The sequence below is a fragment of the Schistocerca americana genome, chromosome 2 (genome assembly GCF_021461395.2).
Source record: "Schistocerca americana isolate TAMUIC-IGC-003095 chromosome 2, iqSchAmer2.1, whole genome shotgun sequence".
Classification (NCBI taxonomy): Eukaryota; Metazoa; Arthropoda; class Insecta; order Orthoptera; family Acrididae; genus Schistocerca; species Schistocerca americana.
This window is the reverse complement of record NC_060120.1, coordinates 194,181,853-194,326,031: the sequence shown is the minus strand read 5'-3', so window position 1 is coordinate 194,326,031 and position 144,179 is coordinate 194,181,853. Positions and strand designations below refer to the sequence as shown.

The following is a 144,179-nucleotide window of genomic DNA, read 5'->3' as shown; positions in this document are numbered from 1 at the left end:
TCGTAAGAACGATTACGTGTTTCCGACTCGTGACGATTCCAAGTTCCAACGATTCATCGATTCTTGGTACGCTATGCTTCGAAGGGAACTTCCGAATCATGCCGAGTCGTGCCGAATGATTACGACCGCCAGATGGCAGTCAAGTGGAGGATACGTGTGAACAGAGGAAGTTCGGAACGAACAAACCAAGCTGACACTTGGCGGTGGCTGACTGGAACGAGCGTAAATGCATTTCCCATTTCCTGTCGCTACCATCAGCCACTGTGCCGACGTCAGCTTAGTTTGCGCGAGTAGTACACGAACTAGTGATGACAGAAACGATATACAGCGAGTACACAGCTCCCAATACACACGATTAAAATCAAGAAATCCAAGTATGATGAATAAATACGTACCTCTAATTGTTGCAGATGCAATGCAAAACACACACACCTTCTTTACAAACGAGCAATAGCACTTGGATTATGTATTATATTTCGCGTATCTCGAAAACGGCCCTAACGATTTGGATGAAATTTTGTATTTAGACTGGTTTTTGCTTTTTGAGTTCACCTACATAGTTCCATTCTTTCGTAAAAAGTCAATTTTACAATATAGGCCTATATATCCTACATAGTTCCATTTGTAAAAACGCAATTTTATATTATAGAAACGCTATTTCACATGTTTTTATAACGCCATCTAGTAAAACTTTGTTAGTACGTATTGAATGTAGTTAAGGTTTTGGTTTTCATGTTTATCTGTATATAGGTGTCTTTCCTTACAGCATGCGATTTTACACAAAAGAGTTTTTTAAACAGAAACGCGAATTTCGTGTTTCTTGGGAACGGCTTTAACAGTTTGGATGAAATTTTATATTTAGATACGGATTTTGATTTTTAAGTTTATCTATATTGGCGTGTTTCCTGAAAAACTCGATTTTACACAATAAGTATTTTATATCGCAATTTCATAAATCTTTGTTACTATTGGATGTTACAGTAGAGGTGTATCAAAATTTTGTGAGATGGCGGTATAACATTATCCGAATACGAACACGTTGGACTTACCGTAAATCCAATAGTAACAATCATCCTAGATATGTTTTAGGTTAGACATGGTGTCCTTTCATCAATTAAGGCATTACACGTATAAATCGAGAATCACGCTTGTAACATCATATGCATATTTACTTATAAATAAACTATTTCTGGCATATCTCGTCATGACACAGTTTGATTCTAACCCCATTGACAATTTCAGACATGTCCTGCCATCTGTGAGTAAGATGTAGAACTTTTTGCATTCCGTAAGAATCGTGCCATTGCAGACTAGAATGAATCGTGAAAGAATCGTGAACGAATCGTAGGAATCGATTCGCTATGTGAGATTGAATCGTAGGAATCGAATCGGGAAAAAGAATCGTGTTGCCCAACTCTACTGCTGAGCCCGTTATTCCGTGCAGCGGCCGTGTGCATTTTCCCGCGCTCACCTGCCATCCACCTTTTACCGCTCCCCTACAGACAGGGTATTCACCAGAGGTTTTGCATTCTACATATCCTAACACATTGCCTACGTATGGACCAGACGCACAATTACAATTTTAAACATGTTACAAAAGATTCAACGTTTGTTACACTTCAATTCTAATACAATATTGCTTGAAATTTGACATAAACATTAATATTCACATTGAAAATTGTTTACAGTTTCATTAACATAATGGCATGAAACAAAAACAAAAAAATAAATGAAATCGGAACATCGATTACACTAATTTATCGAAAAATCAGAAAAAAATATTATTTGTATAATAGTACAGCGTTGTTGTTGTTACAAGATGTCAGAAATAATTTATGTAATAATTGTGGGGATACAATAGCACAGAGTTTGAGGCCCTCTTAACTTCTGCCAGTGGCTAGAAACCGTATTGCAGCTAACATACTTATCGGAAATGAAATCTAAAAACCGAAATACAGACCGATTAGATCTTAGATTTCATTTTCGATACATATCGGAAGTAAAACCGAAATATAGACAGTGGATATTTATTCATGAAATATATTTGGTTGATTGTTACAAGAGTTCAAAACGTCCAGCCTATATTCAAGCCTTCTGCAGTGAAGAGTAAAGTGTGAGATTTATTTTACAATTGTTGAATGCTTCATTTCTTATACATCTGCTGTTATATTTATTAGATGACGTGCGCCACCACCTTTTGTAGTCTTCCTTCTTCACACTTGAAATGAATTTCTTAAATTTACAGGGGCATCTTTTATTCTACATACATAAGTAAATTAATAAAGTATACATGACCATATTTTGTTTTATTTATCTTGGTTTACCAAGGAGTATTGCTTCAGGTGCAGGTATCAGGAATAAATTATGTAATAATTGTGGGACACAACAGCACAGAGTTTGAGGCCCTCTTAACTTCTGCCAGTGGCTAGAAACCGTATTGCAGCTAACAGGCTCGCCGCACAGCTCACAGCCACACTCATGGTTGTAGTCTCCTTCCTTCAGAATGGTTTCGTGTCGATCAGCAGCTCCGAAATGCGTGCCTCATTCATTCTTAGATAATTAAGAAAATCATCGCCTTCGCAGCTCGTTTACTACCAGAGCGTGGATGAATTTCTTAATTCCCATTAGCCGTTTCTTTGCCCACAGCTTTCTCTCGGCTTTTTTGGCTTCGTTACCTCTAAAACAGCTAAGGCAAACTCCAGTTTTTCTTTCTGTGTGAAATCAAATTGGATCCCGAAAAACTCAAAGAACTTAAGATAAACAAATCATAACATGAGGGCGGCGTTGTGATCGCTGAGTGCAATAGTTCGGGATGTGTATGGGCTGCCACAAAATTTGGTCGGTCCGTCTGTCGGCCGACATACTCGTGCCTTAAATGTTCAGAGTGCGAACGAACGAGAAGCTAAAAATTCGAAACTGTGACTATTAACAGCTAATAAACGTTGTGACGTCAGTATATGTACCGTGTTAATTGAATGAAACGAATCTTACCTGCATCGACGTTTGTAGATACACTAGCTGAAAGAATTTTACAAGCATTGAACTGTTCTACTGCATCCACGAAGTTATAATTGTTGAAGTTATAATTGTGTCAACCTTGTGTTAATTTCACATTTTCACTCTTTCAAGTAATTAAAACAATTCCACTTAACATTGAACAGCATTTCCAGTGCCATCGAGAATTGAAGATTAAAATCAGATTCGTTCTTTAAATAAATTGCTACTAGAGATATCATTTTTTGCATGCTTATTATCATCCTATTGTGTCTACATTACTGCAATTATTAGCTGAAATACCAAAGTTCTCACTCTTTATTTCTCCTTCACTTTTATTACACGTCTATGTGTATATACACTCCTGGAAATGGAAAAAAGAACACATTGACACCGGTGTGTCAGACCCACCATACTTGCTCCGGACACTGCGAGAGGGCTGTACAAGCAATGATCACACGCACGGCACAGCGGACACACCAGGAACCGCGGTGTTGGCCGTCGAATGGCGCTAGCTGCGCAGCATTTGTGCACCGCCGCCGTCAGTGTCAGCCAGTTTGCCGTGGCATACGGAGCTCCATCGCAGTCTTTAACACTGGTAGCATGCCGCGACAGCGTGGACGTGAACCGTATGTGCAGTTGACGGACTTTGAGCGAGGGCGTATAGTGGGCATGCGGGAGGCCGGGTGGACGTACCGCCGAATTGCTCAACACGTGGGGCGTGAGGTCTCCACAGTACATCGATGTTGTCGCCAGTGGTCGGCGGAAGGTGCACGTGCCCGTCGACCTGGGACTGGACTGCAGCGACGCACGGATGCACGCCAAGACCGTAGGATCCTACGCAGTGCCGTAGGGGACCGCACCGCCACTTCCCAGCAAATTAGGGACACTGTTGCTCCTGGGGTATCGGCGAGGACCATTCGCAACCGTCTCCATGAAGCTGGGCTACGGTCCCGCACACCGTTAGGCCGTCTTCCGCTCACGCCCCAACATCGTGCAGCCCGCCTCCAGTGGTGTCGCGACAGGCGTGAATGGAGGGACGAATGGAGACGTGTCGTCTTCAGCGATGAGAGTCGCTTCTGCCTTGGTGCCAATGATGGTCGTATGCGTGTTCGGCGCCGTGCAGGTGAGCGCCACAATCAGGACTGCATACGACCGAGGCACACAGGGCCAACACCCAGCATCATGGTGTGGGGAGCGATCTCCTACACTGGCCATACACCACTGGTGATCGTCGAGGGGACACTGAATAGTGCACGGTACATCCAAACCGTCCTCGAACCCATCGTTCTACCATTCCTAGACCGGCAAGGGAACTTGCTGTTCCAACAGGACAATGCACGTCCGCATGTATCCCGTGCCACCCAACGTGCTCTAGAAGGTGTAAGTCAACTACCCTGGCCAGCAAGATCTCCGGATCTGTCCCCCATTGAGCATGTTTGGGACTGGATGAAGCGTCGTCTCACGCGGTCTGCACGTCCAGCACGAACGCTGGTCCAACTGAGGCGCCAGGTGGAAATGGCATGGCAAGCCGTTCCACAGGACTACATCCAGCATCTCTACAATCGTCTCCATGGGAGAATAGCAGCCTGCATTGCTGCGAAAGGTGGATATACAGTGTACTAGTGCCGACATTGTGCATGCTCTGTTGCCTGTGTCTATGTGCCTGTGGTTCTGTCAGTGTGATCATGTGATGTATCTGACCCCAGGAATGTGTCAATAAAGTTTCCCCTTCCTGGGACAATGAATTCACGGTGTTCTTATTTCAATTTCCAGGAGTGTACTATAGATTTAAGTGCTGGACGATAAAGACGATGCTGCTGTGATCATTGCTCTACTTTGTTGCAGATAGGAAGAAAATATGGGTGAAAAATTAGTTCAAGGAGCTTAAAAGCTCACTCATGAAAGCTTGTTGAGACAATTGAGATTGAACGAAAAAAAAAACATTGTCATAAGTTTTTGTGTGTTGTTCGTCTAACATTTGATACATTGCTGGAAATGGTTCTCCTCATATATTGGTGTGCCCATACTGAGGCAGTTTCCCATCTTCCGCCTCGCCCCTCCCCCATTTTGGTAAATTACTGCTAATGCCCATATCCCCATCATCAAACAACAAAACAATACAATGCGAGATGCAGCTCCACAAAGTCAGCTCTTCTATATTCCGCTACGATATCTTGCCAGAGGCAATTCTTTCAAAGACTTGAATTTTACAACTGCAGTTTCACCTTACAGTTGTGGGTTCTTCTCCCCTACACATGTCAGTTGAAAGAGAAGTAGACAAACTGTAAGAAACAATGAGAGCTTTGCTTGAATATACAGTATATACGAGAGCACAAGCATGCATCAAAACTGCATAGCTACGCAGACATACATCACTAGATTGGCAATACTGTATACGCTAGTACTGTGGTAAAGAGAGTTCTGGACCATTTTGTTTGTGTGGGTTGGTTACAGTCAAGGACAAGCATACATTCAGTGACAAATTATAAAACTCCCCATAACGTATTGTTAAGTTGTTTGATTATGACCCCTTGAGGGTTGATTTATGATGCCCTGGGGAGAATTTGTCCTTCTGAGAAAACCTCTATTCCTCTTCCTCCCTAACCCCTCTGGGAAATCCCGAAACCCCTTCCCCTCACCGATACAAGTGCACTTTTCACATAAAACAGGTTTACTAATTAATTGAATTGATCAATTAATTACCCTCTCCCCACCTGGGAAACACCCTAGCCCTCCCCTCCCTCACTTCCCCATCGTTTCCTCTGTCTGGAAATAGGCAGGAAAAAGACTCAGTCACTGCTGGAAAGGAAGCAATTCATGACATGAAATTCCAATCAATGTCAATCATACAGTGAGTAAATCAATTTGAATATTCTTTATTTAATCAATTTGCAGGAGACAGGGCTCCTCCACTTGGGTACAAATCACATCTGCACTCTCTGCCCTCACTTTCCATGATACAATAAGTGTAAGCATCGAGGAATGAAATGAAGTGCAGCATATTAGCAGCCATTTTGGATCTTCACATGCCTGTCTCTGTCGTCCGGGCGCCGCCAGGCACTGGTTGGAGCGCCAAGCACCATCTGCATGCCATAGAGGTCGAAAACCACCTATTGTCCTAATTACAATTCACAATAATAAATACCACCGACTGTGGACAGAAAGTCGGCGTCCTTTGACATTCAATATGCAGGAAACCATCTCAGCTCTCTCTCAAGTGGCTAATTCCTGTTGTACCACTTGTGTCTCAAACCCATAGACAAAGGTGACTGCCTACCCACATGAGGGACCTTCATTTGTTCTTGTGGCCCCTGAACAAAGCATCAGGTGGCAGTATCCTTTTGACTGGGAAATTCCAGTCTTGCTTCCTGCCTTTTTCTCTCTCAAGTGGTTAATTCCAGTATGTGTGAACCAATGTGTCCAAACATGCAGAGGTTTCCATTCCTTCTCAGAATACTGTGTTCCTATTGTCTAAAGCTGGGGAAAAGGGATTGCTGGTGTATTTGGAATATCAAAAACGGCAGTTAGTAATCCATTTGCACTAGCCTGTCAGATTAATTGTTTGACAGTTTACAGGACTTAAGTAGATTCCTTAACAATAGGAGGACTGCATTCAGGCTACTACCTATAAGAACCACCAGGGCCAAATTGGCCTCATGCTTGTTTATTGCTTATAAGGTCAGATTAGTTTTGTTGCATAGTCATATTGTGACCGTTAATGGAATGTAACAAAATATAGAGCTATTTATTTCTTTAATGAAATAAATATATCCTATATACACAAATCAAAAAAAGTTTTGTATCACCTCAGTTCTGAGAGTTCCAGAACCTGTACATAAAATTGGAATACAGATCAACTTAAACATCATTTCCAACCTTTTTTATTGCTCATGAAAACCGCACACTTCATGTTGTACCACAATACAGTTCAACTTCAGAGGTGGTTGCCCAGTTTGCTGTACACACCAGTACCTCTAATACCCCATAGCACGTCCCCTTGCATTGATACATACCTGTATTCGTTGTGGCATAACTATCCACAAGTTCATCAAGGCACTGTTGTTCCAGATTGTCCCACTCCTCAATGGCGATGCGGCGTAGATCCCTCAGAGAGGTTGGTGGGTCACGTCATCCATAAACAGCCCTTTTCAGTCTATCCCAAGCATGTTCGATAGCGTTCACGTTTGGAGAACATGCTCGTCACTCTAGTTGAGGGATGTTGTTATCCTGAAGAAAGCTATTCACAAGGTGTGCATGATGGAGGTGAGAATTGTCGTCCATGAGGACGAATGCCTCGCCAATATGCTGCCGATATGGTAGCACTATCGATCAGAGGATGGCATTCACATATCGTACAGCCATTATGGCGCCTTCCAGGACCACCAGTGGTGTATGTCAGCCCCACACAACGCCACCCCAAAACAGCAGGAAACCTCCACCTCGCTGCACTCTCTGGACAGTGTGTCTAAGTCTTCCAGCCTGACCAGGTTGCCTCGAAACACGTCTCCAATGATTATCTGGTTGATGGCATATGTGACACTCATCAGTGAAAAGAATGTGATGCCAATCCTGAGTAGTCCATTTGGCATGTTGTTGGGCCCATTTGTACCACACTGCATGGCATCATGGTTGCAAAGATGGACCTCACCATGGACGTCAGGAGTGAAGTTGCACATCATGCAGCCAGTTACATACAGCTGCAGTCATAACATGATGTCCTGTGGCTGTATGAAAAGCATTATTCAACATGGTGGCGTTTCTGTCTGGGTTCCTCCCAGCCATAATCTGTAGGTAGCAGTCATCCACTACAGTAGTAGCCCTTGGGCAGCCTGAGTGAGGCATGTCATCAAAAGTTCCTGTCTCTCTGTATATCCTCCATGTCCAAACAACATCACTCTGGTCCACTCAGAGACGCCTGCACACTTCCCTTGTTGAGAGCCCTTCCTGTCACAAAGTAACAATGAGGACGCAATCGAACCCCATTATCGATGGTCTAGGCATGGTTGAACTACAGACATCACAAGCCATTTACCTCCTTCCTAGCCGAATGACTGGAACTGATTAGCTGTCGGACCCCCCTCCATCTAATAGACGCTGCTCATGAATGATTGTTTACATCTTTTGGCGGCTTCAGTGACATCACTGAACAGTCAAAGGGACTTGTCTGTGATAACAATATCCACAGCCAACATCTATCTTCAGGAGTTCTGGGAATTAAAAAAGAACTCCGTCTTCAGGCCACAAGTGGCCTATCGGGACCATCCGACCGCCGTGTCATCCTCTCTGAGGAGGCGGATAGGAGAGGCATGTGGTCAGCACACCGCTCTCCCGGTCGTTACGATGGTTTTCTTTGACCAGAGCCGCTACTATTCGGCCGAGTAGCTCCTCATTTGGCATCACAAGGCTGAGTGCACCCCGAAAAATGGCAACAGCACATGGCGGCTGGATGGTCACCCATCCAAGTGCCGGCCACGCCCGACAGCGCTTAACTTCGGTGATCTCACGGTAACCGGTGTGTCCACTGCGGCAAGGCCGTTGCCTAGTTCTGGGAATTGGGGTGATGCAAAACGCTTTTCATGTGTGTGTGTGTGTGTGTGTGTGTGTGTGCGTGTGTGTGTGTGTGTGTGTCTGCTTTCTCATAATCTGAACAGACAGAAGCAGTATGATTTTCTTTGTATGAGGTACAAATGTTACACTTCTCTATCTTTGTTGCCCTTGTGGTCTGTCTTTAGTGTCTGCACGATTGTGGTCTGACTCTTTATTTCTTTCTGATACATACTGCAATCGAACCTCTTCATACAAATCAAAAGTATGCTTCCGCCTGCTAAGTCATTTATCAGTCACTCCCTTGTGCAACACCCAGGAATTTATAGCAGCGAAAACAAGAAAGTTGTAAAATACATGCATTGGCGAATGTCTTGTACTGTTTGTTGTGGAGTTCATGATCGCCATTTGATCCACAATGTCGACCCCAAATTTTATTTCATTGTAAAGTTGCACTCTTTCACCAGTCTCCTTCTGATTTTCAGACAAAGATACATGAGAGTGAAGCGAACTCAATAACAAAACATTCTTATTTTTCCCCCTTGATGAACTGTTAGGGCTGTTCCATCATCATTTTTACACACAACAGTCAAGTGGAGTGGTTGTTATTTCCTCTTTGTAGTTGGAGGCGCCACCCTTCGATTACAGGTCAAAGTACTTACTAAAGTTGTGGATGCTGTCCTCAGATGGTTTGCAAGGCATAGCAAAGTAACTACCAGTAGTGAAATTCAAAATTTTGCCTAATTATGATTCCGTAAGCCAAAGAACAACATTTTCTCCTACAGTTTTGTCAGTTGTCTGAAGGGGTCAGCGCCAGTGCATGGGGATCCAGTAAGAGTATTTACTAGAAACACGCATACGCAAGTATAATTTTATACCAAACTTCTCTGACTTTCTTCTACATACTGTGTGAATGGGCACCTTGCTTCAGATGGCAAAAGTTGTTTATCAGTTGTAAGATAAGGTTCTGCTTTATAGCATGGCGCACTGTTTTCTATGAAAGCATTCCAGATATCTGAGACAAGAGCAAATTTGCCAGCTTTGAGGCATTCAGATCTAGTGGAGGTGGTGTCAAACACATGTACTTGAAATTCTTCAATTGTGTAGCCATAGTGTCCGTAGTTGCATTATAATTCTTGTGGGTGTTTTTGTTCTGTCGATACGACTACAAAAATTCGTGATTTTTCACCAGACTTGTTTCGCTTTGTTCAGGTAACGCATCATCAGTGGTCTGTAATTAAGTTGTTAACATTTTGATTTGCTTTTAGATCGAAAAATAGTTCGTTGAGAATAAATTGTACTTACAGTGATTTTTCGGTTTATTTCTCCCTTACATCGGGAAATGCCGTCTGCTAGCACTTCATTGTTTTTCTTTGTTAGAGAGTGATAATTTTGGTCTAATTTTTAGATGTTCTGCAGCACTATGCATATCCTATGTTTTTCACAACACACTTTCATGCACACCACTGTATTCTGATTGTTTTTGTGCTTCAAGTATGTGTTGTTGTTTGTGTTTTCTAGTGTTGCCAACATAACCTTTCCACTACATTGACCTACAACATTTCGTTTTAAATTAGATTATTGTATGTGTATAATTCTATTTACTTATGTTTCTCTATATTTATGTACTGTGTAAGAGTGGAGAAGGAATAGTGATGGAGGGATTTTTTTTCTTTTTAGAGGATGGGGGAAACCATGATGAGTGAACATAAGTATATAGCAGTGTGATGGAGTGTGTGTTAGAGGAGGTCAGGAGTGAGTAGTGAAATTAAACTGTGAGTTGGGGGGGGGGGGGGGGGGGGAATTGTGGGAGACTGCATATTGAATGTCAAAGGGGGTGAAGTATGGAAAAGGCTCTTTTGTTTTTCATGTACTTTCATCTGGTTTCCAATATTTATCTAGTCATTCAGCAACTGTTTATTTTGTGTTAACGCTTTTTGTATGTGGAAATTTTCTTGGAAATGGACGAGGTTTCTGTCTTTACTGATTTTTATGATGTTCATATCGTTTTCAATATGGCTCGGTCTATGGTGTTCTTCTTTTAGATGATCCACAAATGTTGATTGATTTGTACTGTATTCAGAAGCTCTGACGTGTCCTTTATATCTTGTGTCGAATGTCCTGCCAGTCATTCCAATGTAAATCTTCTCACAAACTCTGCAAACGAGCTGATAGATACCATATTGTTGGTATCTGTCCAGGATGTGCTTTTGTATGGAATTGTTTGTTTTGTAAGCAATATTTATGCCTTGTTTTTTTTTAATTTGCTATCTATTTTATAAGTGAATTTGGTGTGGTAGGTTTTTCTAAGCCATCTTTTTATTGTAGCACAAGTTGTACGAGTTAGTGTGGTTTGGTTTCTTTTATCATTATTTGTTTCTTAATTTTTTGTTTGGATTGTCTATAATTGTTTCTTTGTGTCCCTTTTTAATGCTATTTGTTTTATAATGGCTAACTCTTTCTAATAATTAGAAGTGTTTAGGGGATCCTGTTCAGCCTGTTTAACATGTATCTAATTGCTGCTTGTTTGTGTTTCTGCGGGTGGTGTGAGGTCGCAGTTAAAATAATGTCACTTGTTGTGGGTTTTCTGTATATGTCAAATGTGTGTTTATTATTGTCTTTGCTTATGGTTACGTCTAAAGAGTTGAGTGTGTTTTCTTTTTCTTCTTCTATTGTGAACTTTATGTTTTTGTGTACAGTATTTATGTCTGTGTGTAGTTGTTGTATTCTGTTTACAGGTTCATTTACCATGCGACTTATGTCATCCATGTAAGTGTACCAGTAGATGACATTCTAGATTTTCTGTGTTATGTCTTCAAATATTAATTTTTCTATGTGATTCGTGAAAATGTTGGCTAACATTCCTGGAATAGGTGAACCCATGCTTAAACATTCTTCTTGTATGTAGTATTCTTGATTGAGTTGAAAATAATTTTGTTGTGTTATTAACTGTAATAATTTTATTGTTTCATGTGTGTGTTCTTGAGGTAGCTGGTTGCGTGTTTTCTGGTTTTCTTCAATTACTTTTTAATGGTTTCATTAACAGGGATGCAACTGTACATACTTTCTACATCAAAGGAAAGCAAGTTGCTGTGTCAGGGACTTAAGTGTCTATTATACAGGTATGTTCTACCAGTTGAGAGGTATTTCTGACTGTTCTACCATTTTCTAGTTTATAATATCGGGTGAGATGTGACTGCATTTGTTTTGCTAGTAGGTATTTAGGAGTTACTCTACAATTTACTATTGTACAGACTGGATGATTTACTTCATGGACCTTTAGATGACATCTGATGTTGGAGGCTTGGGGTTTTTTTGTACAGGTCTCTGTTTCTCTCTGTCTGTAACTGTATACTCCATGTTTTTGAGTGTGTTTTTAACATGTGTTTGAAATCTGTTAGTTGGGTTTGATTTTAACTTTTTTATATTGTTTTTCCAAAGAATTCTTCTGTTTCTTCTCTGTATTCTTTTGTTTTCATGAGGACCACACTATTACCTTTTCCAGATTTTGTTATAATGACGTGTTGTGCTTGCTATTTTTTCTTTAGATTTTTAAACTGTTTCATCACAATTATTTTTGATTTTTTTTAGTATGTGTTGTTATGTTTTTAATTTCTTCTTTTATTAATTCCATAGTTAGCCCTGTGTTTTCATTTTTTTCTTCTATAGTGATAATATATTCAGATTCTATAATGAGATCTTGTATCTGTTGTTCATTTGCTGGTGAGTCAACATTGTGTTTTAGACCTTTTTCTAAGAGCTGTTTTTCGTTTTCATCTAGTGTTATATCCGCAAGATTGACCACCCTAGGACAGAAATCGTGTGTGTGAATGTGTTTACAGTTATGGGTTTTGTATGGCGCAATTTAAGATTTTCAATTTTCTTATTATAATTTAGCGGAAAACTATCCTGGACTGTGTTTGTGTCAACACTTTCGTTGCACGAATCACTTTCTTTATCTGCAGATACTGGAGCTACTACATTTTCTTCATTGTCCTGATCACTGTCAGAAAACTCAAATTTTTTAGCTGGGCTTTCATCTACTATGTTTCTCAGTTCTTCTAGTATTTCAAACGTCTGACAGGCGCTTCCTGCATTCATAGCTCATGACTGTCTTAGGACAACTATTAGGTTCCTGGTCGTAACAGACAGTAACTGAAATCCTTACTTCGCCTAACCAACGATCATCGCTAGATTGAAAGGCATTGTTGTCACGTATGTGAACAACAAAGGGACAGCAGTTGAAGTGATTTCATACACAGTACTGCAAAGAAGTAACCTAAAAATACAGACACATATTGTGAGCTGCAAACTTGCCCTGCTGTTCTTCTAGGAGGTAAGATTCACATTTCACAACCTAATAACAAAAGGACACTCCAAAAAGGGGTGGTTAATTTATCACTTAACTGATTAAAAGTCACAAAATATCAAGTCAGTACAGTTTATGGTTTGCTCAGAACACAAGCGAAAAGTTCTAAAAGGGGCCAATTTGGCCCCCTGGTCCTTGTAGTGCTTAAACACTCACAGCCATCTTATGATGATTCTTATTCGTGATAAAACATATTTTCATTGTATGAGAATCACATACAAACAATTTGCAAATGAAGCAATTAATTTTCTGCTACAAATGGATTGTAGTGCTAAATATTCCTGAAGTCTTGTATACACCAACGTTTGAGAACACAAGCACCATCCTCCACCACAATTTTTCCATCTTACACTAAAAATATCTCGAGACCGTGAAGTGCGCGCCGTGCACCTACTGCTGGCAGTTTGCAGATGCGAATATGGACAACCATCAACTGTATGATAGAATGACGACAGTGAAAATTTTTGCCAGATCAGGATTCTAACTCAGATTTCCCACTTATCACAAGCAGTCGCCTTAGTTGTTGGCTGTCTGAGTACGACTCATGGCCAGACCCAAACGTCCATATCTCGACAACCATGTGTCCACAACTTGTACCTGTACATCCATTATACATGTTCACATGTCAGAAGGAACTTTGCATTGAATTTCTGAATCACACAGGCACTGCAACATTGTATCTATGTGTTCTATTGCGGCTTACTCCAGATGCTTACTGCTAGGCGTTTGATGACAGTTAACGTTTTCAATGACAGTGTAAGAGAGTTCTAGTCCCATTAATGTGCAATAGATTTAGTTGCATGTAGGTCACCTACCAACTCCACTGGTCTTCCCACCTGCTTACAGACAACTCCATCACCTATGAATATCCCACATCTAAAATAAATACTCTGAAAGTGGGTTGTACAGTGCAAGGTACATCACACCAGCATTATCGATTACCTATCCACCCAAATCTCAAACGCTGATCAAGTAAAAAAGTTTTCTTTATACATACATTAATCCAGCCTATTTTTCTGGGTGAAACGCATCATCTTTCCCAAAGATTTTTTTTTTGGTCACATATTCGAATGGAGTTACCATCCTATATAATCTTAGCAACATTCACGTGGTGCTTTTGCTTCGCAGATCAGTAACAAAACGTGAACAGATGTGGACTACTCATGATTGGTAGACAATGACTATGCAGTGTCGAGCTGTTGAATCAATGGTACTCTTCAGCAGTACACGACATTTAACTACAAATGGGTCTATGTGTGTTAATGCCAGGAGAGCAGCTGATAATTCCCTCAAAATTATAGTGGAGATGTATAGTGGAGTACAAAGGTGGAAATTATTCAAATAAAGTGGGGGAAGCCATGCGCAAACTGACATATATATATCAAGGGTCAGTTGATGGCTAAGCACAAGATAATCTGTCTCAGCATCCACATTTTCAACAGCAACAGTATTATTGCGCCAATAACATCTTGAGAGTCATCAGAGGACTTATTTCTAAAACAACTAAATTCCTTGCAGAAGCATGGTCCACAGGAAGTGGTATATGCTGCAGTGGAATTGGAGTAGATATGTCATATTGTTTTGCTCAAGATAATAGGAGCATTGACATGGAGATCTGCTGTTGGTGATTTTGGTCACTCAATCATTCTAAAATCAACAAAAGTTCAGTGTAAGATGCTATACTTACTCCAACAGGTTTTGCATGCAATAAATGTGGAATTCAGAATGTAGTAAAACAATTATTTGCAAAATACTGTCACATTGTTTCCAAATTATTTATTTAGATAAAATGACGCATCTCAACATTAGCAAATGCTCCATTAAAACTAGAGTCTTCCATGCCATATAACTGCATATAGACTCCATCTCAATTTCTAAATGTAAACAGCTTACAATAAAAATAAAGGCTGTGACAAGGTGTCTGAAATTCTGAGAAAATTACCATAAACTACAGGAAAAGGAATTGGAAAGATTGGTAGCTACTGTGATATTCCAGACAGCAGCTCCATCAGAAAAGCAATTATTGACGTCAGCCATTTCTGTCTATATGGTTTCATCATGAGTCTTTAGATGCTTTCAACCTACCACCTTTTATATGAGGTGGAATTTAACAGTTCATCTGCTACAATGGCAGACATAGTTATAACTTTTTCTAGCCTGCTACTCACATGTGACATTCCAAGCTTTTAGAGGCTGCATGCTATTTCTGATATACATCCAACCCCGATACTGCTACCCCTGAAAGGTCTAAGAGCTATATTTTCTGGTATGGCTTGTCACAGTTTCTTCAAAAGTATGACCATTATCAAGGACCTTCCTATTGCGTTCCTACAAAAAAGGGAAGATTCTGTGACACAGTAGCTGCCAGGAAGGTGGATTTCTAGATGAGGTCGTAAATAAACGTTTGAAATTCTAAGAAAATAAGCATAAGTCATAGGAAAAAGAATTGTAAGAACCGGCAGCTACTGCTATATTCCAGACATCTGCTCTGTCAGAACAGCAATTTTTAAGGTCAGCTATTTCCAGCTTATATGGTTTGGTCATGGGTCTTTAGATGCTTTCTTGTTGTTTTTACCTAATATTCCTACAGCTATCACATTGTCATCCCATGTAGAGAACAGCGTTTCTCAGCCCTGACAGAGATGAAACTGAGAAATTTACCATGTAGATAGCTGCTAAGGCCACCAAACGCATCTGAAAGTGTTCATAAGTTGGACTCCTCCTTCTACCCAGAAACTGAAGGGTGCTAGACACTTTGGAGCAGAACAAGCAGAGATGATGAAATACAGTGTGGGATGTTCGTATGTCAAGAAGCAGGTGGGAAGATCTGTGCTGGAAGTGTTAGTTGATCTGAATACGAATGAATCTATTGCACATTAGTAGGACTAGAAATCCCATACACTGTCATTGGAAGCGTTAACTGCCGTAAAATGTCTAGTAGTAAGCATCTGGACTGAGCTGAAGTAGAATGCATGTGTCTGGTTCAGATTCATTTGTTGGAATCTTAAGGGAATCCATCTAGACACTATGAATAAAAGTTGTTGACCTAAAGCAGAAGAATGTATCAGGCTCATATTCATCTGTATTGATTTTAAAGGGACCTGATCCACCCACTAAGATGTGATGGTGTAGGTGGTGGGCGACGTCAAATCCTGTTACTGTGTCACCTAGAAACTATTGCATTACAGTTCGGATCAAGGTGGAAGATGTGCTAAGATGACTGCTGGTGCTGGGGGAAACATTCACATTGATTTGGTCTGGGTGGTATTTGTTGGTTAATTGGCTCTTAATGTACAATAGTTGGATAAGCATATAAGTACTGGGTTTGCTTCTAAATAAATTACTAGGCACTATACATATGCATACTACCTATGTGAATGTACTCTGTGTGCTGGAGTAAGCTGTCTCCAGCACACCGATTAGTAAAGACGTAGCGTGAAGATCGATAGTAGGCACTGAATCAAGTGCGCCAATCATGAGAGAGGCCACAGACACACCGACAAGCAACATGCCGCCAACGCCCTCTCAACAGCATTTGTATAGGCCGCCGCCGCTGACTGGAGGGCCTCACTGACTCACATTCCAGTTTGCTGTCTGTCAGTCAACTCGCAGAGTGGGTCACAGGCTACGATAGCACACAGCGACCAGAATTGTGACTATAGCAAGATTACCAATATTGTCTGCAAGAGGCCTATTACTGAGGAGTTTGTACCACAAAATACGGACTCTATTCAAGTTAAGTATCCAGTGCAAGTAAATAAAGAACCGTGTTAATCCACGCACGCATTTGTGTTGTAGAAAGAGGATACTGGCCAACCCTAACAACAGCCTCTCCCTCGCTTCCTTCGTACAAGACAACAGTGGCGACGAGGATTATTCAGTGGGGATCGAAGTTAATCAACTTGCCGAAGATTTTGCTTGCTTCTCTTGTTTTTTAGCTTGCAGGAGTGATCGTTTCAAAGCGTTTCTAATTACTAATTTGTTGTTGTGTTCTTGCATGTGTTCCAGGAAGGGAGCCGCAGAACTAATAAAATTTCTCATTTCAGAGTTTTTGCTTGCTTTTTTCTATAACGTATTTGTGTAAACCATGAATTCCCACACAGACAGCCAATATGATGGATCTAACTCAAGCTTTTCAGTTTCAGAACCAACAAATTGCTACACTACTGACGATGGTACATCAATTGCTGGCTGCACAAGCTGCGTCGGTCGCACAACCGACCAACCAACCAGCCCAACAAGAGCCGCCGACCAATGTACCACCGTTCCGGCAATTTAAGGAATCAGAAAAAGAATGGGTCGAATACCTGACTCAGTTTCAAGCACATTGGCAAGTTCATCGATTTTATGGTACTGTAAAGTTACAACACTTCCTTTCAATTGCGAGGTCCCCAGTGTTCAGATTAATACAAAAACTATTCCCAACCGCGCCTTCCGACGAACTCAGCTATGACCAAGTAATGGCGGCCTTAACTCAATACTATGACCAGCAAGTCCAAGTAGCGGCAGCCAGATATCAGTTTTTTCAAATGGTTCAAATGTCTCTGAGTACTATGGGACTTAACATCTGAGATCATCAGTCCCCTAGAACTTAGAACTACTTAAACCTAACTAACCTAAGGACACCACACACATCCACGCCCGAGGCAGGATTCGAACCTGCGACCGTAGCAGTCACGCGGTTCCGGACTGAAGCGCCTAGAACCGAGTTGTGGCAACTTTTACAGTGAAAAAATGGCTCTGAGCACTATGGGACTTAACATCGATGGTCATCAGTCCCCTAGAACTTAGAACTACTTAAATCTAACTAACCTAAGGACAGCACACAACACCCAGCCATCACGAGGCAGAGAAAATCCCTGACCCCGCCGGGAATCGAACCCGGGAACCCGGGCGTGGGAAGCGAGAACGCTACCACACGACCACGAGATGCGGGCAGTTTTACAGTGATTTAATGGTCCGCGATGCAATAACATTCAACGTCCCAGATAGTAGAATACGGGAACAGATCTTAAAGTAATCTGATCCATCATTTCCCCAAGTATTGCAGATCTTAGAGCAATATGATTCGGGTGCCAAAGGAGGCGATAAGTTTGACCAGGCCCCGATCTGTTGGGTCGAGTCGCCCCTTGCTCGCGACTGCCCCAAGCAGCCAAAACAATGAGCGCGGACACAACCGCGCGGACAGCCACGTAGACATGTAAACAGGCCTGTGAACTTAGTAAAGTCTTGCCCTACATCTTTCTCTCGCCATAAAAGACAGGACTGTCGACCACGTAACGCAACGTGTTACAAGTGTGGAAAAAAAGACCACGCCCAAGCAGTTCGTTTGCAAGGCCACAAAAACGTCAATTTTGCCCACTCCCAGAAGAAACAGGCTCGTGCTCATGCAGTGAACGCTACAAAAGGTTCTGACAAAAGTAAGATTATGGGTGTGCCTGCTCCTCGCCCTAGTGCTGTGCAACAACGTTCTAGCAAACTATTTGTCTCATTACGAACTGCTCGCCGTTGTGTGAACTTTCCGTGAGACACAGGTGTCTCAGTAACTTCGCTTAGTCGTGGCACGTACAAACAGTTAGGCTCACCATGCCAAGCACTTCACTGCTTAAAACAGACAGGAAATTCCAGTGCTTGGACAGTGTAGTTTGCCTACCACTTGCAAATCTCACTCTAGGACAGTGAATTTTACTGTGTTGAAATTAAGAGACAGTGAGAACATATTCGATTTAGATGCCTTTGATTTGTTTGGACTTCACATCCAAGACTATGTACTTTCTGTGACTGCTTTTACTCCAAAAGACAGTGTAGCTAGCTTGCTTAAAGAATTTACTGAACTGTTTTCAGAAGGAATGGGAAAAGTTAATAATTTTGTAGCGCTTGTTACATTGAAAGAGAATGCACAGCCTAAGTTTTTTCGAGCCATCCCGTTCCAATTGCTTTAAGAGACAAAGTAGTCAGTGAATTGAAAGAATTGCCAGATAATGGTGTAATTTCTCCCATTCAAGCTAGTCAATGGGCAAGTCCTCTCCTTTTGTTGCCTAAGGCTCCTGGTCACAGTTCCATTTGTTTTGACTTCAAGTCTACAGTCAACCCAGAGACAGTAGTTGATATTTATCCGTTACCTCACCCTCAGGAACTCATGGATGGGCTTGGTGCAGTACGTTATTTTTCTAAGATAGACTTGCGTGATCCCTACTTGCATATACCATTGAACGAAGAATCACAGAAAGTGTTTGTTGTAAATACACCCTTAGGACTGTTCTAGTATTTGCGCTTGCCCTTCGGCAGTGCTTGCACATCTGCCATTTTTAAATGTTGCTTGGAACAGCTGACTGCAAAAGTGCCATTTTGTTCAAACTACCTTGACGATATTGTCGTCTCAGGTAGCACACCAGAGAACACATTGCCAATTTGCGTACTCTTTTTCGAGTGTTGTCAGAAGCAGGACTCAAGTGTCATTTCGAAAAGTGTGACTTTTTTTCAAACCGAGCTACATACTTAGGTCATGTGATCAACAGTCAGGGTGTGCACCTCTCCAATCTCATTTGCTTGCAATACGTGACCTGCCTGTTGCTCGTAATGTGTCTGAACTGCAGTGAGTACTAGGCAAGGTGACATACTGCATTCGGTTTATACCGAATGCCCCTCAGATCGCGGCTCCATTGCATCGCTTGCGTCGGAAAAGTGTGCCTTTCGTGTGGACCAAAGAGTGTCACGACGTATTTCAGAAACTCAAAAATGCGTTACTTAGTGACGGATGTTTAGTGCATTTTGACCCTGCAAAGCAAGTCGTTTTACAAGTCCACGCTTCTTCCTGAGGAATCGGCGCTGTGCTTTCGCAAAGAATTGGTGCACGAGACAGTCGCATTGTCTTTGCCTCATAGTTGTTAACTCAAACTCAGGGCAATTATTCTCGAACAAAAAACAAGTCTCTCGCTATTGTGTACGGTGTAACAAAATTCCATCACTGTCTGTGTGGTCGCAAGTTATTTTTAGTGACAGATCACAAGTCTTTGCAGTCCTTGTTTCATACGACAAAGCCGGTTGCTACATGCACTGCTCGAAAATTGCAACGTTGGGCTTTGTTGTTTCCGCAGTATCAGTACGAAATTGGGTACAGACCTAAGGCAAAGCATGACAATGCAGACGCCCTATCTTGCCTTCCGATTGGCCCAGACTCTGATTTTCATGCATCTGCCGCATCTTGTTGCCAAATCGATGCGCAGGACTCTGAATTTCTGGAGTCTTTTCCCTTGTACTACAGAAAAATTGCACAGGCAACGGAAGCAGACCTAGACGTCAAGATTTTGTTGCATTACATTCGCAAGTCTTGGCCTCGTTCCAATGTCCAGAATTGAGTTGTGCGTCGATATTTTGCACGTCGGCACAACCTTTCAGTACAACAGGGTGTGATTCTAGTTCAAAATTACAGTGAACAATCGCAATGGTTATTCCCAAAGTGTTGCAAAAGGATGTGTTGCAATTGCTCTATCAAGGACATTTGGGAATTGTTCGAACTAACCAGTTAGCGCGACGGCACAGTTCTTGACAGGGCATGGACGCCCACATTGAACAGATGACATCACAGTGTCGCACATGCGCGGGAAACCTATCCGCTCGGCCACAGACGTTTTCAGCTTAGTCTAAGACTCAATTGCCATGGCAGCGTGTGCACATAGACTTTGCAGGATCATTTTACAACACTCGTTGGCTCATAGTGGTAGACTCTTCTAGCAAGTTCTCTTATGCGGTGCCTATGGCTTCTACCACATCACGTAGCATCATTGAAGCGTTGACCTCCATATTTTGCATAGAAGGTTTGCCAGAAGTAATTGTGTCGGACAAAGGACCACAGTTCACTTCACGTGATTTTGACCAGTTTTGTGAACGAAATGGCATTCTTCATCCAACAAGAGCTCCTTTTCACCCCCAGTCCAACGGAGAAGCACTTTTAAACAACAAACGGCCAAGCGTCGCTCCACCCACAACGCGAACAGGCGCTGCAACTCTTTCTCGCCTCCTATCGCTCCCACCCACAAGATGGACCATCACCGACGAAACTTCTGCATAGGTGTCACCATCGGACGCAGCTACACTTGCTACACCCGCCGTAGCACCCGGCGCCACCAATGGTCCGCAATTACCGCTTTGCGTCGCGCGGTATTGTTCTTTGCAGGGTTTACGGCAACCGTGGGCGCTGGGAAAGAGGCGTGCTCCAGGAACGCATTGGCTCTTTTATGTACTTGATTGCAGGTCTCGATGGTTTACGGTGCCGCCACCAGAAGCAAATTCGTGTGTGTGATTTGCCCCGTGATCCTGCTGCGTTTCTTCCCCCAGATTCACAGCCTCACGGGACCGCGCGGCCTTCTCAGTCACCGGCTGGTGCCACCAGGGCACCCAGGGGGAGCATTCGGACGATGCACCCTCGCCCCCTCCCTTCCCGCTCGGCCGACTCCATGGGCGTGGACCCATGTCGCCTTCATCGCTTCAGAACACGCTCACAGTCCTGGACGTGTGCCCTGGCAGCAGTTTTCTGGAGAATGTTTCTGTTGTCTCGCAAGCCTCATTGTCATTCGCATCCTCCCTACACGACAACGGTGAGGAATTTTGGAGGTGGAAAGGGGAAGAGGGGGAAAGGAACGTCCCAGTGTAAGCTGTCACCAGCACACTGGGCAGCAGAGATGTAGCACGAAGATCGATAGTAGGCCCTGGATCAAGTGAGCCTATCACGAGAGAAGCCAGAGACACACCGACAAGCAATATTCCGCCAACGCCCTCTCGACAGCAAGTATTTAGCCCGCCGCCACTAACTGGAAGGCCTGACTGACCCACACACCAATTTGGCGTCTGTCAGTCCACTTGCAGAGTGGGTCACAGGCTATGATAATACATAGCGACCAGAATTGTGACTTTAGCAAGATTACCGATATTTTCTGCAAGTGGTCTATCACTGAGGAGTTTGTACCACATACCATGGATTCTACTCAAGTTAAGTATGCAGTACAAGTAAATAAAGAACCATGTTAATCCACATTTCCACTTGTGTTGTAGAAAGAGGATAGCGGCCACCCATAACATCGTCTCCCTTGCTTCTTTGGTACAATATTCTACACTCTGCTCTAGATGGAATACAGTATCATGGTCGGTCCACTAACGAACAGCACGTGGGGGTAAAAAGATGAGCAATGCTGTGATTAAGTCCCGAATCTCACCCCTCTCTTTCAATAGGTTTGAATTGTGTGTGCAGGTGTGAGGCTGTTGCAACAGTGTAAATGATTCAATGGATTGTGTACTGAAAACTCTGTGATACTTTTGGATTCGTACTATCGAGGTATTGTCCCCCGGAAAAAATGTGATGCATTTCTCACGAAACGTTATGTCATTGCTGAAGACTGCGACACCATTACAATGTCGTATTTCTAACGCAGTAGGCATAGGAATACGAAAGGAGATTAAGATACATACAGGGTGATATTTATAGACAATCAGTCGATATCGATGATTTGTAGCTTTTATGATACTGCATTTCTGTGTGCAGTCGCCGTATACTCTGCACGGTTGTGGCTTTCCTCTTGTACCGGGTGATCAAATAATGTAGATAGAGAGGTACAAATTGACACACATTCTTGGAATGACATGGGGTTTTATTAGAACAAAAAAAATACAAAAGTTCAAAAAATGTCCGACAGATGGCGCTTCATCTGATCAGAATAGCAATAATTAGCATAACAAAGTAAGACAAAGCAAAGATGATGTTCTTTACAGGAAATGCTCAATATGTCCACCATCATTCCTCAACAATAGCTGTAGTCGAGGAATAATGTTGTGAACAGCACTGTAAAGCGTGTCCGGAGTTATGGTGAGGCATTGGCGTCTGATGTTGTCTTTCAGCATCCCTAGAGATGTCGGTCGATCACGATACACTTGCGACTTCAGGTAACCCCAAAGCCAATAATTGCACGGACTGAGGTCTGGGGACCTGGGAGGCCAAGCATGACGAAAGTGGTGGCTGTGCACACGATCATCACCAAACGACGCGCCCAAGACATCTTTCACGCGTCTAGCAATATGGGGTGGAGCGCCATCCTGCATAAACATCGTACGTTCCAGCAGGTGTTTATCAGCCAGGCTGGGGATGATGCGATTCTGTAACATATCGGCGTACCTCTCACCCGTCACGGTAGCAGTTACAAAACCAGAATGACGCAGTTCCTCGAAGAAAAAAAGGCCCGATAACGGTAGATGTGGTAAATCCAACCCATACCGTGACTTTCTCGTATTGCAATGGAGTTTCCACGACAGTTCTAGGATTTTCGGTAGCCCAAATTCTGCAGATGTGGGTGTTGGCAGACCCTCGGAGCGTGAAATGAGCTTCGTCGGTCCACAACACATTACTCAAACAATCGTCATCTTCCGCCATCTTTTGAAGCGCCCACACCGCAAATGCCCTCCGCTTCACTAAATCGCCAGGTAACAGTTCATGATGCCGATGGATTTTGTACGGATAGCATCGGAGGGTACGCCTAAATACCAACCAAACAGTATTGTATGGAATGCCGGTGTGACGTGCGACTGCACGAGCACTGACTTCCCCGTGCGTAGACGAACCCTCTACAGTCTCCTTTTCTTCCTGAACTGTCTCACCCGGGTTCCCGCGTTCGATTCCCGGCGGGGTCAGGGATTTTCTCTGCCTCGTGATGGCTGGGTGTTGTGTGATGTCCTTAGGTTAGTTAGGTTTAAGTAGTTCTAAGTTCTAGGGGACTGATGACCATTGATGTTAAGTCCCATAGTGCTCAGAGCCATTTTTTGAACTGTCTCAGCAGCATTACGCCTTGTGCTCGGTCGGCCACTACGGGGTCTATCGTCTAAACAACCCGTGGCTTCGAACTTCGAAATCATTCTCGCCACAGCTGCATTTGTCAACGGACCTTTACCCGTTCGAATCCCCTTCCTATGGCGACAGGATCGTAACGCTGAACCAGCACATTCCCCATTCTGATAATACAGCTTCCCTAAAAGCGCCTTTTCAGGTATCGTCAACATGCTGCGACTGATGGCGCATCTGATTCTCTCTCGTTACGGCTCCTTTTATACACAATTGTCATGCACAGTCACTGACGTTTTGCTGTCCAGCGCCATCTGTCGGACATTTTGTGAACTTTGTTTTTTTTTTTTTTTTGTTCTAATAAAACCCCATGTCATTCCAAGCATGTGTGTCAATTTTTACCTCTCTATCTACATTATTCCGTGGTTAAGTTTTCAAATTTATACTGACTTTTTGATCACCCGGTACATTAGTGTGATATTTTTTCTCGTTGTGATAGCTCTCTACCTTCTAACTAAAGGAACAGTGCTGTCGGCATGTGATAGGATTTCGACAGAATTAGCATAGGTCCATGACACGACGGGGAACAATTTCTTACTCGCCGAAATCAGGCAGATTCAAATGCTATATATCGGAGGCCGGACGATTCGTGGGAATATGTCAGGTACGCGATACTATGACGAAAGGGGAGTTGAGAGGTGAGATCTATATCGCTTCTTCTAAGTGTTGTGGGCAAACATATTACAACCTTTCACATACGTCTCGTAAAGCGACTGCAATGAGAAAATTAGGGGCTTTGCCTCTAAATAGATGGAGTGAAATCTTAATAGATAGACTGAATTTCTATCTACATCTATATTCTTACTTCGCAAGGCATAATACGGTATGTGGCGGGGGGTACGCTATATCACTATTAGTCATTTCCGTTCCTATTCTATCTACATCTACATCTACATCTACATCTACATCTACCTCCACTCACAGATAGACCAAGGGAAAATGGTCTATCTATATACACATGTATGAACGCTAATTTCTTGTATGTTATCTTCCTGGTCCTTACGTTGAAACGTATATTGGCGGCAGTAGAATCGTTCAGCAGTGGTTCAAGTGCTGGTTCTCTAAATTTTCTCAATAGTGTTCATTGTAAAAACGTCACCTTTCCTTCAGGGTTTCTCATTTGAGTTCGTGAAGAATCCAGACACTAATTTGGCGGTAACCAATATGAATACTTCTACAGAGTTGTATTCTGAGGGAAACCCAGATCTCTAGGCTCATACACGTTTGGCGGTGTCGGTGGTGGCTATTTTTGGCATGCAATCCGGTGATGGCAATGGGGATGGGTGCAAAGATATCACAGGGATAGCGAAGAGATTGAATCATCCTGCAGCCTCTATAGACCAGCGTCTCATAGGGATTAGTTCGGGAGCAGTATACCAAAATTCTAGATGACTTACTACCACCAGCTTGACAAAGCAATCGATAGACAGAATATTACTGTCGTTTGTGAGGATACATGCGGGACCTACCTGTAGATTAATGTAGCTTCCCAGTAGCTGCCCCACTGCCCCTATAGCTGAAAATGTTCGTTATAGGATTGTATCTCTTAATAAATAAAAGGAGAAGCCTAGTAGTAATTTTCAAATGTCCACACGAAATCACTTCGCATATTCATTTACAGACTTTGGTTCCAATCGTTAAAGACGAGGCCTCATTACAGATCAAAAATGTTTATGCAGGTTCCTCTTACTCACATTTGACGTATAATTTTTAATTATATTCCGCCAGAAGTATGAGAATCATGAATTAATTAGCATACAAAGTAATTTTTCCTATGGCATACCAACAAATTGTCCACAACAACAACAGAATGAGGACAATAGTTCGTTAAGTTACAGTGACACGTTTACGAGTGTTACTTGTTAAGCCTATTACTTATTCTAATAGTCACTGCTCATGTCCTCGAATAATCCCAAGGCTAGTTCAAAACAACAACCTTAGAGCACACAGTGTAGAGAGTACTAAAATCCTGAAGCAAGTTATGTAATGCCTAAGTCTGAGCTCCAAAACAAATGAGAAGCGTAATTACGGAATTGTGTGCGCTTCATCCTTAGGGGTATATACGCACGCTAGAACATTATATGATTTTGGTTATTTGATTATTATTATTTGAATTTCCCTATGTCAAATTATTCCTTCTTAAATAGATGTAACAATGACTGTCAGGCTTCGTTTACCAAATTACTGATGTGAGCAGTAACTATTAAAATATACAGAACCAATTTATGCTTACACTATGGGAATTCCTGACTTTTACGTGTGGCATCCAAATTCATTATTAAAATTTTGATGTTAAAAATTACAGAATTCTTAATTATGGCAGTTACATATTTGTTACTTTCAGAAAGTTTCTCCCATCAATAGTATGTTAACATATTCTAGAAACTTATAGTGGCTTGCTCACAGTATATGCTAAAAGTCTGAGCTGGTTGCAACCCCTAACTAATTATTTCTCCTGAATTAATTATGTTTGAGCTGAAATAAACATGTATTGCAAATGAGGAAAAATTTTTCTACTGTTTAGAGATAACGTACTTTCCTGAATCCATTTATTAGCTCACTAGATTTTTATGGATGACTTCTAGATCGAAAACATTGAAATACAACAACTTTTGAAATATATCACTTCCGGCAAGACTAATTAATACAAAACGTTCAGAACAGTGAACTGCACAATTTGAATAAATAAGTTTCACGTGAGAAATTAATTTACATTAGTTTGTAAATTCATGTAACGTGTGCTCAGATAATGGATTGTATGATCAAGATTTTTGGGAAGAATAACAGCAGGAAGAGAAGCAAAACCGAGTATATATCCTAGCTATTGTAACTAGAAGTCTGAAAGACAAGGTAGGATGAATAAAACAGACGTTTACGAAGCTTATCTTAGTGGTATATTTCTTTCCAAAAGGAGGCTCAGTACAAATGGTATTAGTTAAACTTCTCAGGTGTAAGTATATAAAAATTAACAGTCTTACTCAATAATCTTTTATTTCTGAACATGGATTTGTAACTCGTTTTCACAGTCTATGATTTCGTTTCTTCTTCTTTATCCTGATGATCTTCAGTTTCATGGTCTGATGTGAGGCGTTGCTGAGCTTCCAAATCCTTTTCAGAGAGACCTTCTTTCATTTCTTTGGCCGTAGACTTTGGGAAATTCCACTCTTGTACTTTGGATGATGATGTGAGAATGTGTATCAAACCAGGAACTAAAAGGATGCCTGTTGATATAAGGAAAACTTTCTTCCACTGGTCAGATGATTGCTGCAACAAATTGTTGTTCATGTTAGCAAAATATTTATTCCTGATAAATGTCTTAATCCATCTCCTTGCACGAGACTGAATATCACTAACGTTTGAGAGGTACTGGTACTGAAGAAAATCATCGTAATATATGTAAGAGATGTTCAATAAACAATGCAACATATTTTTTTCTGAAAGCAGGTGGTTTCATTCAGGATCCAATACACCATACTATTCCTAGCTCTTTTGGCTACAAAACCTTATTTTTCAACATGATCTCTGTTCAATGTGATGGCCTAATGCCACCTTACTAGGAGGGCGTGTATGCCCAAACGCTACCACTTTACTGGTCGACGTCTGAGCCAATGTCTTGCCACATCAATAATCTCCCCAACATCCTCATACTGTTTCCCACAGAGTGCATCCTTCATTGGGCCAAAACGATGGAAGTGGGAAGTTGCAAGATCCAGGCCGCTGGGTGGATGAGGAAGAACAGTCTAATGAAGTTTCGTGAGCTCGTTTCAGGTGAGCAGATTTGCATGAGGCTCTGCATTATCATGGAAGAGGAGAATCTAATTTGCATTTTTGAGGTGACGAAACTGCTAGAGATGGGCAAAGTCGTTCATCCTTGGGAACTAGTTCACTGGTGATCGCTCTTTTTTGGGAACCGTTCATTTTTACTCGTTCACCGTTCATTGTGTTTGGTATATGGTTCTTATGAAAAATTTAAAACTAGTGGCATAGATGACTGAAGATGGAAGGCGCCAAGAGAGGGCACTTGCCTCTCCCCTGGTGTACAGAGTTTTTATTCATAACAGATTTCTCACACACTTATAATTTTCGTGACTCTACAAAACCTCTCGTTTAGCCAACTGTAGCGTTATGTGGCTGATAGCAGTGAAATAATATAAGGTGGCGCACGAAAAACCGGCCCCGAGTACAGACTGCTCGCCAGTTACGCACGATTTGTTGACCGCTACGAGTAGAATAGATAAACATGTAATAATTAGGCAGTGAAGAAATAATAAATAAGCTAATACAAACAACTTCGAAACAATAGATGACGATTGGTAAGAGACAATGAGCAGTCTAGTACTCGGGGCCGATTTTTCGTGCGCCACCCTGTACCACTGAAATAATATTGTAGGAGTTGTTATATTCTGTTTACAAAATGTGACACCATACATTCGATTACGAAGCACGGGCTTCATTCGGTTGTAAGTCGGTCTGCCTTCCATAACAATGAACATTTTACCTTGGCTCAAAAAAAGACGGGAAATGGCCATTCGTGTGTGCCGTCCCGACGTCCTTTGCATGTGTAATAACAAAAAATCTTGCCTTTTTACAAGTATTTCTTCTGCTGTTTATCGAAATAATGAAATAAGCTGATGCGCCGTTTTGTTACCTGAAAAGATGTATCTATTACATACCACGTATTTTTATGTAATTTACGTAATTATAAAAAACATTTTAATTACTGGTCGTGGACGCTGAATAGAATACAAAAAGAGCCAGAGGTTCCGAGTTCCAAAAAGGTTTGAAACAGATCTATAATGGGCGTGAGAGGCGAACGAAACGATCAGCAACAAGTCGATACTGAAGTAACTATGAGCAGTCGACAGTGGAACTGCGAAGAGTGGCCACGCGAAGAAGGACGAGTCCGGCCGAGCGAGACCGAGACAGACGGGAACGGGACCGAGGCTGGAACGAGATCGGCGGACGTGCCGATGTGGGAACGAGACCGACCGTTTCCCGTTCCCGGGAACTATAAGTAGGAAACCGCGACCGAAGTGAACTATGAGAGACCGTTCCTTAGAATTCTCTCCTCTCTCAATCCGTTCATCTTGGTGAACCGTTCTTTTGGGCCCGTTAGTCCGCGAACGACCCATATCTAGAACCTGCTGAAGTTGTTTATTCAATTTCCTGAGGATAGCACAATGCACTTTGGAGTTGATCATTGCACCATGTGGGAGAAAATCAAACAGGCGAACCCGTTCAGAGTCCCAGAAGACCGTCGCTGTGACTTCACCGGCTGATGGTACGGCTTTGAACGTTTTCTTCAGAGGAGAGGTGGTGTGGCGCATTCCATGAAATGGCGTTTTGTTTCTGGTTCAAAGTGATGAACCCCTGTTTCATCGCCTGCGCCGATTTTCGACAAAAGTTGTCACACTGAGCCTCGTAAGTCACAAGCGACTCTTTACACATCGTCCTTCATTGCTCTCTGTGGTATTCCATTAGGCAGTGAGGAACCCAAACTGGTGGGCGAGTGTGTCAGTAGTACCAACAGAGACGTCCGTTTGCGCAGCAAGGTTTGATTGTGATGTGTCGGTCACCTCGAATAAGAATATCCACACATTCCTACACTGGAGCAGTAACAGCTCTGTACGACCGGCCGGCACACAATGCTGCCTTGTTGCGATGATAACACGTGCCTCGTCCAACGATTCACCATTCTTTAGTTCACTCCCGGGTCTCGGTAGACATTCTACAAGAGCCTATGAATACCTCCTACGCTCTGGTTTCCCGCTAAAAGGAACAACGAGAACTCTCTACTTGGAACGCCCCTCCATTGCAGACGCCATTTTGAAGGCTACATACAGTGCCACCATCTATCGGACCTATATGAGGCTATAGCGGCTGAAGCGGGAATATTTCACGGTATCCCACTACGAATTCCGCGTTCTTTCAGCCGAGATTGGCCGAGAAAAAAAAATGTGTTGCATTATTCACTGAAGGCCCCTCGTGTAAGGGCTATGGTACATTGTTGAGAACTGAATTTAAACCGAACTAAGCCTGCATTACACGCCACACTTAACGTGTTCAAGTCAGGTGTCGACGACCTGCCACCTAGCGGCAGAACGGGTGAATTGTGATTTCAGCAGGACGGTCTGTAGGCCGGAGAGAAATTGGAACCGGCCTTTTCTGCCGGGGATCCGCGCAACGGCAGTGCAAGACGTATATGCGCGTGTAAATAAAACATAGCTTTTCGAGCGGGTTTTCTGCTTTTTACTGTTTTTACATATGGTCAGCAGACGAGAAATACATGAGCTGTCAGGGACTCTTGTGGCTTCCGCGAGACATTCTGCACATTTTTAAGTGAGTGGTAAGACAGAGATTTAGGAACTATGTTTTAAATTTTAAGACATTTCCAGGGGCAGATGTGGACTCTGACCACAATCTATTGGTTATGAACTGTAGATTAAAACTGAAGAAACTGCAAAAAGGTATGAAATTAAGGAGATGGGACCTGGATAAACTGAATAAACCAGAGGTTGTAGAGAGTTTGAGGGAGAGTATAAGGGAACAATTGACAGGAATGGGGAAAAGAAATACAGTAGCAGAAGAATGGGAAGCTCTGAGGGGTGAAGTAGTGAAGGCAGTAGACGATCAAGTAGGTAAAAAGACGAGGGCTAGTAGAAATCCTTGGGTAACAGAAGAAATATTGAATTTAATTGATGAAAGGAGAAAATATAAAAATGCTGTAAATGAAGCAGGCAAAAAGGAATACAAACGTCTCAAAAATGAGATCGACAGGAAGTGCAAAATGGCTAAGCAGCAGGGATGGCTAGAGGACAAATGTAAGGATGTAGAGGCTTATCTCACTAGGGGTACGATAGATACTGCCTATAGGAAAATTAAAGAGACCTTTGGGGAAAAGAGAACCACTTGTATGAATACCAAGAGCTCAGATGGAAACCCAGTTCTAAGCAAAGAAGGGAAAGCAGAAAGGTGGAAGGAGTATATAGAGGGTCTATACAAGGGCAATGTACTTGAGGACAATATTATGAAAATGGAAGAGGATGTAGATGAAGATGAAATGGGAGATACAATACTGCGTGAAGAGTTTGACAGAGCACTGAAAGACCTGAGTCTAAACTAGGCCCCGGGAGTAGACAACATTCCATTAGAACTACTGACGGCCTTGGGAGAGCCGCTCATGACAAAACTCTACCATCTGGTGGGCAAGATGTATGAGACAGGCGAAATACCCTCAGACTTCAAGAAGAATATAATAATTCCAATCCCAAAGAAGGCAGGTGTTGACAGATGTGAAAATTACCGAACTATCAGTTTAATAAGTCACAGGTGCAAAATACTAACTCGAATTCTTTACAGACGAATGGAAAAACTGGTAGAAGCCGACCTCGGGGAAGATCAGTTTGGATTCCGCAGAAATGTTGGAACACGTGAGACAATACTGACCTTACGACTTATCTTAGAAGGAAGATTAAGGAAAGGCAAACCTACATTTCTAGCATTTGTAGACTTAGAGAAAGCTTTTGACAATGTTGACTGGAATACTCTGTTTCAAATTCTAAAAGTGCCAGGGATAAAATACAGGGAGCGAAAAGCTATTTACAATTTGTACAGAAACCAGATGGCAATTATAAGAGTCGAGGGACATGAAAGGGAAGCAGTGGTTGAGAAGGGAGTGAGACAGTGTTGTAGCCTCTCCCCGATGTTATTCAATCTGTGTATTGAGCAAGCAGTAAAGGAAACAAAAGAAAAATTCAGAGTAGGTATTAAAATCCATGGAGAAGAAATAAAAACTTTGAGGTTCGCCGATGACATTGTAATTCTGTCAGAGACAGCAAAGGACTTGGAAGAGCAGTTGAACGGAATGGACAGTGTCTTGAAAGGAGGATATAAGATGAACATCAACAAAAGAGAAACGAGGATAATGGAATGTAGTCGAATTAAGTCGGGTGATGCTGAGGGAATTAGGTTAGGAAATGAGACACTTAAAGTAGTAAAGGAGTTTTGCTATTTGGGGAGCAAAATAACTGATGTTGGTCGAAGTAGAGAGGATATAAAATGTAGACTGGCAATGGCAAGGAACGCGTTTCTGAAGAAGAGGAATTTGTTAACATCGAGTATAGATTTAAGTGTCAGGAAGTCGTTTCTGAAAGAATTTGTATGGAGTGTAGCCATGTATGGAAGCGAAACATGGACGATAAATAGTTTGGACAAGAAGAGAATAGAAGCTTTCGAAATGTGGTGCTACAAAAGAATGCTGAAGATTAGATGGGTAGATCACGTAACTAATGAGGAGGTATTGAATAGAATAGGGGAGAAGAGGAGTTTGTGGCACAACCTGAAAAGAAGAAGGGACCGGTTGATAGGGCATGTTCTGAGGCATCAAGGGATCACAAATTTAGCATTGGAGGGTAGCGTGGAGGGTAAAAATCGTAGAGGGAGACCAAGAGATGAATACACTAAGCAGATTCATAAGGATGTAGGTTGCAGTAAGTACTGGGACTTGAAGAAGCTTGTACAGGATGGAGTAGCATGGAGAGCTGCATCAAACCAGTCTCAGAACTGAAGACCACAACAACACCTATAGAAGAAATGAAAATTATCTTTTTTGTATTGCCATTCAGAAAAGCTGTATATCTGATGATTACATTTTTGTAGAAATATAATGAAACAAAGAAAGTATAAGCATGCTTACTGAGGCATACAGCAAGGAAAGGTGTCTATAAGATCCTGTAGATGCGCTGTGCCATAATAATGTACGTCTAGAAATGTTTAGTTCTGAGTTAACAAGTTTTACGTAATGGTGCATATAATTTTATGTTCGATATGCGCATGTATCACCTTCATTGGTGAAAGTACCACATGTCTTTGATTTAATAGCATCTTCTGAATTACTTCAGCATGCCAGGAAGGATAGCGCTGAAAGAATACACACAAGTGTCAGAGCAGTTGCGCCGGCCGCGACCATTGAGAACTGAAAAAGCCGTTTTGCATCTTTGCGGTTGCACTATTGTGAAATAGCATCCCTCAATACAGTATCACTTGCGCGAATCCCGTCATGTACGATCGACAAGGCACATCCTTCCTGACGAATTTACTAAATTTCTGTAGATCTTTGGACCTCCTTCATTAACAGATAGTATATATATCTCTGCCTTCACCCTTTCTTCCCAAGCAGGGTCGAACGCAGTTCTTACTCCTAACATTACGTCGTCGTTCTGGCCTTCTTCTAACTACCATGGTGGACACCGTCACTACAAATGCAACATAGATAATTGCGTTCTCCACATCTGAAATGCTGTGAAAATCATTTGGTTGTACCAACATCACATACAACGAACGCTTACGTTCATGATTCTGTATATTCTTAATTTCGTAATAGCTGCACAAGATGACAATAACTACTTAATAAGTATGAAGCTGGATCTCACAGAAGTTTCAATATGAGTAAACAGCAACTCTACAGACATATCAACTTTCATACTCAACGACAAAACCGACGTAAAGAAGCTGTGGTTCCGAATACGTACCGTGGGGGAGCTTGTGCGGATTTATAATTTAGATGTTTCGGGTAATAGGGCTAAAGCCGTAGGCACAGGGGACGAGTTAGCTTCCATTAACGTGGCGCTCTATGAGTTTTGTGACGTCATTTCATGCTATTTCACGTTGTGGAGACATTTCGTCACATTAAACACAAAATAAGTTCTGCGACATTTCGGCGACGCGTTACTAAAAAATAGGAAGCAAGATCGCTCCTACGTCACAAACGTAAAGCTTATAGCCCACAGAAAGCAAGACGCCATATTGTATTTGTCGTGTTCATTAGAGGTGGATTTTATGTTGCACCATACATCCTATGAATGTCTGCTATTCCCAACCACCAGCATATTGAATGTCTCGAGAATTAGCCGTAATTGATGGTACAATTTGCTGTAACAAATTTATGGTAAGGCTCATTTGATGGTTACAGAATTTTTGTATTTATTTATTGTCTCACTACAACTCTCCTGACGTGAGAATAAGCCGTTTCAAGGCACTAGCAGATACATGAAAAAAAGGTATCGTTCTTTTTAGAACTGGTTATAATTATATGTAAATCAATATCATTTCGGCGATTAAAGCCTGAAGAATACTATAAAGTAATATACAATATCACTCATCACGAAGCTACTGTTTAGCATAGTAAACAGAGTCACAACGTTATAGGACAGAGGTTTGGTTGGTTGTGTGTTCCAGTCCTGGTACCTACATTTTTTTCAAACCTTGGCGGTTTCTAAAAGGTTGTGGAACTCTCTTACAAAATTAATAGAAATAATTTCTGTGAAATGAAATGTTTGTCCAGGGCCTCCCGTCGGGTAGACTGGTCGCCTGGTATACATAATTTTTGCAATACTTGCTGTTATACAAGTATGAGAGCGTTCTCTTTCAAGAGTAAGTTTGTTCGATTTGGTGAACTTGTATAAGCCATGTCCTTACATGTCTCATTACATGTTCACTGAAACTGACGTTTTTATTTATGTATGCCACAGAGAGCAACTTGATTAGCATATGAACAAGGGAGGAATTGTGCGTTTCAATAGATTTCACGTAGAAATTTTAGATGCGTCCATTTTCGTGAACAAACTGTATTCTTTGCGAATCAAGTAATGCAGACAATGCAGCTGGAGAATGCTGAGAACGCAAAATCACGTTAATCAGACCATACCGTGTGCTGATGACGCTATGCCTTGTGGTCCTGTGATGTTGGATATCCCATCTGGATGCACATCAACATTAGCTGCCTAGTCCCATGAGACGACGACTTAACGAAAAAACTGCCAGTTCCAGACTTGTTTGTTTGGGCTATGATGCAGACTTGTGTATGATCGGTGTGTCATGTAGTTTAGATTTAAGTTTAGCATCTAACAAATTTAGTGCAACTTATATGCAGTCTAACACTTTCGGTCATAGCGTCCTCATATAATGACATACTAAATAAATGCTTAGTATATTAAAATTCGTTAAATTTTACCATTTTTAATTATTGTGCTCGTATTTTCAGAAGCAGGGAGTTTATTTGAGAACAGTGTCGACATCTCCAGTCACTCTGTGGTACCACAAAACAAAACAATGTGCACAGTCACATGGACGCTTCCCAGTAATCTTTGTACCTCCCATCAGCCGGTTAATATCTTCTGAATTTAGGTAAAAAAAAAAAAAATTATTTGTCCGTAGGAAGGTAGATTCTCGAAGATCAAAACCAAAGTGTCTTTCAGAACGAAAAGTAAGTGACATATCTATAACTTTATACATGTCTCCAAATGAGTACATTGTGACTGAAAATTTGTAACAGCATAGAAATTGAGGACATTATTTCGCTGTCTTTTTAGTCATCTTACGGTGATTCCACAATGCCCCGTGTCCAAGACAGACGAAAGCCACTTACAGAAGAAGAAGTTATAGAGCTCCTTAATTCATAGCAAATTGACGATCTATCCGATGAGCCTGGCTATAATTTTGAACAAGAGGACAATGATGGAGCTAATGTTAGACGTTTCATATCATACGGTATATTGTAAGCTGAGTAGCCTAGACACAAAGCCCGCTAACTGCATGGTAAGTGACACTGAGATAATCACGAAAAACTCGTCCCATCCAAACGGCAATGCACTGGCAGCAAATGTTATTGTTGCGTACGAAATTGTTACAACGCTGCCAACCTTAAGCCGGATAAGAAAAACATCCATTCTAATCGTAACAGACAAAAATGTAACATATAATGTCATGATTGGTAAGTCTGATATCTGCTAGCATGCCTTGTATCCGGACATGGCAGGGCACCACGCCGATTGATCATCCAGCAGTCTTTTCTCCATAAGACAACATGCAGTCAGCTGCTTTAAAAACCGAACATGATTTTCGATGGTTTGTAGCCGGTTTTGCAACCTGAAAGTGGACGCATGTTTGCTCATGCAGTTGATATTGCATGTGTAAATGCATGGATTGAGCACAAGCAAAATGCATCAAAATTAGGTGTTTCTAAAAATAAGACCCTTGATTTGCTTCACTTTAAAACAAGTGTGCCCAAAGTACTAACAAAAACAGATAAATCAGCTGCCAGGAAAAGGGGGCGTCCCATAGTGATAGTCCAAGTTCTTCAAAAACGAGCCAACGCGTGAGTTCGTCCAGACGCTGAAGTTCGTTTGGACAACTGGCACTTCCAGTGGTCAGTAACAAAAAATCATTTGACATGTGCTAGAAACCAGGTTGCAAAGGCAAAACACAAATTTTACTGCGTAAAATGTAAGATTCACTTATACTTTGATGGAAAAAAAAAATCTTTTTTTTTTTTTTTTTTTTGCTATCATTTTTCACTAGTGTAAAATCATGGTTCATGTATATAATCATTAAGTAAGCTTTGTGTAATTTATGTATTTTGGTGAAGTAAAAACAAACAAAATACTTTGACTTTTCGACTTATACTGCACCCACTTGAACACAATGTTCTCACCTGGATACTCGTTGTATCCCCCCCTTGGGGGGGCACTTCAGAATATTTTATACATCGGAAAAATCAAAATTCGAAGAAAAGCAAAGCCATGATTTTTTTTCAGGACATAAATTTTTGCCGGCCGGGGTGGCTGACGGTTCTAAGCGCTACAGTCTGGAACCGCGCGATCGCTACGGTCGCAGGTTCGAATCCTGCCTCGGGCATGGATGTGTGTGGTGTCCTGAGGTTAGTTAGGTTTAAGTAGTTCTAAGTTCTAGGGGACTGATGACATCAGAAGTTAAGTCCCATAGTGCTCAGAGCCATTTGAACCATTTTGAAATAAATAATTCATGACCGAAAGGGCTAATATGAATTATGTAGTCCAGCTCTTTAATTTAGAATGTGCTTGTGACTCTTGAAGTTTTCCCGGCGTATCGAATATTCCACAAGATTTCGGGATTGCAGCCGGATCTCATCGACTTCTTTCCACGATATTTCGGCTGACAATCTTACAGCCATTTTCAGGCGAGTGTTTGACACTGGAGACTGCTAGTGCAAGTCGCTTTTTACGACATCTGAATTCCATCCACACAAACATTCAGTTTACGATGGAAGTTGGAAAGGATGGTTGCCTACCATTTCTGGACGTCATGTTTAATCGCAGGGTGGATGGGTCATTGGGGCATTCTGTCTATCGAAAACCCACGCATACGGACCTGTACCTGCAGGCGTCAAGCTGTCATCACCCGTCACAAACTATGTGCGTCCTTCGAACGTTGGTGCATAGGGCACATGTTGTGTCTGATAAAGACAGCCTTGCAGATGAATTAGAGCACTTGAAATCTGTATTTCAACATAATGGATATTCTGCACATCAGGTCAGTACTGCTTTAAGGATGAAAAAACGTGACCACCCACAAGATCAAGAGGATTAGGAGGTGTTTAAGTCCAGAGCATTTCTCCCATATGTCGGGAACATTTCATTGAAAGTAGGCAGAATTTTAAAGAAACATCGTGTGAAAGCAATCTTCCGGCCTCCTACAAAGATTCGTGCTCTTCTGGGCTCAGTCAAGGATGATCTGGGATTACGGAAGGCTGGAATTTATAAAATAGCTTGCGAGTGTGGGAAAGCCTACATTGGTCAAGCCACACGCACAGTACACGACCGCTGCGTTGAACATGAGCGCCACACTCGCCTTTTACAGCCCAGTAAGTCGGCCATAGCCGAACATTGTATTTCCACAGGACATACTATGGATTATTCTCCCACGAAAATCTTGGCCCCATCGAGATCCTTCTGGGATTCAGTTGTCAAGGAATCCGTGGAAATACGTTTGGCGGAAAATCTCAATCGTGATGGCGGCTTTCAGTTGAATAAGGCCTGGGACCCGTTGATTTCTTTAATATCAAACAAAAGAAAACTTTTTATGGCTTCTGACACGTCGAGCGACAAGTAATTTTAATATTGAAATTTCGCATTTTATTGTTTTGGACACGTCTGTGTGCATGTTTTACTTGTTTCACGCATTCGTTTGCTCTCCACAGATGCAGTAATATTGTAGAGGACCTTGGAATCGACAGGTGGCGCGCATGCAACGGTAACTTGCTCATGCGCGTCTTGCGGCACTTTTACGTATAAATAGAGCGACTTGCACTAGCAATCTCCAGTGCCAAACACTCGCCTGAAGATGGCTGTAAGGTTGTCAGCCGAAATATCGTGGAAAGAAGTCGATGAGATCCGGCTGCAATCCCGAAATCTTGTGGAATAGAATGTGCTTGATTGCATTTTCCCTTAAACAATATTCTTTGCGCAGCTTACAGATCCTGTTTACTTCTGTTTCATACAGAAATCAAATATTTTGTAGAATAAAGTGAATGTTTTAATTCTAATATGTGATACATGTGTTTTTAAAAGTTGACAATGGCTAAAAACAACAGAAAGCGTGCTGTAAGGAGTACGCTTTATACCGGAGAACTGTCACTCAGATATGCAACACCTACATTCGCTAATGTGTTCATCTAGTGCGCATTATCAATAACATGAGAATTACTAACCAGAATATGATTGACTACCATGGTTCACTAATGTTCACTAAGAAACAATAATTTAATGACATTGCCAAATCAAACTTACAGAAATAACATAAGATTCAAAGGAGAGAAACATATCATTCACTATACACTTCAAAAGAGGTTGTTAGCTGCTGCAAAAAAGTCCTTGTAGAGTATGAAACATGGAACAATTTTTTCTAAAAGGAATTGCATAATGCACTACAATACTACCGACCCTCTATATCCATATAGTGTAATAATTAAGAAAGCAAAATCAGATCAATTCTAGCTCAGATGGATGCAAGCACATCGATGTTATTGACTTACCTTGTACCAAGTGAAATAGGCGCAAGTGACTATTTAACATACGATTAGTGCAGATGGAGAAAATGTTACCAGAGCTATGTAAAACATCAATCTGCAAAATAAAGTGTGGATCATAAATAAGACTAATGACAGGACTGATGAAGGAAACAAATCTTACTCCCAGAACACATTCCATTTGGGAACCTGTTGGAAACATGGTTACCAATGTTGTAATAAACATATGCAACTGGGGAAGTATATAAGTACCCAGTGTGCTATATATTCTTTACTTTGGCTCCTTGCCTGTCCTGCAAAGACTGCATAGAGCGAGATAAGAAAAATAAGATGAAAAAATAAGGGTCAGCTTGAAGTGCAGGAAAGAGGAGAGATAGGTGAGGGAGGAGGACTAGTGGAGCTTGAGGTATAGAACATGTCATTTGTAGCTGAAGATCCTAATGGCATTATCTGTGAAACATCTAGTGAAATCAACTTGAGTGCAGAGGGTAGTGTATATCCCTCATAAATGACAGAACTCCACTCTGATTGTAGGTTGATAGTGGCCATTTACATGAGTGGTGAGTTGGTTAGTATTCATGACAGTATAAGAGATGCTCAGTGATCGAAGTAAAAATGGTAAATGATATGACTCCCTTCATAAGTGCCTGTTGAGATAGGCTGTGATCATTAATATGATGGATTTACAGGTAGTTATATATGGAACAGGTTTTTCGTATTGTCTTCGACTTGTATATGAGCCTTGTGGCAAGGATTTGGAAAATACAGTGATATAATGAAAACAACACAGTATTTAGGTTAAATGGCCAGCAGAACCCTGATCTGGGAGATATGAAAATGAATTTCAGCATCATATTTCTGATCTCAGAGTACAAGTGATGGTTGTGGGTGTGGTTTAGTTGTTCAGTTTGAGTTCAGGGTAAGGTAATAGGCGAAATACTGATTAGTAACAAATGTAACATCCACAGATCTCAAGTTGCAGGGAATGATTATGCATGTACATGTGTAAGTAAATTGTGTCTTTAAGGGTGGAGGGGGAGTATGATTTCTTAGTTACAATTCTCATCACTTTCATATTCCTCTTGTTGCTTAGCACTTGATGCACACAGTCAAAAACTGCCTATCAACACATAATTCTTCATGTGTGTGCAGAATTTTACATTATCACAAAAACTTTAAAAAGAAGAGCTAACAAAAAATGACTTCAACCTCAATTTAAATACTTAGATACAACTGCTTACTGGTCACAGTAAATGGAGAAAATTGTGGATTGTCTGTGTTTAACTTCTACAGTTTGTGTTTAGCTCACTATTCACTGCAGAACACTGAAAAGATTTGGAAATATGACAGAGAAATATTTGAAATGAAGTTGTCATCCAAAACGGAACCTGTGCATATTTGTGATGTCTTAGACAAACCTTTCTCTATAATCTCTGCTAGCACTATAAATAGGTTACTTTTCTGGTTTTCTTTATTAGTTCCTAAATTAGAAATGACAGAACTCACACATATTTTCGTTGTTCTATCCAGCATTTACCATTGTTTAACACACACACACACACACACACACACACACACACACACACGAATATGTGTGCAGTATACTGTCACTGTTCGACAGCAACTACGCGGTATGTGGTTCTTTTAATTCCTTCCATTATTTGTACTCAACCTAAGACTTTCCAGTACGGTCTTGGTAAAATATCTTCCTTACTATCAACATTGACTCAGTACAATGTTTTTTTATAGAGCATCAAGGATTTCCAAATGCTAATGCACCAAGACACAGAAAAACAATACACATATATCTGTAGATAAACTATTGCTGCAAGTTTTCAGCAAATTATACAGGTGTTCAGTGTGGCTGCCCTATTTGGTGCTACAAACCAATCAAGTATTCTTACACGTGCCATAAGACATCGTCTAGGATCATGGTGTATATCATGTAAGTGTTTGATGATCCCTCCCTGCAGCTGTTCAAGATCATGTAGCATTAGAACAATGAACCCACAGTCTTGCATGTAAGTCCATAGGAAAATTCAGTGATTAAGGTCAACTGGCTATACAGAACTCAAGAGGACAGGAGAGGCGAAATTCTAAGCATGTGTAATCCTATATTACTGAAATTTGCCATTAAGGTGATCATGTAGAACACATGAAGTTAGAAGCTCATGGTCCATGCATTCCGTTGATTCGTTAGGTTTATTTTCAATGTCTTGTTCATGTTGAACTGCGCGGACAACCAAACATTTTCACTGTAAACAAATAACCAATAAAACGAATTGTTTTGGACCTGTCCTTTAATTCTCACTGAACTGTTTATTACGATTATATCACAATTAGTGAATTCAAGATGCAAAATTCATATATGGCTTATCTTGTAATCCCACTGGATGCGTTAATGGATTTGTTGATATAAGTATGCAATCATCTGATGAGATCTCTAGGTGTAGTGCAGAAGGGTACATTCGCTGGCGCCATATCACATTGAAAACAGCTGCAGCAGTTTTAAGCGCTGCTATGAACCACCATTATCTCACTTATGACAACCAGCCATTGTTTACAACAAGCCCCCTGATGTATCCACTTTTGATGATTCTGCATGCCTGGACTGTCATTTCATGCTTTATTCTTATCACCCACTGACATTTGGCTAGCACATGGACTTCCATCTCGGCCTAATGTGGTACTGCCTTCATTCACTGTTCGCCCAATAACTATGTTTTTAGTGAACAAAATGACAATGCATGGGTGCACTGAGAGTGTGGTCGATACTACAGTTCTTCTTTGCTGAACCTGCATGCCAAGCTCTCCTGTTGTCATGTGTGAATTATTCAACAAAACTTCCACAGTACTGTGTTGGCACGAGGTAGCCAGCTTCAGAAGTTTCTTGTTTCGTGTATTTCCAGAAGTGTCAGGAACTATTACCTTCTGTGATTTATTTGTAAATAATTTGTGCTTGATTAAATCTGTGTTGTTGAAGAACGATAAGCACTGATACTACAGCTCTCTACTGAAGGGCACTGTAACTAACTCAGGTAAGTATTATGAAACAAAATATGGAAAGATCTCTGCCATATATTTACATATTATTACTTCATTTCAACTCCAATGAAAGCCGGTAATGGCAGGTGTGAAAATTCAATTTAATAAGTCATGGTTGCAAAATACTAACACGAATACTTCACAGCTGAATGGAAAAACTGGCAGAAACTGATCCCGGGGAAGATCAGGTTGGATTCTGTAGAAATGTAGGAACATGCGAGGATATTCTGCCCCTATGACTTATCTTAGAAAATAGGTTAAGGAAAGGCAAATCTACGCTTCTAGCATTTGTAGACTTAGAGAAAGCTTTTGACAATGTTGACTGGAATAGTCTCTTTTAAACTTCGAAGGTGGCAGGGGTAAAATACAGGGAGCGAAAGGCTATTTACAATTTGTACAGAAACCAGATGGCAGTTATAAGAGTCGTGGGGCATGAAAGGGAAGCAGTGGTTGAGAAGGGAGTGAGAAAGGGTTGTAGCCTAACTCTGATATTATTCAATTCGTATGTTGAGCAAGCAGTAAAGGAAACAAAAGAAAAATTTGGAGTAGGAATTAAATCGAGGGAGAAGAAATATTTGCCAATGACATTGTAAGTCGGTCAGAGACAGCAAAGTACTTGGAAGAGCTGTTGAACAGAATGGACAGTGTCTTGAAAGGAGGATATAAGATGAACATAAAAAAAGCAGAACGAGGACAATGGAATGTAAGCGAATTAAATCAAGTGATGCTGAAGGAATTACATTAGGAAATGAGAAACTTAAAGTAGTGGATAAAAATTACTATTTGGGCAGCAAAATAACTTATGAGGGTCGAAGTAGACTGGAGATGGCAAGGAAAGCGTTACTGAAGAAGAAAAATATGTTAACATCGAATATAGATTTAAGAATGAGGAAGTCTTTCTTGAAAGTATTTGTATGGCGTGTAGCCATGTATGGAAGTGAAACATGGATGATAAATAGGTTATACAAGAAGAGAATAGAAAATTTTGAAGTGTGGTGTCACAGAAGAATGCTGAAGATTATATGGGTAGATCATGTAACTAATGAGAAGGCATTGAATAGACTTAGGGAGATGAGGAATTTGCACCTCAACTTACCTAGAAGAAGGGATCAGTTGGTAGGTCACGTTCTGAGGCATCAAAGGATCATGAATTTAGTATTGGAGGGAAGGGTGGAGGGTAAAAATTGTAGGACACCAAGAGATGAATACACTAAGCTGATTCGGAAGAATGTAGGTTGCAGTAGTTACTCAGAGATGAAGAGGCTTGCAGGGGACAGAATAGCATGGAGAGCTACATCAAAGCAGTCTGTGGACTGAAGATCACAATAACAACATCTTGTAGTAGTTGTGCAGTAATTTTCCAGATCTCAGATGAATTTTACAACTTTTATATTAGTAGCTTCACATCAGTGAAAACATTCACTAAAAGGCGCTACTATCAATTGTATCTGTTGCCCATTGACTTTCGCATATGCCAGTATTAAATTCCTGTCACAGCAAGGCAACTAAGAGGTTTTAAAATTATTGTCACGTCCTGTAAAAGCTCCTTTCATTAAACAAAGTCTTTAAAAAAGTACATGTATTGACCTCAAAAGAAGTGAAGTTTACATGATCTCATCACTATTACATTTCATTCCTGTGACTCATTTCTTCACCTCTCAGTGCTGAATAAAATATTTGTATGTGTACCATCACTGATAGCAGGAGTGGACACACAGTTTTAGAAAGTCATTTAATACAAATAACATTGTTAAAAATTGTGTGAGCATGTGTGCGTGTCTTTCTCAGTTCTTCAGAGTGATCAGTATTAGATTTCACCCTCAATGGACAATGTCTAATTTCTTTAAGAATGAATAGCATGTCAGGCATGTGGACATTCGACATTTATACGTATTATTTTAAGTCATTTGTATTGTGTAGTTAAATAAACAAATTTCATTTTCCATTGTCAGCATGTTTGCCTTGAGCAGGAAATTGTGTAAGATATTTCTGGGCACTGGTTCCTATATTGACACATGGTTACTGCATCGCAAAATTTAAGTTTCAAAAGTATCATTAAATATCGGCTAATTGAAGTTATCAGATATTAGCAAGAACGGTATAACTTACATTTTTGTATGTCAAAACACCAACAAGAGCAGCAGATAAAAATCCTGGAGTCACACAAACCATATTACCAATGCCCATGAGTACACCTGATGGAAGAAGAACAAAGTAAAATTTCAGTAGTGAACACTTCAATTACAAGAATGAGACTTGCACAAGATTTGAGACAAATTGTCAAAATTCGGAATAAATTATTCAACAAAAATTACTGTTTTACACTTTTTTTTAAAAAACTGGTAATACTCATAAAACATAGATGTAAGAGTCTTAATAGCAGTTGTGAAGCTCTCTGACATAATAAAATAGTTGAGATCATCAAATAATATGAATATATTTACTTTCTCCGAGTTTTCAATTAGTTTAAACCTAAATATAGCAAAGACTTTAAAATCACCAGACAGTGTGATACATGATATATTAACGTAATAAAGTAACTGACTGTATCATTTACTACTTAAAATATTGCACAATGATGTATTGCACAAGGTTTTGTTCTTATATAAAACCAGTAAGCATTTGGAAATCCTCTGTTCATCCACGCAGTGACTAAGCTGGCACTGAAACTGACGACAACAGAGAGAATGCATAACTAATGAATTCGGTTATCCAGAACTGTTTCAGCACAGTAGATCTTAACAAAGTCCCTCCTTTCAGTCGTCATACGAATTTCTAAATGGCAGACACTGAGATAACCGATCATGGAACAGGAAAGCAACTACAATCGCTCAGCAGTGGAAAGGCATCAGGACCAAATGAGAGACATGTAAGATTCTGTAAATATTATGCAGAAGAACTTCCTCTCTTTCTAGCGGCAATTAATTGTAGATCGCTGAGTTAATGAAGGGTACATAGCTATTGGAAAAACTTGCAGGTCATTCCCGTTTTCAGGAATGGTCGTAGGACAGATGCACATAAATATAGGCCAATATTGTTGACATCAATCTGTTGTAGAATTGTGGAACATGTTTTACGTTAAGAAATTACGATGTTTTCAGAGAACGAATATCTCCTCTATAAAAATCAACATGTATGCCATAAACAGAGATCTTGCGAAACTCAACTCGCTCTTTTCCTCCTTGAGACCTATAGCGGTGTAGACAACAGAGCTCTAAATTCAAATGGAGAAAAAGATTGTCGGACTGGAAAAAGATTTGTACAAGGTACATGCAGGGCTAATTTTTAGGGCCTTATTATTTTCTGCTGTTGTAAATGATTTACCTTTAAGCATTGATGTTCACTCCATTTTACTCGCAAATGACACCTCGCTTTTAATTGAAAATGACAATTTAGAACAAATTCATGATACAATGGAAAATATAATGGGACACCTAGAATTATGGTTTCAGCAAAATGGATTAAAACTAAATCTCACAAAAGTATCATTAGTGTAGTTCAGTACTAAAACATCATCGGCATCTCCCATAAAAATAGTGCATGGCTTTCAGGAAGTGACTGAAACAAGTTATGTAAAATTTCTAGGTCTAAATCTTGAGAAAAATTTAAATTGGAAGGCACATGTAGACTTCTTAGCAAACAAACTAAACAGCCTATCTTATGTGATGAATGTCTTATATGGTTCTACCTTTATTGACGCCAGGGAGATAGTCTACCACAGCTAGTTTGAAACTATATGGTAATTGGATACGGAATATGTTTCTCGGGAAATTCTGTGAACAGCCTGAGATTACTTACACTTCAAAAGAGAATCATAAGAAACATGTGTTTAGTCCAAACAAGAACATCATGTCGCCCATTATTTAAAAAATTAAAAATACAAACCATCTCCTCTCTGTACATCTACAAAATTTTTATTTTCATATATCAAAGTCAAACTCACTTGGCAATTTTCATTTCAAGCACAATTACAGTACTTGTCACAGACACAGTTTCAAACTTCCCTCTCATAATTTAAAACTTTACACTCAAACACCATTGTACAAGGGATTAAAAATTTACAATAAATTAAATAACTCAAATCTGTTAAAGATGGAGTTGGACCCACTAAAAAGATTGTTATTTAATACACTAGTGGAAAAATGCTAACACAGAGTTAAAGAATTCATAAAGGACAATTTGGCAATTTGAAAAGAAAAGAAACAGTAAAGATTATGTACTATATAATAAATTGTTAATATATTGTATAAAATGTATTGCAAGCTGCAAAATAACCATAAGTGTTATATATGTTCTTGTTAAATTATTCATGTCTAAAAATTCAGAAATGCCTTCTTAAATATGTTAATTGACTTTTTTTTCCAAGTAACTTGATGTGTCTCCAGTACAAAAATCTTGATTTGTAACTGTACATTATGAGACAAATAAACTACATTTTGCATTCTGCATTAGGGTTGATGCCATGTTTCTTGACTTCAGGAAGATATTTGACATTGGCCTGCACTGAATAGTGAATAAAATTCGTGCTTACCGAGTATGGGGCAGAGTTGTGGCTGGTTTATAGGACCGTTATTGCTTTTAACGTATGTAAATGATCTGTTATAAACGTCAGAAGCTTCTGAAGACTGTTTGCTGATGATATGGTGTCTATAAGAGTGTAGCAATGGCAGAAGACAATATCGATTTGCAGGAAGACCTGCAGGGGATTGATGAATGATGCAGACGCTGGCAGTTGACACTGAACTTAAATAAAGATAGCATAGTAGAACTATACTACTGCAGACAAATTGCTAAAAGCAATATATACCGTAAAATATTGAGGAGTAACTATTCAGAGCGACCTTAAGTGGAATGACCATACAAAACAAATTGTAGGAAAAGTGGGTGACAGACTGTCAGTCATAGGAAGAATCTTAAGCAAGTGTGCCTCATTCACGAAGGAAGTGGCTTAGAAGGCCGTTGTTCGCCCGAATCTTGAATATTATTCATCAATATGGGGCCCGTACAAGTTAGGACCGATAGGAGAGATAGAGAAGATCCAACAAATAGCGGTTGGTTTCGTCACGGGATCCTTTAGTCGGTGCGGGAGCGTTACAGAGACGCTCAACAAACTCCAGTGGCAGACGCTACGAGAGAGGCGTTATGCATCATGGAGAGGTTTACTATTGAAATTTCGAGACCACACTTTCTGGGAATTCACACAACATATTACTTCGTCCCGTATACATTCTAAGAAATTATCATGACGAGAAAATTCAAGAAATTAGAGCCAATGCAATGGGTTACCTACAATTATTCTTCCCATGTGTCATTCGTGAGTGGAACAGGGCAAGTGGGATCAGTTAGTGGTACGAGAAGTACACTCCAACACACACCGTTAGGTGGCTAGCGGAGTATGATGTAGGTGTAGTAATCTCTACCCTGTGACATGCTTCACTACATTCAGTGATGCTTTATCATCAAATGATTGTTTCCTGAAAGTTATTCAGATAACTGAATACTTAAAGCAAAGAAAACATGAAAGTAAATACTACCTGAAACTTTGGCTATGAATGCACTCTGGGTAACTAGTAATGAAACTTCATCTGCAACTATGTCTTTGAGGAAAACAGGTATCACACATAAGCAGACAAAAAAATGTAGTTTAGTTTACATAAATTTTCTCTCTATTATGTGATGACATTCTTTTGCATAATTCATTTGCAGCCAATAAATTGTAAGCGAAAAGTAAGAAAAATGTGTGTAGAAAATAACTGACATCTCCCCAGCTTATATTATCTAGGAATTCTGCACTTGCAACTCATGGCTTTGGTCTTCCTCCTGTTTTCCCTTCTTTTACAAGAGTGTGTTAAGATGAGTCAGTAGTTCACTTCACATTTTACTGATAGGAGGTAAGAGTTTATGTTAGCTCATGCACCTCTCATGATGAAGTTTCTTCTGACTGGGAGCACATTCCACAGGGTTCAATTGTGTGACCTCTTCTGTTCTTGCTATTATGAAAGATCTTCCATCTTACCAACTGCAGCGTCGTCGACAGGACTGACTGCGGACCTTCGGTACAGAGCCGAGTGGAGAGTCTGAATCGACGGTTTTGCGACCGTGTGGGCTGCAGATTCCTCAACTTGCCCCATAGGGTGGAGGGGTTTCGGGTTCCGCATGATAGGTCAGAAGTCCACTAGACCCAACAGGCAGCTACACGGGTAGCAGGGGTTGTGTGGCGTGGACTGGGCGGTTTTTAAGGTTAGATGGCCTCGGGCAAGTACAGAAAGGATAACAGCCTCAAAGGGTGGGGGACAAAGTCAGGACATGCGGGGACCAAGCAGCAGTCGGTATGGTAATTGTAAACTGTCGAAGCTGTGTTGGTAAAGTACCGGAACTTCAAACGCTAATAGAAAGCACCAAAGCCGAAATCGTTATAGGTACAGAAAGCTGGCTGAAGCCAGAGATAAATTCTGCCGAAATTTTTACAAAGGCACAGACGGTGTTTAGAAAGGACAGATTGCATGCAACCGGCGGAGGCGTGTTTGTCGCTGTTAGTAGTAGTTTATCCTGTAGTGAAATAGAAGTGAATAGTTCCTGTGAATTATTATGGGTGGAGGTTATACTCAACAACCGAGCTAGGTTAATAATTGGCTCATTTTACCGACCTCCCGACTCAGCAGCGTCAGTGGCAGAACAACTGAGAGAAAATCTGGAATACATTTCACATAAATTTTCTCAGCATGTTATAGTCTTAGGAAGAGATTTCAGTTTACTAGATATATACTGGGACACTCAGATGTTTAGGACGGGTGGTAGGGACAGAGCAACGAGTGTCATTATACTGAGTGCACTATCCGAAAATTACCTCGAGCAATTAAACAGAGAACCGACTCGCGGAGATAACATCTTGGACCTATTGATAACAAACAGACCCGAACTTTTCGATTCTGTAAGCGCAGAACAGGGAATCAGTGATCATAAGGCCGTTGCAGCATCCCTGAGTATGGAAGTAAATAGGATTATAAACAAAGGGAGGAGGTGTATCTGTTTAGCAAGAGTAATAGGAGGCAGATTTCAGACTACCTAACTGATCAAAACGAAAATTTCTGTTCCGGCACTGACAATGTTGAGTGTTTATGGAAAAAGTTCAAGGCAATCGTAAAATGCGTTTTAGACAGGTACGTGCCGAGTAAAACTGTGAGGGACGGGAAAAACCCACCGTGGTTCAACATCAAAGTTAGGAAAGTACTGCGAAAGCAAAGAGAGCTTCACTGCAAGTTTAAACGCAGCCAAAGCCTCTCAGGCAAACAGAAGCTAAACGATGTCAAAGTTAGCGTAAGGAGGGTTATGCGTGAAGCGTTCAGTGAATTCTAAAGAAAAATTCTATGTACCGACTTCACAGAAAATCCTAGGAAGTTCTGGTCTTACGCTAAATCAGTAAGTGGATCGAAACAGCATATCCAGACACTCTGGGATGATGATGACGATGATGATGATGATGATGGCATTGAAACAGAGGATGACACACGTAAAGCTGAAATACTAAACACCTTTTTCTAAAGCTGTTTCACAGAGGAAGACTGAACTGCAGTTCCTTCTCTAAATCAGCGCATGAACGAAAAAATGGCTGACATCGAAATAAGTGTCCAAGGAATAGAAAAGCAACTAAAATCACTCAACAGAGGAAAGTCTACTGGACCTGACGGAACACCGATTCGATTCTACACAGAGTATGCGAAAGAACTTGCCCCCTTCTAACAGCCGTGTATCGCAAGTCTCTAGGGGAAAAGAGCACAGGTAGTCCCAGTTTTCAAGAAGGGTCGTCGTGCAGATGCCCAAAACTATAGGCCTGTATCTCTGACATCGACCTGTTGTAGAATTTTATAACATGTTTTTTGCTCGCATATCATGACATTTCTGGAATCCCAGAATCTACACTGTAGGAATCAACATGGATTCCGGAAACAGCGATCGTGTGAGACCCAACTCGCTTTTATTTGTTCATGAGACTCAGAAAATATTAGATACAGGCTCCCAGGTAGATGCCATTTTCCTTGACTTCCGGAAGGCGTTCGATACAGTTCCGCACTGTCGCCTGATAATGTAAGAGCCTACGGAATATCAGACCAGCTGTGTGGCTGGATTGAAGAGTTTTTAGCAAACAGAACACAGCATGTTGTTCTCAATGGAGAGACGTCTACAGACGTTAATGTAACCTCTGGCGTCCCACAGGGGAGTGTTATGGGACCATTGCTTTTTACAATATATATAAAGGACTTAGAAGATGGTGTTGGAAGTTCCATGTAGCTTTTCGCGGATGATGCTGTAGTATACAGAGAGATTGCAGCATTGGAGGTTTGTAGCGAAGTGCAGGAAGGTCTGCATTGGATAGGCACTTGGTGCAGGGAGTGGCAACTGACTCTTAACTTAGACAAATGTAATGTATTGCGAATACATAGCAAGAAGGATCCTTTATTGTATGATTATATGAAAGTGGAACAAACACTGGTAGCAGTTACTTCTGTAAAATATCTGGGAGTATGCGTACGGAACGATTTGAAGTGGAATGATAATATAAAATTAATTGTTGGTAAGGTGGGTGCCAGGTTGAGATTCATTGGGAGAGTCCTTAGAAAATGTAGTCCATCAACAAAGGAGGTGGCTTACAAAACACTCGTTCGACCTATACTTGAGTATTGCTCATCCGTGTGGGATCCGTACCAGGTCGGGTTGACGGAGGAGATAGAGAAGATCCAAAGAAGAGAGCCGCTTTTCGTCACAGGGTTATTTGGTAAGCGTGATAGCGTTACGGAGATGTTTAGCAAACTCAAATGGCAGACTCTGCAAGAGAGGCGCTCTGCATCGCAGTGTAGCTTGCTGTCCAGGTTTCGAGAGGGTGCGTTTCTGGGTGAGGTATCGAATATATTGCTTCCCCCTACTTATACCTCCCGAGGAGATCACGAATGTAAAATTAGAGAGATTCGAGCGCGCATGGAGGCTTTGTGGCAGTCGTTCTTCCCGCGAACCATACGCGACTGGAACAGGAAAGGGATGTAATAACATTGGCACATAAAGTGCCCTCCGCCACACACCGTTGGGTGGCTTGCGGAGTATAAATGTAGATGTAGATAAAGCAGAAATAATGCGCATCACTGATGATGCAAGATTCGTAATCAAACTTAATTAATTAATTTATTTATTTATTTATTGATTTATTTAACCTGGCAAGATTAGGGCCATCAGGCCCTCTCTTACATCTTAATAGAACTGTAGCAACAGAAAGAGTAATAAAAATTTTAAAAGTTTTATTCTCTGTTTTCTGAGAATATAGAAAACTGATTGTTCAGAATTCCTGCATATTGATTAGATCTTGGATTGAAAATCACATATTGTAGTTCTTGTCAACTGACTGAATTCAGCAACATTTGAGCTGTGTGTAATTGTTGACTTTGGTTATCAAAGCTTTAGAAAATTAGCTTATTTTGCGTTCCTCCTGTTCATCGGTGTCATATGGAGTAATGTTATGTGCTAATTCCCCACAGGCACAAAGTATTCATTGCACAATTATGTGGTGTAAGGATAATGTCTGGTGGAGGCAAATGTGTACAAAAACTAGGTGCTACCAAAGCTTCATAAAACTTTTATTCTTCCATGAAACTTGTTGTGAAAGATAAGGCACAATTTGATACAAGGTAAAATTTGATATTAAGAGGAGCATGTATAAAAATAATACTAATAACAAATATAGTTCCACTACCCACATCTTATCTCACTCTTGCACAAAAAGAAACGAACTATAGAGCCATAAAAGTACGAACACCTCCCTTGTGAGTTAAAGATGCTGGTAGATAATGAAGTTTTTAAAGTAAACTGATTTCATTTCTATTTAATAACTGCTACTTCCTACTTTTGAGTAGATAGTGTTTATGTGACTGAGCTCGATATATCAAATTTTGTAGATTAAAATTTTTAAAATCTAGTTATGTAAAGATTTAGGAGGTACCTTTTTTTACAGTAAAAAGCCTATTAATATGTACCACATAAAGATGAGTCGCCACAGGTACAAACCACTGAATATGAAAAAAAAGAAACTAATGTCTAGCCCATGGATAACTGTTGTACTTCATCAATAACCATTATAGTCATTTAAATATCAAACAAGCAGTGGAAGGTGCTGTTCATCCTGTACTTGGATAAAATATAGAATGAGGGCGTTTCATTCAACAGCTATGAAATCCAGATCAATGCCATTCGTACAAACACTAAAATTTTCAGGCAGTATTATCACATTATGTGACCATATTCCAGAACTTCAGGATCTCATTCATGATACCAATGCTGCAGGAAGAGATTTCAGTATTTTTACCTATACCAATAAGATTAAATTCTTAGCATTTAACTAGAAACCTATAACTTCATAAGGGCAAGAATAATGTTGTGTAATAGTAAGTGAAATGGTAAGCTAAGACAGTGAATGGTCAGATACTTTATGTAGCCCTTTTGTCTGCGCAATGAGGAGGTGAGGACCTTCACAATACATTTTCTGTATCACTTAAGTAGTGATGTGTATTCCTTGTAATGTCTGCCTCTATAATGAAGAAAGCCTTTGATAACATAGAGCAGAAAATTATTTTCATTACAGAATGTCATAAAATCTTGTGTTTGGTCCATATACTACATGGACAGGAGTTGTAAGAAAGGTTTAATTCAACAAGACTGCCATGACTTGAAATACATCAATATGTCTACAGGAATTTCAACAGTAGGTCAACCAATGAGGATGTCTGAAGAAATTTGGTCTAATAAGTGAATGCTAACGTTCCAAAAACTGAGCAAAATGTGTGTGAAGAGAAGAAGTAGATGAACAGTTGTTATACATGAGGATGCAGCATTATATACTAAGTGACAGCTTTCTTACTATTTTTTCTTCATTAACTGTTAGAACAGACAGAAACAAGAACATACCAGTTTAAATATATGTAATGAACTTTGAGCATCATGATGGGACCTACAGAATATCATGTATAAATAGATAACATTTGCAGAAATTAAACATATTATCATGTTCAAATGGTATACTTACTGGAGAAATTAGGACTGAGGTCAATGTACGTAGCTAAAGCACCATTTGGTTCAGCTCCACTCATGGCAAGAGCTGCTGTGAGACAAATAGTGGCCATAATTGAGTTACAGCCAGAGAAGGCCAACCCCAGCATGAAGACGCCTTGCAGAGTATTCACTGGCAACAGAGAAATATGAGAAAGATAAATACAAAGAAATAGCTCACTGTTTAATAAAAAAACTTAGATATAATATAAATTACTCATTATTTAACATCAATTTGAGTCAATGATAGTACACATCTATTGCAAACTTTTACAGATTTAAAATGAACAAAGAGTGTTTGATTCAGTTTGAAGTTAAATAGGTACGAAGGAATATTTATTCATTCAGTGACAAATAGTGTGCAAGTCTTCATTTATGCTTTTCATTCGTGAATAGAAATTGCTGTATCAAGAAATGAGAGACGATCAGTAATTTTTGAGAATATTTCTTGTGAAGGACATCGATTTTTCTTAGTACTTTAAAATGAACTTGAACAGTCTCGACCGCAAGAAACCTTTGTTTTTGTGGTTACCAGTTTCAGTCAGTTTCTGACCATCTTCCGAGCTCATACTGTGATGGTAGGCGGTGGCGGTGAACGCAACAGGAATTACGATGTCTACGAAAGTCAACTGCAGTTACGTCCATATATTTAAACGACATGACTGTGTCAAACAACTGTATCCGAACACTACGGGTTTGTTTTTCTTACTTATCCGCGTTAACTTGCATTTTTCACCATTTAGATCTGGCTGCCATTCATCATACCAACTAGAAATTTTGTCTAAGTATCTTGTACACTCCTACAGTTACTCAACTTCGACACGTTACCCTACAGCAGAGCATCTTCAGCAAACAATCGCAAATTGCTGCCCACCTGGTCTGTTAAATTATTTGCTTATGTAGAGAATAATAGCAGTTCTATCATACTTCTCTGGGGCACTCCTGGCGATAATCTCGTCTCTGGTGAATACTCGCCATCTAGTAAACCATACTGGGTTCTATAACTTTAGAGATCTTGGAACCGTTTATATATCTATAGACTTATTCCATATGCTCGTTCGTTCTTTAACAGCCTGCAATGGGGCACCGTTTCCAACGCTTTCCAGAAATATAGAAATGTGGAATCTGCCTGTTGTGCTTCATCTGTAGTTCGCAATATATCATGTGAGAAAAGAGCAAGCTGAATTTCGCAAGAGCGAAGCTTTCTAAAACTATGGCGATTCGTGGACATAAGATTTTCTGTCTCAAAAAAGTTTATTGTATTCGAACTGACAATGTGTTCAAGGATTCTGCAGCAAACCGATGTGAGGGCTACTGGTCTGTAATTTCGCGTGTCCTTTCTTTTTCCTTTCTCATATACAGGAGTCACCGACGTTTTTTTCCAGTCGCTTGGGACTTCGCGCTGGGCGAGAGATTCGCGATAAACGCAAAGTAGGTAATGGCCAATGCTGTAGAGTACTCTTTGAAAAGCCAAATTGGGATTCCGTCCGGTCCTGGTGGCTTACTTATTTTCAACTCATTTAGTTGTTTCTCTTTTTCAGGGATGTTTATCGCTGTGTCATCCATAAGAAGTGAGTTCGATGGTCAAATGATGATATCTTTGTACGATTTTCCTGCGTGAATGATTTCTTAAACGTGAAATTTAAAACTTCGGTTTTCGTTTTGCTGTCTTCACCTGCCACACCAGACCGGTCAACAAGTGACTGGAAGCTTTAGAACCGCTTAGCTATTTTACATACCAGAATTCTCTCGGGATCTCTGCCATATCTTTTGCTATGTGTGACGGTAATAGTTGTATGCTTGGCGCGTAGATCTTTTCACAGATGCACGAATCTCTACTAACCTTTGCTTGTCATCTTTTGCGCGTTCTCTTTTGAACCGAGAGTGCAACAGCCTCTGCTTCCTCAGCACCTTACGAAATCTGTTATTAAACCGTGGTGGGTCTTTTTTGTCCTTAATCCACTTACTAGGCATATAACTCTTCAGCCCTTGTTTTATAGCCTGCTTAAACTTCCCTCTACGTCTATCTTACTGGAACTAAGTGCTGTAGATTTACTGTCTGAGTGAGATTCTAACAACTGCTTATCTGCTCTTTCTAGCAGAAACGCAGCTCCCAGCCTTCTTATCTGATTTATTAACATTCGTAACTAGTTGCTATAATGACCTTATGATCGCTTAACCCCGTTTTTACACTGACACATTGTCGATAAGGTCCGGCCTATTTGTAGCTACAAGGTCTGAGATACTTCCATTGCATGTGGGCTGCCGAACTAGCTGCTCAAGACAATTTTCAGAAAACGTGTTCAAAAGTACACCATTGTCTGTCTGTACTCCCTGCAATGAATCCATAGACATTCAAGTCTATACTCAGGAGGTTAAAGCCGCCCCATCTAGTATTGCATTATCTGGGTATTTGCGTACTACTGAAGGTTGATTTTCTTAGAATGGCTTTAGGATTGTCACAGCAGAATCATGTGGTCGGTAAAAACATCCAACAATTAACTTGGTATCACCTAGACCTGTTACACGCGACCAGATAGCTTCACTGTCACAGTCAACTTCGACCTTAATAGAAACAATATTTTTGTCAACTACAATGAACTTTCCCTCTTCTATGGGGTCTAATCTGTCTTTGTGATATACTTTCGTCCGCAGCTCGTGGTCGTGCGGTAGCGTTCTCGCTTCCCACGCCCGGGTTCCCGGGTCAGATTCCCGGCGGGGTCAGGGATTTTCTCTGCCTCGTGATGACTGGGTGTTGTGTGCTGTCCTTAGGTTAGTTAGGTTTAAGTAGTTCTAAGTTCTAGGGGACTGATGACCATATATGTTAAGTCCCATAGTGCTCAGAGCCATTTTTTGATATACTTTCCAAGACTCGCTAAATATCTCAGAGCTTTCCACTTCGTGTTTCAGCCTTCTCTTGGTCCCGAGAATAATTTAAGCGCGAGAACTTCCCTTGGAGGCGGTAAATTCGCGAACTTTGTTGCGAATATTTCGGCTATTTACTTATAAAATTTTGGCTGTCGAAGTGTCTTTACTCTGAACGCTGTCTGGCTTCTCTTGTTGCATATCGACTGGCGAGTGTTCATCAGAGTACCTCAAACTACCGCCTAGCTAGAAAGCCCTCATGTGTACTAGACAATTATTCTGATACCTGAGTAGCTGCTTCCTTTGTGTAATGCACCCCTAATCTATTAAGGGAAGTTCTACAAGTCCCCAACCGATAACGCAAGTCTAAATATCTCCAGCCAGGACTGTCACAGAGTCGACGAACCCTTTGGTTCAGGCCACCCACTCAGCTATAAACCAAAGGACCCCGATCAACCTTGGGAACGATGCTGCAAATAGCGAGCTGTCCTTGACCCCACCAGCAGACTTCACCATTCTGTCAGTCAATTGCATGAAATGAGGATGGCCTCAGGACACAAGTGACAGGCGTCGTTGGTGCCGACGTGAGCCACAACTTGCAGACAACTACCCAGCATGCTCGATAGCAGCAGGCAAGGCCACCTCAACATCTTGGATGAGGCCACCCGACAGACATACCGAATGCACATTGGCTTTCCTTCCAGTTGTGAACGCTATCTACCTTAGTTACTCCATAAAGTGCATAACGTTGGAGCTCCCGATAACTAGTGAACCCCTCCCCTCCCCCCCCCCTCCCCGTGCGCTTCACCGACCCAGTTGAAGGAGAGGCCACATGTCCACTCATAGGGTGAATGGGCGAAGCCAAGTGCCCAGCCTCCACTTGGCCCTTCGCCTAGAGCGAAGCAAGGGTGTTATCATCCGTCTTCCGACTCTGCTGTGCGGACAGATCCACCACGTTCTGTACACTAGGCAATGCCTCGGCAGCAGAGACCGTGGGCGAAACAGGGGGAGCCTAATGCGACGTGCCAGATTCTCCGCCGCTGGTACACCCCGAGACAGCTGCCTAAAGGTGACTGACCATAGATAACAGCGCATTCAGCTGTTCGCGAACTGTGGCCAGCTCGTCCTGTGTCCGCACACAGCATACACGCATCCTATCCACCCTAGCAAGACTACCTGAAGAAGTAAACTATAAAAGCAAACAGATTCCTAAACATACAACTTGTTGTCCTCCTGATGTGTCACCAATGAACGTTGATGCCTCAACGAGCTGGCTGTTCAGAAGAAATGAAACCTGCGCTGTAGGCTGCCTAAATTTACACTTACAAAATGCGGGCTTACACCTCCTAAACAGAAGAACATCCACGAAATTTAAGAAGGATAATACGAGTAAAATACAGGAAAAGATAAACGCTTAACTTGCCGCTCCGTGGATGTATATTATCATAGAGTTGGAGCCTCACTGACTGGTCTGCTAAACGAACGAACGGAAACTTGTCTTCAAAACAAAACAAATGAGCAAGTACCTTGCTACAGACTTAATGAAGTTACACTAATAAAAACGCGAGACAGAAACTTTTAAACAAAAAAACTTGCACGAAATTTAAGAAATATTCTCGAGGAAAACGCAGGAAAAAATAAACACTTAACTTGCCGCTCTGTAGATGTGTATCAGACGAGAGCTGAGGCCTGAGTGACTGACTTACTAAACGAACGGACGCTTGTCTTCAAAACAAAACAAATGATCAATTACTGCGCTACAGACTCAATGAATTTGCACTTTCAAAAACGCGAGATTAAACCCCTTAAACAGAAAAACACGCGCGAAATTTTAGAAATATACTAGGAATCAGAAAGGAAAAGACTAATCAAGTTCTGCAATAAATTTCAGCTAGCAATAGCGAATACTGTGTTCAAGAATCGCAGAAGGAGGAGGCATACTTGGAAAAGGCCGGGATGTACGGGAAGATTTCAGTTAGATTACATCATGGTCAGACAGAGATTTCGAAATCAGATACTGGACAGGAGCAGATAAAAGCTCATATCACGATTTAGTAGTGATGAAAGTAGGCTCAAGTTTAAGAGACTAGTCAGAAGGCATCAGTGCACAAAGATGTGGGATACAGACGTATTAAGGAATGAAGAAGGTAACCGCAAAGAAACCATGGTTAGCAGAAGGAATACTTCAGTTGATCGACGAAAGATGGAGGTACAAGAAAAGAAAATGTTCAGTGAAATCCAGGAATACAGAAAAACGAGTTACTTAGGAATGAAATAAATAGGAAGTGCAGGGTAGCAAAGGCGAAATGGCTGCAAGAAAAATGTGAAGAAACCGAAAAAGAAATGATTGTTAGGACAGACTCAGCATACAGAAAAGCCAAAACAGCTTTTAGTGGAATTAAAAGCAAGAGCTGCAACATTAAGAGTGTAATGAGGGTTCAATGAAGGCATCTATGAAGGGGAGGACTTGTCTGATGACGTGATTAAAAAAAAAACAGGAGTCAACAGGGAAGAGATAGGGGATCCAGTATTCGAATCAGAATTTAGAAGAGCTCTGGAAGACATAAAATCAAGTTAGACAGAACGGATTGATCACATTCTAGCATGATTTCTAAAATCGTTGGAGGAAGTGGCAACAAAACCTCTATTCACGTTGGTGTGTAGAATGCACGAGTCTGGTGATATACCATCTGACTTTCGGAAAAACATCATCCACAAAATTCCGAAAACTGCATGAGCCGATAAGTGCAAGAACTATCGTACAATTACCTTAACAGCTGATGCTTCTAGCTGCTGACAAGAATAATATACAGAAGAATGGAAAAAATTGAGGATGCGTTAGATGACAATCAATTTGAGTTTAACAACGTGAAAGGCACCATAGAGGCAATTCTAACGTTGCGGTTGACAATGGAAGCAAGACTGAAGAAAAATCAAAACACATTCATAGGATTTGTCGATCTGGAAAAAGCATTCGACAATGGAAAATAGTTTAAGATGTTCGAAATTCTGAGAAATATGAGGGTAGGCTATAGCGAAAGACGGGTAATAAACAATACATACAAGAACCAGGAGGGAACAATAAGAGTGGAAGACCAAGTACGAAGTGGTTGGATTAAAAGGGGTATTGTTCAATCTGTACATCAAAGAAGCAATGAGGGAAATAAGAGAAAGATTCAAGAGTGGAGTTAAAATTGAAGGTGAAAGGATACCAGTGATAAGATTGGCTGATGACACTGCTATCCTCAGTGAAAGTGAAGATGAATTACAGGATTTGCTGAATAGTACGAATAATTAAGAGTACAGAAAACGTACTGAGAGTAAATCGAAGAAAGACAATACTAACGAGAAGTAGCAGAAATGAGAACAGCAAGAAACTTAACTTTTTCCGTCAATATATTTAGAGTAGCATGGAATGTTTGTCGAAAGTACATACTGGACGCCACTGGAAGGGAAGTGTTCACTGCTGTCAACAAAACTGCTGTGTCTGTCGAGGTCGAAACTGAATCATTGTAGTTTTCTGGGCACGAGTAGCAGGTCTAGGTGAACTAAAGATAATTATACGATACGTTTACCGGCCATCTGATTCGGCCGTAGTTGTAGGATCGTTTAAAGAAAGTCTACGCTCAGGAGCGAGGAAATACCCAAACCATTCAATTTTAATCTCCCGAATGCACGCTGGAACGTCTATGCATTCATTGCAGGTGATACGAATAGAAGACAGTTTTGCGAAGTACTTTTGAACACGTTTTCCGAAAACTGTCTTGGGCAGCTAGTTTGATGGCCCCCAAGCAATGGGGATATTTTAAACGTTGTAGCTACAGACAGGCCTGACTTCATCGACAACGTGAGTATAAAACAGGGATTAATGATTATGATGACATCATAGCAACGATTGTTACTGAAGTTAATAAATCATTCAAGTAGGCTAGTTTCAGTATGATGGACGTAGAGGAATTATGGACAACGTTTATATGGATTGCTCTGGAGAAGTACTGTATGTGCCGAATAAGTGGATTAAGGATGTAAAATACCTGCCATGGTTTAACAACGAAATTCGGAAAGTGCAGAGGAAGCGAAGGCTACTGCACACTCGGTTCAAAGAGAACGTGCAGATGTCGACAAGCAAAAGTTAGTAGAGATTCGTGGTTCTGTAAAAAGGTCCTTACTTGAAGCATACAACAACTACCATCGTCATATATTAGCAAAAGGTCTTGCCGAAAACCGAGGGTAATTCTAGTCCTACGTAAAATCATTAAGCAAATCTAAGGCTTCTATCCAGTCACTCGTTGACCAGGCTGGAACTGCGACAGACGACAGCAAAAGGAAAGCTGAAGTTTTAAATTTCGCGTTTATGCAGGAGAATCGTTGAAAGGTACCATTGTTTGACCATTGCAGTAACTCCTGTAGAGACGATACAGCAACTGGCATCCATGGCAAAGGGTTGAAAACAAACAAGTCACCAGCTCCTGGCGGAATTCCAAGTCGGTTTTTCAAATATTGCTCCAGAGCATTGGCCCCTTACCTAGCTTGCACTTATTGCAAAGTCCCAAGCGTCTGGAAAAATAGCTGTTTACTCCGGTATATAGGAAGGAGAAAAAAATGGACCCGCAAAATTACAGACCAATATCCCTAACATAAGTCTGCTGCAGAATCCTAGAATACATTGTCAGTACAAATATTATAAATTTTGTTGAGACCGAGAATCATATGTCCAAGTATCAGCATAGTTTTAGAAATCATTGTTCGTCCGAGGCTCAGCTTGCCCTTTTCTCACATGATATACTGCAGACTATGGATGAAGAACAACAGGCAGATTCCATGTTTCTAGATTTCTGGAAAGCGTTGGACACGGTGTCCCATTGCAGGCTGTTGATGAAGGTGCGAGCGTAAGGAATAGGTTCACAAATATGTGAGTGGCTCTATGACTTCTTAAGTTTTATAACCCAGCATGTTGTCCTTGACAGCGAGTGTTCATCAGAGACAAGGGTATTTTTTTAAAAAAAAAAAAAAAAAATCTTTATTCAACATTAATAATATTTATACAAAGGAACCCACTACCTTAGTGATTAGTGGGTCATAACTAATCTACATATATTAGGTGTTTCAGCAGCTATTTATTCTTATTATTATATTATGCTATGTTAATTATTGTGAGCTACAGACAGAATACTAGAGGATAATGAGCAGACTACAGCTAAGTTCTACATACTAATTATTAATATCTTCCTACTAGTTAATTCCTAACTGCCTGCAGCGTTACAGGTGTGTCAGCATAGATATAAACCTACTGCTTTAGGCCCTGCTCATCGAGCTAATCCCGATGAGCGTGCCCCTGACACTGGGCTGGCCAAGACCGTTTGTCGCTGCAGGTTCCTAGCTTAATATCTATATCTAGAGCTACAACTACTACTAAACCTACGTCAATTCCGGTGCTTTGTTCTTTATTGGTGTACCCTGATCCCCCTAGTCCTGCACGTGGCGGATTGCAACTAAGAAGTCGACCAGTCCACGTACAGGCGGTATAGGATGAGGGTAATTGGTCACATTCGGTAAGTGTCTCTAATCGTAAACGACCCTTATGTATCTCGTAATGGGACACATTTGGTGTATGCCTTAATCATGAAAGTCAGCAAGGTATGCCGTCAATACCTTTCGTGACACCTCGTCTGCCAATTTGTTTAAAGTGTCGAAAGTTTCTTCGTGTCGTAATAGATCGTATGTGTTATTGTGTGGAAGTTGTTGTCTTAGTGTCATTGCTACATCATCGAAAAGGGGGCACTCGTAAACCACATGGTCGGGAGTGCCCTCCGCAACTCCACAGTCACACTCGGGTGTAGCCTTTTTCCCAAACCGACACAAGTATGTCGGGTAGGGCCCATGACCAGTGAGAAAGTGTATTAGACCCCGCGTTGGCTCAAAGTACTTCATCCCTAGCCTTTCTTTTACATCTGGCAAGAACCCAAATGTTCTTCTGCCAGTTTCTTCTGTTTCCCAAGACCGTTGCCATAGGTCCTCGCCCCTCCTACGTATTTCTCTCCTATCTATTACCAGTATTCCCATGATGTTCTCTGTTTTCGCGTTGTTCCCCTTCTTGACCCAGTACCAAGCTGCTTGTTCTCGAATTTTGATGTCTAAAGGACAGAGCCCCATTATTACTAAGAGTGCACTTCCTGGAGAAGTTCTATACGCCCCTATGGATCTTAGAAGCATGTTTTTTTGTACTCTTCTCACTGCCATGGCAGGCACCACCCTTGTGAGCCTACGTGCCCAGACTCCCAATCCGTAACCCACTACTGATGTTAATATACTATTGTGATACAACTTGATTAGATGTGGTGGTAGATGAAATCGTTTATGACCTATTGAGGTAAGATTGTTTAATAATTGCAATGCTTTTTGGGATACGGACTCAATGTGCTTTCCAAAGTTCCACCTTTCATCGATGATGACGCCCAGGTAGCGAGTCTCTTGTCGTCTTATTACTGGTGAGCCTCCGATTCTAACTGTAAGGTTCCTCGCCAGCTGTCCCTTCAGTAATAAGTACGTCGATTTGGTCGGTGAAATCGTCATCTTAGTATTTGTGCACCACAGTTGTAATTTGGTCATCACTCTGTCTATTTTTGGTTCAATGTCCTCGCGGCTTCGGCCGCCGACCAGCAAGAGGAGGTCATCCGCGTAGGGTATCACCTCTAGCACTTCTTCACTCTGTTCCAAACTGTCTAAAAGCGGTTCCATATGGATGTCCCAGAACAGGGGACCTAGTACGGAGCCCTGGGGACATCCCTTAGTTATGGATTTTCCTACTCTGCCGCTAGGGGATGATAGCCAGACCTCCCGCCCTTCACAATAGCTCCTCAGGCAACCATATAGCGACCCTGGACACTCCTTCTCCCGCAAGCAGGAGAAGAGCGAAGGCCACCACAGGTTGTCAAAGGCGCCACTGATGTCAACCATGATGCCAACAACGTACTTGTGTGGGGTAGAGTCGCAGACCTCAGCCGCTAGAGCGATCGCATCAGTTGCCGATCGCCCCGGCCTGAAGCCGAACTGCCTGCCACTCATCCCACACAGCACTCGGTGTGCAGTCAGTCTGTCAGCTAGCAATTTTTCGAATAATTTCCCGAGGATGTTCAGTAGGCAAATTGGCCTATAAGACTTAACATCCGCTGGGTCCTTGTTAGGTCCCTTTTTGATTATAATAACGTTTGCCTCTTTCCAGATTTTCGGGAACTTTTCCTGTCTTAGACATTCGTTGTATAACTGGGTTAGTGGTGCCACCAGTTGGGGTGCCAGGAACTGCACCACCTCCGCCACAATGCCGTCTGGGCCGGGGGCTTTACCTGTTTTCAATGCTTTAATGTGGCCAGCCACTTCCTCTTCAGAGAAGGGGTAGACTGCCCTGTTGTTAGCAACTCTATCCAGATCTTGAATTCGTAACTGGGACTGTCCCTCCGTGTCGCTGGCCTCATCGTCGTCAGGCATCAGGGACCGGAGAAGAACCTCGGCAGTCTCCTGCCAGGACTCTGTCATCCCATCCCCGCACCTGACTGTTGATAACATCATTGGGGACCGGATCTTTTCCCTCACTAGTTTGTAGGGTATTCCCCATGGATCCAGGGCCAGCTGGTCTAGCACAAATCTTTCCCAACTACGTAGTCTGACTTCTTTTAGTTCTTTCTGGAATCTATCTTTAGCCTCCCGGTATAGTTGTAACCATCGTTGTTTTTCCCACCAGACGACACTGCGCTGGTAGTGCCTTCTCAGCCTTCTGACAGACTGCCGCATTTCCTGAAGTTCAGCTGACCATGGTGACGGGGAGGCCGCCATGGCTCTCCTCCTGGTTGGAACAGCTGCCTTGACCGCTCTGGTCACTGCACCTACCAGTTCTTCGGCCCGCTTGTCTATGTCCAGGTCCTGTTGTGCATCACCTTCTGGCAATGGAGGAATGTCGCACTCTCTCGCTAGTCTCTCCCAGTCAGCTCTCTTGAAATTCAGTTGCAACTCCCACCCTGTAGCCCAGTGACAACCTGCATTTCCTAAGCTGAACATTATAAGATTATGGTCGCTTGTTGTCACGTTCTCCTTGACTTCCCAATTCTGAATGATGTTGGCAGAATTTGGCGTAACTAGCGTTACATCTATATTAGTACCGCGCCCCCCTCCCGCTGCGTAAGTGGGGGGGTTGCCAGGTCTATTTGCAACCACAAGTTGTAGAGCCATAATCATTTCCTCTACTTTTTCACCATTTTCATCTCTTGTGCCACTGTACCACAGGGGGGATTTTGCATTTATATCTGCTGTTATGACCAGTTTGCGACCTCGCAACGCCGTGGCTACTCTGGTCAGGTGATCCAGATGTTGCTCAATGTTGTCCCCGTATTGGAAGTACATGTTTATAAAGGTTATAATTCCCATGGGGGCCTGTACCTCCACGACGTTGCAGTGAGTGGTAGAAAACTGTGCAAGTGTAGTTACTCTTAGAGACTGGTTGGTTATGACAATTGCCGCTTTGGGGGCTTCCCCATTGCTAGCTATCTGCCATGTAGCGGCTGCGAATGAGAGTTTTCCAGCTTGAGAGTACGGCTCCTGCAAGCAGAGTACGTCAAGCCTCTTCTCCTCCACCTCTTTTCGGAGCTCCTGCATCACGAGTCTGCTGTTATGCGTATTCAACTGTCCAACAGTTAATTTTGTCATTATGGGAAGTAAGTGTGCATTCTATCGTCAGGCCAAGTCTTGCTCCAATCAAAAGCGATTCGACCGTGAGCTAGGACTGCTTGAGTGTAAATGTCATTTAAGTCGAATTTCTCCCCACGTCTGTCAAACACTTTCTTAAGTAAGTCTCGCAGGGCCCCGAAGTCGGTGGGAAGGTTCACTGACTTTAATTGTATCCTGTCAACAGCCTCCATTACTGAGAAGGTGACTTTTCTTCCGTCCTCATGTCCTACCCGGACCACATGTCGTAAGGCAGTGGTCAGGATAGCCGGCTGCTCCAGCCTTGCCAGTTGCATTGTAAATTCTATGTTGGGATATACCCTAATCGGATCTACAGGCGGTAGTCTGATTACTGGGGTATCTGCCTCAGTTGGGTTAGTACTGGTGCTAGTAACTGTACTTTCTTGGAGTGGTTGTCTGGTTTGTACAGCTTCGTGTGTAGGGGCCAGGGAGGCCGCCACCACTACAGGATGCTTCTGCCGTTGAAGGTTGTTGTTCGGCCTTTTCCCCCGGTTCGGGGAAGGGGGAGCTGTGTTTCTATCCGGAGAATCATTTTGTATGCATCTATCCACCATAAAGGGATCTGTTTGAATTTCCCTCTCAACTGTCATGATGTTTGTGGTGCCCGAAAGCGACCTTAGAAATTCCTTAAATTTATTAGCCCTCACAGCATCCCTCCTTCTTTTACTCGGGGACTTGTGTTTGAGCATCCTGTTAGCTGCGCTCTGCTCAGCCATAGTCAATTCTCGAGATCAGGCGTTGTTCAAGCATCCGGTAAGTGGGGCAGCTCCGTCCCGTGGCACCGCAGGATTTCTTCCCACGATTTTTACACGGAATGCAGACCCCCGTTGTTTTACATTCCTTGCGGTTGTGGCCCTTCTCACCGCACCTGGAGCAAGCCGACCCCCTGGTGCAGTGCCTCAGAATGTGGTCCAGGTCGCCGCAGTTATGGCATCGAGGTACCACGATATAGTCCCTGGTGTTAATGGCATGAAAGCCTACATATAGTCTGCCCATTGCTCTAATTCGTTTCCATAATTGCGGAGATACCTCGGCCACGTGGTGTACCACATCGCGATCTCGAGGTCCCGTTTTAAATTTCAGCTTAAAGGAGTTTTTAAATTCTTGCTCATTAATGTCATCAAAATTTTGTGATCTAACTGTCTCATGTAGCTCCTCATTGGTCATAACCGTAGGTACATCGTATAATATTACTAAAGGGTTTCTTTTTCTAGGTGACTCACACTTTACGACTGCATTTAATTTTTGATTATTCAAAAGTTTCTCTTTATCCTCCTCACTAGCAACTTCCACTATGACAGAGTTTCTACTGGGTTTGGCCTTTTTGATTTTAATTTTGTCCTTCACCGGGTCTATTGTTGTTGTTAGCAGCTCTTGTAGTCTCTTGACGCTGGTGTCTTGGCCAGGCAGAGTCCTCAAGAAGACTGCTGTGTCTGACCGTTTGGCAACCTTTTCTATAGTCTCCTTTGTTGAATTCTGTTTTGTTGGCGCCTGTGCAGCCACAGCCGCCCAAGTCTTGCTGGGTTGTTTTCTTAACCTTTCATTCTCCTTTGTAAGCTCCATTACGCGGCCTTCCAGTCTTGCATGAGCTATGGCCCAGGCCGATAGCTCATTTTTAATTGTGTTAAGAGCCGCTTGACTTATCTTCCCATTTTTTACATTTTGCTCTAAGAGCATGGTTATTCTGGCATGTCTCTGTACAACGCTCTCATCGTCTGCCTGTCCCATCCCGTCCTGTGGTGAGGGAACAGACATCATAGAAGCCCGTAAAGGCGCACTCGTATCACTCGCTTCGGTTTCAGCCATCATAGGTAACGAGTGATAAAGAAGTGGGAGCCCGTCTCTTGCCCCGGACCGGCTCCTCTGGCATGGGGGGGGACTGTTGCAGCTCGCCCACCGACCTCGCCCCTGGGTCAAGGGCACTCCAGAGCTGCAGGGTTCAACGCGCCGTTGCCAGCGCACTGGTCCCCGTCGAAGGCCTCGTCGTCGACGATTTCACTCGACGCTCCTCGGCAAGTGCACCCCGCACTCCGGAGAGGCGGATGCAGCCCTCGCCCTTCGCCGCCTACTAGCCCGAGTTTCCACCTGAAGGCCGAGGACCCACTCCTACTCAGGTGGAGGGTCGGTCCCCCAGTCGTTCGGCGGTCTGGGCCCATCTAACCTAGCCCAGGCGATGTCACCACCTCCTGGGTTTGGCAGAAACGCCCCGGTTACCCAGGGGCGCGGCGAAGCACCCTAGACAAGGGTATTGTCAGGAGTGCCCCAGGGACATGTGATGGACCGCTATTGTTTTCTACATACATAACTGGTCTTGCAGGCAGGTGAGCAGCAATCCGCGGCTGTTTGCTGATGATGCTGTGACGTATGAGCAGGTATCATAGTTCAGTGACGGTCGTAGGATACAAAATGACTTGGACAAAATTTCTAGTTGGTACGATGAATGGCAGATAGCTCTGAATGTAAACAAAAAAAGTTTGTTAATACAGATGAGTTGGAAAAAAAAAAAATGTTTGAATACAACGTTAATAGTGTGCTGCTTGACACAATCATGTCCATTACATATCTAAGAGTAACGTTGCGAAGCAGTGTGAAATAGAATGAGCATATGGGGACTGAAGTTAGGAAGGCGCATGGTCGACTTCGATTTGTTGAGAGAATTTCAGGAAAGTTCATCTCTAAAGGAGACCGCATATAGAACACTCGTGTATCCACTCTTGAATACTGCTCAAGTGTTTGGGATCCGCACTAGGTCAGATTAAAGGACATCAAAGCAATTGAGAGGTGGCTGCTTGATTTGGTGCCCGTAGATTCGAACAACATGCAAGTGCTAAGGACATACTTGAGGAGCTCAGATGGGAATCTCTGAAAGGAAGGCGACTTTCTTTTCGAGGCACACTGTTGAGGAAATTTAGAGAATTAGCATTTGAAACTGACTGCAGGACGTTTCTCCTACTGACAGTATACATTTCGTGTGAGGACCACGAAGATACGAGAAGTTTGGATTCCTCCGGAGGCAGAGAGACAGTCTTTTTTCCCACGCTCTGTTTGCGAGTGACTAGTAGTGGTACAGTGTGCCCTGCACCACGCACTGTATGGTGGCTTGTGGATTATATTTGAATATATAGACGCAGATTGCACAATTCAGGGGCTCAAGATACTACCTACACTACCTCAGAGCGCTCCAGTTTTCATCCATAAGGCACCCGTAGACTGCAACCATGCCGTGCTTCACTATGCCCCGTCCTACAGCCTCCTTATAAAGGGCCGCACAAGGTTTAAAAAGTGGTACACTTAAGTTCGAAGTACTGATGATCAGAGGACACAGCACAGTATCTGTCAACTGACTAAAACCCACGTTGACATTTGAAAACGACCCATCCAATGGCGACACATCACCCACCACCACCCAACACAGCAACTCAATTGGACACACCACAGCCTCGATGACTTCACAGTACAACTCGACGTCAAAGACTTACGACCCAACAACCTTGACGTCAAACCGCTCAAAAAGTTCCTGGTCGTCGAAAGTCAACATCTCGAACATGACGTTGGGAAAGATTTTATTAGCTGGTATTCCACGCGTTAATGTGAACTGCCCAGTAATATGTACATGGCAGCCATTATATTGCTACTGTACCCCTACGGTTTCCTCGCAATCACTGCCGCCAGAGCATCACGCTCCTCCGCCTCTGCAATTGAGGATCACGGGAATAACTCCCCTCAAGCTGATCCCATGGGAACGCCCTCGACAATCGACATTCCACAACAGTCCCGCTATGGCTGGACTCGACACCCACTAGGATACTGCAAGATTACCTACAATCTTGATGCTATGAGCCAGACCACCACAACTCCGACACATCTAGCTTGTACGCTGACCTCCTCAGTGTCCACTACATATTGCCTACTGCCACGTTGCATGGATGCCACCTTATCACACCATCATCGGTCCACAACGATCACCTTTCCACCTTTGGGGAGAGGGGGCTCTGTGGTGACACTGTGTCATGTAAACCTGCTGACAATCGGTCTTGTTCCACAACAGTCTGTCTTTTGTGTTGATTGCGTGTACTTAGTAAGTTTTATGACTTCGACTTGCACTGATGTGCCTTGTTATTATGTACCACTAGAGCAATAAAGTAATAATATTCCATATCGTATCGCGTTGTCTGTTGTTGCACCAAACCTCACCTATGGATTTAAAGATTTTTCTATGATTTTCCCAAACCATTCTACACACATCAAAAAAAGTTTTGCATCGCCTCGGTTCCGAGAGTTCCGGAACCTGTACACAAAATTGGAATAAAGATCAACATTAACATCATTTCCGCCCTTTTTATTGCTCATGAAAACCACACATTGCATGTTGTACCGCCATACAGCAAGACGTTCAGAGGTGGTGGTCCAGATTGCTGTACACACTGGTACCTCTAATACCCAGTAGCACGTCCTCTTGCATTGATGCATGCCCGTATTCGAAGTGGCATACTATCCACAAGTTCATCAAAGCACTGTTGGTCAAAATTGTCCCACCCCTAAACGGCCATTCGACGTAGATTCCTCAGAGTGGTTGGTGGGTCACGTCGTCCATAAACAGCCCTTTTCAATCTATCCCAGGCATGTTCGATAAGGTTCACGTGTGGAGAAAATGCTGGCCACTCTAGTCGAGCGATGTCGTTATCCTGAAGGAAGTCATTCACAAGATGTGCACGATGGGGGCGCGAATTGTCGTCCATGAAGACGAATGCCTCGCCGATATACTGCCGATATGGTTGCACTATCAGTCGGAGGATGGCATTCACGTATCGTACAGCCGTTACGGCGCCTTCCATGACCGCCAGCGGCGTACGTCAGCACCACATAAATCCATCCCAAAACAGCAGGGAACCTCCACCTTGCTGCACTCGCTGGACAGTGTGCCTAAGGCGTTCAGCCTGACCAGGTTGCCTCCAAACACGTCTCCGACGATTGTCTGGTTGAAGGCATATGCGACACTCAACGGTGAAGAGAACGTGATGCCAATCCTGAGCGGTCCATTCGGCATGTTTTTGGGCCCATCTATACCGTGCTGCATGGTGTTGTGGTTGCAAAGATGGACCTCGCCATGGACGTCGGGAGTGAAGTTGCGCATCATGCAGCCTATTGTGCACAGTTTGAGTCGTAACACGACGTCCTGTGGCTACACGAAAAGCATTATTCAACATGGTGGCGTTTGCTGTCAGGGTTCCTCCGAACCATAATCCGCAGGTAGCGGTCACCCACTACAGTAGAAGCCCTTGAGCGGCCTGAGCGAGGCATGTTATCGACGGTTCCTGTCTCTCTGTATCTCCTCCATGTCCGAACAAAATCGCTTTGGTTCACTCCGACACGCCTGGACACTTACCTTGTTGAGAGCCCTTCCTGGCACAAAGTAACAATGCGGACGCGATCGAACCGTACTATTACGCGTCTAGGCACTGTTGAACTACAGACAACATGAGCTGTGTACCATCTTCCTGGTGGAATGACTGGACCTGATCGGCTGTCGGACCCTCCTGGACGGGTCATGCATTGTTGTTTACATCTTTGGGCTGGTTTAGTGACATCTCTGAACAGTCAAAGGGACTATGTCTGTGATAAAATATCCACAGTCAACGTTTATCTTCAGGAGTTCTGGGAACCGGGGTGATGCAAGACTTTTTTTGGTGTGTGTATATGAATTTTGCAATAGTTCTTTCTAATAAGACTGCTCTTTATTAAGATTTGTTAAATGAAGCGTCAGCAGAATAAAGACACTCCACATACCTGAAAGTTCTACATTGTGATGGTAAAACAGGACATGATTAATTAAGTAATTAATTAGCATAAAATAAATGTTTAAGCTTTTTCCTCACCTGCACCATTAGTTTTCTATATCAGCAACAATAGTAGTTTAAAAGATCGCTTTTAATAATGTAATACTTGATATTTCATGGAAACAACACAAAGGAGTAGATTTACTTACTTATAAAACCTGCCACCCTTCGAACTCCAGTAACTGTTAGTTTTCCACTTGATAGCAAGTAGTCACACAAATGACCAACCGAGATGGCTAAAATCATTCGACAAACATGAGGAAGACCAGAGAAAAAGCCAACCTAAAGAAGCAACAAACATGCACTTACATAACACCCGTAAATATGTTAAGTTTGTAAAAAAAATATAATGTAAGCAAAGTAACCAATTTCCTAAAATGAGTGACTTAATTTACAACACAAACCAAAGAATCACATGAATATGGGACAAATGAAAGAGCTGCTAATGTCTTCTATGTATGCTGAAAATAAAACATTCAACACTATATGAACTTGCAGGCAGTAGTATGGACAAATACTGAGTATAATAAATTTTAGAAATATCTTCAGTGCTTAAAAGTATTGCAGTGGCAAGTAATAAAATGCATAACACTGAGGGAACCTTTGAAATATGAGAATGAGGACAGTCAAATAATTTCCGAAGTTTCTAAATCACAAATGATGTTTGAGTGTAAAGTTCAGGTTCTTGCACAAGTTATTTTGAAGACATCTTAGCATTTTGTAGCAAGTTCATAATGTTGCAAAATCATCTCTTTTACTTAGTTCTGTTCTCTTGACTCACATTTTACTGAAGCACTCCATCATCAGCACTCAAAGTATACCATATAAGTATGAGACAGAAAGGTTGTTGGCATATTTTTGTATTCATTTCCATATAAGGTAGCCTCATCATGAGTCCAAAATAAACTGAACTTATTTCCAAACGTTGATCAGTATGAAAGGAAAAGAGCTTACTTTTAGCTCCGTACAGAGTGTGTAAAGCATTTGTGATATGTTAATATAATCCATTAGAAAAATATCTGAAGTCAAACACTTAAATTTCATTGGCATCTTCCAGCTGAGTCATTTGAGCACTTGCAGTAAAAAACTGGACAGGAAGCAAAGTGTCAGGATTAAAGTCTGGAACACAGTATTAAATTATCAAAAAATGTATTACAAAGTGCATTTCAGATCAAAGAAATAACAATCTTCATTCCACTAACAACCTGGTAGTGAGGTAAACTCACCATATCTGCCCCAACCTCTCCCCGCTGTGGTTTTAAGGCCGCTACGGTTTGGGGGAGCCTCTGTGAGGTTTGGAATGATAAGAATAAGTTTTACAGAAACGTTGCTGCTTGGTCTCTTTGCAAATTTTACATTTAATTATGCTCAACATCAAAACTTCGATATTCTGCAGAAACATAATTTTCACTTCTTTCTTCTAAGTTGAAAACCGTTACTATTTTACTCAGTCTACACATCCTGAATATCAATAATTATGTAACACTTTTCTTGAGTATCAATTAAATTCTTGAGTATCAATTAAATTCTTATTAAGTTATTTCTTCAAGGACTTTCTTTCTCTGAAAATACTTCAGCAGAAATCAACCACTCATGCCCATTAATGCCGGAGTCTGTTCGAGAACATTTTTCCACACACATTCCAACTTTTCCCTCATACATTTTTACCCATGTCAGCTTTCGCTAGTAATTGTAATATACACTGCATACAAATCTTGCACTTGGTCACCTCTGTCTCCCCTCTTCGCTTTGCGCTCAAAGTGACCGCTGCTGATAATTACTGTGATACGTCCTGAAATCTTATACCAGTGGCACCTCTGCTGCCCCTCTCAGCTTGGTGCCAACCCTGATTTTTGGTACTGAAACGACGAAAAAAGAAAACTCCAGCAGTCGAGCATTCACAGTTTCAGAAGTTTTAAGAACGTTGCATCACTGAAGATATTAGTATGCAGAAGCAATATGGCAATCAAAATAACAATTAAAGGCTCTGACACACACATTACAATATGCCAGGAAATTAATCTTTGGTAAGTTTTAACTTCCATTAAATTGTGGCTACTATCGACGAAGGAAGTGAAGATCTTTGACATTAATTGCTTGGGATCGTTTCCGTATATGTGCATACATGCTTGTAGTGAGTGTGACATAAAAATTAATAATTGAGTTACATCAACTAGATGGGTTCCTGTGTCTATCTCCGCCTAGTTTAGTAGCTGAAACTCACACTGATGACCTCACGTCACTTCCGTTCTTCAGTTTCGTGCGTTATTCAGTGTTCATTAATGTAAACAATGGATCACCTCCCATCGGGAGCATCAGACTCTGTGCTTCCTGCGTACACACCTGACTACGACTGTGAAACACAGGTGCCAACGATAATGCAAGAGACGCTTGCAAATGAACATAGACATCTGTATTCTACTGGGCCACATGTGACTAACCTAACCCTCATCGAATCATAATGGCGGGAGACCGGCACGCTGGCGCTGGCACACACACGAGGGCGCAACGGTCTCCAAGCTTCGCCAGCTGCACCAGACTTTGGTTTACTCCCTCTGAAGGCAGATATCGCCTCGCAGTACCCACCACTGCGCAACCCGCATCTCCAGCGGTTGTTCACCCTCAGCAGATGGCAGACGTTAGTATCTAAAAGTGTCACAGAGCTTTCCTAGCCCATCCAATTTGTTGACGACCGCGGTCGTCTCATTCATGTTGATTGGCCTCGAGTCCATGTCTTTCGCATCAAGCATCACCTAAGGCTACTCCTTTGCCTCCCCCCCCCCCCCTCCCTCCCCATGTCGACCTCAGGCGACAACACACATCTATCACCTGCTCCATACAGTGCTCTCAATCCAGATCTTTCTCCTGCCATCGTGGATATGTCACTGCATCCTCCTACATCACTGCCCACGTCTCACCATATGTTGGCTCAACCTACACCTATGCAGCATGTTCCAGCAGGCAGGACACAAAACTACCTCAGTTAAAAAAGGACAATCTCAATATGTGGTTCATGCAGCTGTACAATCTATTTGACATATACAGTGTTCTTGCGACAATGCCCGATGCACCTGCTTTGTCAGTCATCTCAACAATTCCACTGACCTCAATGTGACTCACTTCTGTGCTCTCCGTCACACCATAAATATGCCACAGCGAAGTCTGTTATCATCGATCGCCCATCATGTATGTCAACTGAAGCAGCCTACCATATTATTTACGAGGATAATTTCAGTTACAGACCACCCTCAAGTTTTGGCACCATTTATGTGCACAAATGTGTCCAGAGATCATGCCCGACATTGCTTCATGGACACTGTAGTTACTGAAACTTCCATATAGATACCAACTCCAGCTTCCCTCTCATTTACCAAACCAGCTGGAAACACTGCTTGCATACCAGACCCACAGAATTATTTGCCATTGACAGTTATTCTCGACTGCATGTAGAATGGCAGACACATAGTTAGCACCAGTGTATGCCCACCCCTCACCCGTGTCCTCCGATGTGCTTGGGAGGCATGGGCAGTGTGAGAGCAGGCATGACACATCAGAGCAACCTGCAGCCACCACCTGGCCGACACCAGGCACTAACTTCTCCTGATCTCCGACCATCAATGACTTCTGCCAAAGCTACACCCAAACACACAGCTGACCTCCAGTGGAGTGCAATAGATAGTGTGGGTAACACCCACATCACACCCCACCCCACTTACCCACTCTTCTGGTGTCACATTACATTAAGCAATACAGCAAAAACTGTTGGCCCCCCTGTGCCTAACCAAACTTGGCACACAGGCCAGTCTAAGCACAGTGCAGCAGGATTGACAAACATAGCCTCCAAATCTAGTGGAAGACTTCATATCTTGAATATCAGCAATAATCTTCACTTTCTCGTCGACACATGGGCAGATGCCAGTGTCATCTCCACCACTCATGCTCCCTCTTACACCCTTCCAGTAAATCCCTCTTTATGTGCCGCCAAAAGATCCCACACTTATGTTCACAGTGCAGCCAAACTTTGGGTCCAACTTACTCTGGGGATGGAGTTTACATTCCACAAAGCTGACGTCGACAAATCAGTACTCGGCATCGATTTCCTCTGGCATTTTGGCCTATCCCCAAATCTACAGAGAGCATTCTTACTGCACCATGCTGGTGCTCGTATCCCAGCACTTCTGCCCCCCATTCCACAAAATAGTGACCTGCTTCTGCTCGCCCTCTCCAAGTGCTCTACCCTGGCTGACAGCCTCATTTCCTGACTGGTCATGCTTAAGATCGACAGCTCCAAGATCAATGCTCTGTGCGCTCACAACATTGCGGTGAAACAGCTGATTGATGCCATGCCAGAGAAACTCTTGCATGCTCATCGCACTCTCCACTGCCTCACCAGCTCGTTACACCCACTTTACCAACACTCCTATCACAGTCGGCATGCCTCTGCTGGGGCCTTAGCATTTACCCCACTAAGGTTAGTGACATTCAGTTTTCCAATGTATCGTCAGTATCTCCATCCCATGCAACAATAACTGCATTCCTTCTTCAAGTGCACAAGATGTACAATTATGTATGATCACTAACAACACCTGCTATAGGCTAATTTTGATGGAAGGTCCTCCTGTGTGCTACAAGGCTCACTGCCACCCACCAAAAAAGCTATGCCATACGAAAGCAGCTGTTAACGACCTTTTAGATGTGGATATTATTTGCCCCTGAGACAGTACCTCGTCCGGTTGTGTAGTGACTATTGGAAACTAAATACTTGCACCATTATCGACAATTCTCCTGTTCCCCACTTCCAGGACTTCGCCCAACTTCTTAATGGGCATAAGTGTTTAGTGATCTTGACTGCTGAAAAGTGTAGCTCCCGATCCCTGTGTTCAAAGAAGACATTGCTGAAACGGCAGTCATTACACCATTCGGCCTAGTCGAGTTCTTCTTCATGGATTATAGCCTATTAAACGCCCATTGACAGCATCTTGTTCAATCTCCCATATTGCTACACATACTTCCACGATATCCCGATCTCCTCCCGCCTCTGTTGAGGAACAAAGGCACCACCTGGCCCAGGTTCAGTTTGCCCTACGTGACAAAAACGTATAAATTAACCACGACAAATCGCAATTGGGCCCCCTGGGTGTAATCTTTCTTGGTCACACTGTCACTGCTGAAGGCAACTGTCCTCTAGGCGCTACAGTCTGGAACCGCGCGACCGCTATGGTCGCAGGTTCGAATCCTGCCTCGGGCATGGATGTGTGTGATGTCCTTAGGTTAGTTAGGTTTAAGTAGTTCTAAGTTCTAGGGGACTGATGACCTCAGATGTTAAGTCCCATAGTGCTCAGAGCCATTTTGAAGGCACCTGTCCAATGTCCGAAAACGTCGCTTTCACCCATGAGCTTCCCATATCCACGACTTACTGTAATTTACGCCGTTTTCTCTGTATGGTAAATTTCTAATGCAGACATTTGCCCCATGCCACCTCCATCCACTCCCCATTCACAGACACTTTGGCTGGTAAAAGCAGCTCTAGGAAACGAGAGGTACAATGGTCAGACAGAATGAATCAAGCATTCAGCACACTCAAGGCTGCACTTTCTAATGCCGCCACACTTGCCGCACCCACTTCCTGATGCACGCATCTCTGTTGTAGCTGATGGAACTGAGGCGGTAGGCACTGTTCTCCAGCAATGAATAGGCAATACAACCCAATCACTCCAGATCTTCTCCAGGAAACTGACAGCTTCCGAATACAAATGGTCAGTATTCGACTACGAGTTACTCATCTTCTGTGAAGCCATGAGATACTTCCGTGATGACATTGAAGGGCGAGCGATTAACGATTTTTACTGACTGTAAGTCACTTGTTGATACTATTCACAAACCAGCAAAGGACTTTCCTCCAAGAGATTCCACCACATGGACTTGATTGGCCAATACACCATCAACACTTGGCACATCCAGAGGACAGACTACATGATTGCCGATTATCTTCTCAGAGCAAACATCACTTCTCCTTTGGACTTGGATGGGATAGCAAGCCCACAGACAGATGCCCCAAAACTTCAAAATCTGTAACAGGACCACAACTTGGGGGAGACCTTGGTATCCTCCTATCTTCCTGAATCTTCATTTACTGTATTATGTGGTATGTCTGTAGGCAGACTCTGGCCCCTTGCCCCAACCCCTCTCCAATGGACAGTTTTCCCAGTTATCCCCGGCCACATCCTCCCAGGCGTCAAGGCTACAACATTCCTCGTCATGGAGACTTTAGTTTGGCCTGACCAGAAAACGACTGCTGCACTTGGACTTGTGCATGCAACCTGTGTCAATGAAGCAAGATCAGACATCACACAAAACCACTACTGGACAAGTATGACACACCGAAGGGGAGCCTTAGGTGTGCATCTCAACATAGTGGGCACCGTTCCCCTGTGTTTCAGCCATAGATTGGGTAACTAGATGGGTCACCTCCTTCAGACGTCATGACTGACTCTGTCACATACATACACTTTCGTCTCTGGATAGATTACACATTCTGGATGGCCATCGTCTATTAACACCAACCAGAGATGGCAGTTCAGATCCTTATTCTTCGTCAATTATCTGTTTTGTGCAGTGTCGGCAAGTTCCATACATCTGTGTGCCACACACAAGGCAATGGGCTTGTAGCACATTGGCACTGCACACTCAAAGTTGCTCTATTGTTCAATGATGTTTCCTTATCAAGGACTCTCCTGTGGGTCTTACTCAGCATTCGCTTTGCCCACAGAGATGCCTTGAATGCTTCTGTTGCAGATATCCTTTATGGTGAGCCCCTTGTGCTACCGGTTGACTTCGTGGAAGACTCCGAGCTCCCATCCCAATATGAGTTCGTCCCTGCCATAGTCAAGCATGTATGCTCACATACTGCAAACACATGCATCCCAGCCTCACGGCCACAGACCCTATTGTCGTTGTTTATACATAAAGTACTGGCTCACTGCAAATCGTCATGTTACTTGACGACAACACTTCGGGCAGCTCTTCAGCCACCATATTCAGGCCCACACAGGACACTCAGCTGCAAGAGTAACACCACTGACATCTTTCCTTTTCTTTTTTCTTTTTCTCCAGTTATCAGTCGTCTGACTGGTTTGATGTGGCCCACCACGAATTCCTCTCCTGTGCTCTTGTAGTATTTGCAACCTATGTCCTCAATTATTTGCTAGAAGCATACCAGTCTCTGTCTTCCACTACAGTTTTTACCCTCTGCAGCTTAATCTAGTACAATGGAAGTTATTCCCTGACGTCTTAACTGCTGTCCTTCTATCACATCCCTTCTTCTTGTCAGTGTTTCACAAAAATTCCTGTCCTCACCCATTCTGCGCAGAACTTCCTCATTCCTTACCTTATCAGTCCACTTAATTTTCAACATTCTTCTGTAGCACCACATCTCAAATGCTTTGGATCTCTTCTTTTCCGGTTTTCCCACAGTCCTTGTTCCACTACCATGCAATGCTCTACTCCAAACGTACATTCGCAAAAATTTCTTCCTCAAATTAAGGTCTATGTTTGATACCAGTAGACTTCTCTTGATCAGGAATCCGGTTTTTGCCAGTGCTAGAGTCCTCCTTACTCTGTCCATCATGGATTGTTTTGCTGCCTATGTAGAATTCCTTAACTTCATCTACTTTGTGATCACCAACCCTGACGTTTAGTTTACCACAGTTCTTATTTCTGCTACTTCTCATTACTTTCGTCTTTCTGCGATTCACTTTCAATCGATATTTTGTACTCATTAAACTGTTCATTCCATTCATTCAGCAGATCATGTAATTCTACTTCACTTTCGCTGAGGCTAGCAATATCATCAGCGAATCTTATCATTGATGTCCTTTCACATTGAATTTTAGTTCCGCTCTTGACTCTTTCCTTTATTTCCCTCACTGCTTTTTTTATATATAGATTGAGCAGTAAGGGTGAAAGACTACATCCCTGCCTTACACGCTTTTTAATCCGAGTACTTTGTTGTTGGTTTTCCGCTCTTATTATTTCCTTTTGGTTCTTGTACATACTGTATATTAATTACCTGTCTTTCCATATAGTTACCCGATTTTTTTCAGATTTCGAACGTCTTGCACCATTTTACATTGTCGAACGCTTTTTCCAGATCGACACATTCTATGAACGTGCTTTGATTTTTCTTTCCATTGTCAACCGCAACGTCAGAAATGCCTCTCTGGTGCCTTTCCCGTTCCCAAATCCAAATTGATCGTCATCTGACACATCCTCAATTTTCCATTCTTCGGTATATTTCTCTTGTTAGCAACTAGGAAGCATGAGCTTTTAAGTTAATTGTAATATAGTTCTCACCCTTGTCGGCTCTTGAAATCTTCTGAATTTTGCGGATGATGTTTTTCCGAAAGTCAAGTGTTACATTACTAGACTGATACATTCTACACACCAACGTGTATAGACGTTTTGTTACCACTTCCCCCAATGATTTTAGAAATTCCAATGGAATGGAATCTATCTCTTGTGCCTTACTTCATCTTCAGTTGTCCAAAGCTCTTTTAAATTCTGATTCTAATACTGGATCCCCTCTCTCTTCCCTATCTACTCCTGTTTCTTCTTCCATCACATAATCAGACAAGTCCTCTCTATCATAGAGGCCTACATTGTACTCTTTCCACATATCCGTTCTCTTGTGTGTACTTAACAGAGGAATTATTATGATACTCTCAATTTTACCGTTCTTGCTTTTAATTTCAGTAAAGGTTATTTTGACTTTTCTGTACGCTGAGTACGCTGAGTCAGTCCTGAAAATCATTTCTTTTTCCATTTCTTCACATTTTGCTTGCAGCCGTTTCGCCTTAGCTTCCCTGCACTTCCTATTTATTTCATTCCTAAGTGACTTGTTTGTCTGTATTCCTTAATTTCCCTGAACATTTTCTTTTGTTGAACTTCCGTCTTCCGAAGTATTCCTGCTGTTACCCATTGTTTGGTTACCTACTTTGTACCGACGATTTTCTTTCCAAATTCTGTGACTGCACTGTTTGGAGTTGTCCATTCCTCTTCATCTCGACTGCCTAGTTATCTACACATTATAGCAGTATCTATAGCCTCAGAGAACTTAAAGCGAACGTCTTCATTCTTTAGTGCCTCTGTATCCCACTTATTTGCACACTCTCTCAAATTTCTTTGCACACTTCTCTCAAACTTCAGGCTACTCTTCATCACTACTAAATTGTGGTCTGAATCGATATATGCTCCTTGGTACACGTTAGAATCCAACATCTGATTTCGAAATCTCTGCCTGACCATGACGTAGTCTAACTGAAATCTTCCCGTATGTTCCGGCCTTTTCCAAGTATACCTCCTCCTCCTGTGATTTTTGAACATAGTATTCGTTATTACTAGCTGAAACATATTGCAGAAGTCAATTAATCTTTCTCCTCTCTCATTCCTAGTACCAAGCCCATATTCTCCAGTAACCCTTTCTTCTACTCCTTCCCCTAAAACCGCATTCCAATCTCCCATGACTATTGCATTTTCATCTCTCTTTTTGTGCTGAATTACACGTTCAGTATTCTCATACACTCTATGTCTTCATCTTCGGCTTGCGACGTCGACATATATACTTGAACTATCGTTTTCAGTGATGGTTTTCTGTCGAGTCTGATAAGAAAACCCTATCACTGAATTGTTCTCAGTAAACCATTCTTTGCCCTATCTTCCTATTCATTACGAAACCTTCTCCAATTATACTATTTTCTGCCGCTGTTGATATTACCCTATACTCGTCTGACCAAAAATCCTAGTATTCTTTCCATTTCACTTCACCGATCCCTACTATATCTAGATTAAGCCTTAACGCTTTCCTTTTGAGATTTTATAGCTTTCCTATCAAAATTTTGGCATCCCACGCCCCGACTCGTGGAATGTTATCCTTTCGTTGTTTATTCAACCTTTTTCTCGTGTTCACCTGCCCCTTGGCAGTCCCCTCCTGGAGACCTAAATGGTGGACTAGTCAGGAATTTTTTGCCAATGAAGAAATCATCATGACACTTTTTCAGTTACACGCCACATGTCCTGTGGATACACATTATGTGTCTTTAATGCAGTGGATTCCACTGCCTTCTGCATACTCATGCCGTTGGTCATTGCTGATTATTCCGCCTTTACAGGTACATTCTCACTCCAAAGGCAAGAGAGTGCCCTGAACTTCTTCCCACTCCCCCGCTCTCTTTAACAAGATCGTTGGCTGAATGAGGGGTGACTTCTTATGTGAGATGTCTTCGGCCGCCACTGCTAATGATTTTTATTCAAAATTTAAACGTGGCGGTATTCGAACCCAGAACAGTGGATGTTTTGACTACTGATCAAAGACACTACCCTCAGACTACAAGTGTTATCAGGCATACCTCAATCAAAAGGAAGTGCCAACCAGTTTCCATCAACGGAGTAAAACCTCATTGGACCCTCAATGATGGACGTTCCTTGGCTACTGTCCGTGATATGGGAAAAACATGAGACGACGCTACTGCCTCGTATGACGATGACTCCACCCAGTATGTCATGCAGCTGGGATATGCGAGTACTCTTCATTTTCTCTCCTCCAGCCCTCCCCCATTCCCCACCCAGTACTGCTGTTTTCACAGTAAACGTCTTCGACTTTCGCATCGACGACTTCTCCATCCAACTCCATGACACCACGATCTTAATTTTTGCTATTCCGATGCCCAAACACGATGACTCATCCACCACTCACATCTATTTACTTTGTTATTTTTGGATACTAGTCAATGCTGACGAGGTCAACATAGTGTCCAGAATTGTCGGAGACGGCTGCCGCTCAATTATTGTTCTGCTGCCAGTGCCTTCGTAATATTTTGAGAACTTGATGGAGACACACCTTTCCCGCAAGGGCCGACGCCTGCAACCGCAAGTTTGGATCCGAAACTACGTTTTTCCAGGCATTTGTGCCTTGAACCTCCATCTGTCACTGGGAAAAGGCCCAGCTGTGCCATCCTTCAGGACCAAGTACGACATAGCTGGTCATAAAAGCTTCCTATGTGGTCCTACCGACGCTGGCCGACCACCGTATCACCCTACATGGCTCTTCACCAGCCTCGTTAGTTCTTCCTCTTCTCTATGCTCTGCCCAACCGAAGGTGGGGACGGGGGGGGGGGAGGGGGGGGGGGGTGCCTCAGCGGTGGCTAGCACCAGTGAACTGAACAACCTTGATGAAGGAAGTGACAGTCCTCGATTTCAGTTTCCTTTGGATCATTTCTGTATATACGCATGCTTGCTTGTAGTGTGTTTGAGATACAAATAAATAACAGAGTTATATCAACTAGTTGGGTTTCAGTGTCTATCTCCCCCGAATTTAGTATCTGAAACCCACAACATTTTCATCCACACAGTTTTCAGATCAGATGGAAATTCATTGTCTCTTTTCTTCAGTTAATATTAAAGATAGCCAATATTCACTGCAATGAGAAATCTGTTGAAAACTGATAAAAAGTCCTTCTAGATGATCAGTCTTCATTTACAGTCTGATCTGAATTGTTGAGAACCTGAATCATAGTCTTTGTCTCCCATTTTCATTAGATCTGTTCATTCTATACTATCTGCAATGTTTTATGTATTACAGTAACTGGTGTCCATTTATTTACAGAAGAAGGTATGTAATCATTTCTTCATAATATGGGCGCATAAAATGATTGAGAACAAGTATAACATAAACAGGAGAACAGATAGAGATCATATAATTACCTTCTGCACACTCCATCCATGAACATTGCGGAAATATGTAGGTGCTTGAGTTAAAAGAGTGAACATTCCCCATATACATCCCCATGCAAGCATTATGTTCGCTAGGAGCGGCCAGCTTGTAAGAATTTTACACCATGGAATAGGAAGCTGCAACATAAATTTGTCCAGTTACATTTCAGACATGAGGGAAAATTATTAATTTACACATTAGTCACTGTTTATAATAAAACACATTCATTCTTTGCTGAAAACTGTTACTGTTTGTACCATATGATTATGTTACAGCACAATACTGACTTGATATGTCTTAGGGAAGTCCTGAAAATTAACAAATCTATGTAATTTGGATTTCTGATTGCAAATTTGAACTTTGGCACCTCATAAGTATGAAAAAAGGTAGTAAAGGCATAAAAAATCAGGCTTCCAAACTTTTGCCCATAACTTCAAAGTTGTGCATTTTTGTGTAACATTTTTCTGTATTAAATTAAACAAGACTTAGTTGTCTTCAGTCCCAGTCCTCTCTTATTTACATATTAAAAAACAGTTCTTAATTCATTACTGAACCACTTCTTTCTCTGGTTAATTGGCTTCTTTTATTAACGTTACTGAAAGGAAAGGAGAAGACATAAGGAGCTGTGAGATAAAATGTGCAATGTAATATATGTATATAACATGCAAGTAACATTATTTGTAATATACAGAAATGGGTAATATTACATATTAGTTTCTGTCTTTTTATCCTGGGAGGCCTGAGAAGCGAGAAGTCCTGTACCCCATTGCTATCTGCTCACTTGGAGGAACCTTAAGGAGAACATAGTTCATGTCAGAGGTGGTGCTGTGATGTTTGGGGGCATATTTTGTACTGTGACTTAGGACACTCGTTCTCATTAACATGAACATGAACCAGGATGTTTATTTCAACTTTCTCAGTGATCAAGTACTCTACTTACTACTACATTTTCATGATAATTGTGTTGAGAACACTCCTTTATTCCAAGATGAGAACTGCCATGACTGCAGGGTAGTCCTCATATGTTCCTGGTTTGACGAACACTCAGGCACCTCATCACTCCTTGACTAGCCTCCAAAATCACCAAATACTGATCTCATAGCAAATGTCTGGGACTATGAGGAACACTGGATGACATGTAACAATCAGTGCTCCCACAACATAACTCTACAGGATCTAATCATCACTGATTGGCTTCACATGGATCTGTCATACCTGAACAAACTCAGACAACATTCCACACCAAACTGAGGTCATTATTATTCAGAGGCCACAACCTTAGACATTAGTGTGATTTCTCTTAGGGTTTAGTATTTCTTCTCTTGGTGTACTTAGGTTGTTCCAGACATTTAACATAAACTATTATTCGTATTTTCCAATTATGATAAATGCCCTTACCATCCTCCCTATTCAATCTTTCTTTAAAAATGTAAGCATGTTTGTGTCATTTGGTTACTTCACTTCCACCCTTCAGCATCCTACCGCAACCCAATTTTTCAAAGATAGAAATACAAAGTTAATGAGGGTTAATGAATGAATGAATCCAAAAATGAAAAACAAATAAGGCAGATACCAAGCAATGCTTTCCAGTCCATAATTTCAATGGACGATTTATCCAAAATAAAGCACCAGATGAAGAAAGTCCTCAAGATCAAAACTTTAGGGAATTTAGCCCTTCTTAATTTAGTGATGACAGATGTTACTCAAAATGCAGCTCTTTTAAGTTAAGAGGAAGATATTGGAAGGAAATGAACAAGCTTTTTATTTACAACTGCTTTCTATTTCTAAGGGAGTAGCAAAGTTGAAATACATAACGACACCCTAAAAAATAGAAGGGGACTTTACCCACTCATTGTGAGACTGAATTGTAGGACTATCTACATAATCATCTGAAGTAAAATGGAAGTGAGGTGCGACTAACAGTTATTTATACAATCATGTGGTTGTAATCTCTATGAATTGTTCAATCAGTTGCTATTTTTCTATAACAGAAGATACATTAATTTCCAGAAAATCCTTATGAGTGTCTATGCTTGTTGCTTAAAGGCCACAATAATATTGAAGCAGTAAATGACTTAAGTGAATGTATAATGTAGTAAAACATAAAATATATGTTTAATACTCTTACCAATACTATTCCAGCACTTGTTAAGTGAGAGTCTCTCATTTTCTTATACTGATTTTAAAATAAAGTACTTCAGAAGTAATTTCAATAATTGTCAATACAATTAGATTATCTTTTGTTATTACTGGTTGTTAGTATACTGCTTTGCCAGTTAATATAAAACTTGAGTGACTGCACATCCCTAAAAGATGTCTTACACTATAGGATTTATGGAAATTAATGAATGATAATAATTATTCACAGCTAATTCATAATTTCACATACACAAATTTTTCATAAGCAGAAATATCAAATCAGTATAAGCATCAGTCTCAGATCAAACCAATATTTGTGGTAGCCTTTCATGATACTAATATTTATGCTAGAGCAATAGTCACCTTCTTTTCAGAAACACTGTCCCCAATGCCATTCTGGATGTGTTTGAGCTCTGACTCACTAATTCTGGGATGATCTGCTGGATTGTCATACACAAGCAACCACCAGCCGACGAACCATATTATTCCAATTGTACCAGTTACATAAAACACTGCCTGCCAGTTGAAAAAGTGAATGATCATCCCACAGAGAGGGAAGGTCAATGCGGCACCCACAGAACTACCTGTAATATTTTTGAAAGAACTAGTAACAAAACGACCTTAAATTACATGACACTGGCATGCAACATTAAAATGTACATAAAAATATCCACATTAAAACATTTTTCATTAAGAATAAAACAGAAAGGGTCATTTCATATTGATTTACATTACTCTAAATCTGAATGCTGGAAAATGCAACAGGCAAACACTGAAAAACATTTATTTGCATTTTTAAATGTTACATCTTACGATTAATTCAACTACTTATTTTTACTTAGTCTACATCTACAGCTGGACTTTACATGCTACCTGACGGTGTGCAGCAGAGAGTACTTTGTGCACCACTTTCACCTTCCCCCTTTGCTGTTCCAGTCATGAAGGGGCCACAAGATGAATGATTGACACTGAGCCTCGATGGAAGCTTAAGGCCTTTTGCCTTCAATGTCTTTTTCCAAGTTACGTGTTGGAATAAGCAATATATTGATAAACTATTCCAGAAATTTACTCTCCCAGAATTTTAACAGTAAGCCACATGGTGATTCAGAATGCCCCTCTTGCAGCATCTGCCACTTGAGTTGGCTTGAGCATCTCCATTTGTTTTCATGCTTACTAAATGAATCCTAATGAAACGTGTTGCTCTCCTTTGGATCTTCCCTGTTTTGTCTATCAATTCTAGGTCATATGGATCTCAGGCTGGCGAGCAATACTCAGGTATTGCTCAAATGAGGTTTTTGTAAGCTATCTCCTTTGTGGGTGGATTGCATTTCCTGAGGTTTCTTCCAGTGAATCTCAGTCTGGTATCTGTCTTACTTGCTTTCAGTTTTATGTGGTTGATTCTCTTTAAATTGTTCTGTATACATATTCCTAGATTTTTATGGATGTGATTACATCCAGCGATTGTTCTACAATCTTGTAATGATACAATAATGGGACTTTCTGCCTATTTATATGTAGAGCGTTAGATTTATATTTTTATTTATGCTGAGGGTCATCTGCCTGTATTCTTTCACTTCATTACAGTTTTCTAGCATTGAGATTTCTCTGTATACAGCATCGTCATCCACAAAAAGCCTCACAGAAATTCCCAAGTGCTCCATTAGGTTGTATATATATATATATATATATATATATATATATATATATATATATATATATATATATATATAATTGTGAAAGGTAAAGGTCTATGGAACCGAGGCACTAAACTTGGTGAATATAATAACACATGATCACTTTATGTAACGAAAAGTATTTTAATACAAGACATTGATACGAAGTCGTAATTCACTAACGATCACAATGGCAAGAGAAAACAAACTGACTCAAAGATGGTATCACTTAGTTTCACAACAGCAGTTTTGGCAGACTCTCGATAGTCGATCAGCTGTCAATACTCACCACAGAGTCCCCCCCAAGTAGTGTGGAGTATGGAGATGGAAATGAAGTGCTGGTGCTGTGGTCGACAGGGAAGAGTGGCAACCGGTTGGCGTCTGGCAAAGAGATGTGCAAGATTTCATGTCTTTGTAGACTCATGAAGGAGACACGACTGGAAAATTTCTCGAGGCAGTGTGAAGTCATGGATCCCAGAGGCCACATAGTCCCACAGCCAGTGAGGAGGACACAGAGGCCAACCCACTCGAGAGAGCAGGACTGTCGGGTCCCACCGCATGGAGGAATGGTGCGTAATTAGTGGGACAGTGACAGAGGGAGGACCATTGTTCTCGATGGAAGCCACAATGTTGTCTTAGTCAGCGTCGTGTGGAAGCTCGAAGGAGCGGAGAACAGCGATGTGGGCCTTCCTGAGTGGTCGAGCATATGTGAAGGAGCGTGAAGAACGAAAAGGGTGCCAACTCGCAGTTGGAGAGAAGGATCCTCGATTCAGAATGCAGATATGTAGACCATGAAGATGGCAACACTTGGAGAAGAATGAGGCAATGACGATGTAGAGGTCACACAGGGAAAGGGCACATTGTCCAGCAGGGGGTTGTAATATCTCTTTATATTCTACTAATTATCCCTGCACAATTCTATGAGTGAATTGCGTTTCCTACTTGACCATCTATATACTCGCAGAATCGATGCGCAAAGTAGTACAGTACTATTACTACTCCATGAGCGCATAATTACTCTTTGTAATATTCTCTCTGGTGTGTTGAGAGGACTTCTAGGATCTTCTCCGTGCCGAATAGTCGCAATGAATAATTGTAATTTTGCTATCGAGATTACTGGAAGAAAGAGATTGAAAATATATTGTATGCTACTCAAGAGAATATATACTGAGCATTTACATCAAAGGTGCGTAAGGAATTTCATTATATATTTATTCTCTAATTGGAAATTTGTACGGAGGTGTCGTTTCGTTGGCAATCAGAAGGGAACTTCCGATGAATTGGAAACGAACCTGCAATTATTAAATCCAAGAGCTCCATTATTTCATCGGATAATTAAACTCTATCAAAGCAAACTTTCCGCTTGATATGAGGTTTCCCGACTGACGACGCAACGCAAGAAAACCAAGATATTTTATTTACACAGGATTGCAGATCGCTTCGAATCATCGAGACTGTGGACAAGGAGAGTCATCGTCCGATTCTGATTAAAGAAGTAAAGCTTAATGATAGCTTTCTTCAGCGACTGTGATGACTGTGATATGGCTGTTTACGAATGAGATCATTAAAAAAAATACTAATAACTAACTTTCCTCCTCACCAACAAACAGTATAATCACAATATTAATTAAAATTATAGGGTCATCACATGGAGCACTAGTTTCCGCAGGTACCCACGCAGAGGTGAACTCATGGTTGGTGCATATGGGAGAAGCCATGTCTTTGGATGACATCTCAAAATCGGATACTGACGGAGGGTCCGCGTCAATGGTCCAGGAAGGTTTAACCAGTTAAGCGACACAATCTGTTGTTTCCCATTGAGGCAAATGTCTAAAGTGATATTCGTGCACCAGAGCATCCTATGCAGGCCGTAGCAAGGAGGTTGTAATGCTGAATGACCATGTCATCTTGGAGCATAGTGAACCGTGCGAGCACACAGAGATGGAGTTCGGATGTTGGTAATGTGTAAGAGGACGCACTCGACTAAGGGGGGGGGGAGGGGGGGGGAGCTCAGAAGGGAGGGGAGCTCAGAGTCTTCAACGGACTTGGCAGGGAGTATCAAAGGTTCATTATATAAGATTGTGGCTAAGGGTTGGGTTGGGTTGTTTGGGGAAGGAGACCAGACAGCGAGGTCATCGGTGTTATCGGATTTGGGAAGGATCGGGAAGGAAGTCGGCCGTGCCCTTTCAAAGGAACCATCCCGGAATTTGCCTGGAGCGATTTAGGGAAATCACGGAAAACCTAAATCAGGATGGCCGGACGCGGGATTGAACCGTCGTCCTCCAGAATTGTGGCTAAGGAAGAGTTCAGGTCCTCTTAAAAGGCTGTGTGGATGTCGAGTAACAGCCACAGAAGGGCCTCTAACCAAGAGCCTAAGTAACACATGAGAGGTGCTTTAAGTGTGTGGTGCCAAAACTCGGCCAGTCCATTGCTCTGGGGGCGATACACAGTCGGTTGGAATTTGTTGACACTACACGGGGCACATAACCTAGTAAAGGGGTGCGACTCGAATTGTCTCCCTTGGTTGGTCATGATACAAGAGAGACAATTGAAGTAGGAGGGCTCTGTAGTGACAAAGGCTGAAACGACTGAATCGTTAGATATGTCTGACAGGGGAACAGCCTCTACCAATCTTCTGGCATGGACGATGACTGATAATATGTACCTAAAACCTTCAAAAGGGGAGACAGAACCCACGAGGTCGAGGTATACATGATGGAACAGTCGTTTCGGTATTTTGAATTGTCCTAGAGGAAGGTGAGCATGACGACCGAACTTCCTACCCAGGCAAGGTAGGTATGTATGTGTCCAAGAGCGACAGTCGTTTTTCACTACAGACCAGACGAAAAGTTCTCTCACGAAGCATGTGTTAGCTTTAATTCGCAGGTGAGCCACGTCATGAATAGCGGGAAAACTTTATATTGGAGGGAATTATTCTAATTTTAATGCAGTGGTAGAGTCTCGTTGCACAGTTTCAATGTCTGGGTCTTCTGTCTGCATGTACTCTAGTTCCTACAAGTCCAGGCGGGAAGAAATGGCATGCATACGCAGCGTGTAATCGGTGACAACTTATCAGCCCTCCTAATGTAGTGGACGGCTGTGGTGTATTAACTAATGAGGTCCATAGGATAGAAACGTCTGGGGCAAAGATCGTTGGCACGGTTCAGGAACGTATCCGTGAGCGGTCTGTGATCGGTGAAGATCGTTATTTCACCTCCTTCAATGTCCTCACGAAAGTATCGCACGGCCTCATGCACCACAATGAGTTCCCGTTCGAATGCTGACCACTTGCACTGAGAAGGGGAGAGTTTCTCTGAGAACAAATGGAGAGGTTCGGCCGTATCGTCGATGTGTTGCTGAGTAACGGTGCCGTTTTACAAGCAAGTAGATGAGCGCGTGTAACGGCGTTCGTGAGGAGAGAATGTGTGGATCATGTCATCGGACCACTGCACTTTCCGTGCCACAGAAGTGTTCTTGCCCACCAAGGCGTCCATCAACAGGACCTGGAGAAAAGCAGCGCTAAGTATATGGCGCTAGAAAAAATTTGCCACTACGAGGAATTTACTACAGATCGCGGTAAGTTTCTGGTAATGGCAGGTCATTGATAAATGCTACACAGTCCAATGTCAGACGGTTTCCCTCATTGTTCATGATGTAACTGAGGAAGGTAACACTAGCGTGGCGCAATTGTTATTTGTTGCGGTTAATTTGCACACAGTGATCGGGGAGTGCTTTAAGGACCTGTGCTAAGTGTTGTTCCTGTTCCTCGGCAGAGGTGGAGTAGATGAGAGTGTCGTCGAGGTAGGCATAGCAGAAAGATAGGGAAAAAGGTACAGAGTCAATAAACTGATGCCACGTCTGAGTAACGTTATGAGACTGTGTGGTTGAGTTGTTGAGCAAATTCTTGTATGTGAGAAATATGGTAGTTCTACATAATTGTACATGCTTTGAGCTAGGAATAGTCCCCACGTAACCAGAGTGAACTATACTTCTCAAGGACTAGATGAATGGGCAATGATCAATTGCTATCCGCTAGAAACATGATTCCGGCATTTAACAGTTTGTGAAAGGCTACATTCACATGACAAAGTTTCTTAGAGTTTAGGTGCCAGACCATGTGATGGACCGGAGGGCCTTCTGTAATTGCTAACCTATGGTAAGTACTGTTCGTAATCGCACCAAAGAGAACAGTGGAGGTAATACAAGCATATGAACAAGAGATGGAAGTACCTGACCACGCAAAACATTGATAGTTTGAGTGTCAATGACCTGAGTTATATGAAGCGTGGTTGGGGATAAGGGAGTGGCGGTCACAGAGGCAGAACCCATGTCACGTAGCAGCCAGTAAGTAGTGAGATCGTTGACTGTGTTCTCCACACTATCACAGACAGACCTGCTCCACGCCAGCAATTCCTGCTGTCATCAAGGAATGTAGATTTTATGACGATCTCTTAGAAAATCGAAACCGGTCATCTAAAAAATAAAAATTAACAATTTAAATGCGCTAACGACTGTGTTTATTAAATAAGTTATAATTAACAGATTGCTGTTTTTCCTGGAACGATGGCCGCGCGGGGTTGTCGAGTGATCTTGGGCGCCTTGCCACGGTTCGCGCGGCTGCCCCCGTCGGAGGTTCGAGTCCTCCCTCGGGCATGTGTGTGTGCGTTGTCCTTAGCGTAAGTTAGTTTTCTTTAGATTAAGTAGTGTGTAAGCCTAGGGACCGATGACCTCAGTAGTTTGGTCCCACAGGGCTGTACCAAAAATTTCCAATTTTCCTGGAACGATGTTCCAAAAACCTGCATTTATAGCTCCAGTGTAGGCCGGAGCAAGAGGTCAGCAGCGCTGTGAAAATTGATGTCAGAGCTGTCGGTGGTGCAAAGAACTAGAGTTTCACGGAGAAGGCTAGAAGCACTGCAGGAGGGGGAATGGCACTGGCATCTGCCCTGGTGTCTACCAGAATCGTGGAGTCTGAGATGCAGAGTTTGCTGCGGAGAGGAGCCACTTTCAAAAAATGGCTCTGAGCACTATGGGACTCAACTGCTGAGGTCATTAGTCCCCTAGAACTTAGAACTAGTTAAACCTAACTAACCTAAGGACATCACAAACATCCATGCCCGAGGCAGGATTCGAACCTGCGACCGTAGCGGTCTTGCGGTTCCAGACTGCAGCGCCTGTAACCGCACGGCCACTTCGGCCGGCGGAGCCACTTTGTTGGACGACTGATGTAATAATGGCACCCTGCATTATGACTGCGAACTGTGACACATAAATTGGCCCATGTGTTGGGCTTGGGAAGGCCTCAGATGGGGGGAGGGGGGTGGGGGAGCGGCAGGTCCTGCTGGAATTGCCATACGTCACATGGTACCAGCATAGTAGATATGCTGGACATGGAGTGGGCTGTGATGTAGTCGTTCCGTCCGTCGAGCAGTAGGGGATGGAGTAGCAGGTGCTAGCCACAGTTCACCAGTTGCCAGGGAGTAGCTTGTCGACGTGCAGCAGCTCATACAAGACCTCTACCAGAAGGTCACAGGGGTGATGGGTAGTAAGCAGTAGCGCTGTTACGAACCTACGAGGCAGGCAATGAGCAAGCATAGGGAGGACCTGTTGGTGGCAGAAGATACAAAGTAGCTGAAGTTGCAGATCAATGAGAAGTTTGTCGAGCGTCATTGTGCACAAGGCATCAGGCATGTCCTCCCAACCAACCTGCGCTTGAAGGTGCCTCCACAGCTGTGAACATGTTCTGCTGTGGAGCTGTACCTCGTGGATGATGTATCACTCCTGACAGATGGCGCGACAGGCACTCAACGATGAAAGATTTCGCGATGATGTATTTACGTTGAGTAGGTGGCTTGAGAAGCAAATCACTAGTGAGGTCAATAAGATTGAGGAGACAGCTGATAAGAAAAATAAAACGAGCATCGTCGTTAATATTCCATTAATGTCCACGATGTTGTCCATCAGGGCAAACCATACTTTTGGGCTCTCTTTCTGCAGCTAGGGAAGGCTGGGGAATCTGCCAGCAGGAACGTGCTTCAGGGTAGGGCAGGAGCTGATGAGCACATGGCGAAGAGGTAGGTGGTTGAGGAAGGACGCCTGGTGATGTAGAGCAGTAAACAAGGTAGACAGAGGATGTGAGGCATTTACTGAGGACTATGTAGGGGGGCGGGCAGGCACTGGCTGCTGAGGCAATGAAATAGGAAACACAAGTGCGGTTCAAGACGTAGTGGTGTAAGCATAAGATGTTACCGTCATGATGGCGTCGGTCACGTGAGGTTAGTCACTGGAGCACCAATTGATGTGAATGTACATGTGCACACGACTCTGAGAAACTGGAGTTTTCGCTTCACAGTTGGTGTTCACTGTAGGCGCCCGGAACATAGAGTTGGAGTCACAACGCGATAAGCGATCCACTGTTTTCAGGTCTTGCCGCGAAAACCATAACGCACAACACGAATTTCGCTGAGGAAGGAGACGAATCGGGGGGGGGGGGGGGGGGATGGGGGGGGAGGGGGCTCACTAATGTGGGAACGAGGCACTAAACGTAGTGAATATGATGTAATGCAACCACTTTATGTAACGAAACATATTTTATTACGATACACTGATATCGTAATTCAGTAACGATCACAATGCAGAGAGAAAACAGACTCAGCTAAAGAGCGTATCACTCAGCTTCGAAGCAGCTTAGGCAGCCTCTCGGTAGTCGATCTGCTGTCGATAATCGCCACAGGCCCAGTAAGACCCCCTTGGGGTTGTAACAAAGCTAATGGAACCTTCACATTTCTTATGTTTTTTTCAGAAATTCTTGTTTTTATTTTTAATTTATTTAATTTATTATTTTTTCTTTCAAATAATTTCAATTATGAGCATTTACATGAAACGTGCACAGTATATACAAACTTGAATATTAACTCATGGTATTGCCAACGTAACGTTAGTACCTATTACAGTCTATTGATTATTTAGAGCCCATAAGTGTGATTAGTTTATCTAAAAACCGTGCTATTTACAAACACCTCTAATTTTAGATTTCTTTGTCATTGTTCAGATCTAAAGATATACCTGATTATCGTCTCTCTGATGAAGTAGAGGAGAAATATATGAAATAAATGTAAATAATTGTAGCAATTACACATATAGTGCTGGAAATATGTTAGCAAGATTTACATTCGTTTAGTTTCAGAGTAATTAGCACCCTTAGTTAAAATACTGAAATATAAACCCTTATTTAGGCAAACTAGCAAGCGTAATTCGAGATTACTGTTGTATCTAAAAGTCCTCATTTGAACAAATCACGTTCTAGCATTCATTTACTCAGAAACGTAAATCTTTATTTCTAATTTGTAAAATGCAAGTAAACAACAATAGCTGAATGTAATTATAATTATTGCAAAATTGTAAAACAGACAGGGTGGAAACCATTTTAGCCAGACTGCAAATAGTTGTGAAATGTATGAAATCTATGTGCGCTGGTACGAGAAAATGTACTGCAGACAATGTAGTAGAAGATACCAGTCAGAAAATGTACCGGACTATATATCTAGATTTCGTGTCTGGGAATTTATTCAATTATTCAGTGATTGTTTTTACTGATTGTCCGTGAACTGGTAATTAGTTTCATTAACTGTGTTAACCTTCAATAATGGTTAACATCTACTGTGACTACAGGATTAAACTGTGAAATGTGTTACTTCCTAATTATACTTACTTTGCACAGTGTGCTTGTTTTGATATGATTGTCTACTTGAAAGGACAGTATAATAAGTGACTGTGCTAATGATTTACTTGCCACACATTAATTGTTGCGAATCATTACGTATATGTTAGGTTACTGCACTCGAACAATCACGTTCTAGGACATCAACCGAGTGTATTATGTGGCTAACCGGTCATCTTTGCACAATTTTAGTAAGTGAGACTAGATGTGGCCGTAAACCGTGAGTTCTTCAACTTCAAAGTGCAGTTAAAGTGTAAAACTGTAATCTATCATTGTACTAATAATTTAATGAAGGAATAATTCTGCTAAGAGAAAAGGTGTGTCGTTTTTAGCCACCAAGTAGCCCAAATGACAAGCTGGCAACATTTTTGAAATAATGAATTAATTTTGAAACTAATTATTTTATACTGACTTCTTTATGGATATGCTACTCTACAAACGTCAGTCTAATGGAAAATTGCATTTATGTAATTTTAATTGGTGTACATGAGTTGTGAGAAACAATTAACGTTTTAGTATGTCATTCTGGGCCTCTTTTCCCTACACATCTGTTAGAAGAGTTGCAAGTTCATTCTCATACTCTAGGTATCCCTTCCGTCTCAAAGGCCTTTCGTCTGTTGAGTCATTTCAATTTTTTTTCTATGCCATACTCACTTATTCTGGTACGTCATTTTGAAGTTCATGCAACAATTTCCACATAGTGATTTTCCTCATTGATACCAGTTTTGGAAAGACATGGTCCTTAATTTCTCCTTCTCTCAGTCCTCCTCCATTTTGGTGTCAATTATTTTCAACAATGTGGGCAGATAATCATTCACATCTTGGAACTATCATTTTTGTAGACCAGTTTTTCTGTTATTTCTGTTGAATTCGCGCACGTATTGACAGTTTAAACAACAGCAGACATTATATCATGTTTCACGTGTTTATTGCTTTTTCTTATGAAATGGAGCCTTCTATTGGTTGAGGCATAAGTACAGATGGTGTAAATGTTGACTGTCTCAAGCTGAGGGAAGGAATTGACTATGGCTCTGTGGTAAAAGCACCTGGACATTTTATTGAAACGGTACGGAAAATTGCTTCTGGCCCATTGCACTTTAACGTGTAAATAATTACTCCCAAATACAAATGTAGTTCCTTCATCACATCGCCTCTTCACTGGGTCCAGGTACACCAGTCATCTCATACAATAGTTAAGCAAAGGACATGCTTTAACAGCCATTGTAACGTGTGGCACTTAAATGTAACTCATTCATTGTGATCTGTAGATTTGCGTGGACTAAACGAATCATAAACCTTATTTTTGGTGACCAAGACTGTAAGAAGGCACAGATTTCTACAAAAAGGAAACCTCAACTTTAGGGCAAAAAATAACATTTAGTTTGTACTGGAGAAGGTGAATGGAAGATAGTTTTGTTTGAAGGATCCTGGAAAAATTCAATGCATCAACTGTAAGTGAAACCACATAAAATTTTGCTACCTCTGTCATAGATCACATAGGATTAATGAAAATGAAATAAGAGAGATAGAGAGATTAAAACATATTGAAAGGCACACCATATAGATAGTTATTCCCCCCCACTCCATAAATGATTGGAATGGAACAGGAAATCAATCTTATTGGTATTAAGTATCCTCTTCAATGTGCTGTACTAAATATCCTCTTCAGTGCACTACACAATTACTCTACCTTGCAGAGTATATACTTAGTTATAATTTCTGGCTGATCTTGTGATCAAAAATGGAACCTTCATAATCAAAAATCGGTGGAATAGATATGTAGTTGTTTTGTATTAACGCTCAATAAAACAAGAAACTGAAGAAGGACAGCATTACTGAATGGTCTTTTCCAAAAATGAAAACTGCCAAATCAATAGATCTCCATTGGCGTACTGCACATCAAATTAAGTACAAAAAGTAATAACACACAGTTGTGTCTTAACATTTGTGTAAGCATATTAGGGGTCGAGAAGGAGACCTATGGGACATTGTTCACATCCTTATCCATATAGATCTGGAGGAAATTGAAAGTAGACACAAACTTGTATGGAAATTAAGTAATGGTACACTATAAATTACGCTAAATAACAGGCGAACCTCTTTAAATCAAAGAAGCTTAAAGAATAGCTTAGAATGGTTGAGTTCACAAACAACTTTTTTTGCCATGGTATTTATAATGCAGGATTACATTGTGAAGTTATAGAAATAACAGCAGGCGAAGGTGACACTGAGACAAAGTGCATAATTAACTCTAGAACACAAAAGAGGAGAAAATGTTACATTGCTACTAAACCATCGTAAACTTTCTCCTCAATATTTTATTCAAAGCAAGACATAATTTATAGGTTGTGCAATGATTAATTGCCATCAATAGATCTCCATTGGCGTACTACACATCAAATTAAGTACAAAAAGTCCTGTTTTATATGCTACTGCAATCGCAAATTTTACGAGGGTTTAGTTATCTAGGGTTAAAAATGGTTGACAGAAATTTGAAGAAGTTGTCATGCTCGACATATAACTGCTCTGTCTAACTCAGACATGTCGACAGGAGAATGGATTTTCACTCTGCTGTGGAATGTGCATTGATTTGAAACTTCCTGTGTGGCGGACTGGGATTCCAACCTGGGACGCTTGCCCTTCACCAGAAAGTGCTGTAACGGCTGAGCTACCCGAGCACGACGCAAACCTGCCCTCACAGCTTTATTTCCGTCAGTACCTCAGCTCCTACCTTCTGGGAAAAATTCCATATCATGCTTACAGAGCTCAGTCGGTAGCCCACTTACCAGCAAAAGGCAAAGTTTCCATGTTCGTGTCTCAGTCTCGCAAACAGTTTTAATCTGCCAGGACGTTACATATCAGTACCAGATTTATTTGCCTAAAAGTGTTCTTAAATGTACGAACGTCTGTAAGAAAAATATGGCCATACTATGTTCACATGTTAAGCCTTGGTTACTTGGTGACCATTTTGCAAACTCTTATGCGAAACAGTAACTAAAAATGCCTCCCTGCAAGTATTTTTGGACATTGCCCAAGACGCATTGACCAGCAACAACGAGGAACTCTATCTAATGGCTTCCGCAAGTCACGGAACACGGCATCTATCTGGGCGCTTGTGTCTACCGCTTTCTGGGTCTCGTGGACGAACAGAGTGAGCTGGGTTTCATACGATAGCTGTTTTCAGAAACCATGCTGATTCCTACAGAAGCGATGTTTGGCCTCCAGAAATGTCATAATACGCAAGCATAAAGCAACTGACCGAAGTCTGAGATACTATATGCATTTTGTGCGTCTATTCGATGACCCTTAGTGAAAACGGGAAAGAACTTTGCTTTTTACCAATCATCAGGATCACTTCGCTTCTACAGAGACCTGTGGTACGCTGCTGCTGGGAAAGCGCCAAGTTCATTCGCATACTGTACGCGGAATCTTATTGATGTCCCTTCAAGTCCAGTGCCCGTCCTCAACTGAGCGATTTCAGTTGCTTTTCTATCCCATGGTCAGATCTCTCTATGTCAGCCATTTTGTGGATCGTGCGACGATTTAAAGGAGGCATTACAGTCCCACCTTCCTCTGCGAAACAGCTTTGGAAAATGGCAGTATATCGGCCTTTTCTGTATCGTCCACCATTTCATTGCGATTATGGCCACAGAGTCTCTAGAGAGATGACTTCGATCCGTTTACTGATTTAACGAGAGAGCAGAACTTCTTATGATTTTCTGTTAAGTCGGTATACAGAGATTTACTTTTGAACTGGTTGAACCCTTCACGCATGGCTCTCCTTGCTCTAATTTTTTTTTTTTTTTTAATTTTCTGTGGGGCTTTAGCTATGTTTGAAATTGCAGTGAAGCTCTCTTTGCCTTCCTTGCAGTTCTCTAACATGGCTATCAAACCATAGCGGGATTTTTCCATCCCTCATGACTATGCTGGGCACATTTCTGCGTATTTTACAATGCTCTTCAATTTTGAGCAGTGTTAATATTGTTAGCGCTGGAGATAAAATTTTCGTGCAGACCCCTCAGGTAATCTGAAATCTGTTTCTCGACTCTCTTGCTAAACAGAAAGATCTTCTTGCCTTTCTTTGTATTCCTATTTACACTGAGGTGAGAGAAGTCTTGGGATACCTCCCAATGTCGTGTCGGACCTCCTTCTGCCTGTTGCAGTGCAGCGACTCGACGTGACATGTTCTCAACAAGTTGTTGGAGGTCCCCTCCAGAAATATTGAGCCATGCTGGCTCTACAGTCGTTCATAACTGCGGAAGTGTTGCCAGTGCAGGATTGTCTGCACGAACTGGCCTCTCGGTTATGTCCCATAAATGTTCAAAAAATGGTTCAAATGGCTCTGAGCACTATGGGACTCAACTGCTGAGGTCATTAGTCCCCTAGAACTTAGAACTAGTTAAACCTAACTAACCTAAGGACATCACAAACATCCATGCCCGAGGCAGGATTCGAACCTGCGACCGTAGCGGTCTTGCGGTTCCAGACTGCAGCGCCTTTAACCGCACGGCCACTTCGGCTGGCTCATAAATGTTCAATGGGATTCATATCGGGGGATCTAGATTGCCAAATCATTCGCTCGAAATATCCAGAATGTTCTTCAAACCACTCGCGAACAAATACGGCCAGGTGACATAGCGCATTGTCATCTGTAAGAATTCCATCGTTGTTTGGGAACTTAAAGTCCATGAAAGGCTGCAAATTGCCTCCAAGTAGCCTAACATAACCATTTCCAGGCAATGATCGGTTCATCTGGACCAGAGGATCCAGTCCATTCCATGTAAACACAGCCCACACTATTATGAGCCCACCACCAACTTACACAATGCCTTGTTGGCAACTTGGGTCCATAGCCACGTGGGGTCTGTGCCACACTCGAACCCTACCATCGGCTCTTACCGACGGAAATTGGCACTCATCCGACCAGCCAGCGGTTTTTCAATCGTCTAGGGTCCAAACGCTATGGTCATAAGCCCAAGAGAGGCGCTGCAGGCGATGTCGTGCTGTTAGCAAAGGCACTCGCATCGGTCGCCTGCTTTTATAGCCCATTAGCGCCAAATTTCGCCGCACTGTCCTAACGGATACGTTCGTCGTACGTCCCACACTGATTTCTGCGGCTATTTCACGCAGTGTTGCTTATCTGTTAGCACTGATAACTCTTTGCAAAACCCACTGCTCTCGGTTGTTAAGTGAAGGCCGTCGGCCACTGCGTTATCCGTGGTGAGAGGTAATGCCTGAAATTTGGTATTCTCGGCACACTCTTGACACTGCGGATCTCGGAATACTGAATTCCCTAACGATTTCCGATATGGAAGGTGCCATGCGTCTAGCTCCAACTACCATTCCACGTTCAAAGACAATTGATTCCCCTCGTTTGGCGATAATCAAGTCGGAAACTTTTCCACATGAATCACCTGAGTACAAGCGACATCTGCTCCAATGCACTGCCCTGTTATACCTTGCCTACACAATACTACTGCCATCTGTGTATGTGCATATCGCTGTCCCATGACTTTTGTCATCTCAGTCCACGGGTGTATTCAGTGATGCTGTAATGACCTTTTGACCACAGAGTACCTGTCCTACACTAACTGAGTTGAAAAGTTGGGATCTGTCACCAGTAGGTCTAATATCTTATTTTCACGAGTCTGTACTCCGATTAACTGCTGAAGTAATTTTTGGATAAAGTACTTGGAACAATTTCACATGATTGTCTGTCCCTGATACCTGTCTTAATTCACGATGTCTTTGATTCAACGCGAGAACACGAATGAGGCGTCTTCTACAGAGCCCTGTGTTCGACAGTGAGCTCTGAACGGCGTGATCCAAAGCCTGTGCCACCACCGTCGTATGATCGCTGCCTATCCTTCTTTAGAGGGTGGTCAAGCCTCCGACCTCCACGCCCTGCGATGAGGAGTGGATGTCGAAAACCTTGTTACCCACCCTGGTTTCACCGTATTTGAATTACTTTACATAGATGCTCACGGCAGCAGGAAGCGAACAGGGGACTAGCTTCACCATTTTCTAAACGCTCATTCGCAGGCACTGGGCCATAACAACCTACCGCTTGTCAAACTTGTGTGTATCTGCGGATTTCCCTATTTTCGGACTGCTGTGCTTACACACTTTGCTTTCAGTGTCACGTGTCCGCACACCAACAGAAAGAGTACAGGCTCGCGAAGGGCAGTGCTCAAAATGTTTTGGTTTATCGATGATAAGCGTACTTTTCCGTATTTTTTGTTCAAAAGAATCTGCTCGCAGTGAATTAGCGTATACACTGTCCAGTCGTATTAATGTAACTACCTGTCAGAAGTCTGAACAATCACCTTTTGCAGTGCGGACGTGCAGAAAGAGGGCCAGTGAGGTTCTGGAAGGTACCGACAGTGATGTGGAACCATTCCAACTCCAGCATCTTGGCCAGACGTGTTAGGTTTCTCGGTTGAGGATCCACGGTGCGAACAGCCCGATCGAGGTGGCCCAACAGATTCTCCACTGGGTTTAAATCCGGCGAGTTTGGTGGCCAGAGGAGTATTACAAACTCATCTTGGTGTTCTTATAACCACGCACACACACTGCGAGCTGTGTGATACATTGCATTGTCCTGATGGATGCCAACGTGCGGAGGAAAAACAAACTGCATGCAGGTGTGGACATTGTTCCAAAGGTCAGAGGTATACTTTTCTTGGTCCATTGTTCCACCGAGAATGACCAGATCACCCAGGGAATGCCACGAAAACATTACCCAGAAGGCTGGCCGCTGTGGCCGAGCGGTTCTAGGCGCTTCAGTACGGAACCGTGCTACTGCTACGGTCTCAGGTTCAAATCCTGCCTCGGGCATGGATGTGTGTGATGTCCTTAGGTTAGTTAGGTTTAAGTAGTTCTAAGTTCTAGGGGACTGATGACCTCAGATGTCAAGTCCTATAGTGCTCAGAGCCATTTAAGCCATTCCCCGGAACGTAACACTCCCTCCTCCGTCCTGGACCTTTCCAGTAATTTTTGCAGGTTGTACGCTTTCAGACATTTCAAGTCCCATGGAGCACAAACCGTCATTCATCTGAAAAGGCCACCTGTCGCAGTTCACTTCAGCAGACGTCCGGTTCCGGTATTGGTGTACAAATTTCAGCTTTTGGCGCCGATGAGCAGCAGTGTGATCCATACGTAACAACTTTCAGTGAAAGGTCACTTAGCAGACGCAGTTGGTAGCCCCTTGGTTCATTTGGGAGGTCAAATACTCAACAGCTTCACGACTATTCGCCTGAACACTTGGCATTACCTACATAAAACCATGGAATATTTATTATATTTGTAACTTGACTTGTTGCCATTCTATCCAATTTCACATCCATCTCTTGAATATTTGTTCATACTCTTCTACCTCTGCTTTAACACTTCTAGCAATCGCATTTGTACGTTCGACAACTCTCCCGGCTAAATTGTTGAAAGCATTGTCAGCTACGCCCTCAATCTTCTTCTGCCACTGTAATCACTCTTCCATACTGCCCCACAATTCATTCTGCAGTTTTTCTACTCTCGTATCTACTGAACCACACATCGATTTCACTTTGCTCTGTATGGCACCCATTTCATCTGAAAATTTTCCCATTCCGTTTGTACACCAGTTGCTTTTCTCTCTACCGTGTTCTACACCCCCAGTATAAGTTTTTCTTGCTCGTCTTTTAATTCAGACTGTCCCTTTCCTAATATCGCCTTGACATCTTTAATGCAAGCGTTCACATCCATTTTTACATTTTAAATGCTAGTGTTCATGTTGTTCGTTTCCGTTTTTACGTTTGAAAGACTAAAGTTCAAATCCATGAATACTTGCTTCAACCATTACATAGTGTCTTCCCCAATTACGCTTCCCATATCAGATTTGGTCTTCCTTGAGCACTTTCAGAGCCCTGATGATCGTTAAAGTATCTAGTACGACTACATGTTGCTTAAGTTAAACCATAATGTAGTTCTTCCGACACCTCAAAAATAAGGGCTTCCTCATTCATGTAACACGAAGTCCCCTTTCCACACCATCCATTGCCTGCCAGTTCGCCTCTAGACACCCCACCAGCACTGCTCAGTGCCAGTAAGATGCGTAACAGCATATAGGTCCATGTCAGTAATCTACAGTCTGTCTCCCTTCCAACTTACAGTCTTTCTTACGTCTAATAGTTAATAAAACGGAATTATTAATAAAATGGACAGTCACACTTTGCCATGTACTATTAGGACAGAAGTATTTACGATATACAAAAGTACAGTTCTTTCTTTTTCAAACTGTCCCACATTACATTCAGTAATTTCGTGTAATTCATTAATAATGTAGTTTCACACAGTGTGGTAGTAAAGAAATAATTTACAACTAGAATGCATGCATGATTGATTATGAAAGTATCATGCTGCATTCACTGATTGTATTCATGTGGAGGAACTGATGATCAGACCTGGTAGCAGCAAACCTATGGTATAACAGACTCTGGCTGTTTAGTGTTCATGACCGATAGCTAAAGCACAATCCTATGGTCTGATATACTGCCTGTCAAGACTGTGCATAGTGCTTACTCATGATTAAACTTTATATAATTCTCAATTGATTTGTTTGCATTCGAAAGTTAACTTCTGTATCATTAGATATAACACAGGTATAAGTATTTCAAGAGACACTTTATGACTGCTTGGTGATTTGGGTGTAGTCAGATTAGTTCTACAATGAGTGGTTGAATTACTATTGAGCTTTTAATATTTGGATATCCGTTCACTTTTAAAAGTAATAGAAGTCTCAGTTTTTATGGCTGGAAAAACATTCTGTCATTCGCTGTCCCCTTGATGAGCATAGACTTGCCTGCCTTGTAACTACTCTGACAAGTTCTTTGTGTCATCTCGCTAACCACCACTGGGTTAGAAATTCCCCAGTGCCGCTGAAGCTGGAGGCCTGACCGTCGCCGTTGTGGTTGAACAATACTTGCGCGCCCTCAAAATTTTAAGATCATAGCTTAGCTGGTTGGACCTTCTCCAGCAAATGCTACAAACATGCAATATTGACATACCGTGAATGAAGGAGCAGAATCCATACATACTATTAAATAGATGGATGTATGAATGTGTGTGTGTGTGTGTGTGTGTGTGTGTGTGTGTGTGTGTGTGTGTGTGTACCACATCTACTCCTACACCACTGGACCAGTTTCAACAAATCTTGTTACGCATATCCCTTACTGTCAGTTAAGGATTACTGTCGGGGTAAGAACCACCTGTCTATCATACTTCAGAAGGTATGATGTCGTAAACAATTAGATGCGTGAAAAAATGGTGCATCGTGCATGACGCTTAAATTTATTACTTCTTTGCTACTAACTCTATTCACAACTCATTTTGCAGACAGTAATCACTTTTACCACTGAACGTACCTACAAAATTATATCGTTGTATGGCACACAGATCAAGAAATATGAAATCATAAACACCGAGATGCGTGAAAAACTGTCGCATCATGTACGACTTTTAAATTTAGTACGTCTTTGCTACTGACTCTATTCGCAACAAATTTCGCAAACACTATTCAAATAAGCCGCTGAATGTACCTACAGAAATACGTCATTGTACGACGCGTAGTTCAAGAGATATGACGTCATAAATGCTGAGATGCGTGAAAAAATGTCGCATCGTGCATAAGGTTTTAATACATTTATCCTTTACTACATAGATACATTCCTAAAGTCGAGTCAAGGAAAACCCAGACACCTGCCAGCGCTTTTGACAGCTTTCTGCTGCGAAGCGCAAGCTGCCGTATGAAAACAATAGCCGTGTAAAAGACCTACAGGGATGTCTACAAAATCGTGGTGTAGACACGCGAAGCAGCTGTAGTCACACATTTGCACATTACGCATATTTCTTTGTACGACTGTTTCCTAATTTCAAAGATATTTTCATGAACACGTGGAAATGAAATTTTTTCGATATTACACTATAAATACAGTTCCTTTTTTCGTTTCCGTTTCTGATAGAAAATTGGCAAAATGAATACCCGGACAATGCCAGATTTGTCAGCTACTTACAATATATTTACAAGCTATAGTCTAGCATACGCTACAGTGTAAGTGGTGAGAAGCATAATAAGGCAATTAATGCGTCGACAGTAGTAGTTAAATTTGTCCTTACCCATGATTGCGCTCATAAATTTCCCTCTTTCGTTGGTTGGTATCCATCTCGAGATCATGTAGGTAAGGGATGGCCAGCAGAAACCCTGACAACACAAAAGTGCTTATGCATTGTTTTACATCAAAAATTTCCTTACGCAATAATGCTTTAATGAGCCAGTAACCAGCTACGAAGGTCATTTTAAAAGTAAAGAACGTTCTCACATGACGATCCGCACAATTTCCCCCGCTGCCTTTTCTTACATATCCTCTTAATTGTTGAACAGGAACGGTAGTTTACTGATAGTTTCTGCGATTTCACAATTTGTGACAAAAATTAACGATAGCCCCAAGTGTGAGGCTCGTGGTGTAACACAGATAGGCGATTATTATGGAAATGTGACACATTAAGGCCTGATTCGAAAATAGTGCATCATGTTTAATGGCGGCCGAACGAATATTCATGATGAAGAACGATCAGGCCGACCTTCAATAGTGACTGACGAACTCAAGGAATGAAGGGGAAAAGTCAACAGCATAGTCGATTAATCAGAAGGAAGGTCAGCATTGGCCGTAATATTGATGGTTTGATAGCAAAATCGATTTTCAGTCACATAGTGATCATCTTCAGTGCTGTGATGTACAAGTTAACCTTTAGGCACTGGTATCAAGTTATTATCAGTAACCAAAGCTAAGAAACGATCACAATAAATCAGTTATCACAATAACAGTTATTGTGATCGTTTATTAGCTTTGGTTACTGATAATAACTTGATACCAGTGCCTAAGAGCTTAACTTGTACACCACAGCACTGAAGACGATCGCTATGTGATTGAAAATTGATTTTGCTATCAATAAGCCATCAATGTTACGGCCGACGCTGGCCTTCCTTCTAATTTCACGTATATGGTCGTTGTGTACACAGCACTCCATGGAGTCGCCAATCAATAGTCGTTTAAACTGAATGAAGATACTAAATTAAAATTATAAATAGCAAGCCATGTAAGCTTCGTGATCTTTTCCCTAGAAATACTAAGACCAAAAGATCGTTTAGCTGCGATTATTATTATAATTTGCTCAAACAGGTCAGAAAATCGAACGACTTTGTTTACGCTATTTCCCTATACATTAAATGCGGTATACTTGTAGCGCGCTGGTTATTAAGAATGAAGAAAATTCATGGTGTGGTCTACGACCTAGTGATTGACAAGGTCCAAGTGAGAAAATAAAAGCACCTGTAAGTTGTGCTGTACATTTAAATGCTCGTATTACATCAACAAAAGCAAAACGAGGATAATGGAATGTAGTCAAATTAAGTAGGGTGATGCTGAGGGAATTAGATTAGGAAATGAGACACTTAAAGTAATAAAGGAGTTTTGCTGTTTGGGGAGCAAAATAACTGATGATGGTCGAAGTAGAGAGGATATAAAATGTAGACTGGCAATGGCAAGGAAAGCGTTTCTGAAGAGAGGAAATTTGTTAACATCGAGTATAGATTTAAGTGTCAGGAAGTCATTTCTGAAAGTATTTGTATGGAGTGTAGCCATGTATGGAAGTGAAACATGGACGATAAATAGTTTGGACAAGAAGAGAATAGAAGCTTTTGAAATGTGGTGCTACAGAAGAATGCTGAAGATTAGATGGGTAGATCACATAACTAATGAGGAAGTATTGAACAGGATTGGGGAGAAGAGAAGTTTGTGGCACAACTTGACTAGAAGAAGGGATCGGTTGGTAGAACATGTTCTGAGGCATCAAGGGATCACCAATTTAGTATTGGAAGGCAGCGTGGAGGGTAAACATCGTAGAGGGAGACCAAGAGATGAATACACTAAGCAGATTCAGAAGGATGTAGGTTGCGGTAGGTACTGGGAGATGAAGAGACTTGCACAGGATAAAGTAGCATGGAGAGCTGCATCAAACCAGTCTCAGGACTGAAGACCACAACAACAACAACAACAACATTACTTACAGCATCTGGAAAATGGAAAAATCATTAATACGCCCTTCAATGAAGAGCATGACCAAATGAAAGTATCATTTCTAGCATGATGGCTGTAACAAAGACGCTAGCTCTACCTCAAATTGCTTTCCACGGCCATCGTGAATCTGAAGTAGGGGAACAGAGGCAATGTCTTAAATATAATAGACTTCCTAATGACATATGATCCTCTTCTGAGAGCACATCTTTCAAGTAGAAAAAAAAAGAGAAAAACTAGCTAAAACGAAGTATTGAGACTGAAATTCAAAACGAGATGATACAACTGTCTAACGATTGTGTGTTAGAACACATCACTGATCACCAGTTAAATTAAGCAGCAGCCATAACTTTCACTTACTGTAAACACAGCTCTCAGTGTTGTTGTAATACATTTGCACTTAAATTTACGCAAACCAGAGAGAAAGGAGTATGAAATAAAGAATTATTTTTAAGATCCCATTATGTAAGAGGTAATGATGCTGATAGTTTTGGAAAATAAATAATAATTGATTTAGAAAATATGAACATCCAAATGGATAGATGCAGACGTCAAGGATATGATGGTGCTTCATCTATGAGTGGCAAACACTCTGGTTTGCAGTCAAGAATTACAGCACAGACCCCTAATCGTGACTTCATACATTGCTCATCACATAATTTAAATTTGGTACTAATGATTCTTTCCTGACTATAGTGGAAATGTAACTATTTTTTGAGAAAAAACAATGCCCTTTTCATAGTGCTTCTGTTGTTAGATGGTAACAAATGAAGGTATCTATTGCCGCTGAGAGATGTGTTATAACGATTCAACTGGATGGTCAACCACATTCGACACGTTCTTATCAAACAGAATTTAATACAAATTTTGTAGTCACTATCCAACACCATTTTGAAGACTGAGGGGAAAGCAGAGAGGGAGGAAACTTCTAATTTGAAAAAAAGGTGCAAGCTTTGCATATTTCAAAATAAGATTTTGGAAAATGTTAACATAGGTTCCAAGCTAATGCCGTCCCATGCTGATGCAGGCAATGCTTCTCAACATCTTCAAACTGCAAGAAACTGTCTAGGTATCTTAAGAAACAATTTTGAAATTTTAGTAGAAGAACCGAAAGTACTAGCGAAAGTTTGGAGCACTGAGCTTAATTTGAACTCAAAACACACATGTAAAGTGAAGACACCAGAATTCTGGATACATTAAAGTAAAAGTTATCAATTCATTTGTAGATATTTTAATTAAATAGTTAAATAAATGTTTTACCTGTCAACAGAATGTTAATTATTATTTCTCTTTCTTACATCCTGTTCATATTTTTAGTTGATACTCAGAAAATATATTCAGGAAAGAGCAGAATTGATTAGAAAGAACAAGTCAGATTTTACCACATAAACTTACTGTCCTAAAAACACTTATGCTGAGAGAATATGGAACGAAAGGACATATGTGTCATCATTTTTGTTTGTTGACAATACTTTTCTTGCAAGTAGTCTCCCTGATGCGTGTGCAGCTCTTAACCCTGCCAATCACTTCTACTAGAGTAGAAAGATAAGTTTCTAAATTGAAAGTAATCAAAAACATTTATGAAAAACTTAGTGTCTGAGCCTAGATTAAGTGCTTTAGGAAGCCTAAGCAATGAAAGTGAAACATGTCATTCTCTTAATATGAAAGGCATTATCAAAAGGTTCTTGGATACTAAAAGTAGGAGAACTGGAACGATGTGTTTGCTTCACAAAACTAAAGGCGTTGCATCAATAGTTGAGTTTATTTCATTTTTAATTTGAATTGTGGTGCGTGAATGCCTATTTTAACATTTGTTAGTAAACATGGTCCTCAAAATTTATTTGCCAGCCACCCACCTCCCCCCCCCCCCCAAAAAAAAACAAAGTTACGCCACTGAGTGCATAGAATGCATAGGAGACCTTGTGAAGCACTATGACAAATGTTTAAATTTCAACAGTGACTTCACAGAAAAATAGCTAAGGTATCAAAAAACTGGTAAAATTAGTTTTCTTTCATTATCTAGAATAGAACTGTTTGCAGAAACTGACTTCATTACTTTTAGAATGACAGTCTTATATTCTACTTTTATGAAAAAAACTTAAAATAATATTTCTTCTAAAACTTATGTTGATATTAAGTACAAATGTCGTTCACTTGGCATGTATGTATAATTAGCTGTTCATGTTTAATTAGCTATATCAAACAAGACTACATATAGAGGATGTACTCACCCCACAAATTCCTTGGAAAATCCTGAGGGCTACCAGGACCCTGTAGTCAAGTGATGCAAAAAGTGGTATTAGCAGTGTTGTAACGGAAATTATAAGATTACTGATGCCAAACACTTTCTTTGTGCCATAATGCCGCCCCATCATTCCTCCAGGTAACTGCGCTGCCCAGTAGAACCAGAAAAATGCTCCCAGGACAACGTTTTGCTCATGTTCGTCCCAGTCAAATCTGAGCTGAAAAACATGAATGAAATTGGTTCAAGCAAACTTTTCAAAGTAACAACATAATAAACTGCTCAAACGACGTCTTGCAGCACCCTCGTGAATTGCATTGTGTGTGTGTGTGTGTGTGTGTGTTTGTGTGTGTGTGTGTGTTTATCGTTAATCACTTTTCAAACGCTCTTAAGCCGTATTTTGCCGTATTTTTAGCTCGGCGCGGTTGACAGTACAGTCGGAATGCGTATGCGATATTTCGACTTCTGAAATAGAGTAAACAGCTGCAACAATTGACAGTTTTATTCCATAATCGATTTTTAGCTTTCTTCTGTCAGAATTTCAGATTATTTCATCGGCGAAGTTACACGTTTCTCTTTGCCATCTGCAAAATGACATTCTCGATAGAAAAAGATTTGAAATTGTGGAAACGTATATGAAAACAGGTTCAATTAAGGAAACTCGCGAAATTTTCAGGGCCATGTATCCGGATAGAGGACTAGCAATAAAGAGATCAATACAGAGTTTGTATAAAAACTGGCACACCTACGGATCTGCGCAGAATGTTAAACGGCAAAGAATTCTTTCAGTCCGCACGCCAGAAGCGATTTCAGACATTCGCCAAAGAATCATTTAGAGCCCAAAGAAGTCTACACGTAAACTGGCCCAACAGGCGCATGTAAGTAGGAGGAGTGCCAGCGGATATTGAAAAGTCTTTATTCGAACTCACATCATGTGACGGTTGTGCAGCAGTTATGGGAGGATGACAGTCACAAATGTGTAGCTCACTGCACGTGGCTTCTGAATAACATCAACCATGGTTTTTTAGACCCTCACGAGTGATTAATTATGTTTCAACTTTCATGTGAAATCACAGAACAAAAGGTACTGGGCAAAGGAGAACCCTAACATTTTGTTCCAGCAACCACTCCACGGTGAAGAAATCGTCTTTTGGCGTGGTGTAACAGGAACGCGCATCATTGGACCGAAATTTTTTGATGCTGCCCTCAACACAGTTGCACATGTGGAAATATTTGATACATTTTGTGCTCAATTCACTGAATACGAAAGACAATACTGCTTCTCCTGCAAGATGGAGCAACATGCCACACGTCTAAGGTATCCCTGGAACGAGTCCACGCTGTCTTCACTGAGGAACGAACCGTCAGCAAACATTTATGGCCACCATGTTCGTCGGATGTAACAACAAGTGATTTTTTCCTGTGCGGACACTTGGAAAGCAAGGTCTATGAAAGGAATCCACACACAGTACAGGAACTGAAAGGCAACATGAACCGTGCAGTGGCCGCCATCAATATCCGAACTTTACGCCAGGTATACCTGTTTATGCTTAGACCTGCACATTCTGCTACTGATATTGCAGAGCGTCACTTTCTGCATCTTCTATAAATGTATTTTTCACTGTATTTTCCATTGTAAATAAACGTAAGTCCATTTCAGCTCTTGGTTTCTGTAATTTCACGCATTTCATTTGTACTTACAAGTCTATTTTTATCTGCGCCACCCTGTGTCATTCTCGTCAAAGTAAACCAGTTGCATTGGCTTAAACTGGTCAACGAAGGCGAGAGGGAAGCGATGAGTGATGGAAACGATGATAAGCCTACAACTGATCGCTCTGAAAGTTCACGAGAGAGAAATTCTGCATACACTGATCAACTGAGTGTATTTTCAGCAGAAGAAGTTAACGAATGGATCGGCAGTAACAGAAATTCGGCTATCGAAGAAGAGCTGACTTACAACGTGATATTACGAAATGTTTTCAACCCACAGGAGGCACCAGAAACTGACACTGACGAGGAACTCCCATCTCTTGGACTGAGGCTTCAGAAGCCTCAAACACTTTTGTGAAATTCTCTGAGAGCAGCTAACAATACAACATTTCTGAAGTTATGAATCTACACATCATGCAAAGTAATTTTTGTAAAAAAAAAGAGCTCAAGCCACAAAACAAGATTATATTTCTGCAATGCCCCAGAAGGCTCAAAACAAAATTTCAATCAAACTATAAGTGGTATACAGCAGACCAACATTTTCCACACCCTCGCCAGTGTCAGATGTCTGTGCTATTCCTAGAGACAGTGATTCCAATTAAACTGCACCAAATTCTTGGTAGTATATTTTATTAATTAGTTTGTTCTTGATCTTTTAAATCAGTTGTATTTATTTTATTTCATAACTTGTATACAAAAATTTATGTATGTGTATTGTAACTTTCTTGAACTTTGAACCTTAAATTGATTTAATAGAGCCATACAGTACTTGACATTCAATTGCGGTTTGCTTATACTGAAAAGCAATACCCGCATATTTCAGTTTTTAATACCGTAATCTCTTCTGTTGCCAACGGCCTTGCCACAGTGGTAACACCGGTTCCCGTCAGATCACCGAAGTTAAGCGCTGTCGGGCTGGGCTAGCACTTGGATGGGTGACCATTCGGTCTGCCGAGCGCTGTTGGCAATCGAGGAGCACTCAGCCCTTCTGAGGCAAACTGAGAAGCTACTTGATTGAGCAGTAGCGGCTCCGGTCTCGGAAACTGACATACGGCCGGGAGAGCGGTGTGCTGACCACATGCCCCTCCATATCCGCATCCAGTGACGCTTGTGGGCTGAGGATGACACGGCGGCCGTTCGGTACCTTTGGACGTTCATGGCCTGTGCGGGAGGAGAGAGAGAGAGAATCTCTTCTGTTGTGCTAACAATTATTTGTTTTGTATGTCAAAACTATTAGCTTCGCTTATACCCCCATTTTGTAATACTGGTTTTTTAAAAAACTTAATAATCTGGCACATTTGATAAAGGCTTTGATAGATCCCTAAGCATGCTCAACTATCAAATTCCTTCTATAAACAGCACTCTCAATATTGTTCAGTACAGTGCCCCATGTCACCAGTTGTGAGCGTGACTATGCGACTTGAGCAAACTGTTCAGTATGTCAGTATCCCTTGTAGGTTCATTTCAGGCTTACTGCATGCGTACACTGAAGGAAGTTGTTGGATTGGCATCCAGTGTAGCGCTGTGTTCAAAGTCTCACCCAGTGTCTTGGAACAAAAAACATCGTACATCAACCTCATGGCAGTCACGAGTGATCAACAACACCAGCTGATGACCGGTATCTTAAAGTTGTGGCTCGTAAGTACTCCAAATACAGTATGATAGAGCAGCACGCTCTCTTTTCAGAGGCAACTCTGAGAGCTGAGGCGGTCCACAAAATATGAAACCATCTTCATCCAGCCAGTTTAGCCTCCACGTCTGTTTCAGTTGGCTGCCTACTGGCAGGCAGATGGGCACCCACAGGGACAGGTGGGCAGGGGTGAGCATCCAGCTGCCACAGTATCAGTAAGGCTGCGTGTCTGTAGGATGAGCGACATTATCAGACCAGCCGAATGCACATGGCCAGGGTTGGACAAGTGGTTCTAGCTTGGCAGGGTGTATGTAATAGGGCCATTTGATGAGTATACTGTACCAGCTGTATCTGCCCGCAAGCGAGCTAAGGAGAACCTGACAGTGCCCACAATCTATCAAGGGACAGTTTTGGAACAGTTTAGATCTGGACGTTCATAACAAACAACACTATAACCTCCCTATCACCCCCCCCCCTCGCGCCACAGGCCCACGGTGGGTGAAGAAAGTGGGTAAGGGAACTTCGACCAGTGGAGTGGGTTCTCTTCATCGACGAGGGAAGGATTTCTCTGGTGCTTGATAATCGAAAGAAGAACGCAAAGTCGGTCAGGTACCTATTCTCGTCTAAGACATTTAGTTTTAATAGTTCACCATGGAGGTGGATCAGCCATGTTTTGGACGGTACCTAGTACAGGTGTCACTGTAAAGTACGGGTGGACAACGGGCGGCCCGGAGGCCTCATCTGGCCTGCGATTATTTCCAATCTGCCCCACAGGAGAAATTCCCGTTGAATGTAAAATGAATATATTTTCAAAAGGACGTATTTTGAGGCATAATTCGTTGGCGTGGCATGTCAGGAAAGAAGTGCTATTCATAACGGGTGCGTTACCCGATAAACATTAAGGTTATAGTCGCTATACTTTTGACACTATGCTCTAGGAGCGTTGCTGTCGCGTCGTGATGAGGCGGCCCATTACCTGAAAATAAGTGAATTAATCAGGCCTGAGGGTCACCAAAGGTTGCCTAAGCCTGCTGCAGAGGGTAACTTGAGGGCTTTGATCGGTAAAAAGTCCTCCAATCTTTGTCGAGCCCTACAGTCCACATTTCAGCAGTGGGTTCGTCTTTCAACACGATAACGCACGCGTACACTCGCTCGCCTTGTTAACCCATTCCTCCCTGAGGTAGGGGTCAAAAGAAAGGCATGTCCTGCGGTATCTGTTGGCGTACAACCATTTTGTATTCTTGGATGTAACTTTATTGAAATTTTCTTGGTGTTATGACATAGTTGGATGATTATCTTTTTGAAATCCAACGTTTCGTCTCTGTCTGCTGAAGACAACTTTCAGGGTGACAGTAGCTCATTTGGAGGTGCGAATTGCGAAATGTTTTCGGAGGATAGCCGGTTTGTGCAGGGGCTGGCACTTGACGCTGAACCAATTCAAATACAGGTTCGCTATTCGCTGAAGTAAAAATCCTTTCCTGTGTGCTCCCGCAGAGAGCTGTGACGTCACATGATTTGAAAACTCGAATGCAATTGGCCTTTGTCGGTTGCTCTTGTCCGCTATTGCTATCACTACATGGTGGGAGACTGGTGCAGATCTTCTTCAGCATCAGCATCCTTATATCACCTAATTTCACCCCTCCTTCTCCTGATTAAAGTTATTGTAGTGTTTAGTAATCCCTATGATCTCCTTGCATAGCCTTTACATCTACATGACTATTCTATAATTTACCCGTGTCTGACAGAGGACTGATCAATCCCCTTTCACACTATTTCTCTGCCGTCCCACTCTCGAACAGTGCACGGGATAAAACAATACTTAAATCTGTCCGCACGAGCTCTGATTTATTACGGTGATCATTTCTCCCTTTGTAGGTAAGCATCAACAAAATATTTCCGCATCTGGAGGAGAAAGCTGGAGATTTAAATGTCGTGAAAAAGTTTCGTCAAAAGGAAAAATGCCGACGTTTCAAAGATTGTCACCCTTACTCGCGTGTCATACCTGTGACACTCTCTCCCGTATTTCGCGTTAGTATAAAACAGCAGCGCAATACAAGGTCAGCACAGTACAAAGGCAGCGCATATATAGCCAAACGTTTGTGGCGGAGGGGGTGGAGGCAAGGGGGGGAGAGGTATCACAGAGATGCTGAAAAACCTGACCTGCCCGATACTTGAAGAAGACGCAAACTATTCCGCGAAAGACTGCGTGCAAAATTCCAAGAACCCGTATCGAAGCATCTAGGAACATGCTGCAACTCCCTAGGAATTGCTCCTGTACGGACCGGGAAAACAAGGTTAGTCTAATAACAGCAAGCGCAGATGGCGTAAGTGAAAACTGCACCAGTAGAAACGAACTTAAAACTGCAAACAATTGCAAGATTTGTGACATGAAAGTATTACAGGATATCCAGCGTAGCAACTGTCACCGTTGGTTTCTGAGAAATTTTCCACAGTAAACATAAAATTTGTAACTGACGACTATTCATGGTCTCGTCTCATGTACGTTAGTCATGCCTGTGAAAGCAAATTTAAAGACGTAATCAGAAAAAAGGACGAAACAATCAGAGCACTTCAAAGTATATTTGCTCTAAACAAAAAGTATACTGCTCTGAAGAATAAGAGTGCACTTCTGGAAAAGAAAATACATTTCTCTCCATCGCTTGAAGATCACAATAAAGAATCCGATGTAAACAAAGCGGACATGTTGATTCACCGTACAAATTGTACTTCATGAAAAGAAGACAGCCATAAACACCAGGAAACTGAGGAAGGCATCTCAGCGTCGTGTAATAACGGTTTTTCAAAGTAATGTGCCAAATGTACGTCAAACAACGGCTCAGCCGTGGAAAAACGGCTACAAAAGAAGAAAGTGAAACTACTTGGCAATATTCACGCTCGAGACATACCGGAATTATTGACAAACAATATGAATGACAGTGTTCAGGTTTCTGGAATCGCAAAACCTCGAGCAAATATCGATAGCGTGACGGTGAGTGTTAACGAAGAATGTTCTGATTTCACAAGGACTGATTGTGCTGTGCTCATAGGGGGTGCTAATAACTTCTATAGGAACGAAGCTAGTGCCTTTATCAGGAAGCTGTTTAAAATGCTCGGTTCCTGTATTTCACCAAAGTCATCGTAACAACATTGCCATTAAGGTATGACTTACCAGACTGGTCGTGCGTTAACAAAGAAATTAGACTTACTAATTTGAAGCCGAAAAACTTCTGGGCAAGTTTGTGAATGTTAAGATGATAGACATTAGTAACTCTGAAACAAACTGTTTCACATACCATGGAATGCATCTCAGCAAATACGGTAAAAGGATGCTAGCTTCTAACATAAGCAATGCTCTTAAAGAGATCTCTCTCGTCAACGAAAGTAGAAATAAGTCTGTTATTGTGCTGGCCGATCCTTCACGGGGAAACTAACAATTCCCATGGAAGAAAAAAAATTACGAAATGCAATTTACGATTAAAGACCCAGTCGGGTGCCACATTCGATGACCAATTAAATGATTCTCTGTTTGATTTAGTTCGTAATAATTTCATAATGCACCTTACTATAGGCGGTCTATCAGTAGCAGTGATGAACAAATTGCATGAATTAAAAGTATTTCTGGAGAACACAAGTTCTGTAAAAGTTATATTCTTAAACGAACACTGGCTTAAAAATGAAAATATAAGCTTGATAAATTCACTTTCAGGTTGCAATTTGGCAGCGAGTTTTTTGTAGAAAAAACGGTTTTGGAGGATCGTGCATTCTAGCGGAAGAATAAGTAAGCTTAGAGTCAGGCAGACTTTTAATTGCTTGAACGATGAACTATTATTACAAAGCTGCTGCATTGAACTTTCGGAATACGGCATATTAATTATTAGTTTATATCATATCTCTGACTATTCAGCTACATATGCATTTTTAGACAAATCTGAAACGCCGGCCGATGTGGCCGTGCGGTTCTAGGCGCTTCAGTCTGGAACCGCGTGACCGCTACGGTCGCAGGTTCGAATCCTGCCTCGGGCATGGATGTGTATGATGTCCTTAGGTTAGTTAGGTTTAATTAGTTCTAAGTTCTAGGCGACTGATGACCTCAGAAGTTAAGGTGCATAGTGCTCAGAGCCACAAATCCGAAACCTTGCTGTGTAGGTTGCACGTAGAAAAGTTATATAAGAAGGTCATAATTTGTGCTGACTTCAACATAAATGTAAGAGCTGATGACAGGTTTGCTGTTTCTCTGAAGGACATGTTATCTACAAATGGCTTAACATTGAACTTTAGCGAGCACGCTAGAATAACAGTATCTTATGCAACATGAATAGATAATATAGTGAGCAACACCAACTATGGTGCTACAGAAAAGTACATCTTAGGATTAGGTATATCTAACCATTCAGCCCTTTTTATCCCATTGCCAAATTTAGGAAAAACTGTAACAGTGAAACGAGTCAGGAACTTCGGCCAACACAATGTGAATACATTTGTCTCAAGACTAAATGAAACATGTTGGACGTCCAGCCAGCCTTACTCAATAAACGCAAACTACAATGCTTTTGTATCAGAATTCATTAGCGTTTTCAATGACTGCTTTCCCTCCACAACACCACGTGACAAAAACTGTAAAAAGAACTCATGGGTAACTGAAGGCATAGCGATCTCTAGTATTAGAGAGAGGAACCTGCTCATGGAAGCTAAAAACAACCATGCTGCAGAATTTGTCAGCTATGTAAACAAATATAAAATAATATTTGGTAGAGTAGTTAAACAGGCAAAACAAATAGCAAACAATAAATACATATGAGATGCCACAAATAAATCAGAAACTGTATGGCAGATTGTCAGGACTGAAAAAGGTTCTCAAAAACAAAAAGCTTTAATCATAAATTGGAAATAGATGGGGAAATGATTACAAAATTCCAGACATATTTGTGAAGAATTCAACAGGTATTTCATAAATTTTTAACAAAATTTACTATCTCCCTCCTCCATATATAAGTCCCAATATAATGTGGCACAGATCAGTAGAATTCAAAGTCACTCATGTATCCTGCTATGAAGTGGCTAACATTATAAAATCCCTAAAAAAATCTCAAATCTGTGAGCTGGGATGAAGTTACAAAAAAATAATAAGGCAGTATGTAATAATATTGCACCCCAACTCTGTCACATAATAAATCGATCGTTTCATGAGGGCTGCTTTCCGGACAGTTTGAAGTATGTGGAAGTTCGACCTAAACCACAAGAACGGCAGACAAGAGGAGATAGGAAATTTTCGCCCAGTATCAATACTACCAGTTAATTCTAAAGTATTTGAGTGAGAAGTGTATAACCAACTAGAAAAATATAACAAAGACATAACATTATCCTTAATAATCAGTATGGATTTAGGAAGGACTGATGCCCTGTCCATGATACTGAGGAACTAATCACTAAAATAAACAAATGCCTTGATAACAAGGAGAGGGTATCCAGTATCTTCTGTGACCTAAGTAAGGCATTTGATACGGTAAACCATAAGTAGCTGCTCCTCAAATTAGCTTCTTATGGCTTCTATGAAAAATCTTAAAGTTTGTTCACATTGTATCTCAAAAATAGGAAACAGAGGGTAGTTATACAACATAAGGGCGAGAAAACTTGCTCCACTTGGAAGGAAATACAAGCAAGTGTACCCCAGGGGCCATACTAGGCCCATTACTATTTCTATATTATATACATGACGTGCCAGGTAAGGTAACTTCAGGCACGCTTCAGCATGCAGATTACTCAACAGTGGTAGTCTGCTTTAAAAGCGCTGAGGAATTAGCACAGAAAACGAAAGAGACTCTTCAAGAACTAGAAAATTGGATAAATAATAGTGCTATGAAACTAAACATAACAAAAACACAAACTGTACACCTCAGGACCAAACAAACTATTCAATATATAACACAGTTAAGTTATAAAGGCAGAGAACAGATAATTGCACAATCTGTTAAATTTCTGGGAGTGATCATTAACAAAACCTTGTCAGAGACTGATCATGTGGATTGCTTATTGAAGCAGTTAAATTGTTTTGTTTATGCAATGAGGATTCTAAATAAAGTAACTGACTTAGCTGTTAGGAAAATTGTGCATCATGCATATTTTATGTCAGTTGTAAGATATGGCATAATTTTTTGGGGAGTTGAAAAAGGAGACCTCCTAAAAGTGTTCATGATACAGAAAAAAAATGATCAGACCTACGACTGGAACAAACAATAGACAATCATGAGAACATCTATTTGCAAGTCTTGACTTACTGAGAATTCCTTCCATGTTTATATATGAAACACTTCTCTTTGAGTTCAAAAACCCACATCTTTTTGAGGGAAATTCATTTATACAAGCTTATGAAACAAGGCACAAACAAGATTACATGCTACCTTGCCACAGACTACCATTATTTGAAAATACTCCATATTACATGACTTTGAAGCTTAGCAATAAAATGTGTCCAGAGTTAAAGGACTGTAAGACAAAACCCACAGGTGCAAATATTGAAGAATATTTACAAAGCAGATGCTACTACAATGTGGGTGATTTTATAAACACTGAAGACAAGTGGGAGATATTACAGCTATTTTGTTTTCATGTTTCTTTTTACATTACATTCTATGTGTATGCTTATGTTCCCTTTTAATGAAGGTATATGTTGTTTTTATATGTGTCCATACTTATAAACAATGTATCGTGTAAACTATGTATCTAAATATCTAGATGTATACATGTATACTACTTTTATGAAAGTATGTGCTCTTTGAAGTATGTCCATATTTATAAAGTAGAAAAATAAGCATGAAAAATACTTAAAAAGAGTAATTTTAAACCACTGTGGAAATTTTAAGAAAGAGGAAGAAATCTAACATGTAATTATCTTTTTATTTTTAATGTGCTTCTGGGCGCATTCATATGCTTTATTTTAATGTATCTTGTTTTAAGGTATACTTAGGCAGGCACAGAATTATTCATTGACGAGTCACCAATGTTTCACTCAAATGAATGTATATAACATGTCATGTGACAATAAAGATTCTATTCTGTTCTACTCTGTCTAAGCAACCATTCTTTCCACACTGAAAACGTGAATGGAACGGAAAGAAGCTATAATATCTGATGAAATGGGAAGTGCCATCTATCACGCATTTCACAGCGGATTATAGAACGTGGGTGTAAATGCAGGAAGCAAGATGCTCTGAATTGTCCGCGCTACCACCGTTGTTCGGACTTGACTTCTTCAAAAATACCGAAACCATAAATATTGATAATTCAATCAATTACCAAGAAATAACAATATCCTTAGAAAAATTATATAATAGACCAACGTTTATTATTACAATAGTAATACTAATTTACAAAACAATGTAATCAATCAGCTGATTTGGTGCCTGTAAAGATTTTTGGGAATGGAATACACTGAAGTGACAAAAGTCATTGAATAGCGATATGCACATATGCAGATGGCGGTGGTGTAGCGTACACAATGTATAAAAGGACAGTGCGTTGGTGAAGCTGTCATTTTTAGTCAGGTGATTCACGTGAAAAGGTTTCCGGGGTGATCATGGCTGCACGACGGGTGTTAACAGACGTTGATCGCAGAATGGTAGTTGGTGCGAAATGTATGGGACATTCCAGTTTGTAAATCGTTACGGAATCCAATATTTCGAGATCCACAATGTGAATAGTGCGCCGAGAATACCAGATTTCAAACATTACCTCTCAGCAAGGACAACGCAGCGGCCGACAGCCTTCACCTAACAACCGAGAGCAGCGACGTTTGCGTAGAGTTGTCAGTGGGAACAAACAAGTAACACTGCGTGAAACAACATCAGAAATCAATGTGAGACGTACGACGAATGTATCCGTCGTGACAGTGCAGCGAAATTTGGCGTTAATGGACTGTGGCAGCAGACGACCGACACGAGTGCCTTTGCTAACAACACGAAACCGTCAGTATCGACACTCCTGCTATCGTGACCATATCGGCTCGTCCCTAGACGACTTGAAAACCGTGGCCTGGTCAGACGGGTCCCGATTTCAGTTGTTACGAGCTGATTAATAATCAACATTGGCAGCCGAAGACTTTTGGCATAAGAAGTCACTCACATCTGCGAACGGCCTTGTCAAATATGGCAGGAGGAGCGGACAGAGGTTCAGGGCATCCTCTTACCTTGCGTTGGGAAACTGCTCCTAAAAGCTGCACAATCAGCAATGACCAACGACATGAGGATACAGAAGGCAATAACTGCATTAAAGACACATAACGTATATCCACAGGACATGTGGCCTGTAATTGAAAAAGCATCATGATGACCTCTCCATTGGCAAAAGATTCCGGAATAGTCTCCCATTCGAATCTCCGGGAGGGACTGCCATGGGAGAGGAGAACATGAGAAAAAGATCGAATAATCAACGAAAAGATAACGTTCTACGAGTCGGGACGTGGAGTGTCAGAAGCTTGAACGTGGTGGGAAGTTAGAAAATCCGAAAAGGGAAACGCAAGGGCTTAATCTAGATGTAGTAGGAATCAGTGAACTGAAATGGAAAGCCGGCCGCGGTGGCCGAGCGGTTCTAGGCGCTTCAGTCCGGAACCTGCAACGGTTGCAGGTTCGAACCCTGTCTCGGGCATGGATGTGTGTGATGTCCATAGGTTAGTTAGGTTTAAGTAGTTCTAAGTTCTAGGGGACTGATGACCCAGATGCTAAGTCCCATAGTACTCAGAGCCATTTTTTAAATGGAAAGAAAATAAGGATTTCTGGTCAGATGAGTACAGGGTAATATCAACAGCAGCACAAAATGATATAACGGGTGTAAGATTCGTTATGAATAGGAAGGTAGGGCAGAAAGTGTGTTACTGTGAACAGTTGAGTGATAGGGTTGTTCTTATCAAAATCGACAGCAAACCAAGATCGACAATGATAGTTCAAGTACACATACCGACGTTGCAAGCTGAAGATAACGTATATGAGGGTACTGAAAGGGTAATTCGGTACGAAAGGGAGACGAAAGTCTAATAGAATGCAGTTGTAAGGGAAGGGGTAGAAGAAACGGTTGCAGGAGAATATGGGCTTGAGACAAAGAATGAGAGAGGAAAACACTCATTGAGTTCTGTAATAAATTTCAGCTAATAATAGAGAATACTCTGGTCAAGAATCACAAGAGGAGAAGGTATATTTGAATAAATTGGGCGATATGGGAAGATTTCAGTTAGATTACACCATGCTCAGACAGAGATTCCAAAATCACATACTGAATTGGAAGGCGTACCCAGGAGCAGATATAGACTCAGATCACAGTGAAATAATGATGAAGAGTAGACTGAAGTTTAAGAGACTGGTCAGAAAGAATCCATACGCAAAGAAGTGGGGTACGAAAGCACTAAGGAATGACGCGATAGGCTTGAAGTTCTCTAAGGCTATAGAGACTGCGATACAGAATAGTTCGGTAACCAATACAGTTTAAGAGGAAAGGACATCTGAAAAGGGGAATCACAGAAGTTGTAAAGAAAAACATAGGCACAAAGAAGGTAACTGCGAAGAAACCATGGGTAACAGAAGAAATATTTCTGTTGATCGATGAAATCAGGAAGTACAAAAATGTTAAGGGAAATTCAGGAATACAGAAATACAAGTAGCTGAGGTATGAAATGAATGGAAAGTGTAGGGAAGCTACATGAAAAATGTGAAGAAATCGAAAACGAAATTATTGTTGGAAGAACTTACCATAAAGGAAAGTTAAAACAATTTTCGGTTAAATTAAAAGCAAGGGTGGTAACATTAAGAGTGCAACGCGAATTCCACTGTCAAATGCAGAGGAGAGAGCGGATAGGTGGAAAGGGAACATTGAAGAAATCTATGAGGGGGAAGACTTGTATGATCTGGTATAAGAAGAAACAGGAGTCGATTTCGAAGAGATAGTGGATCCAGTATTAGAATTAGAATTTAAAAGAGCTTTCGAGGACGCAAGATCAAATAAGCCAGAAGGGATACATAACATTCCACCAGAATTTCTGAAGCCATTGGGGGAAGTGGTAACAAAACGGCTATTCACGTTGGCGCGTAGAATGTATGAGTCTGGCGACATAACATCTGACTTTCGGAAAACTATCATGCACACAATTCCAAAAACTGCTAGAGCTGATAACTGCGAAAATTATGGCGCAGTCGGTTTAACAGCTCATGCATCCAATTTGCTGACCAGAATAATGTGTAGAAGAGTGGAAAAGAAAACTGAGGATGTGTTAAACGACCATCAGTTTGGCTTTAGGAAAGGCAAAGTTACCAGAGAGGCAATTATCAGGTTTCCATTGATAAAGGAAGCGAGACTAAAGAAAAACCGATTCATATGATTTGACGAAAAAGAAAAAGCGTTCGATAATGTAAAATAGTGCAAGATGTTAAAATTCTGCGAAAAATAGGGATAAGCTATAGGTAGAGACGGGTAATATAGAATATGTACAAGAGCCAACAGGAAATAATAAGAGAGGACGCCAAAAACGAAGTGCTCGGATTAAAAAGTGTGTAAGATAGGGATGTAGCCTTCACCCTTACTGTTTAATCTGTACATCGAAGAAGCAATGACGGAAATAAAAAGAAAGATTCAGGAGTGGGATTAAAATTCAGGGTGAAAGGATTTCAATGATACAGTGTCCTAATGAAACTGCTATCCTGAGTGAGAGTGAAGGAGAATTACATGATCTGTTGAGTGGAATGCACTGTCTACGGAGTACAGCATAAGGATTGAGAGTAAATCGAAGAAAGACGAAAGTAATGAGAAGTAGCCGAAATGAGAGTAGTGAGAAACTTAACGGTAGAATAAATTAAGGATTTCTGCTACCTAGGCAGCAAAATAAACAATGAAGGACAGAGCAAGGAGGACATAAAAAGCGGACTAGCACTGGCAAAAGGGGCATTCCTGCCTGAGAGAAGTCTACTAATATCAAACATAGACCTTCATTTGAGGAAGAAATTTCTGAGAATGTACGTTTGGAGCACATCATTGTAGGGCAGTAAAACATGGACTGTGGGAAAACAGAAACAGAAGAGAATCGAAGCATTTGAGATGTGGTGCTACAGATGAATGTTGAAATTTAGATGGACTGCTAAGGTAAGGAATGAGAAGGTTCCGCGCAGTATCGGAGCGGAAAGGAATATGTGTAAAACACTGACCAGGAGAAGACATGGGACGATAGGACAACTGTTAACATATCAGGAAATGACTTCGATGGTATTAGAGGGACCTGTAGAGGAAGCTGTGGAGGAAGAGCGAGACTGGAGTAAATCCAGCAAATAACTGAGGACGTAGGTTACAAATGCAACTCTGAGATGAAGAGGTTAGCACGGAGAGGAATTCGTGTGGGACCACATCAATCCAGCCAGAAGACTGGTGATTCAGGGTTCGTGTGAGGGGTGCGGCGCGGACTCCATGAAGCTACGGATAGAAAAAAATGGTTCAAATGGCTCTGAGCACTATGGGACTTAACTTCCGAGGTCATCAGTCCCCTAGAACTTAGAGCTACTTAAACCTAACTAATCTAAGGGCATCATACACATCCATACCCGAAGCAGGATTCGAACCTGCGACCGTAGCGGTCACGGGGTTCCAGACTGAAGCGCCTAGAACCGCTCGGCCACCCCGGCCGGACACGGATAGAAGCTGTCAACAGGTTCAAATTCAAATTGCTCTGAGCACTATGGGACTTAACATCTGAGGTCATCAGTCCCCTAGAACTTAGAACTACTTAAACCTAACTAACCTGAGGACATCACACACATCCATGCCCGAGGCAGGATTGGAACCTGCGTCCGTAGCGGTCGCGTGGTTCCAGACTGTAGCGCCAAGAACCGCTCGGCCACTCCAGCCGGCTGTCAACAGGTGACCCTACAAGATGGTAATGGTTCCGTAATGGTGTGGGCTCTGTTAACATGGAAGGACTGGGTCTTCTGGTCCAACTGAACCGATCATTGACTGGAGATGGTTTTGTTTGGCTACTTGGAGACCATTTGCAGCCTTCATGGGCTTCATGTTCGCAAACGACGATGAAATTTTTATGACCGAGCAAGGTGGCGCAGTGGTTAGACACTGGACTCGCGTTCAGGAGGACGACGGTTCAATCCCGCGTCCGGCCATCCTGATTTAGGTTTTCCGTGATTTCCCTAAATCACTCCAGGCAAATGCCGGGATAGTTCCTCTGAAAGGGCACGGCCGACTTCCTTCCCCATCCTTCCCTACTTCGATGAGACCGATGACCACGCTGTCTGGTCTCCTTCCCCAAACAACCAACCAACCAAATTTTTATGGGACACAATGTGCTGTGTCACCGGGCCACATAGTTCGCAATTGGTTTGAAGCACATCCTGGACAGTTAGAGCGAATGATCTGGCCCCTCAGATCGCCCAACATGAATCCCGTCGAACGTTTATAGGTGATAATCGACAGGTCAGCACTTGCGCAGTTACGGGCGACAATATTTCTGCAGGAGACTTCCAACAACTTGTTGAGTCCACGCCATGTTGAATTGTTGCACTATGCTGGTCAAAAGGAGCTCCGACAAGATAGGAAGTATCCCATGACCCTTGTCACCTCAGAGTAGCGCATTATTATAGCCCGGATTTATGCATTGTGAGGAGGCGATCAACGGATGGAAGCAAATTTTGGAGTAACTGTTGTTTAAATTTCTCAAGCTGAGTTTCGTTTACTTCTCTTAAAACAGTTACCTCGTTATCGTCATCAATCGGTTCTACTTGAGGAAGGCTCTCGTTGAGGGTGTAGTTTCTGGTTATATTGATATCCGAATGGAAGCATTCGCTGACCACTGCACTCCCGTCTGACGATCGTTTCTTCACCATGGAGACTATAGCGATGTTGATGTTGCTCCTGATCATGTAGTTGACTCCACAGCCCAGGAAGGTGATACACCACAGTACAGTGGTGCATGACAGGCATCCTATAACAGAGCAATGGAAAAGTGTTTTTTCAATAGATCTGACAATGAATTTTGTTGTAATATCTTTCATTTTGAAAATTCAATCAGGTTAAGAACAACTTTATTTTCTCCTTAATTAGAAAGCAAGGAATTACGATGCATTTTTCCTCTATTGCCTGTAATACAGCATTACTTGTCTACTGTTAATAAACATTATTAAATTATTTCCAAGTTTGCGCCAAATGAAAATATATTAATCGGCTTGTAACTTTGCTTTCTTCCTCGCTCACGTCACCAATTGCTTGTATGTGCTCATAACTGCATAGGTGTCCGCCCCCGGTAGGGGAGTGATCAGCGCGACAGAATGTCTATCCTAAGGGCCCAGGTTCGATTCCCTGCTGAGTCGGAGATTTTCTCCGCTCAGGGATTAAATGTTGTGTTGTCCTAATCATCATCATTTCATCCCCATAGACGCGCAAGTCGCCGAAGTGGCGTCAAATCGAAAGACTAGCACCCGGCGAACAGTCTACCGGATTGGAGACCCTAGTCACACGACATTCACATTCACTGCATAGGTCATTTCATGATGTAATTGTCCCGTATTACGACCACTTCGGTGATAGAGAATCTCCTCTGCAGGAACTGAAAGGAAAATTCCACGAAGGACGACACCTCTGTAGTTTGGAGACGACTATTATTGGTATATTTATTAAAATATTGTTTATTTCGAGACACTGCCACTTATGTTTTCAAGTTATCTGTTTCAACCTTGGAGATGAGATTTATTACAAGAATACTAAGGGAAAGTAAATAAACCTCTAAGGAGATATCTTGTAAACACCTTGTTCCTCATATTTAGAGTGATCGTCGTCAGCGACGGGGAAGACAGACAGGGAAGAGCAGAGCGTTTCGTCACTAATGACATCGACTTTCATGGGATGTTAAGCCCTATGCTTCCTTTTTTTCTAAAATCTACCGCGAGAGTTAAAGAGGACAGACAACAAGGGACCAACAGAACCGGGTGTGGGCAAAACGGAAGGAACTGCAAATTCGCTTCGCCACCAGTGCGGCAGCTTGGTGGATTCCGGGCCTGAACTAGCGGCAACTTTCTATCAACACGGAAGGAAGGAGAGGAAGATTAGGGCTTAACGTCCCACAGACATGGAGGGTGTTAGGGACGGAGCACAAGTTCGAAATGTTTCAAGAACAGGGGAGGGTATTGGTCATGCCCTTTGAAAGGAGCCATCCCAGCATTTGCCTGGAGTGATTTCGGGAAAACCTGAATCTGGATGGGCGGACGCGGATTTGAACCGTCGTCACCCTGCATACCAGTCCGATGTGCTAATACTGTCGAGCTCGCTTTGTATATCAACACGGAGACATCGGTACATGGTCTGGGTTGATGGATGCCACCTTCTATCCACAGTGGGATGTGCTGGAGATATACAAGAAGATACTATCAGTGGTGTATACTCTACAAGGGTGTTCCACAAGAAAAGTATCATGCAGGTGGCGTTTGGCGAAAACAAAGGTTGTACAGTCGCCTCTATTCTTGCTGTGGTTCACCATTTAGCTGTGCTACCATCTGAAGGATTCAGTGTTTCCAGTTTACTACTGTACTAACTATAGGGCCGGTACAACACCTAATTGTGTTTGCCAGAAATACGCTTCAATAGTGGAAGATTCTGTATGAATTACACTCTAAGATCAAGAAATAAAAAAAGCGACGCACCACGAAGGAATTATCCGAAGGGGACGGAAACCGTGAGACGTGATGTGTATGACCAAACAAATAAATGATTATAATTTCAGAAAAGAGAAAGAGCTACACAAATTGAGCAAGTCAATAATGCGTTGGCCCAACCCTGGTGCTTATGGAAGCAGTTATTCAGTTTGGCATTCATCGACAGAGTTGTTGGATGTCCTCCTGCGTGATATCGTGCCAAATTCTGTCCAAGCTGGTGTGCTACATCGTCAAAATCCCGACCAGGTTGGAGGGCACTGCTAAAAATGCTCCAAACGTTCTCAGTTACGGAGAGATCCACGACTTTGCTGCCAAAGCAGGGCTTGGCAAGCACGAAGACAAGCAGTAGAAACTCTCGCCGTGTGCGGACGGGCATTATTTTGCTGAAATGTAGGCCTCGGATAGCTTGCCACAAAGGGCAACAAAAAGGGTCATAGAATAACGTCGATGTATCACTCTGATGTAAGGTTTCCGCGTATGACAACCAAAGGGGTTCTGCTATGAAAAAAACGGCACTCAGACCATCATTACTGGCTGTCGAGACGTATTCGTTGGTATCCCACAGCGGTCCAGGTCGTCTCTAGACACTTCTTTGGCCTGAAATCTCACTGAATGGAGTAGAATTCTCTTCAGTGATGAATCTCGCTTGGAATTGAGCCCCCAAGTAGGATTTTCTTTCCAGAATGAGATTTTCACTCTGCAGCGGAATGTGCGCTGATATGAAACTTCCTGGCAAGTGCTTGTCCGCGAAAGGCAAAGGTCCCGAGTTCGAGTCTCGGTCCGGCACACAGTTTAAATCTGCCAGGAAGTTTCAGGGTTTTCTTTGTCTTAGAGTGTGCATCTCTGGGGTGTACTCTTACATTACTTTTATCTTACGTTTAGCTGGTCAGCCTTTCTTATATGAAATCCATTGGCCTTGTGTTCTGAATATAGCGGTGCCATTGCCGTGGAGGAAATATTTTGGAGAACGCTACGGCATAGAAGAGTCCTACACAGGAACGCTTTGCTGACATGCCTGACGTGAAGTTCCTCTGCACTTTCGTTTTGAATGTAACTGACGATCACCCTATTGTCGTTGCTCATAGAGACTAGGCTAGTTCTGTTGGGTTGCCTGTCATCTCACATGGAAGGCACCTGTCCTCAACTGGTAATGAAGTGCACTAATATGCCCAAGTAGAAATTAATTTTGCTGTAGCTAAATTTACCCAACTGATAATCTCCCAGTATTTCACTAAACCAATGAGCGAACCGCAGATATTCCTAGTCTGAAATATTCTGAGTGTCTGTGAAAAAGCCTTGAAGTTTGATTTTGCTAGAGTGTATCCAATATCGGAGCTAGAAGAATGCGGTTAACACATATTGGTTTCGCGTAACGGGGAGAAATGGAGGAAATGAAGCACTGTTGCTTACAAAATAAAACCAAAAACTGTTGAAACAGTATGTTTATTAGTCACTAAACAAACTAATGCTACTTACCTTATAACCAACTATATACTTAACCTAGAAACTATAGTTTGTATTTTATTTCCTCATTGTTTTGGTGTCAGACAGGTGACGTCCAGGTACATGAAATAATTTTTACGTTTATATTTTAAGTAATTTTAGACGCTGAGATAACGCATCACAGATTAATGGTACCTAGAACCGTCTGCCATTCTCAGTTGCAAAGATAATAGCGGTGAATGGCGACGTTTTGATATTACTCTTGGTACATTTGGTACTAGACAATATCCATTTAATATCGTGGATTTCTTCAAATTGCTACTGAACTGTCTGTGTGGTGCGCAGGGGGCGTACTGCTGCCTTTTCCTGCTCTTCGTTTCGTACCCCCTTCAGCCCTTGTGTCACAGGTTTTTGAATGTAAACGTTTCAAGAAGAGTCGTCGAACAGATGCAGAAATCTATAGGCCTATTTCACTGACGTCAGTCTGTTGCATAATTTTGCCACATGTTTAATGCTCGCGTATTGTGTCAATTCCGGATAATGGAACTCCGTTGGAATCAACACGGAATTCATAACACATGACGACAGTTTATTGCTGAAACGTGTCGTACTAATTAAATATTAGTAAAAAGTGACAGTAGAATTAGAAATTATTTCATAAATTTACAAGACACTTGCAGTCTTCAAAAGATTCCATGTAATTCGGATAAATTTAAGATCAACATTGACTCCGACAGCAAAGATTGTTTGAAACTTAGCTAGCGCTGTTTGTTCATAAGACTCAGAAAGCAGTGTACACCGGTTTCCAAGTTGGTGCGGTGAAGTTGCAGTTCCAGAATTCGTTCGATATAGTTTCTCACTAGCGCCTAATGAACAAAATACGAATGTACGAAATATCAGACCAGATGTGTGATTGGAATGGAGAGTTCCTAGCAAACAGAACACAGCACGTCATTTTCGACGGAGAGAACTTTTCTTCGGGCATTCCCCAGCGGAATGCTACAGGATCTTTACTTTTCATATCCATACATACCGTAAAAGTGTGTATATTTATGTATGTTCCACATCGCCTCCTAAACCACTGGAACAATTTCAACCAAACTTGGTACATATAGCACTTATCCTCTGGTAAGAACGACTGTGGGGGTATGAACCGCCTACCTCTCAAAAAGGCGGAGGTGGGGATGAAAAAGAAGAATAACTCATGAAGCTCCAATAGCCCGCCTACATTAATCCAGTATTTGAGAACGAGAGCACTTACTGACTGCAAACTAACTTTGCACATAATTTCAAACCTTAAAGAGAGTTTTTCTTGCTGACGTCTCTCACAAAATAATGGAAGGAAAATAGATTATCACTTATGCATTTTCGTTGATCATGCAGTAAAATTGTCGCATCAGGCATGACCTAATTTATTGCTCGTTTACTATTAACTCTGTTTGCAACACATTTTGCACCCAGTATTTACATATAGCACAAGTGTACTTGCAAAAATTCATCATTGTAAGATGCATAGTTCAGGAGATATGACGTCATAAACAATGAGATGCGTGAAACGCTATCGCATCATGTACGCGTTTAAGTTTTTTACTCACTTACTACTCATTCTATTCGCAAACCACTCGCCGCCGGCAATAAAATATATCGCTGGCAATTCCTACATAATTATATCATGGTACGACACATAGTTCAGGAGGTATGACGTCATAAATATGGAACTGATGAAAACGAAACTGCAGAGCGGAATTCGCTAGAGATACAAGTGAATTATGTGTACAGATATGTGAGATATATGTAAAATGTATGCGAAATGTGTATAAACCTCGTTTTGAACCAAAGTTTGTACACATACCATTTACTGTGCGGAAAGAAATGCTGTGGGGGTACAACCAGCAACCTCCTACTGGTGTGTGTGGGGGGGGGGGGCGTGAAGAGGGGAAATAGAAGGATGTGATGGACAGACAGGGAAGGGTAGGAAGGAGATGGACGCAGATAAAGGGGAAGGAGGAGCTGGTCAGAGAGGGTGGAGGGGAAATTGGATAGAGATGTTGGGAAGAGCAGATGGACAGAGAAGGGGTGGAAATGAGATGAACAGAGCGAGGAATGAGAAGGAGATGGATGGAGAGGGAGAAGAAGGAAATGCGCAAAGAGATGGGAAGGAGGAGGCAGACTTAAAGAGGAGGAGGAGAAAATAGAAGGAGAGGAGAGGTTGACACAGGGGGAAGGACATGAACACAGAGGGAAGGAGCAGATGGACAGAGGGGAAAGGAAAAGCTGGACAGAGAGAGAAGGGAGAAAGATATGGGCAGAGAAAGAGTGGAGGAGGAGATGGGCAGAGAGAGATGGAGGATGAAATGGGCAGAGAAAGGGAAGAGGAGGAGTTGGACAGAGGTAGGGGGAAAAGGAGATGTACATCTACACACATAGTCCACAAGCCACCATTCGGTACATGGCAGAGGATTCCCCGTACCACTACTACTCACTTTCTTTTCTGTTCCATTCGCAAACAGAAGGAAAAACGACTGTCCGTAACCCTCCGAACGAGCCCTAATTTCTTTCATCCTCGTAGTTCTTACGCGAAGTGTACATTGGCGAGAGTAGAATCGATGTGCAGTCGGCCTCAGTAACAGTAGTTGTCGAAGTACCCTCCACCATACGTCACATGGTGACTTGGAGAGTTTAGATGTAAATGTAAGGAAGCTGTCGATCCTGATATAGAATTTATGAGATATGGAGAAAGTGAAACCACTCTGATAGTTTTCGTGTTTAGTGAGGTCTATGGCTGACATCGAAATAAGTGTCCAAGGAATAGAAAAGCAACTGGAATCACTCAATAGAGGAAAGTCCACTGGACCTGACGGGATACCAATTCGATTGTACACAGAGTACGCGAAAGAACTTGCCCCCCTTCTAACAGCCGTGTACCGCAAGTCTCTAGAGGAACGGAGGGTTCCAAATGATTGGAAAAGAGCACAGGTAGTGCCAGTCTTCAAGAAGGGTCGTCGAGCAGATGCGCAAAACTATAGACCTATATCTCTGACGTCGATCTGTTGTAGAATTTTAGAACATGTTTTTTGCTCGAGTATCATGTCGTTTTTGGAAACCCAGAATCTACTATGTAGGAATCAACATGGATTCCGGAAACAGCGATCGTGTGAGACCCAACTCGCTTTATTTGTTCATGAGACCCAGAAAATATTAGATACAGGCTCCCAGGTAGATGCTATTTTTCTTGACTTCCGGAAGGCGTTCGATACAGTTCCGCACTGTCGCCTGATAAACAAAGTAAGAGCCTACGGAATATCATACCAGCTGTGTGGCTGGATTGAAGAGTTTTTAGCAAACAGAACACAGCATGTTGTTATCAATGGAGAGACGTCTACAGACGTTAAAGTAACCTCTGGCGTGCCACAGGGGAGTGTTATGGGACCATTGCTTTTCACAATATATATAAATGACCTAGTAGATAGTGTCGGAAGTTCCATGCAGCTTTTCGCGGATGAAGCTGTAGTATACAGAGAAGTTGCAGCATTAGAAAATTGTAGCGAAATGCAGGAAGATCTGCAGCGGATAGGCACTTGGTGCAGGGAGTGGCAACTGTCCCTTAACATAGACAAATGTAATGTATTGCGAATACATAGAAAGAAGGATCCTTTATTGTATGATTATATGATAGCGGAAAAAACAGTGGTAGCAGTTACTTCCGTAAAATATCTGGGAGTATGCGTGCGGAACGATCTGAAGCGGAATGATCATATAGAATTAATTGTTGGTAAGGCGGGTACCAGGTTGAGATTCATTGGGAGAGTGCTTAGAAAATGTAGTCCATCAACAAAGGAGGTGGCTTACATAACACTCGTTCGACCTATACTTGAGTATTGCTCATCAGTGTGGGATCCATACCAGATCGGTTTGACGGAGGAGATAGAGAAGATCCAAAGAAGAGCGGCGCGTTTCGTCACAGGGTTATTTGGTAACCGTGATAGCGTTGCGGAGATGTTTAATAAACTCAAGTGGCAGACTCTGCAAGAGAGGCGCTCTGCATCGCGGTGTAGCTTGCTCGCCAGGTTTCGAGAGGGTGCGTTTCTGGATGAGGTATCGAATATATTGCTTCCCCCCACTTATACCTCCCGAGGAGATCACGAATGTAAAATTAGAGAGATTAGAGCGCGCACGGAGGCTTTCAGACAGTCGTTCTTCCCGCGAACCATACGCGACTGGAACAGGAAAGGGAGGTAATGACAGTGGCACGTAAAGTGCCCTCCGCCACACACCGTTGGGTGGCTTGCGGAGTATAAATGTAGATGTAGATGTAGATGACTGGTGTGCTATCTTGAGCTTTGTGTTCAAGAATGAATACAAAGTGAGAAAGAACAGGCAGGTTACTTATAACTTCCAGAGACACGAAAAGAACAATAGATGATTGTGAGACTTCATCGGATTGGATGGTTGTATTACCTTGACTGTTTTATGGCTCAAGCGACGCAAGTGGTATCTTGGGGCGCCAGGTTGAGAGTGCAAACTTTGTACGCAGGGTGTGTCATAATTAGAAGCGAAAATAACACATTTCTGCGCTCATTAGATTGAGGCTGATTTTGAAAGGTATCACTAAGAGCAAACGAACGGCAACCAATCCATAAGAAAGGGAGGCAAAGAGGGAAGGGCATCAAATGATGCGTCACTTGCGTGGAAAATTGCTCTCGAAACGACACTGAGCGTTACAGCAAGAAAAGAAGCGACATACGTGAAATGGCAGTACGAAGTGCTCAGAGTACACCCAAAGGACAATGTAGTCTGAGCTCTTAGGTACAAAGGATATTGTGAGATTACTGTTGCTGTGTCTCGATCGATACTAGAACACATATTCAACCTCTGTGAGGTGCGACAACGAGCGTTTAAACATTCTGGGCTCAAGAATGAGATTTACGAGTGCTTGCTTTTGAGTACACGCCAGCGTGACAGTCGTTACAATGGATTCTACAGTTGTGGTCGGTCGTAAACGCTCAATCAGAGGAAGTATACGAAAAAATACGAAGAGTGTATTGAATTTTACGGTCGCATATCGAAGAATTTTGACAGTACGGAAGTGTTCATTGACATGGAAGTTCGTGGTAAATTAAAATTGTGTACGTGACTGGGACACGAATTCGTGGTCTTTCTCTCATGCGGCCAAATCCTCTACCAGTCGCCAGCACACTGTGACTAAGCAGTGTCTCCGCAAGATTCGTTCTTGTAGGAATGCTAACCCTGCGACTTAGGCAGGAGAGGAGCTGTAAAGTTTGGAGGTAGGGGTCGAAGTACTTGCGGAAGTAAAGGTCGGGACACACATGTCCGGACTGTGTCCGTGCCGAGACACGTCCGAGCATCGGCCGTCACCCGGACAACGAAATACGTCATTAAAACAAATGTAGCGGGCCCCACTTGACCGGGCCGTGAACGGGGAACGTCTACGGGCCGGGGCCGGGCCGGGCGGGATTCGCCGCGTTTAATTTTTCACGTGACGGACACGGCCTTACTGTAGAGTTGTCTTGTGAGCTGTGCAACTGCGCAAGACTGTTCTGTGTATAAAACATGGACGTGGAACGTCTAATAGAAGAAGTTCGTAAGTTTCCTGTTCTTTACGATCAGGGAAGTGAAAACTACAGGAATATCGCTTACAAAGACAGAGTTTGGAAGACAATTGCAACAGATCTACAAGCCAAAGGTAAGATAAAAACTATACAAGTTTTAATATCCGAAAGATATTTATTTACTTTTTATTTTACAAACAAATGTTTGGTTTATGTCAGCGTTATATCGCCAAGGCGACATGTTCTTGCCATTCCACAGTCCCTTGTGGAGAATTCAGGAATTTTTTGAGTTGTTCTCGTACAGCAAATGCAGCATCTGTTGATCTCCCACGAATTCGAGGTAGGTTTCAAAGATTTGATGATCTTCCGGATCCCTCAGCAGTTTCCTTTTGATCCATCCTCTGTTCGGGCACCCTGTAACCTTCCATTTTTCTAATAAAGTTGTACAGTACACACGCAGCCGTCACAATCATTGTAAGGTTATTAGGATCTCCCTGAAGGATTCTTCTAAATATTCGAAATTTCTGTTGCAATATACTGAATGCATTTTCGGATATTCTTCTTGCCCGACTCAAAGTAGGATTTTTTCAAGTGTACAGTACTTTGAACTGAATCAACTCATGAATGACGTATCAGTCCATCAATTCACTCCATCATCCTCCAATTCCTCAGCAAAATCTGTTTCAACACCATATCCTTCACCTGTGGAATACGAGTCAACAGAACCTACACAGGAGCTTTTGGATCTGCAAAGGGATTCCCACAGTTCGCATATAAATAACCAAAGCGATCATCCTCCAAGTTCCCCTGTATCCTCATCAGCTTCAGAAACTAATTCACATAATAGCCCTCATTTGTTTTTCTTAGGGTAGTAGCAATTTAACTGTATTATTTACTAACTTATGTATTTATCTTTCAATTGCTAAAGTAATAAAATAAAAATGCTGCCCTTAAAATTTCTTATTTTTTTGTGTTCTGTGTGCTTTTCTTTAACCTACCTGAAAAAAACAGCCAGTCGTTCTTTGGGTAAAACTGATACTCTCCAGAAAGTGTCGTTTTTTCTCAGTCCTGGTTCTAGTTTCTTTAAAAGTTCACAGAAGGTGTACTGCGTCATCCTAAAATATTCATAAAACTTTGTCTCATCATCTATGAGATGAGAAAATAATGTTCGAAACTCTCCCTGTACTGGTCTTGTTTTCCAGGCACTGTGGATCCATAATTTTCTTCTTCTTGTTTGCCTTCGTTCTTTTTCCTCTTCATCTAAAGCAAGTGCTATAAGTCCCAATTCACTGTTACGAAAATTCGTGAACACGTTTAACAGCTTTCACAAATAGAAGCACAGATCACCGCGTCCGAGTCACTACAAGGAACGACAAAGACACGGACGCGCCCCGGTCATGTGTGGCCCCTGCAGGAACGGACCGGAGCACGGCCGTCACTCGTCCGACGCTCGGCCCTGACACGGCCCGGACGTGCGTGTCCCGACCTTAAAGCTGTGAGGACGGGTCGTGAACTGCGCTCGGCTAGCTCATTTCAGTCCGTTCTCAGCCGCCGTGGTGTGCAGTCGTAGCAGAGTCTACCAAACGACAGTGAACCACATCAGTGATTTAAAGAACCGGATCGTTGCTGCCATTGCCACAGCTGACGCGGATAGGTTGCGCAGAGTGTGTGTAAAACTTCAATATAAACTGGATGTTGTGCGTACCAGCAAAGGCGAACATGTCGAAATTAATTAAACGGCATGAGAATTTTGTGACTGAGTGTGTCACATTAGCCAAATATGGCGCGAATATATTCATAGTTTGGATTCTATAACAGATTTAAGTTGTGCTGTATCTTTTGAGACACCATGGCTATTAAATTTTATTGACCAACAAACAAACTTCAACACTTCGGAAGGCACGGGGAAACCAACAGATGCATCATTACCGATTTACAACTACGTGACGAATACATCAGCAGGCAGGCTGGATATAACGTTATGTACCAGGGCAGTTAAAAACAGATGTAGTAAATTCTGAAACAGCACCTTCCACATTCCCTGACCATTACTGTGACGTGACATATATCAAGATGCAACCACAGCAAATGAAACGTGCAAGTGAATGTCGGCATCCTATTGGACGGAGAATTAGAACGCAAATTTCATGGCGTATGGCGGACCTGTACAAAGCAAGTGCAGAAATATCCTAATGCACTGAACTCGAGATAGGACGTTCATATTCATAGGACATGCAGAAACGATTAGCATTTCAGTCACCTCGGCTCAGCATCCGTTCTGTTGTCTAGTAGTCACAGGGCCCGTCATAGGCCCTGATAACTTTTTCCATTTGTGATGACATCGACGCATATAATGCGAGAACGGCGTCCTGCGGTAAGGTCATCCATGCTCCATTCACCTGGTTCAAAAGTTCACCCGAGGTGGATGGCATTGTCACAAGCTGCACCAGTCATTTCACCATATCCCACACATCTTCGATTGGCGACAAGTCTGGTGACTTGTCGGGCCAGGGCAAAAAGCTGACATCCTTTGACATCAAGAAGGCACGTTTTCGTGCAGCAACATATGGTCATGCATTGTCTTGCTGGAAAATGGCGTCTGGGGTGTTGCGCACAATGGATGTGGGTATGGGTCGCAAGATGTCATTCACATAGATCAGACTGATCACAGTGCCCTGAACACGTACCAACTGTGATTTGTGGTTGTACCCAGCAGCACCCCACACCATAAAGCCTTGAGTTGGCGCTGTATGCCTCGTACGAATGCAGTCACTGTTATGCTGCTCCCTCTGTCTGCGGCGAACCAAAATCTGCCCATCATTTTCAAACAAACACAACCTGGATTCGGCCGGAAACACTATCTGACGCCATTCCTGTCCACAGTGACGCCGTTTCATACACCATTGCCGTCTAGCATGTTTCCGCACATTCGCCAAAGGTAGGCGGTGAAGTGGACAACATGCAATTAAACTATGCTGTAATTAACGGCGACGGACTGTCACCCCTGATAATGTACGATGTATTACACCTTTCCGCAGTTGCTTCAGAGTCGAGGAGGACGCATATCTGTCCTGAAGTTCCATTCGGATGAGGTGTCGCTCTTCTAGGGGGTTGGTCTGCGTGCTGCGACCTGACCCATCTCTAGTGTTCTACGGCCGTCCGTGAAAAATTCTGCACACACCCATCGCACTACCGAAACACTTCGTCCCACACGAGCAGCAGTTTCCCGGATGGATGCATCACATTCTGTTATGTCAATAATGCACCCTCTTCCAAACTCACTGATTTGACGGTACAGTTGGCGTATACGTCTGCGAGGCACCCTGGACGTCTTCTCAAGTCACACAAATCCATTACCTTCGGTTTATAGCGAGAACGAAGGTTTCAGGCACATTTTACCAGCGGGTCGTGTTGTGCTACGATATCGATGTTGAACCTGAACCTGCGGACCGAATCTACCTATAGTGTTCTATTTTTCTCTGAACATGAGGTTATATACAGGGACTGCACAGAAAAATGAAACATCGCGAGCAATACATGCTTAAACATAATACAGATGCAAGACAACCCTCAGGCGGTGCTTTTGTATTTGAGCACGAACAGTACTCGTGAATATTTCGTCAGTAGTGGTCAGATCGGTGTCTTGTCTAGTTGTGCGTCCATTGTGCCGTAGCTAAGTGAATTCGAACACTAGGAAGTTGTTGGCGCTCTTCTGGTGGGTGCTCCCTAACCAAGGCAGCCGAAGTGGCAAAAGCAGAAAAGCATCATCCGCTAAGCCACAACGCAGACGAGATTGTATCTTGACTAATCGTGACAGACGGTCATGGCAGACGGTTGTGACGAGAAATAAGAGGGTGACAGTTGCAGAAATCATTGCAGAACTGAATTTAGCTCGAAAACAACACCAAGACAACTCCTTAAGCTGGGAATTGCAGCTCGAGCTGGAAGCAGTACATCAGTGATTCAAACGCCCCTAACGGAAAAACGTGGTGCCGAAGCCATAAGTTTTTTTCACCTTCTCGCCTACGATGCAGGCTGCTTACTGCGAAGAGTGAAACAGAGTGGTGAACTCTTTAGAAGAAACCAAAAATACAATCAAGTGTATGGTCAGCATATTTTACGTAGGTAACATTTCTCAAAAAATAGCAAACCTACTTAAGTCACATAAAGTGAAAGTATCTTTCTCCACAAACAACAAACTACTGCAGATATTTGTCCACTCTTTAAACAATAAAAAAGATAAATTCTCAAATTCAGGAATATAAAAATAACATGTAAAACTTGCTCAAGCTACCACATAGGACAAACTGGCAGGGATTTTAAAATTAGATACAATGAACACATCAAATGTTACACACATAAAAAATTTATAAAATCAGCAATAGTAACACATATAAAATAACTGGGTACCTATTCTAAAACAGAATAGAAGATATTCAACGACTTCCAAAAATCACATACAATGGATGTAATGCAGGAGCTTGAACGTTTTGTACACCACAAAAAGTAAGAACAAAATTTCTTAGCGACAAACTAGATACTGAATCGGTTAACTATTTCAAATGTTTTTCGAGCATGTGATAACGGTATTAGGTTTCGTAAATATGTACTTTTTCTCAATAAAAAATGTAATCGGTAATTCAGTAGCCAACAGTGGTAAAAATACATTTTATAACTGACAACTTTGTAGCATGTTTTGATCACTAAAACAAACAGAGTAAGTGATGACTTGCGTGTGTGATATTCTGTATAATGAATGACACACAATACCTTTAAATAGACAAAGAAAAATATCTTTTCTAACATTAGCATTTAAAAACACTTAAAGATTCATTTCGTCCGATTTTCCGACTGCAGTATAACCTCAAAAAGACGCAAGGGAGGTAGAAAATCACACATGCAAACATTACCAAAAATGTTCATGTAAACAAATGCACTTGAAAATGAGAATAAAATCTCGAAACTCGCTGTGAAATGCATGAAAAAGTAAATAACTGGTGCAGTTTTCATTATTTAAATCAGAGATATAATTCTCTTAACAAAGATTAGTTTGTGATCAGTGTTTACGTTGCTGTAGAACCTTGAGCTTAAGCAGCGCCGCATTTATGCAGAGATCACCTAGGCTGCAGAATAGACAAAAATTTAAAATAAAAATTGTCTCAAAATGAAATTATAATTAAATTACTACCCTAAGCTGTCGACAGACGTTGATATACATCAACGAGGACAGCTGAAAATGTGTGCCCCGACCCGGACTCGAACCCGTGATCTCCTGCTTACAAGGCAGACGCCCTATCCATCTGAGCCCCGAGGGCACAGAGGATAGTGCGACTGCAGGGCTTTATCCCTTGCACGCTCCCCGTGAGACCCACATTCCCAGCTTAATGTCCACACACTACATTCGTAGTGCCCCCGCCCATTGCAGTATAACCTCAAAAAGACGCAAGGGAGGTAGAAAATCACACATGCAAACATTACCAAAAATGTTCATGTAAACAAATGTACTTGAAAATGAAAATAAAATCTCGAAACTCGTTGTTATAAGCATGAAAAAGTAAATAACTGGCGCAGTTTACATGTATATTAAAAGTGTCTCTGTTTTAATATTGCGGGACGCATCTTCTTATAATCTTAAAAGATGCAATTACTTTGTGTGGGCTTATTTGGCTGAAGTTTTTAATGGTTGCAGTGACAGCCGGTCACTTGGCAATGACAGTAAGCCATTGAAATAGACGGTTAACGAAAATTCGGCAGTTTAAAGTGAATCGATTACGCAGACAGCCGATTTCCTTCGCACTTCATTTCATAAAAGGCAGGACACGTAAATTTTTATACTTCCCGTCGCCAGAGGAAGTTTCTTGAGGCTTAATATCCGGGGAAAACTACTTTCAGATAGGTTTATTCGTTAATGTAACATTGCCAGAAACGTACAAGACCCATTGTGTTTGACAAGATAACACATTGGCTTGTGATGCCACTACAATAGCTACCCACTATCCAGCCCACTTTGTACTTAAATGACCTTGAAAAGTGCAAGTGATAGTATGGGTTATCTGTATGACAGGGTCAAACACATGATGTTACAAGCCACGTCTCCGTATCTACGATATCATCATCATGTGACAAGCCCCGCTCCCCTTATATAATATGTCAATCACAATCTAAGAAGCAGCATATCATTTCTTGTAGGTAACGACACCCATGAAAATGAAAGAGTCAATCTAATCGCAGTATTTTAGTGGCTATTAAAACGAAACAGACAATCACAGTTCAGCTGCCATATTCAAAGGTATCTGAATTTTTATGCGTAATATCTAAAATACGTAAGTTTTGTCATCAGTGACACACACACACACACGCACACACACACACACGTACACACGCACACACACACACGTGCACACGCACACTCAATGTTCAGTGCATGAACTTACAGGTTAAGCAACACTTTCGAATGTCCGTGGTTCATTCTCTGTATCGCATTTGGTGTAAGGCACAACAAACCTCAAATTAAATATTTCCACATGCAAACTGTTCTTTGAAACACATGATGCTTCTTGTCACAATGTTATTTCCACATCTAAAATGTCTGCAAAAGACATCAGCAACAAAAAATGCTATACTTACAGCTAGTGTTATAAATACTCACACACACACACACACACACACACACACACACACACACACACACACAAATCTGTCAAAACTAAAGCCTAAAACATGACAGTGGACTCTCAAATCAAGTGCCCGATGCTATTTCCATTTATAAATTGTTACAAAACACATTCTATGTTTAGGCCTAAATCGGGCAATATGCCAAAGCGAATCTGATTAATCCTATAACTGCACAGAACACATGTTGGAGAAAATACTACATTAAGCAGCAAGGAAATAAACAAATCTGTAGTCTGAATTAATTTTTTTAGTAAATACTTTTGACCATGAAAAAAATTCAGATACTTTTGAACATGGTAGCTGTATTTTGATCGGCTGTTTCGACATTGAAATAGTAGGCTGTGATTGGCTGTCTCGTTTAGCTAGTGAAATACTTGGATGTGATTGGGTGTTTCGTTCTCATAGCTGTCACCGTTCCAAGAAATGAAATTTGGCTTCTTGGATTTTGAATGATGTCATAGATAAGTCGGCATGGCTTGTTACGTGATGATGATGATGACTTCACAAATAAGGGAGACGTGGCTAATGATGTCACGTGTTTTCTCGAGGACGTTTAGTGCAAACTGGTCTATACCACCGACGTCATAGTATGATACGGCAACTATTATTAACTAGAAATCAAAAAGTTACATTGACATTATGTTTCTAAGAAAAATTACTCTATTCCTAGAAGAAATATTTTTGTTGTTGTAATAATTATTCTGCTACCAACTGAAAGTAACTTCAAAAATTTATGAGTATCACTGTTACAGCATTATGAGGGCTGCACCGGTCATCACAAGCGGAAAACAACAATGTAACAGCAAGGCAAACCTGTCATTGTAATAAGACGATTGTCTCCGTGTAATCTACAGGTATTATTAAGCACTGCCATAAAATACAAAGCTATCGTCATTGTCATTTAAAAAAGGAACTTAAAAATTGAAGTGTCATACGACATTTCTTTTCATCTTTAAACTCATCGATTCATTAAAACATAAATCGTGTATCAAAATTATATAAAATTAAGTATTAATCTTAAACGCTTCGTTATAGGCTTTAAATTCGAAATTACTTTAAAATACTATTTTTGTTCGTTAAATATATGAAAATTTCTCCAAATACGGCCCACACCATAGGTTCAATCTAGGGATCTATGGATCCTAAATGTGACCATGAACTAGGTGCTGGTTTTTCGTTTCTGGTAGACATTCAGATCCAGTCGTATTACAACAGAGCTGCTTTAACGTAGGGAAAGATGTAGCAGCCTGCAACTGACAACTCTCTCCCCGTGCTCTTATCTAAAGCCTGTGAATCAGTTATTACGTGCTCAGAGCGAAGGCGGCCTTGGGCTGACACAAAAGGAGTGACGCAGTCGGCAGCGTGGAAAATTTGGACTACATGATCTTCTGAATGACATAAACTGTCTAATGGATACAGAATATAGACTGAGAGTAAATCGATGAAAGACGAAAATAATGAGAAGTAGCAGACACGAGAACAGCGAGAAACTTAACATCAGGATTGATGGTCACAAAGAAGATGACGATAAGGAATTCTACGACCAGGCAACAACATAACCAATGAAGGACAGAGCAAGGAGGACATAAAGAGCAGACTAGCACTGGCAAAAAGAGAATTCTTGGCCAAGAGAAGTCTACTAGTATCAAACATAGGCCTTAATGTGAGGAAGAAATTTCTGAGAACGTACTTCTGGAGCACAACATTGTATGGTAGTGAAACATCGACTGCGGGAAAACCGGAACAGAAGAGAAGCGAAGCATTTGAGATGTGCTGCTACAGACAAATGTTGAAAATTAGATGGACTGGTAAGGTAAGGAATGAGGAGGTTCTGAGCAGTACCGAAGAGGAAAGGAATATGTGATAAACAGTGACAAGGATAAGACACAGGATTATAGGACATCTTTTAAGACATCAGGAAATGATTTCCATGGTATTAGAGGGAGCTGTAGAGGGCTAAAACTGTAGAGGAAGAACGAGATTGGAATACATCCAGCAAATAGTTGAGCATGTAGTTTCCAAGTGATACTCTGAGATGAAGAGGTTGGCACTGGAGAGGAATTCGTGACGGACCGCATGAAACCAGCCAGAAGACTGATGACTCAAAAAGAAATCAGCAACGTCGATGTAGCTGTAGCAACAGTGATCACTAAAGTATAAAAAGCGATTAAAGGAAACAAAAAGATTTTCATTATTAGTAAACTATTTAAAGAGGTAGTCGTGACGTATTTCAAAGAGGAACTCCAAACATCTCCCCTTGGGAGAAGGATGTAGAGGAACTGTGACTCACATTTGAAAGGGTAGTTAACTATGCACTGGTTAAATATTACCTAGTAGCACAGTTAATAAAGGGAGGAGGGGGCATCCATGGTATACAATCAATGTAAAGGGACTTCTACAGAAACAGTTACATCTGCGTAATTGGTGTAAAACAAAGCATAGCCGTGCAGATAACAAGATACTGAATGAGCAGAATCTAATTGGAAGAGCTATGCAGAAAACCCAAAGAAATTCTTTTTATTTGTAAAGGCTGTCAATGGCAACAAACTTACTGTCCAGACACTCATGGGTACCGCAGAAACTGAAATTGAGAGAAGCCAAGGAAAGCAGAAACAGTCAACCGTGTTTTCAAATGTTACTTCACTAAGGCAGATACCGATGTATGCCACAATTTACTTCCCGCAACACGGCAATGATGCGTGATGTAGACTGTCAGTGTGGCGTTGAGAGATAGCCAAGACCATTAAAATGAAATAATGCTTTATGGCCCGGTGGAATCCTTGTCATATTCTACACATAACTCGCAGCTAAGTTGTCTCCAATTTTAAGTATAAGGGAATACGGAAAATGCATCGTACGGAACTGCAAGTCCTACTGTCACACCTTCACCTGCCCATGTTAGGCAAAATTTTTCTGCCTGACTCATGTAGTACTATCACCGTCAGAGGGTGGTACGGGACTACAATCCCCACCGCCACACCTCCTAAGCGAATTGCAGTGACGGAGTCACTGCCCTGTGGAAATTTACTGCCCCACCAACACAGTTAGACCGCAATAGACCGGTGACGCTGTATTGTAACATATCACCCCGGACTACAAGTCCATTAAAAAAATAAAAATGCATCACCAGAAGCAAAAGCACTATCGGCAGCCTGCTGAAGAACCACTTCAAACTGCTTTGTAAGCTTCACCCGGTGGAAGAATCCCAACCACTGCGACGAAAGGCCATTCCTTGGAGCAGGTAGACGCCAACTGCGGCGGGAAACTGTCGTGGCCAGGAAGATATTCACTGTGTGTGGAAGTTAAGTGAGGATCCGAAGCTGACTTGCCAGCACACGTTGCAGCATTCACTCGCCAACGGCAACGGGGTAAGAAAAGGGTGCAAATACGCCGGTTCTCGTCCGATCACCGACGTTGGGCTTGGATGGGTGGCCGCCTCGCCTGGGAGCACAGGGCGCTGTTGGCTAGAATCTATGTTTCTCGTTTTCGGTGCAGCTCGTCATGTTATTTCCTTCGATTCACATCCCCACAAGCTCCTTAAGTGCCGCAAGTCTGAACCACTTCAAACTGTTTTGTAAGCTTCACCCGGTGGAAGAATCTCATATATCACCATCACAGCCCGCACAGTGCGCTAAATGTTACACATTTGAAAGCAAAATCCGATGCAATAGGTGCGGAGGCCCACATGTAATCGCAGCATGCCAACAAGAACCCAGCAAACCAATCTGCGTAAACTGCTCAGGTGAACACCTATCAACAGACATCAAGCGCCCGAAGGCGCCGATATCAATCGAAGCGACCGCTAAAATCATATGCACCGACGAACCTGTGCCCATAAAAACAACTGGCAACAAATGCGAAGAGCCACAAGCGGTAGCATGCGAAGACTTTCTTAGAGCAACAACACTCACCCTAATGAACATACTTCCAGGCAGGAAAAATTTGGTCCTGAGCGCTATGAGGGAGGTCTCCAAAACCTTCTTTAAACGTGAAATAAACGTCTCACAGGCATGGCACAAGGTCCACTTCAGCATCTCCCCAGTCAGCGGCGCCCAAAAAGCGCAGGAGGAGAGAAGCAAACACGCAGATAACCAATCGCCTTCACAGTGCGAAACTCGGTTTTGTTAACGCCAATGGTTTTAACACGAAGAAACCGCTCATTGAGCGGCTCAAAAAGGGCCGAAAACGTGCAGATACTAGGTATCAGAGAAACCACGGCAGGACAGGCACCCATCAGCATATTAAATTACACATGCTACTGCAAGGATTTCGTAACAGAAGCTAGACACAGCGGATGAGCCCACAGAGGAGTAGCATTGTTACACCACAAGAAAATACCAGAAGTACAGGTGCAGTACATTGTAATTGTGTCAGAGACAGCAAAGGACTTGGAAGAGCAGTTGAACGGAATGGACAGTGTCTTGAAAGGAGGATATAAGATGAACATCAACAAAAGCAAAACGAGGATAATGGAATGTAGTCGGGTGATGCTGAGGGAATTAGATTAGGAAATGAGACACTTAAAGTAGTAAAGGAGTTTTGCTATTTGGGGAGTAAAATAACTGATGATGGTCGAAGTAGAGAGGATATAAAATGTAGACTGGCAATGGCAAGGAA

At 41.9% G+C, this 144,179-nt stretch overlaps 1 protein-coding gene and 1 pseudogene across 2 annotated transcripts; one reads left to right on the top strand and one right to left on the bottom strand.

Annotated features, from left to right (window-relative positions):
• Positions 1 to 26,716: 26,716 nt before the first annotated feature.
• LOC124596067 (vesicular glutamate transporter 2.2-like) lies at positions 26,717 to 124,147 on the bottom strand. 2 transcript variants are annotated; one of them, XM_047135050.1, is made up of 9 exons: positions 123,922 to 124,147; positions 107,843 to 108,073; positions 103,654 to 103,738; positions 84,478 to 84,698; positions 81,966 to 82,112; positions 70,358 to 70,490; positions 52,748 to 52,903; positions 43,792 to 43,877; positions 26,717 to 27,059 (listed from the first exon to the last, which is right to left on the bottom strand). In XM_047135050.1, the coding sequence occupies exons 1-9, from the start codon at positions 124,087 to 124,089 to the stop codon at positions 26,823 to 26,825; spliced, it is 1,464 nt and encodes a 487-aa protein (XP_046991006.1). In that variant the 5' UTR covers positions 124,090 to 124,147; the 3' UTR covers positions 26,717 to 26,822. The 2 variants fall into 2 exon arrangements, with proteins under 2 accessions (XP_046991006.1, XP_046991007.1); XM_047135051.1 differs by lacking the exon at positions 107,843 to 108,073.
• Positions 110,413 to 110,530, top strand: LOC124597387 (annotated as a pseudogene).
• Positions 124,148 to 144,179: the final 20,032 nt, after the last annotated feature.

Bases quoted from the DNA above. Each gene is read 5' to 3' on its own strand.
- LOC124596067 (XM_047135050.1), bottom strand. From the start codon at position 124,089: ATGATCAGGAGCAACATCAACATCGCTATAGTCTCCATGGTGAAGAAA. The intron at 108,074-123,921 runs GTAACTGTTTTA...CATGTTTTTCAG, and splicing joins CGATTGATGACGATAACGAG to CTCAGATTTGACTGGGACGA. The intron at 84,699-103,653 runs GTAAGGACAAAT...AAAATATTACAG, and splicing joins ATTTATGAGCGCAATCATGG to GTAGTTCTGTGGGTGCCGCA.